Source organism: Marmota flaviventris, chromosome 12, assembly GCF_047511675.1.
Source record: "Marmota flaviventris isolate mMarFla1 chromosome 12, mMarFla1.hap1, whole genome shotgun sequence".
Lineage (NCBI taxonomy): Eukaryota > Metazoa > Chordata > Mammalia > Rodentia > Sciuridae > Marmota > Marmota flaviventris.
In genome coordinates this window covers 49,144,789-49,288,967 of record NC_092509.1, presented here as the reverse complement: position 1 = coordinate 49,288,967, position 144,179 = coordinate 49,144,789, and the positions used below count along the sequence as shown (strand labels likewise).

The following is a 144,179-nucleotide window of genomic DNA, read 5'->3' as shown; positions in this document are numbered from 1 at the left end:
TGAGTCTCGAACTGAGTGCTTCACACATGCTAGGCAAGCACTCTGCCACTGAGTCACAACCCCAGCCTGAAGTTTCATTTTTCCAATCAGGAAGAGCGGGTCACAGGGGTGTACACCTTTAATCACAGCAACTTGGGAGGCCCAAGCAGGGGAAGCAAATCCAGGTTGGAAGTAGTTTGAAACAGGTTCTAGATCAAAGCAGTGCTCTCTGCATGCTGTCTGCCCTGGCTTTCTTTATTTACATTTAGTTCATATCATTCTAGGACCAGTTCCCTAGGCCCTCTTAATGATTCTCTTGCCTTTGCTCCTTTCCTGCTGGGGCTAAGAACAATTGGGGGCCTCCCTCAATAAACTAACACCCATGGAAACACATGGATGTGCTGAGCAGAATGACAAGAAAGGAACTGGCTGATTCTTTCTTAATGAAGCCACAAAATAAGGACCAGGGCTCCTTGCTGCCCTCAAGTGGAATAGAAATGTCTGCTATGTTGAAATAAATCCCAGTTCAGGCTCACTCCTCATTTAGGTTAAAGTATCTTAAAATGTCCCTTTTCCTCAAAACAGCTTAGGTTTCATTCATAAATGCTGAAGGCTTTTAGTTGCCCTGTTTAAAGAGAAGCTTAAGGGAAGATGTCCTTGTCTACATTCCTTAGAAACAAAGGAAAAGATTGGAGAAGATATTTTGTTTTTGAAGGATGGTAGCTGGAATGAGGATCCATTCTTATTTTGATCATGTAATGTCCTTTGTATGCCCTTCACCAAATGTAAATGTACTATGCATGATTCTAGATTGGAAATCTTTCATGAAGTGAAATTAGGAGGTGGAGTGTTTATTAGGACAGAGATGCTCATCTCCGTGCACACTGCATTTCAAGGAATAAATAAATAATAAAAGAATAAAATAATCTCTGTACATCCTCCCATTTACTTCAAATCACTTCTAATCAGTTATAGCACCTGTGTGTATAATTTCAAAGAGCTAATACAGTACAAGGAACTGATTGAATAAACTTAAATCATACATCATCTTTATTAGGTTTCATCCCAAATCAGTTTTTCTAAAAATCAGTAGTATTTCACATAGCACCATTCCACTGCAAAATCAACTCTATGCAATGAAAGCCCCAATACCTTTCTTGATTTTGGTAACAAGTATTAGGATAGATTACACTATTCCAATACGAAAATATTTTCCTCAGAATCCTTGTTTCCTTCAATTTCCTTTAAAAGAGTTTCAAAAGTTGGTTCTTTATCCTTTCACAAGTTGTGCGTGAGACATGATAAAATCCTGGAAATAATACCAAACATAGTGAGTGTATGGAAGACTTCCATTGGTCTATTCCCCATAAGAAATGAGATTTCTAGCCTCTAGAAATCGTTAAATGAAAAAAAAAAAGCTATGATCATTATATTGATTAGTAAATGAAGCAAGTTCTGGAACTCCAAATAATTCTCTTGCCAACATTTAAAACAGTGCTAACTGCATGGATGGATCCCCAACCTGTCAGCCTTGTTGATCGCAAGTGATGCTTCTGGGAGATGTGATGCTAAGTCACAGCAGTTCACTACCCTTCTCTCTGCTTATCTTTACTTTATTTGTCTGAACTACTTTGAAGGCGCATATCTGATGAGATCATAGTAGTGAAAGTGGTGCCATTGTTAACGGTTTCTTTGGGTTTTCTCCTTTTTTGTTTTTTTGTGCTTTACTAGAGATGAGAGATGGAACCCAGGGGCACTCTCCACTAATCTACATCTGAGCCCTTTTTATTTTTCCAGTTTCTTGCCAAGTTGCTGAAGCTGGCCTCACTTGCAATCCTCCTGCCTCAGCCAAGCTATGAAGTAGCTGGGATTACAGGCATGTGCCACAATGCACCCTGCACCATTATTAATAAAGCAACAAAGATGATATTATTTCTTTTTTTTCTTGAGCAAACAGCAGGGTATTGTGGAAAGAATAATGTCAGAATTAGCTTTACTCTGAAATCTAGCTCTGTTACTTAGACCAGTCTCTGGGACTCTAATTCCTCTTAACATAGACTGTATAGCACCGCTGAGTTCTGGTGAAGAAAATGAGAAAAGGGACATGAAAGTGTTTTTATAACTTAGAATTATATAATTTGGCATTGTTATTCTATTATTCTATTGTTATTCTAAATATGCCTGACAAACTCTAACTTATAAAGTACCTAAAATAAATCAGGGTAGTGTTGATTCAGGACAACCTTCACAAGCTTGAAATGTGATGTACAGTCCAGGACCCCCATCAGATACTAAAGTCCATGGATGCTCTAACCCTTGAATCAAATAATTTCTGTACATCCTCCCATATTCTTCAAATTACTTCTAGATTAGTTATAGCACCTGGTATAATAAAAACACTATCCAGATTACATACACTATTGTTTAGGGAATAAGGATGAGAAAAAAATGTCTGTATGTGTTCAGTACAGATGCAATTTCTTTCAAATATTTTTAGATATCCTGAATATTTTCCAACATTTCAGTTGATTGAATCCCCAATCTTGGAGCATTTTCAAAAAAGAGACACATTTGTAGGTTCTAAAGGGAGAAGCAAGATTCTCCATCCCGAGGAGGTGTTCTGATGGTTCCCAAAGGCCCTATGTGTTGACCTACAGCATCCAGGATAACACAGAGTTATCATCACACTCAATCTCTTGGGAAGGGACATGACTGTACTATTCATTATCTCATGCAAATGAAATACAATAGGAATAACTTCTTGGTTCAGAGACTAAAATGTGTATTTTCTACAAAGTGAAGAGGTTTATTTAATTGCCTTGATTGCTAATTTGTCTATTCCTCATCAGTGGCATTGAATATCTACCACTTAACAAATACTTTCCAAGTGATGTGTATCAATTAGGAAAGCACTTGAAACACTGTCTACTGCCCCCTTAGAGATGTTTCATCTCTGCTCCACACACATTATGCCTCTCATTAACACCACATGCAAATTTACTGAGAGGAATATTGATCCCAGAATTGCACTCTGGAGTTTTACCAGATTTTCTAATGGAAATATTCTTTATCAAGAAAGGAGATCTGATTGAATCCCAAACCTTTGTGTTTGTTTGAATGTCCTAGAAGGATCCATATCCTACACTCATATTAAATCAGGGCTTAATTAAGTATCTTAGGAAAAAAATCTGAAACATTTTTACTTGGTCATTTCAGGCAAGTGTACCTTCAAATCTGTGGTATTTGCATTTCCAAAGAATTCTCTTGCTGTTTCTACAATTTCTTTCTCAATATTTTCTTGACTGGTGCCTTTCACGTCAATGTAGTGGCAATCAGCACTGGCAAAATGGCAGGAAATTACCTGTGCAGGGTGAACATTGATAATGGAGAAAAGCATCTCATAAATGTCAACAACCGCGCAAGGAGTATCCCTTGCAGAAAGTAATTATTACACACAGATTTGACTTCTAAACTGCAAGCCCACCTCCCTGGCATCTAAATGTGTCTACCTTGTAGCTCAGCCTCTCCCTCCTGCCCACTAGCTAAATGCTAATTAAGGAACTATAAAAAACTTTTACCAAGCTATGATTATATTTTTTAAAAGGTATATATGAGACAATGGCATAATTGCCTAAATAACCAATCTTTATATTTTTTAAATTTATTTTTTAGTTATAGGTAGACACAATGTCTTCATTTTACTTTATGTGCATCTGAGGATCCAACCCACTGCCTCACATGTGCTAGGCAAGTACTCCACCAATTGAGCTAGAACCCTAACCCCAAATGTGATTATTTGAGTATTTCAGCCCTTGTTTTTGTTCAGAAAGCAGAAGCTGTGCATTGCAAGGTGATCTACTGCTCTGAAACAATTCCACAAATGACCAAGATTCAAGAGGAACAGGTTTAGGATCCTGAGGACACCTGGATTCTAACTAAGTAGAGGAAACAAAAAAAAAAAAAAAAAAAAAAAAAAGGAAATATCCTTCTGGTAAGTAAAATGGAAAATACAATCCAGTTTAGTTAAAAATCATAAATCTTTTATATGTTACAATACCTATAATTTCTGTTTTGAACCCATTCACCTTTCAAAACTGGAGCATTGTGAATGTGTACTTTCCTGAATCCTTGAGTTTGGTTCCAGCCAGATCCATGGATGAGCAAAGGATGAAAGAAGACAGTGTCTCCCTTCTCCATCACAAGGTGCACTTGGGCATGGTCCTGGTCATAGTCCTGGATCCCATGGTACATGGTGTTAACTCCACCCTGGAACACATAAGACAGGCACAGTCTACACTGGAGAAAGTACCAAAATGAACACTTTGTGCATGACTCTGCAGGGACAGCAAGGGTTCTTTGACTTCTACCAAGAGGAAGACTTATCTAAGTTAAATTCTAAAATTATAAAAGATGCATGAGTCTGTCATATGTCTGGTTTTTGAAAGTCACATGTTATGGGTACAGTGGTGCACACCTGTGATCCCAGCGACTACGGAGGCTGAAGTCAGGCATCCCAAGGTCAGGACAGCTTAAGTAAATTTACCAAGATCCTCTCTCAAAAAGATTTTTTACAAAGAGATGAGGATGTAGCTTAGAGGTGGAGGGCTTGCCTAGCATGTGCAAGGTTTTGAGTTTGAACCCTAGCAATGCAAAAAATTAAGGTCATAGGTTAATAATAAATTCACTCATTTTTTTGACCAAATGAACATTTTGAATTTTACCTACACTTCCTCATTGAATTATAAGTAATTGAGATCAGCTTTGCCTCTTGTGGTGAATGCAGGTGAACACCTTTCTCTTAGGCATTTCCAGCTTAATCTTAACATACTTCCCCAGCCAGACATTCACCTCACCTAGAATTTTGTTCACATCATTCTTGTATTACTTAAGGTATCTTAGCCTAATTATTCCCCCAAAATAGAATGGTGAAAAGGCTCATACTTTCTGAGCTCAAAGGACTTATGTCATATTCAGTGTACAAAGAGAATAGTAAGATTAAATATTGTTTATTGATAACTATTTCCAAAGGTAGTCATAACTCAAGAAAATGTATTCTATCCTTATTAAAGAAATTAAAGTGAGAAGTGACTACAGATGATGAGCCTTTAAGCATCTGGGCAAAAGTGTCCCATTTCTCATGCTAAAAGTATTCTTTTGGGAAATGACCATCGTCCTACTGCAGAACATGGTAACTTTGACCCAGTATAATGGTTACGTTGTCAGTTTGATTGGATTAAGACATGCCAAAAATAAAGGGACTTCTGGTAGATGATGGTGTGTCTAGGGATGATTGATATGTGGGATAACAAATAAGGTGAAGACTCTCCTAAGTAATGCTTCCTAAGCATTACTGTGTAATAGAATGGTGGCTTGGATGGGATTAAAGTTGGAAGAACAGGGCTGGGGTTGTAGCTCAGTGGTAGAGCCCTTTTCTCACATATGCGAGGCACTAGGTTCGATACTCAGCAACACAATTAAAAAAATAAACAAATAAAATAAAGATATTGTGTCCATTTACAACTAAAAATTTGAAATAAAATAAAGTTGGAAGAACAAAGAAGCAGCACCAAATGGCTGCTGTGATTCTCTGAGGCCATCAGCCTGCCCTTTCAATTCAAACCAGATTTTGCCAGTGATTCATCAGGGATTTCAGGATCTTCTGGTCTTGCACAGAAAATCCTGAGAATCTCCTCTCTACCTCTAGGCTTCTAGACCTCAAACAGTGAGAACACGTTTTTGAAGAATGAATTGGACCTCATCATTCATGAGTGCAGAGGCACCTTAATAGCTCCCCAGCATCAACATTTGAATGCATATACAAACTATTGTTCAGTCATGCAACAGAATACTACTCAGCAATGGAAAGGAACAAAGAACAAGCTATTGAGAGATATGTCAGCTTTGGTGAACCTCAAAATAACTATGCTGAGCAACAGAAGTCACACCCCCCAAAAAGGTGTATGCCATAGGACTATACTTATATAACATTTTATAAAATTCAAACTAAATGACAGGAATGGAAAGTAACTCAGTGGTTGCTTCGGGAGGGTATCAATGGATTCCTTTGATTGTGGTACCAGGTGTGTATGGAAAAATCATCAAATTATATCCTCAAAATATGTACATTTCTTACATGAGACTTATTGCTGAAAAACACTTTAGTTACAAAATGAAAGTTCTTCCAGCTTCCTAAAAAGGAAGCACCCCATTCTCCACATATAACCTCGAGACTCACTACTAAAATCCTTAATCAGATCCTAATGTACATTTTTAGCTCTTCTCCCCTTCTAAGTCCCAAAATGTGCCACTAGCACCCAGCCTCTCTGGAATGTGAGCATCTTCCATCTTTCCTCCTCCTTAGCCCGGTTCACACTTGCCCTTGACCTGAGGCCTCCATAGAGAATTTCTGTGGTAGGAAATTCTACTTTGTCCTTCAAGGCTCAGCTCAACCTCCACCTCCACCCCTGAGCCTCTGCTGGTCCTCACAGGGGCAAGGAGACAATCCCTCCCTCCCTTCCTCTACTCTGACAGTCTTCAGTCAGTGGGCATGTCACAAACACCAGAGTTGAAGGGTTGATGCCTGACCTCTGCCATCAGGCCTCACCATCTCAGATCCTAGGCAGCTCCTACCCAAGTGTCCATACTGGCTGGCTTTCACACATATGATGAAAGAACAAATATAATGAATATTTGATCTGATGTCCTTGAACTCCTCCTGATCCCAAATGCAGATTTCAGGACAATGATTTGCTGAGAAAGGAAGGCAGTCTCTTTTCCAAGTTTTTGACATGAAATTACAACAGGGAAAGAGATTCTGATTCAGACTCAGTGGTAAGACAGACCTACCTCCCACTGGGGGTAGTCATGTGGCTTCAGGGGAAGTTTGTGGGTGCCTGGGAGGACAGCCAGACAGCCATTGTTCCGGTCAGTGTGTTCCATGGCCATCCAAGCACACACAATGAGATTGCTGGGCCTGAAGGGGAAATAGTGCAGATCCTGGTGCATGGGGTGCCGGGAAGTCTTCTTGTCTGAAATGAGCCTGCTGTCAAAAGAGGCTCAAGCCTCATACTTATTATTCTTTGCCTGAATAAACAACATATTGACCTTCTCCTGAAAAAAACAACCACATCAAACGCTGTGCAAAACCTGTCTAAAGGGACAAGTTCCACACTGAAATAGCAGTCAAGATGGTGCTCAGAATCTACACTTATCTTCTGAGTGTCTGGTTGCTGGGTGCTTACCTTCTTTTCTAGGGATGGTGGCTTGGATGGGATCTCTGTTTTGCTTTATTCCTTTATCACTCTATATTTGGCACAGAGCTAGCATGCAGTAATTATTTTGTTAAAAAAGCTGGACTAATTAAATTAAATTAAACAGACTATTACAATTATGTTTAGTTTTTTTTTTCTTCAGATTTTTCTTGTTTTGTATTTTTGTGGTAGGGGTCTGAGTTTCCGTCTCATAAGAATAGTCTCAATGAGTAATTGAACCCAGGGGTGCTTAACTACTGAGCCACATCCCTAGCCATTTTTATTTTTTTTATTTAGAAACAGGATCTTGCGAAGTTGCTGATCCTGGCTTTGGATCTGAGCTTGTCCTGCCTCAGCCTCCCAAGTCGCTAGGATTACAAAGTGCAATACAGAGCCCAGCTGAGGTCCCCTTCTATGTGGCTGATTCCAAAAACAGTTCCCTTAGAGGTCCTACTTCACAGAGCAATAGGCATCCTGTGTCCAGTCAGTGTCCAGTCAGAAACACTAAGCACAGGGACATTTTCCCCAGCTTTGTTCTAGGCACTTGGTTCCCAGACCACCTCCCCTCAAAAGGAAGGACATCATGGAGGAAGACATCCTATCACTTAAACCTCTCCCAGCCGTCAGAAGGAAGAAAAAGTACACAGGGATAAAACCTTCTCATGGCTGATTTCTGCTGCATTATAAAAGGATCTCTTGGTGTGGTCCAAGAGCCATCTGCAGTAGAATCTCTGGAGGTGGGTATTAAAAGGCAGACACCTGGGATCTACTTGCAGAATCAGTGTCACTGTGAGAATTTAGAATCTAGGTTTTGGCAAGCATAAGGCACCACAAGGACTTGAGTGTGACTTATAGTCACAGCTTTCGTCCTGTTACTAATAATGATGTCTTCAGATCAGGAATGCAGAATCCAACAGGCTAAGAATGGCTGGTGAAGATTAGAGATGTTGAATAGAAGGAGTCTATGATATAAGAACAGTCACATTTCTTAAACTGTCATTTCAGAGAACCATTCATTGGAAAAGTTATAATAACCCTAAAAACATCATCTGAAATCACTTTTACTTTAACGTTGATATAACATGAGCTATAATAAGACTTAGCAGCACTCACATTCACTCAATCCAAAGTTTGACAGTTACACATATGAATGCTTCTAAACATCACGTTTACCTGTGTTAATTAAACTATCTTTTTGTCTTTCATCTCTTTAACAAATAAGAGCCCTTTACCCATATCCGGAGGTTTGTTTATCAGCATTGTGTGCATAGCCATAATATTGGGTCCAGTGAAGCACTCCACATACTTCAGAATCTGAGAAAAGGAGAAGGAAAAACAAACTCATTGGAAATCAGAAATGCAGACAAGAGGCATAAAATGTCCACACAAGAAACAAAATAGCAACAATTTAAACATTAATTGGTATTTCACAACACTGCTGACAAATCATGGAAAACTTGGAGTTAGAAATCATTCCAGATCTCCAATACTCAGCATTCAATGGGAACTTTTTGAGCAAGCTTGAAGTGTAACCTTTCTCTTTTACCCTACAAGAAAGATAAGGGTATCTGGGAGGTATCAACTAGGAATCCCAGGATCAGCTCTTCTGCTAACCAAAGCCACAGAGGATGGCCCAGGCAGAAGGCAGTGTCTCCCTCCTCCTGGGAGACTCTGCATAAGAAGGGTCCATCATGACTTGGGGCTGTCACCACTGGCCCAGCAGAAAGTAGAACAATGAGTCAGGGGACCTCTTTCAATATATGTGGCCACTCCCTCAACAATTCTTCCCTAAGGTCCATGAACCAGGCAGAGTATTGGCCAGTAGGGGGCTCAAAAGTGAACAAGAAAAGGAGGTCTCTGTCCCCATGGAGTTTGAGCAGAGGAGAAAGGAAAATAGGAAATCTGAAAGTCAAGGATGGTAGTACTTCATCCACCACGAGTTGCCTCTGACTTCAAGTTCTGTGAGCACCTGCAGACTTCATTCCCATCACAGCACTGGAGGTTGAAACACTGATAGTTGGGGATCATTTCCCCTGGGCCTTCTCTCCATGGGCTGAATAGGACATCACAGGTGATTTACCTATGCAATCTGTCTTCAGGAGTCAAACACTCTTAAGGCATTTGGTTATGGTTTTTCATAATTGCTATATAGAATGTCTCTTTCAAATCATTTTAAACAAGTGGTTAGGAGACCATGGTGCTCAAAGGTGGGAGTGTATGAACAAACTTGAGGATGCAGGAGCTAATTCCTAAAGAATGCACAAAGAGCTCACAGCAAGTGAGGCTGGGTAGAGAGAGACTTCTTCTCATGTTGTACTCTCCTGATCTACTTGAAATATGAATTACTCTTTTTAATTTATATATTTATTCTAACTAGGTACATATGACAGCAGAATGCATTTTGATTCATAGTACACAAATAGAGAACAACTTTTCTTTTCTCTGGTTGTACATGATGTGTCACACCGTATGTGCAGTTATACATGTATCTAGGGTAATGATGTCCATCTCATTCCACCATCTTTCCTGCCCCCAAACTCCCTCCCAATTGCCCAAAGTTCCTATATTCTCCCTATGCCTCTCCCCATCCATTATGGATCAGCATCCACTTATCAGAGAGAGCATACGGCCCTTGGTTTTTTGGGATTGGCTTACTTTGCTTAGCATGATATTCTCCAACTCCATCCATGAAATATGAATTACTCTCAAAGAAGAATAATTTTTTAAAAATTAATTTAAGCCAGCCATAGTGATGTATGCCTGTTAGCCCAGCTGCTCAGGAAGCTGAGGCAAGAAAATCATCAGTTCAAAGTCAGCCTCAACCACAGCATGACTGATATCTCAATACAAAGAATAAAAAGACTGAGGGATTAGTTCAGTGATAAAGTGCCCCAGAGTTTAATCCTTAGCACCATATATAAACAAGATTACATAAAACATAATTTAAATTTAAAAGCAAATTCATGTCTTTATGATATGCGGATGTTGACTCAAATAGGTGGGGGAAGGAGGAGTGGAGGTTCCCTGGATTGGGACAAAGTGGAATGTGGGGAAAGGAAGGAGATGGGAATGGGAAGACAATAGAATGAACTGGACAGAACTTTCCTATGTTCATATATGTATACACAACCAGTGTAACTCTACATCATATATAACCACGAGAATGGAAAATTAAACTCCATATATGTACGACATGTCAAAGTACATTCTACTGTCATATACAACTAAAAGATTAAATAAAATAAATAAACAAAAGCAAATTCATAACTCAAATGACAAGCTTCATAAAACAAATAGAAGAATGAATACATTTACACTACTTTCACTCCTGTTGATATTTACTTTAATAAAGCCCTTGCTCTTTAATTCCTGTTTTTCTTAACAAAAGATAATTAACACAATCCATAGTGGTGTTTCTCAGTCTTGGTGCTATTGGTATCTTGGTTGGGATAATTCTTGGGGAGAGAGTTCTTTTGTGCATCATAGGATCTTGGGCCCTATTGCCAGCATATGTGGCCACGACCCACTAGAAGCCACTATTGCATCCTCCCCCACTGTTGTAACTACCAGAAAATCCTGGAAATAAGGAAAGTCTTAAGACATTGCCAGTATCCACTGGAAGACAAAATTTCCTCCAGCTGAGAACACCACTCTAGCACCATGTGTGGAAAGCTGTTAAATTCAGTACAATCACCAGGTCTTGGGGAAGACCTGCAGGCTGGCTATGAAGGAGAAACCCAAACAAGAGCAGTCTCTAACCTCTGGGAGAGTGCAGTATCTGAAGAGCTCCTTATCATCATGCAAATTCTGAACCTTCAAGATTGTTTTCTCACTTGGAATGTATTCTGATTTTGCAAGGGACACATCTCTCACGACCGCTAGTCCTGCTGGTTTCGACTCTTTTTGCAGATTTTTTCAAATTCAACCCTAGAAAATTAAATTACAAACAATGTCATGACCTCTGCTCCAAGCCCCTGGTTGGCCTGGACCTGTGCAAAGCTTGGCAGGTACAGGAGTAGTTTCTCTCTACTTCCTCCGCCCTCAGGCCTAGTAGAATCATTTTGATGGGAGGGAAGAGAAAATGGCCAACTCAGCAATCGTGGCCTCCTAGCTGGAATCCACTACCCGGATGAAAATATTGCTTGGCTTAACACACCAGTGGAGAAATAGTTTCATAATTACATTGTAATAATACAGGCTAAGTATTCCTTATCTGAAATACTTCAAAGTATTTCAGATTTTAGGGGGTTTTTTTGGATTTTGTTATGTTGGCGTATACATAATGAGCTGATTGTGGTGGCTCAGGCATCTAATCATAGACACTCAGGACAGGAGGCTGCAGGATATAAGTGTGAAGCCAGCCTAATCAATTTAGCAAGTCTCTGTTTCAAAAAATATATATATGGAAAGGTCTGGGATGGAATTCTGTGGTAAAGCTCCCCTGGGTTCAATCCCCAGTCCTGAAAATAATGATAATGAAGATGATGATGATGATGATAAAATAATAATGAGATACCCTAACGATGGGACCCACGGCTCATCACAGAACTTATGTTTTCTATATGCCATATATACATAGCTTAAAGGTAATTTTATACATAGTTTTAGTGTGTGTGTGTTGTGACCATGACCATCACATGGGGTCAAGTGCGGAATTTTCCTCTTGTGACATCATCTTGGTGCTCAATGATTTGGATATTGAATTTTCAGATTAAGGATGCTTGGCCTGTAGTAGCAAATACTCCTGTAACAACTACCTGATGCCAGGCCCTCTTCATGGTACTCTCCACATATTTTACCTTTTTTGTCCTGTCAACAATGCTAGGAGATCAGTACTATTATTATGGACATTTTACAGAGGAGTACACAAAGGTATGGAAAACTAAGGTGACTGTGTGGGACATGCCACCTGTGTGAGATACACCATGTTAAGAGGTAGAACTGAGATTAAGGCCAGAAAGTCTGGCTCCAGAGCCTATGCTCATAACACATCCCAACAAACCACATCTCTCAAAATTACTTGAACTTGCAGAGGCTAGTCTAACTTGTATTCCCATTACATACATGTAATACATAGTATATCAATTTTTTTTCATGCATTATAATTACACCTAATAATTATATCATTGTGGTATATTCATATCTGCACATAGAATTCTTGGGTCATCTCCCCTTTCTCTCTCCTCCCTCCCACAGAACCTGTTGCTGTACTCTATTGATCTCCCTTCTATTTTCATGAGACCTCTTTTTACCCCTTTCTTCTCTCTAGTTTCCACGTGAGAGAACACAATGACCCTTGACTCTGAGTCGGCCTATTGATCCTAACATGATGTTGTCCAGTTTCATCCATTTTCCTGCAAATGGCATAATTGCCCTAATACACATTTTGCAAAATAACCAAGAGTTTTACTCTACCTAAAGCGTTGAATATCAGCATCAGATACTAGATTTTTAATAACAAGAAATCCATTTTCTTCATAAAATTTTCTCTGTTCCAGGCTTAGCACATTATTATCCAAAGTATACCTACAGGACAAAAGGCACTAAATAAGTCCAAACTTATTTACAACCTACCATTATGTACCAAGAAGCCAAGAAATGAGATATCCTATATTCAATACTTCTAATTGTAGGTCTTTAAGAAAATGATCTTAAAAGGGTTGAAAAACTTCATGTCCAAAACATTAACAGTGGTCACAAAAGGTACAGTAATGGGAAAAATATTAACTCATCACATTATATCCACTCAGTGGAACATGACCCAGGCATGAAAACTGAAGGAAATGAGTGTGTGGAGAATGGCTATTATAATAAAATATGATTACAATGATATAAATATGATACTATTTGTGCAAAGGAGACTGCTGAGAAATACACCAAAAATATTTTTAACAGTGATTGCCTTTCAATAATGCAATTATGGGTGATTTTTTTGAATTCCCTCCTTTTCTCTGATTTTTAAATTTTTTCTGGAGTGCATGTACACGGTTTTCAGTTGGGAAATTAATTCAAGAAATTTTATGTTTTCAATTCATTCAATACATTCTCAGAAATAATCAAAATACCAAAATCCAAATAAATATACAACATATCAGCAAATGAGGTGGAACTGTAAATAGGTGCAACCACTATGGAAATCATTATGGAGATTCCTCAGAAAACTTGGAATGGAACCACCATTTGACCCAGTCAACCCAATCCTAGGTTTATACCCAAAGGACTTAAAATCAGCATACTACAGTGATGCAGCCACATCAATGTTTACAGCAGCCAGATTCACAATAGCTAAACTATGGAACCAACCTTCCCTTCAACAGATGAATAGATAAAGAAACTGTGGTATATATACACAATGGAATATTACTCAACCTAAAAGAAGAATGAAATTATGGCATTTGCCAGTAAAAGGGTGGAACTGGGGAATATTATGCTAAGCAAAATAAGCCAGTCCCAAAGAACCAAAGAATAAATGTTTTCTCTGATATGTGGATGCTAATTCACAATAAGGGAGAGGGGGAAAACAGAGGTATTTTAGACTAGACAGAGGGGAGTGCAGGGAGGGGCAGAGGCATGAGGGTAGGAATGATGGAAGAATGAGTCAGACATTATTAGCCTATGTGTAAATATGATTACATGACCTGGGTAAATCTACAACATGTACAACCACATGAATGAGAAGTTATACTCCATTTATGTATGATGTGTCAAAATGCATTTTACTGTCATGCATAACTAATTAGAACAACATCAACAAAGAGAAATCACAATATTAAAAAAGATATCAGCAAATATAATCACCCAACACCTCTTGTAAGACTGAAATTATGGCTGTAACAATATTTATGTAGATCAGGGTTTTCCCCTAAGGTGACATAAGAATAAAACTTGTCTGGCATAGTAGTAAACACTTATAATCCCAGGGACGCAGGAGGCTGAGGCAGAGATGCATGTTCCAGGTTAGCCTCAGCAACTTAGTGAGGCCCTAAGGAACTCAGCCAGATCCTGACTCAAGATAAAAATTAAAAAGTACTGGGAATGCAATGTTGAACTACCCTTTGGGTTCAATCCCCATCACTAAAAAAAAAAAAAAAAAGTAATAAACCTACGTTTCTAATTTCAGCAACTCAAGAAGCTGAAACAGAAACATTGCTAAAGCCAAGGAGTTAAATACCAATTTGGTCAACTTAGTGAAACCAAAAAAAAAAAAAAAAAGACAAAGAAAAAGAATATAATGAAAACAAAAAATTTTAGCTAATATATTAATTTAACCAAAGAACAAGCTAACTTAGTTGTAATAAAACATACTTAATTTTTTATTTTGTTTTATTTATTTATTTATTTTTTGTGGTGCTGGGGATTGAACCCCGGGGCCTTGTGCATGCGAGGCAAGCACTCTACCAACTGAGCTATATCCCCAGCCCCCATGCTTGCATTTTCAAAACTCAGATTATATATTTTCTAGTAGTTTTCCTTCTTTCTGAAGTTTAGAAAAAATATAGAAAAATTAAAGTCAAGATCTTCAAAAGCATCCACAATTCTAATTAATTAGAACAAATCCTACAAACAAAGCATTTGTATAATGAATTCAAACAGGCAATATATATTTTATATCAGATCCAAAATACCACTAGAAAAGCATTTATATACATAGTAGAGTTACCAGTTAAAATGACATCTACTTACTGGAATTGCTGAGGATGGAAACTGGCAGGAACAATAGGCCCTGAAGTATGAGTAGCTACCTAGCGTGTGAATTAAGGCAAACAAAGTAAAATTGGGGAGTCAACCTTGTCTAGAAACAACTGCCTGCTCTGGGGTGGTTCTCTCAGGAAAGGAGTTCCCTAAACAGACACCAGATGCTCAGGTTTCCCACATCACCCTGACAAGTACACACTGCTGCTTTAAGTCCTTTCATTTATATCCCACAGTCTAGTCTAATTTTAAATATGTGTAAGAACTAAAAATTCTTTTTCTAAAATCTCTTTTCCAAACTATAAGTAGAGATTATTGACACAGTATCTCATTATTTTTACTATTTTCTCATTGTTTCTTTAGTTAAAAGACTTCCTTTTAGAGTATCACTTCTCATGAACAGGTTATCATTTCTTAAGTGACATCTCTATCAATTGTGATGACAGTTGAATAATCCAGGAAGAATGCAAGTCAAGATTCAGAATTATGAGCTCCTGTCTGCTCTCTCAGAGGCAGAGGGGTTAACACCCTGCCTGGGTCAATGACTCTCAGCAAATTGTCATTGCCAAGACACTCAGATCCCAGACTCTAGACCAATGGTCTTATTGCCTCTCCTGAATTCCTGTAGCATGTTTTCTTTGTCATTGTTGTTCTTGGGGAAATTTTAATGATATGGAAATGTTTATAAGCTAAGGTTAAGTGAAAGCAATGCATGCACAAAACTCATACAGTATATTCCTGGGTTTTAATACTATGCATAGGAACGGAAAACACCAGCAAGTTTACGATTTGTCAATGGTGGAATAATGACTTACATGTATTTAATTTCCCCTCTCTACTTGTCTTCAAGTTAAAAAAAAACTTGACATTTTACACTTCAAAAATGATTATTCCTTATTCCAAAAGCTACCATTCTAAGAAACAATGAAAGCTGGAGAAAAACTGTCACAAATCTTTAAGAAGTCTAAGACTAAAGGAAATATTCACTATAAATCTTGGCCAGTGTTGTCCAAGATCAAAGCCACCAGGCACTTCTGGCTATTTAAGCTGAAATTAATTGAATACCAAAGTGCAGTCCCTCACTTGCACTCATCCTAATTTGACATATTTCAACAGCTCAATAGCTTCATGTGGCTGGGGCTACTATATTGTACATGAAACATGAAATATTTCATCACAGAAAGCTAAACTCAACAGTGCTGATATGGAAAAACCCATCAAAAAACTGATCTCTAAGCTCAGCAATAGCAGGGTCAGAAAAATCCAATTAAAAAATATTAAGAGGGCTGGGATTTAGCTTAGTGGTAGAACACTTGCCTAACATGCACCAAACTTTGGATTCCATCCCCAGAATGACAGAGAGGAAAAACAAAGCAATGAGAGGCTGAACCAAGAAATCCCAATTATACTCCTAAATATATCCAGTCCCAGTGTATCACAACTCTCAGCATTTAGTGCCGGGTTTCTGTTCTTGTGACTCAGTCACATGTGAGGTTGGTCTCCCACAATTCAGCCTGCATCAGAAACAGAACATAAAAGAGACTTAAGTGCCACCTCTAGATTCTGATTCTGCAATCTGAATTGAATTGAGCCTTAGAATTTGCATTCCCCACCACTCCTGGGATGAAACCCAGGGCCCTGCAGTACTAGGCAAGTCCTCTACCACTGAATTAAACCCACTGAGCTACACCATAAGATATTATCTGTTTGTTCAGAGGGAACATCAGCCACTGGAAAATGGCCAGCCCTTTGGCCTTCACTTTTGGGTTCTTTATGCCTTTCCTAGGAAACCAGTGTTACAGAAGAGTGGTGAGCTGAAACTCCAAACTTGAGGTCTGGGATACACATAGAAGAGAATCTAAAGTCCGACAAATAAACGTTCCCACAAAAGAAGGGAGGGAGCTGGGAATGTAGCTCAATGGGTAGGCACCTACTTGGCATGCTCCTGGTACTGAGTGGAATCCCTTGCACTGGAAAATATAAAAAAATTTAAAAGTGTGTTGTGATCCCAAGTGTAAAATATATATCCCTGAATCCTTACAATTACAAAAACAGGATTAAATGAATGAATTAAGTCAATAAATTATGTAAATAGATGAATAAAGACATAGAGGAGAAAACCTCCTTTGCATAAAAATTCTAAATATTTCCTGTAGATATTTCATCCTTAAGAAAAGGGAAAGCAAGCCCAGTGCAGTGGCGCTCATCTGTAATCCCAGAGGCTCAGAAGGTTGAGACAGGAAAATCATGAGTTCAAAGCCAGCCTCAGCAATGGCGATGCACTAAGCAACTCAGTGAGACCCTGTTTCTAAATAAAATACAAAATAGGACTGGAGATGTGGCTTAGTGGCCGAGGGCCCCTGAGTTCAGTCCCCAGCACCAAAAAAAGAAAGATGGTATTAACTTGTAGATGAAGCCCACCTAAATAGGATGGCCACCATGATAGTTCTGGAGGTCAAAACTTCTTCTGCACCATGTGAAGCAAGAGTTCAAAACCTGATTGGCAAAGAGTACAGAAGGTCCCCAGTTCTCCTGGAAAACATCAAATAGGAATAAATGTGGAGACAGCATTATCTTCTTTGACATTCTCTGCTCTTGAGAGTGCTCTCTGCTTAAGCCTCTCTTTCTTCTACTTTACTCTCACCTCACTTTCACATAGTAAATTTCCCTTGTTTCACTTTTGCTTCCTGAATTTTAAGGGTTTTTTGTTGTTATTGTTGTTGCTGCTGGTGGTGGTGGAACACAAGCACTGAGGTTTGGAGATTCAGCTCCCGCTTTCTTGTGCAAAGGTCATCAAATATAATGAAATTTGGGGTAATTATGACACTCATAGCCAGGAGGGCAGCTTGGAAGCCAAGGCCACACCTGAAGGCTATCTACCAACAGCATCTCCAGCCACTGAGAATATATTCTTTTTTCCTGAAAGGAACATGGACCATGCAAATATTCTTCTGTAAATGTGGTTTTCTCCACTCCTCCATTTATTTATTCATCTATTTAGCATATTGTGCTGTTGATTTCTTACAATCATCCTAGCATGTAGCCCAATTATTGCTGTTTCATAGGGGAGGAAAAAGCTCAGTGAAGTTAATTTGCTCGGAAGTGGCAGAGCCAGAATGCAGCAGCCTTTCACCTTTCCATGGAAACACTCCCAGCCAAAGCAACCACATGGAGGATCATCTGCCCTTTGGGGAGGTGAGATGATTGTCCTAGACTTTGTTAACAAGAAAACATCCTTGGTTGAGGCCCCAATGTGGTGGGGGATGGGTAAAATGGTTACTATAAATAAATAGAAAGTCACCAGTGGCTGCAAAGATATGGAGACTCTGGAAGCCTGCTTCACCAATAGGTGGGAATATGAAGTGTTGCTGACACTAGTTAAAACAGGATGGCGATCCTCACAAATTAAAAATAGAAATCCCATATGAAAAGGAGGCAGTGACCCACACCTGTAATCCCAGTAGCTCATGAGCTATAAGCCAGCCTCAGCAACTTAGTGAAGCTCTCAGCAACTCAGTGAGACCCTCTCACTAAATGAAATACAGAGAAAGGACTGGGGATATGGCTCAGTGATTAAGTGTCCCTGAGTTCAATTCTGCCACCCCACTGCCGCCTGGGGTAAAAAAAAAAAAAAAAAAGAACTTCAATATGATCCAGTAATTCGCCTCTGGAATTAAAAGGCAAAAGATACTACAAGAATGGAAAACAGGTTCTCTAAGAGATATGTGTACAAGAGATATGTGTACATCCATGTTCACAGCAGCACTGTTCACCATCACTGAAAGGAGGAAAGCAACACACATTGGAGAAGTCAATGAGCAGAGTGCCATATAGACATACCCTGGAATATTATTCAGTTTTTAAAAGAATGGACAATCTGACACATGCCACAGTATGGAAGAACCTAGGACACTGTGCTAAGTGAAATTACCTGTCAGGAAAAGACAAATACTTTGTATCTGAGTGTCCCTAAAGTAACCAAATTCATAAAACCAGGAGGTAGAATGTGGTGGCCCTGGCTAGGGGAAATGGGAAAGGAGAATTAGCATTGACTGGGGATGATGTGTCAGTTTAGTAAGTTGAAAAGAGTTCTGTCAATGGATGGTGACAATGGCTGCACAGCAGGGTGAATGTACTTAATATCACTGATCTACTCACTTAAAAATGGCAAAAATGGCCAGGCGTGGGAGCACATCCTTTAAAACCCAGTGACTGGAGAGGCAGAGGCAGAGGCAAGAGGATTGCAAGTTCCAGGTCAGCCTGGGCAATTTGGTGAGACCATGTTTTAAAATAAAGAATACAAAAGGTGGGGGATGTTTGTAAGTATTGGCTCAACCTCCTGTGACGAAAAATACACAAACAAAACTGTAAGATGGGTAATTTTATTGCATAGATATTTTTATCTCAATTTTATATATTCAAGAGAACACAGGAGTAAGTGGGGGGGCTCCAAGAACATTTATGTGAGCAAAGGTCTCTGGCTTTCCTCAACTCTGAGTCCCAAAATTCTTAGAAGGAATTATTGTTTTATTTTGTGCTTTGAGCATAAATTTTTAGATTACTGTCTGGTGAAATTAACCCCCATTCAAACAGATCCCCTTCCACTGAGTAGCCAGGCTTCTCCTCCAGTCCCATCTCTTCATGTTCCAGCAGAGGTTTGCTCCCACCCTTCACAAGGAGGGTGCACATGGGTGAAAAGCAGCCCTAGTTTTCCTGCCCTAGTCATTCCCCTTCCCACTACAGAGTGTGGGTGCCTGCAAATTGCTATGTGAACTAATGGAGAGAAGGAACACAGATGAGATGAGAAATGCATGTTCCTGACAGAAGAGCTGGCTTTCACTCACAGATGCACATGGAGACTCAAAATTGTGCCAATTTCCTTGGTGAAGTTTGGTTTTTCTTTCTTTTTTTAAGTTGTCTATGGACCTTTATTTTATTTATTTATATGTGGTGCTGAGTCTCGAACTGAGTGCTTCACACATGCTAGGCAAGCACTCTGCCACTGAGTCACAACCCCAGCCTGAAGTTTGGTTTTTCTAATTAGGAACAGCGGGTCACAGGGGTGTACACCTTTAATCACAGCAACTTGGGAGGCCCAAGCAGGGAAGCAAATCCAGGTTGGATGTAGTTTGAAACATGTTCTAAATCAAAGCAGTGCTTTCTGCATGCTATCTGCCCTGGCTTTCCTTATTTACATTTAGTTCATATCATTCTAGGACCAGTTTCCCTAGACCCTCTTAATGATTCTCTTGCCTTTGCTCATTTCCTGCTGGGGCTAAGATTAAATGGGTGCCCCCCTCAATAAACTAACACCCATGGAAACACATGGGTGTGCTGAGCAGAATGACAAGAAACGAACTGGCTGATTTTTTTTTTTTTTTTTGAGAGAGAGAGAGAGAATTTAATATTTATTTTTAGTTTTTGACGGACACAACATCTTTGTTTGTATGTGGTGTTGAGGATCTAACCCGGGCCACACATATGCCAGGCGAGCGCACTACCTCTTGAGCCACATCCCCAGCCCCTGCTGATTCTTTCTTAATGAAGCCACAAAATAAGGACCAGGGCTCCTTGGGGCCCTCAACTGCAATAGAAATGCACTGCTATGTTGAAATAAATCCCAGTTCAGGCTCACTCCCCATTTAGGCTGTAGTATCTTAAAATGTCCCTGTTGATCAAAACAGCTTAGGTTTCATTCATAAATGCTGAAGACTTTCAGTTGCCCTGCTTAGAAAGAAACATAAGAGAAGATGTCCTTCCTTAGAAACAAAGGAAAAGATTGGAGAAGATATTTTGTTTTTGAAGGAGGGTAGCTGGAATGAGGACCCATCCTTATTTTGATCATGTGATGTCCTTTGTAGGCCCTTCACAAAATGTGAATGTACTATGCATGGTCCTAGATTGGAAATCTCTCATGACAGCATATCAGGAAGTAGAGGATAGACTAGGAGAGGATGCTCATCTGAGTGCACACTGAATTTCAAAGAATCCGTTTCTGCCAAGATAAAGAGACAATTCAATGAAAGGAACTGACTGAACATACTTAAATCATATGCCATGTTTATTAGTTGTAAACCCAAATCAGTTTTCCAGAAAGACTAATATTTCATTTTTTCTGCTTTTACAGTAAAAATACTGTAAAATAAACTTCTACAAAATTAACTTCATACAATGAACTGCCCAATGCTTCTCGATTTTGAAAACAATAGGAAAAATTATGTCATTCCAGTCAGAAAACTTTTTTCCCTAGGATTCCTTGTTTCTTCTGATTTCCTTTAAAATAGTTATAATTAAGGGCTGTTTCAAAGATTAATTCTTCCTCATTTCACAAGTTGAGCTCCAAAAATACAAATATCCTAGAATCAATACCAAACAGAATGAGTGTATGGAACACATATTGGCCTTTTCCCGACAAAGACAAGAAAATTCTAGCCTCTACAAATGGTTAAATAGGGGGAAAATGCTATGATAATTATATTGATTAGTAAATAAAACAAGTTTTGGAATCCAAATAATTCTCTTGCCAACATTTGAAAAACAGAGCTAACTGTAGGGAGCCAATGGATTCCCAACTATCAGCCTCTCTGATCACACTTGCGGGGGGGGGGGGGGGGGGGGTGATGCTAAGTCACAACAGTTCACTGTCCTTCTCTCTGTTTATCTTTACTTGCTTGAAGCACTTTGAGGGTACAACTCTGATAAGATCATACTAGTGAAAGTTTGGTACTGGTTTACTGGGTTTTATCTTTTTGTTCCCCCCTGGTATTTTACTAGAGATGGAACCCAGTGGCACTCTCCACTAGTTTACATCTGAGCCCTTTTTATTTTGTATATTCAGTTTCTTGCTAAGTTGCTGAGGCTGGCCTCACTTGCAATCCTCCTGCCTCAACCAAGCTATGATTACAGATGTGCCACAACACACCCTGCCCCATTATTAATAAAACAATGTAGATTACCTTATGTGTTCTCTTTTTTTTTTTTGAGCAAACAGAGGGTATGGTGGAAAGAATGATTTCTGAATAGGCTTGACTCTGAAATGTAGCTCTGTAACTTAGACCAGTCTCTGGGACTCTAATTCCTCCTTTATAGCAGGTGCTACACAGACTGTTCTACTGGGATCTGGTGAAAAAAAATGAGATAGGGGAAATGGAATTGTTTTATACCTTAGAATTATATAATTTGGCATTCTCATTCGATTATTCTATTGTTATTATATTGTTTATTGATTATTCTATTGTTATTCTAAATGTGCCCATAAACTCTAACTTATAGAGTAATTAAAATAAATATGGAATGTGTTTATTCAGCACAACCTCACAAACTAATGTACAGTTGAAGATCCCCCATTAGATACCAAAGTCCATGAATGCTCAAGTCCCTTTAATAAAATAACCTCTGTACCTCCTCCCAGATACTTCAAATCACCTCTAAATTACTTATAGTACCTGGTACAATATAAATGCTATGTAATTGTTAGGCTGTATTATTTAGGAAATAATGATAAGGAAAAAAATGCCTGTACATGTTCTGTACAGATATGATTTTTTTTGAAACATTGTTTAATATTTAAATATTTTCCAATATATCAGTTGGTTGAATCCACCAACATGGAGCATTTTCAGACAGGGGACGCATTTGTAGGTTCTAAAGGGAGAAGCAAGATTCTCCACTCTGGAAAGCTATTCTGGAGGTTCCCAGTGGCAATGTGGCATCCCTTACAACATCCTGGATGACCCAGAGTCATCACTCTCAGTCTCTTGCAGGAAGGGGCATGCCTGCATTATCATTATCTCATACCAATAAAATAAATAGGAAGAGCTTCTTCATTCAGGGCCTAAAATGTGTGTTTTATTAAAAGTAAACTGGTTTATTAAATTACCCCAATTGATAATTTGTCTATTACTCATCAGCATCATTGATCCACTACCAAAAAACACTTTCCAAGCGATGTGTATCAATTAGGAAAGCACATGAAACACTGTGTAATGCCCCTCATCCATAAGCACTAGTGATCCTTCATCGAAGTCCCAAATCTATATGTATGCTCCTATGTATTCAGAATTCCCCCAGTCTTTCAATTCAAATTAAATTAAAGATTAATTAAACATGTGAAGACAAGAAACCTCAGTCATCTCTACTTGGTTATTTCATGCAAGTGTACCTACTAGTCTATGCTAATTTCCACACTGTAGAATTGATTAATTTGTTCTATAATTTCTTCCTTAATGTTTTCTTGACTGGTGCCCTTCACATGGATGTAGTGGCAATCACAGCTGGCAAAATAGCAGGAAATTGCCTGTGCAGAGTGAACAATTGATAATGGAGAAAAGCGTCCATTAATGCCAACAACCAAGCAAAGTGTTCTCCTTTCAGAGTGTCAACTTTTACAATCAAGATTTGAATTCTTTTTGGAGGGATACCAGGGATTGAACTCAGGGACACTGGAACAGGGAGGCACATACCCAGCTCTATTTTGTATTTTATTTAGAGACAGGGTCTCACTGAGTTGCTTAGTGCCTCACCATTGTTGAGGTTGGCTTTGAACTTGGTATCCTTCTGCCTCAGCATCCTAAGCCACTGGGATTACAGGCATGCAATCCTGTGCTCAACCAGGATTTGATTTATAACCTGCCAGGCCCCTCCGTGTCATCCCAAAACTGTCCCTTTGTAGGGCATCCTCTCCCTCCTGCCCCCTAGCTAAACATTAATTAAGAAATTACAAAAAAAAAATTAACTAGCTGTGATATTTACTTTTTAAGGTATATATAGGACAGGGGGCATAACCTCTTAAGTAACAGATCTTTACAGTTTAAGCATTTAAGTTTTTCCAATGAGTATATATTTTCAAGTCTAAAAGAAATGTACAATCCTATGGTTCAACATCTTCTTAATCATAAAGGTTGGTTACCCTATTAAATTTGGGAAAGGTTATTATTGCTATGCAATAGACATTATTGCAAAGGCAAAAAATATGAAAACTGAAATTACCTTCAAATGAAAAATTGCACACCTGTCAATAAAGAGGGACATTTAAAGGTCAATACATTGACATTATTACCCAGCTTGTTTCCTGCTGAGGATAAGACTTAGTTCTCCCTGTTCCAGAAAAAGGTCTAAACAAATGTAAACTGAAAAATAATAGCTAAAATCCACCTTCTTTGTCACAAGTTAGTTATCTTAAGGTGATCACACCTGTCAGAAGGACTTTCTATTTGCCCCAAATTTAAACTCTATTTCCTGGCACAGGCTCCAGTGCCAGGCAGAACCATATCAAGGTTCAAATTAAAAAAAATGTGCACTTATGATCATGTTGTTATGAAATAATTGTAAATAATCTTCCATAACATTATAGTCATTGAAAATGTGGAAAAATAGTAAAGTTAACGTGCTATTTTAATATTTCAGCAACTGTTTGTGCCTCAGAAAGCAGAAGCTGTGCACTGCAAGGTGACCTACTGCTCTGAAGCAATTAGCAATTCCACATGAGCAAGATTCATGATTAACAGGTTTAGGATCCTGAGGGCACCTGGCTTCTCACTGAGTAGAGCAAAAAAAGCACAAGGAAGGCAAATATTTTTTCTGGCAAGTAAACTGGAAAAAACAATCCAGTTTAGTGAAAAGTCATAAATCTTTACATGTTACTATACCTATGATTTTCTGTTTTGAACCCACTCATCTTTAAAAACTAGATGCATATTTTCCAGAATCCTTGAGATTCATTCTGACCAGATCCATGGATGAGCAAAAGGTGAAAGAAAACGTGTCTCCCTTCTCCATCACAAGTTGCACTCGGCCATGGTCTTGATCATAGTCCTAAATCCCAAGGTACATGGCATTAACTCCACCCTAGAACACATAAGACAGGCACAGTCTACACTGGAGGAAGCACCAAAATGAACACTTTAAGACTCAGCAGAGAAAGCAAGGTTCTCTGACTTTTTCTAAGAAAGACACTCACCTAAATTAAAAAAAAAAAAAATAAGTGTCATATATCTGTTCTTTTAAATATCCTGGGCAATGGCTATAGTAGTCCATACCTATGATCCCAGCGGCAAGGGAGGCTGAGGCTGGGATTCAAGAGTTCTGGAAAACCTAAGCAAACACAGCCAGACCCTGTCTCAAAGGAAGATTTTTACAAAGCACTAAGGATGTAGCTTAGTGATGGAGGATTTCCCTAGCAGTATAGGGCCCCGGGTTTGAACCCAGCATCACAAAAAAATAAAATCTCATGTTCATATTAAAATCATTGATATTTTTGACCAAATGAAAAATTTTGAATGTTGCCTACCCTTCATCATTGAATTATAAACAATCTAGAGCAGCCTTGCCTCTTGTGCTAAATGTATGCAAACACCTTTCTCTTAGTCATTTCCAGCCTGAATCTATAACATCCTTGCCCCAGCCTGACATTCTCCTCACCTAGAATTGTGTCCACATCATTCTTATATTATTCAGGGAGTCTTAGAGAGGTTTATTACTCCCAAAATATAGTGGAGAGCATGCTCATATTTTCTGAGTTCAAAGGACTATGTCATATTCAGAATAAAAGAGAATAGTAAGTTCAACATTTGTTTGTTGATAACTATTTCCAAAGGGAGTCACAACTCTAAAAAATGGGTTATGTCCTTATTAAATAAACTCAAGTGAGAAGTGACTACAGTCGATGAGCCTTTATGTATCTGGGCAGAAGTGTCCCATTCCTGATCTTAAGTGTATCTTTTGGGGGAATGATCATTGTCCTACTGCCCAACATTGTGGCTTTGACCTAGTGCCCTTCCTTCCTGGACCAGGTGCCTATGTGACCCCAGCTAAGCTAAGCAGATCTTCCACTGCCACTGCTGTGAATCTCAGCAGCATCTCAGAGAACAATCTATTCCCAAGCCCTGGAACTACACTCTCCCATGCATCCTGCCCCTCACTGTGAGCAGAAAACTTCCCAGATGGGAAAAGAAAAGGCCAAATTCTTCCACACAGTCCTGACAGAGCCCTAAGCCAATTCTGATGACTTCTGTAACTCCAATCACCACCTGTGTGTCCCTGGTATGCTTTTCCTGCTTCTATGTGGGGAGCCAAGAGGTCAATTTCCTCTTGGATACTAGTGCCAGCTCCTCTGTTCTCACCTCTTACCCTAGACCTCTTTGGGATATCTGAACAGCCTGTTACCAAAAAGTTTACTCCCCTCTGAGTTAAGAGCAGGCTTTCAAAGCATTTTAGACATTAAAACATGGCCTTATTTTGAGCCCCTCCCCTCAGCTTACCTTTGGAGAAAGATTTAATCTCTTTGTCACAGAGAGAGGAGGAATAGCCCTAGGAATGGTCACACAAAAGAACAGACTTGCTCAACTGTCAGCAGCTTATCTCAGTAAGGAGCTTAACATAGTAGCTTTGTTCTCAATAAAGTAATAGAAAATAGGTATCATAATTTTTGACATCCAAACCAGTCCAATTACCAACTTTGGCATGAGATGTCTGCTCAGAAGGACATTTTTCCGCAGTTCCTTCCAGATCTCAGCCAGGGCAGACTCAGTAGGAGACCAGACTAAGATTCTAGGAAAAAGTGTCTTTTACCAGAACTCACACCAGCCTGAACCAAAAAATAAATTGTATGGTACTTTACTAGTTACTGGCCAGTCATTTTTTTCTAGGATTCTTGTTTTTTTTTTTTCCTTAAATTCCTTATTTTTTCAGTTCATGATTTTGATCCTACACACCTAGGTTAGTGTTTTTCTGCTCAATCCTATTTTTTACTCAACTATGGAGTTTTTAAATATCTGTAACATTGCAATGCAGATTCATCTTTGAAAAGCTACAAAGCCTTTACTTTTGTGTGTGCACGCTGTGTATTCTGTTGTTTGTCTATGTTTGCCTGCATCCATATATCATGTACATGATAGCAATTTTGGCATATAACGAGTGCTCATGAATTTAAAAAAATAGATCCAAATACCATTAATTCACATGATTTAAGAAGGTTCAATTTAAAGTAAAGATGTCTTTAAAATTACTTAACTCACAAGTCTCTCTAGGTGGTCAAAAAAACACTAATAAAATATTTATGACTACAAAAAGTCTAATATTCATAATTTCTAGACTTTTCTTCAACAAGGGAGAGATGGCTAATATTGCTCAATACACTGTCTGATACCTTGGTTTTCACTGTAAAAATAAGTAAATTAGATTTAACATGGGATTACTCATAAATGTGCTTGTTAGACATATGGTTAACATACCAAGTTAAAATTCTAACTGTTAAATACAATATCAAGTACTCTTAACTCCTTGAATTCCATTGGGTAACATTGTTGGTGTTTTCATAAATTGGTAAATTAAAAAAAAAAAAGATTTTAAAATTGCTTTGTCATCTGCGAAAATAAGGTTACTAAGATTTTAAAGTCCCAACAGTTATAATTCTATATACTTAAACATTGTTTATGTTTTCATAAAATGATAAACAGATGTGATTCTGTATACAAAGGGACCCAAAAGTTTCAACTGTGTTTTGATTAGTGACTGTGTTGTGACCATGACTTATACATATAGTTGAAGGTAATTTTATACAATAGTTTAATTTTTGATTAGAGTACTATAAACAACATAAAATATTTCTTCTCATTAAAATGGAGTAATTTGCCTAAATTCAAATATTTACAAGGATTGTTTCAGAATGTGAACAGAAAAAGGGTTTAACAGATGGGAAAAGGAAATTAGAAGGTTATAGGTATAAAAACTATATTTAGTCGAAGAAAAAGAAAGTGTTTCTGGGTAAGAAAGTCTCGGGTGATAAAATAAAGGCTGAGGCAAGAAAATCAGAAGTTCAAGGCCAGCCTTAATTTTCTTAAAACAAAGAACAAAAAAGGGTTGAGAGTGTAGTTCAGTGATAAAGGGCTCCAAAGTTCAATCCTTAGTATGACAAATTGATTAAATCAAAACTAATTTAAATGTAAAAGAAAATTCATACTTCCACTGATCAGAAACAAATGAAAAATATTCAATGGATTTACAAATAACAGCCTCACAATTTCACCTCTGATGATATTCAGTCTTAGAAGGGTTCTTTCTCTTTAACACAGAATTCCTGTCTTCCTTATAAAAAGTTAATTAGCACACTCCATAGCAGTGTTTCTTAGTCTTGGTGCTATTGGTATCTTGGGTGAGACCATTCTATGGAGAGAGGGCATTATAGGATTCGGACCCCATTACCACATCCTTGGCCCCTGCTTACTAGAAGCCTCTAGCACACCAACCCTGCTGTTGCCACCACCAAGAAAGTCTTGAGACATTGCCAATATCCACTGATGGGAACAATCACCTCCAGTTGAGACCCACCACTCTAGCACCATGTGTAGAAAGGGGTTAAATCCGGGACAACCAGCAGATCTTGGGGAAGACCTGATGGCTGGCTATGAAGGAGAAACCAAAACAAGAGCAGTCTCTAACCTCTGGGAGAGTGCAGTATCTGAAGAGCTCCTTATCTTCATGGAAATTCTGGACCTTCAAGACTGTTTTCCACTTGGAATGTATTCTGTTTTTGCAAGGGACACATCTCTCACGACCGCTAGTCCTGCTGCTTTTGACTCCTTTTTGCAGATTTTTTCAAATTCAACCCTAGAAAATTAAATTACAAACAATGTCATGACCTCTGCGCCAAGCCCCTGGTTGGCCTGGACCTGTGCAAAGCTTGGCAGGTACAGGAGTAGTTTCTCTCTACTTCCTCCGCCCTCAGGCCTAGTAGAATCATTTTGATGGGAGGGAATAAAAAATGGCCAACTCGGAAATCGTGGCCTCCTAGCTAGAGTCTACTACCAGGATGAAAATATTGCTTGGCTTAACACACCAGTTGGGAAATAGTTTCATAATTACATTGTAATAATACAGGCTGAGTATTCCTTATCTGAAATACTTCAAAGTATTTCAGATTTTAGGGTTTTTTTGGATTTTGTTATATTGGCGTATACATAATGAGCTGATTGTGGTGGCTCAGGCCTCTAATCATAGACACTCATGACAGGAGGCTGCAGGATATATGTGTGAAACCAGCCTAATCAATTTAGCAAGTCTCTGTTTCAAATATATATATATATATATATATATATATATATATATATATATATATATATGTCTGGGGATGGAGTTCTGTGGTAAAGCTCCCCTGGGTTCAATCCCCAGTTCTGAAAATAATGATAATGAAGATGATGATGATGATGTTAAAATAATAATGAGATACCCTAACGATGGGACCCACGGCTCATCACAGAATTTATGTTTTCTATATGCCATATATACATAGCTTGAAGGTAATTTTATACAATAGTTTTAGTGTGTGTGTGTTTGTTGTGACCATGACCATCACATGGGGTCAAGTGCGGAATTTTCCTCTTGTGACATCATCTTGGTGCTCAATGATTTGGATATTGAATTTTCAGATTAAGGATGCTTGGCCTGTAGTAGCAAATACTCCTGTAACAACTACCTGATGCCAGACCCTCTTCATGGTACTCTCCACATATTTTACCTTTTTTGTCCTGTCAACAATGCTAGGAGATCAGTACTATTATTATGGACATTTTACACAGGAGTACACACAGGTATGGAAAACTAAGGTGACTGTGTGGGACATGCCACATGTGTGGAACACACCATGTTAAGAGGTAGAACTGAGATTAAGGCCAGAAAGTCTGGCTCCAGAGCCTATGCTCATAACACATCCCAACAAACCACATCACTCAATATTACTTGAACTTGCAGAGGCTAGTCTAACTTGTGTTCCCATTACATACATGTAATACATAGTATATAAATTTTTATTCATGCATTATAATCACACCTAATAATTATATCATTGTGGTATATTCATATCTGCACATAGAATTCTTGGATCATCTCACCTTTCTCTCTCTTCTTCTCCCTCCCACAGAACCTGTTGCTGTACTTTATTGATCTCCCTTCTATTTTCATGAGACCTCTCTTTACCCCTTTCTTCTCTCTAGTTTCCAAGTGAGAGAACACAATGACCCTTGACTCTGAGTTGGCCTATTGATCTTAACATGATGTTGTCCAGTTTCATCCATTTTCCTGCAAATGACATAATTGCCCTAATAAACATTTTGTAAAATAACCAAGAGTTTTACTTTACCTAAAGCGTTGAATATCAGCATCAGATACTAGATTTTTAATAACAAGAAATCCATTTTCTTCATAAAATATTCTCTGTTCCAGGCTTAGCACATTATTATCCAAAGTATACCTACAGGAGAACTAGGTACCAAATAAGTCCAAATTTAATTACAACCTACCACTATGTACCAAGAATCCAAGAAATGTTCATACTCCTTAATCCAATACTTCTAATTGTAGGTCTTTAAGAAAATGATCTTAAAATGTTTGAAAAACTTCAGGTCCAAAACATTGGCAGGAACAGGAGTAGTTTCTCTATCCTTTGGTTCTTTGTACATGTTGTAATAATAATAATAATAAGATTGGCTTATTTTGGTTAGCAGAATATTCCCCAGTTCCATCAATTTAAAAATATACAGTAATGGAAGAAAAATTAACTCATCACATTATATCCACTCATGCTGAGTGCCATATCCAAGTAGGAATGATGCATGGCATTTTTGGTTGAAAGGTGACCCCAGCAAGCCATTGAGATGATAATGATTATGTTAAGATGTGCATTCAATTGGAGATTAGACCTCTGCTGTCTGCCTAGGCCTGCTACTTTGGAGCTCTTGCAGGACTCCCAGAGAGTTCCCATTGGTTGGGGAAGTGCGATAGGAGGGAATTCCAGAGGAGGGATTTCCTGTTGGTGTAGTGTGTCCCGAGAGAATGCTGAGTGCGTGGTTCACGGGAGAATTCCCGGGGAGCGTGTGGAGTGTGCTGGTGGAGTTCAGAAATAACGTTTGTTCCTGCTTCAGTGGCTCGTGATTTGTGCCCAGTCAGACTGCAGCATTTGGCGGCCCATAAGGGGAATGACTGAAGCTTGGAGGTAAGTGAAATTGCTAACCCCTGAGGGAAGGCGAGAGAATGGGTGACCATTTCAAAAAACAATGTGTTCTGGTTTTGATTTATTTTGTTTTTGTTTCAAGCTGCCTATCCCTAGAACTTTCTCAGGCAAACTGGGAAAATGGTTGGCTCAAGGTTTGAAGTTGTTAGGCCCTGAGGAATAGAAAACTGATTCAACGATATTTTGTTCTGTTTTTGTTTCATTCTGTTTCGGTTTTGTTTTGTGTTATCTTATTGGGTTGTGTTATCTTTATAGTAGATTAGAAATTAATAAAAAACAAACCGAAAGAGTGTTAAGTAAATTGTTAGAGGTTCAGACCATGGAGAAAGACATTTTAGATCAAGCAAAAGAGAAGGTCTCTCGAGCTAGTCAGACAGAGGAAGAAAATTTAAAGGAAAAGGGGCTATTAGGGAAAAGGCTACAACAAGAGGCCGCTACAACACCATTCTATCACCAGAGGGCGTCATTCAACCAACAGGTCCACCTACAAAGACAGCTGAGTGGCCCTCAACCCCTGTAGTTGATAGATGGAATCCTGAGACAGGACCTCAAAGATTAGCATGCCCTGTACTTGAGCACGCAGGAGAGCAACGAATTCACCGTGCTCTAGATTTCAAAACAGTGAAGCAGTTAAAGGAGTCTGTAACAACCTATGGTCCCCAAGCACCCTTCACTGTAAGCATGGTCGAATCCATTACCAACTTGGACATGACGCCAGCAGATTGGGCTAGCATGTGTAAATCTGTGCTAAATGGAGGACAATATTTGTTATGGAAGGTTGCCAATGAGGAATTTTGCATGGAGACAGCTAGGCAAAATGCAGCAGCCGGTTACCCTCAAAGAAATCTAGATATGTTGTTAGGAAAAGGACCTTATGAGGGTCAATGGCAACAAATTGAATATGATCCTGCTATATATGCACAAATTGCTGCAGATGCAGTTAGGGCATGGAAGACTTTACAAGGACATGGAGATTTACAAGGTCAATTATCTAAGGTAATACAGAGAGCTAATGAACCTTACGCTGAATTTGTAGATAGGCTTATTCAAACAGCTGCCAGAGTTTTTCGGGATACAGAACAAGCAATGCCATTAATAAAATAACTGGCTTATGACCAAGCAAATCGTTGCTGCAGAGAGGTCATTAGACCATGGAAACATGAAGATTTAAACACATATATTAAATTATGTAAAGACATTAATGAACAAGGGCAAGTCTTGGCAGCTGCAGTACAACAGGCATTAGATGCCAGGCCAAAAACATGCTACAATTGTGAACAAACAGGACATTTTAAAAGGAATTGCCCCATAGGAAAAGGGTTTAACAAAACTAGGTATCAAAGGAATAGAATACCAGGTATTTGCCCACGATGCTGTAGAGGGAGACATTGGGCTAATGAATGCCGCTCTCAAACCACCATAGAGGGTACTCCGTTATCAAAAAACGGACAAGGACCAGGTGTTTACCCACAATATCATGGAGAAAGGCATCAGGTTCCATTGCCAAAAAATGGACTTGGGGGCCCAATGCTCCGGGGACCACAACCACAAATATACGGGGCAATGGAGGAACCCAGCAACACCATCAGGATAGTGCCCAGGACACATTATCCATTAAATCCCTCATCAGACAAACCAGAGGGAGCGCAGGGTTGAACATCTGCGCCTCCACCAGAGCAGTACTAACTCCAGAGATGGGAGTTCAAATCATTCCCACAGGAGTAAAAGGACCTCTTCCCCAAGGAACAGTAGGCTTATTATTGGGATGCAGTTCTTCTACACTAAAAGGACTTATGATAAGTCCTGGGGTAATTGATCCCGATTATGTAGGTGAAATAAAAATTATAGCTAGTTCTCCAGGAGGTATATCAGTAATTTCACCAGGAGATGGAATAGCACAGTTATTAATAATACCCAGCCTGCATGATAAATTCTCCAGTCGTACTGTAGAAAGACGTTCCAGGGGATTAGGCTCCACAGGTGTGGATTGGACTATGCTGTCTTTAAATTTAGATTCTCACCCAATGCTAAAACTAAATATTCAAGGACATGAATTTAATGGGCTACTGGACACAGGTGCAGACCTTAGCATCATATCTCATCAAGAATGGCCAAAACATTGACCATTACAACAAGCCACTCAAACACTTCAAGGACTAGGAGTGGCGACTAATCCCCATAGAAGTGCAAATGGTATTAGATTGGAAGGATCCTGAAGGATGTGAAGGAACTATACAGCCATATGTATTGGATCATCTTCCTATAAATTTATGGGGATGAGGTGTCCTAGATCAATTAGGTTTGACATTAACAAATAACATCAATCCTAATGTGCCCACTACTAGGGCTAGACAAGGTTTTAGGAAACAAAAAAAAAGGTTTTAGGAGAACAAGAACAAGGTATAGCAGCACCAATTAAAATAGATCAAGGAATAAATAGACATGGATTGGGTTTTCAGAAGGGGCCACTGAGACAATCAAAATTACTTGGAAATCAGAAAGACCAGTATGGGTTCCTCAGTGGCCCCTGACTAAAGAAAAGATACAAGTAGCCCATGACCTGGTCAAACAACAATTAGTGGAGGGACATATACAACCTTCCGTATCTCCCCATAATACTCCCATTTTTGTCATCAAAAGAAATCTGGTAAATGGAGATTATGGCAAGATTTAAGAGCCATTAATAATGAGAAGGTTATTATGGGACCTGCTCAATCATGGATTCCTCAATTGTCTGCTTTGCCAAAAACCTGGTATGTTTTAGTTATAGATATTAAAGATTGTTTTTTCAATTCCAATTCATCCTGAGGATAGTCCACGTTTTGCATTTACTATCCCTGCACTGAACCATGAAGGTCCCGATCAGAGATATGAATGGAAAGTACTCCCTCAAGGGATGGCTAACAGCCCAACTATGTGTCAAATTTATGTTAACAAAACAATCCAGCCACTTAGAAATCAAAATCCTGAACTACAAATATTTCACTATATGGATGATGTATTGTTAGCACACAAAGATAAAAATACATTGCTAGAATTTTATGCTACACTTACAAATTTATTTTAAAAAATTATAATCTAGAGATAGCAATAGATAAAGTACAATTAAATTTTCCAATTAACTATTTAGGAGTTCTATTATCCTCAACCATGGTCCGTCCACCAAAAATTAAAATACGAGTAGATCAACTCAAATCACTTAATGACTTTCAAAAGTTATTGGGAGACATAAATTGGATAAGGCCTTATATAGGCATACCAACAGGAGAGCTGGGACCTTTATTTGATATCCTAAAAGGTCCATCAGATCCAAAATCACCCCTAATGTTAACGCCTGAAGCAAGAAAGGCATTAAAAATTATTGAAACATATATGGAAAATATGCATTTGGATAGAATCAATATAAGTTTGCCTTTATTATTTATTGTACTACCAACAAAAAATATTCCTACAGGAGTATTTTGGCAAGAAGGTCCATTATTGTGGATACATTTATCTTATTCTCCTAACACTATTCTTACTAGGTATCCTGAGGCTGTAGGACAATTAATACTCAAAGGAATAAAAGCAGCAAAGGGAGTGTTTGGAATTTCTCCCAATAAAATTATTACTCCATATATTATGAATCAAATTGATGAGTTAGCTAATGAGTTAAATACTTGGGCAATAATCATGTGTAAATCTAATGTTTCATTTGATAATCACTTACCATCTAATCCTTTGTTGTCTTTTTGGTCCTTGCATCCTGTAGTTTTTCCAAAAATGACAAGAAAAACACCTATCATGAATGCTCCAAATATATTCACTGATGGGTCAAATAATGGTACAGCAGCAGTAGTTACCCCTGATCAAACTTTTACATTTTTAGTACCCAAAAAATCAGCTCAAAAGGTAGAGCTTAATGTAGTTTTACAAGCTTTTGTGATGTTTAAAGATTCTGTATTTAATTTATTTTCTGATAGTCAGTATATAGTTAATGCTTTAGTATCCCTTGAAGATGCTGGTAGGATCTCTCCTTCCTCTACTGTTTTCTCTTTGTTTTCCACTATACAAAGTCTAATCTGGGACAGAAAAGATCCATTCTTTATAGGACATATCAGGGCACATACAGGATTGCCTGGAGCCCTTAGTTTGGGCAATGATTTAGCAGATAAAACTACACATGACATACATATTTTCTCTACACTAGAAGAAGCTACAAATTTTCATAAAAGGTTCCATGTCAATGCTAATACTTTACAAAATCGCTTTAAAATAACTAAGGAACAAGCCAGACATATAATAAAACAATGTCAAAATTGTGTGACCTTTTTACCACAAGTTAATCTTGGAGTCAATCCTAGAGGATTGATACCTAACCATATTTGGCAGATGGATGTCACACACGTGACAGAATTTGGAAAACTAAAATATTTGCATGTTACAGTTGATACTTCTTCCGGATTTTTGATGGGCTCCCTTCATGCTGGAGAAAAAAACTAAAGATATTATAGCTCATTGCTTACAAAATTTTGCCACTGTGGGCGTTCCAGAACAGTTAAAAACAGATAATGGTCCTGGTTATACTTCTACCTCTTTTAAACAATTTTGCTCATCATTTGGCATTACTCACATAACAGGAATTCCATACAATCCTCCAGGGACAAGGCATAGTTGAAAGAGTTCATCAAACTATTAAAATGTATTTATTAAAGCAAAAAGAGGGAATTGGAAAGGGGTATATATCCCCCAAAGATAAACTTAAAATAACCCTTTTTACTCTAAACTTTTTAAATTTGGATTCATCAGGGCTTAGTGCTGTGGAAAGGCATATGTATCCAAAAAATGTACATAAGCCTAAGGTACTTTGGAAGGATATTCTAACAGGACAATGGAAAGGTCCTGACCCAGTGATTCTCTGGAGTCGGTGTTCTGTTTGTGTGTTTCCACAGGGAGAACAGCAGCCGATTTGGATTCCAGAGAGACTAACCAAAGCAATTTCTACAGACCAAAAAGAAGATGATTTGACTCAAATCCATAACAGCTGATATCCAGAGCTCCAGCTTGGCTATTCTTACATCTGCGACAGTGATTAACCAGGATGCTTTTTTCAATATCTATTTTATTATTGCCTTTTCCCACATCATAAAGTTCTATTTTATTTTTTGAGCTCATACGGACCTAGGTTAATGTTTTTCTGACCAGTTTTATTTTTTGACTGTAGAGTTTTTAAATATTGCAATGGAGATTTCACCTGTGTAAAGCTACAAGGCCTTTACTATTGTCTTATGTGTTGTACGTTTGTGTGCATACTTGTGTTTTGTGTTGTATGTCTGTGTGTGCGTATGTCCATATATCATATATGAGAAGCGCTCATGAAAAAATGGATCCGATTTTTTTTTTATTCACATGATTTTAATGGTTTAATTTAAATTGGGTAAACAGCTATTGAGGATTGTTTTAATATGTGTACAGATAAGGAGGTTAACAGATCTGTTTATTTACTTTCACCTTTCCTTTTCATTATATTTAATAATTCTGTTCAGGATAATGTAAACTGTTCAGAAAATTGTTTTCTTAGTACCTGTTGGAATGTTATATAATTTTTTGTTTAGCATCATTACCAGAATTCCTATCTTCATCACAGTGCCGGTGAAGACAAAGATAAAACCAAACTACAGCTTCTTCGATAGTTATCACAACAAACTGTATAAACTGATGCATCAATGAATAATAACTCAACAAGTAATGCTCAATCAAGGAGTCAATTTACTTTGGGAGGAAATGGACATATTGATGGATTCCTCTGCTTTGAACTGCTTGCAGAACTTGCCTGGACAATGTATCACTTGTATGCATTGTGAACTATCTGTTGGTGCAGCAAATTGTGGTAGTGCTGGCGTATCTTTGCTGATGGTGTCACCGGTGATACAATTTTTCCAAAGGAGCCGTCAATTGGTTTGGTGTCGTGGCATTTCTGTATCATCCTCCCTTCTGCTAGTGATGGTCTAAAATTTGAGGGCCAACAGAGGTGAGGCAAAGAACCTCACCCCCCCACTGGTGCATAGGCCTATCCATAAGTATGGCTGTATGCTGGGCCGGTAGTCAGTAACAGGTATGATCCAAATGCAGTGGTACCAACCTAAGACAGGAGGCTGACGCTAGAGGTCAGCTTATCCAATGACGGATAAGGACCATATGTTGTATTGGACACCTAACAGGCACGGTTCCTAAGCCACATTGCTTGTTGTTTAATTAAACAGAAGGGGGGACATGCTGAGAGCCATAGCCAAGTAGGAATGACGCATGGCATTTTTGGTTGAAAGGTGACCCCAGCAAGCCATTGAGATGATAATGATTATGTTAAGATGTGCATTCAATTAGAGATTAGACCTCTACTGTCTGCCTAGGCCTGATAATTTGGAGCTCTTGCAGGACTCCCAGAGAGTTCCCATTGGTTGGGGAAGTGCGATAGGAGGGAATTCCGGAGGAGGGATTTCCTGTTGGTGTAGTGTGTCCCAAGAGAATGCTGCGTGCGTGGTTCGTGGGAGAATTCCTGGGGAGCGTGTGGAGTGTGCTGGTGGAGTTCAGAAACAAAGTTTGTTCCTGCTTCAGTGGCTCATGATTTGTGCCCAGCCAGACTGCGGCACACTCAGTGGAACATGACTCAGGCATTAAAAATGAAGGAAATAAGTGTGTAGAGAATGCCCATCATAATAAAATATGATTACAATGATATAAATATGACACTATTTGTGCAAAGGAGACTGCTGAGAAATGCACCAAAAATATTTTTAGCAGTGATTGCCTTTCAATAATGCAATTATTGGTGATTTTTTGAATTCCTTTTCTCTGATTTTTAAATTTTTTCTGGAGTGCATGTACATGGTTTTTAGTTGGGAAATTAATTCAATAAATTTTATGTTTTCAATTCAGAAATAATCAAAATAACAAAATCCAAATAAATATACAACATATCAGTGAATGAGGGAAGCTGCAAATAGGTACAACCACTATGGAAATCAGTACGGAGATTCCTCAGAAAACTTGGAATGGAACTACCATTTGACCCAGTCAACCCATTCCTAGGTTTATACCCAAAGGACTTAAAATCAGCATACTACAGTGATGCAGCCACATCAATGTTTACAGCAGCCAGATTCACAATAGCTAAACTATGGAACCAACCTTCCCTTCAACAGATGAATAGATAAAGAAACTGTGATATATATACACAATGGAATATTACTCAACCTAAAGGAAGAATGAATTTATGACATTTGCCAGTAAAAGGATGGAACTGGGGAATATTATGCTAAGCAAAATAAGCCAATCCCAAAGAACCAAAGAATAAATGTTTTCTCTGATATGTGGATGCTAATTCACAATAAGGGAGAGGGGGAAAACAGAGGTATTTTAGACTAGACAGAGAGGAGTGCAGGGAGGGGCAGAGGCATGAGGGTAGGAATGATGGAAGAATGAGTCAGACATTATTAGCCTATGTGTAAATATGATTACATGACCTGGGTAACTCTACAACATGTACAACCACATGAATGAGAAGTTATACTCCATTTATGTATGATGTGTCAAAATGCATTTTACTGTCATGCATAACTAATTAGAACAACATCAACAAAGAGAAATCACAATATTAAAAAAGATATCAGCAAATAAAATCACCCAACACCTCTTGTAAGACTGAAATTGTGGCTGTAACAATATTTATGTAGGTCAAAGTTTTCCCCTAAGGTGACATAAGAATAAAACTTGTCTGGCACAGTAGTAAACACTTATAATCCCAGGGACGCAGGAGGCTGAGGCAGAGTTGAATGTTCCAGGTTAGCCTCAGCAACTTAGTGAGGCCCTAAGGAATTCAGCCAGATCCTGTCTAAAGATAAAAATTAAAAAGTACTGGGAATGCAATGTTGAACTACCCTTTGGGTTCAATCCCCATCACTAAAAAAAAAAAAAAAAAAAGTAATAAACTCATGTTTATAATTTCAGCAACTCAAGAAGCTGAAATAGAAACATTGCTTAAGCCCAGGAGTTCAATACCAATTTGGGCAACTTAGTGAAACCCCCCCCCAAAAAAAAGGCAAAGAGAAAAAAATATAATGAAAACCAAAAATTCTAGCTAATATATCAATTTAACCAAACTACAAGCTAATTTAGTTGTGATATTTTCTTTTCTTTTTTTTTTTTTGGTGGTGCTGGGGATATTTTCTTTTCTTTTTTTTTTTTTTTTTTTTGGGGGGGGGGGCCTGGGGATTGATCCCGGAGCTTTGTGCATGTGAGGCAAGCACTCTACCAACTGAGCTATATCCCCAGCTCCATGCTTATATTTTCAAAACTCAGATTATGTATTTTCTGATAGTTTTCCTTCTTTCTGAAGTTTAGAAAAAATTATAGAAAAAATAAAGTCAAGATCTTCAAAAGCATCCACAATTCTACTAATTAATTAGAACAAATCCTACAACAAAGCATTTGTATAATGATTTCTAAACAGGCAACATATATTTTATATCATATCCAAATTACACTAGAAAAGCATAGAAGAGTTACCAGTTAAAATGACATCTACTTACTGGAATTGCTGAGGATGGAAACTGGCAGGGGCAATAGGTCCTGAAGTGTGAGTAGCTACCTTGCGTGTGAATTAAGGCAAATAAAGTAAAATTTGGGAGTCAACCTTGTCTAGAAACAACTGCCTGCTCTGGGGTGGTTCTCCCAGGAAAGGAGTTCCCTAAACAGACACTAGATGCTCGAGTTTCCCACATCACCCTGACAAGTACACACTGCTGCTTTAAGTCCTTTCATTTATATCACTTTGTTTCATGTTCACAATAATCTGGGGAGGTAGCAGGAAGATAAAGGGCTTTATAGTCATTCCTGCTCTTGTACTAGGAAACCTGGGCTTGGAGAGCTCAGTAACTGGCCAAGGTCACCCAGAGGGGAATGGCTGAATCAGGACAGAACTCACACTCGGCTTCAAGGCTTCAGTCTGTCTTAATCCATGAGACCTCCTCCTAGGAAACCACTGAATGAGAACAAATCCAAAATTCAGCTCTAGAAGTAAGGAAAGATCAGGGGCTATTCAACAAAAATATATAATTAATTAAGTTAGACTTCATTCCAAAACATAGAAAGTTTGGTTGGTCATGGGACTGAGGAAGGGTAGAGTCCATAAAATAAAGTCATGACTACAAGAATAGTATGAGTCCCACAGTCTAGTCTAATTTTAAATATGTGTAAGAACTAAAAATTCTTTTTCTAAAAATCTCTTTTCCAAACTTAACTAGACATTATTGACACAGCATCTCATTATTTCTATTATTTTCTCATTGTTTCTTTAGTTAAAAGAGTTCCTTTCAGAGTGTCACTTCTCATGAACAGGTTATCATTTCTTAAGTGACATCTCTATCAAATGTGATGACAGTGTCATAATCCAGGAAGAATGCAAGCCAAGAGTCAGAATTATGAGCTCCTGTCTGCTCTCTCAGAGGCAGAGGGGTTAACACCCTGCCTGGGTCAATGACTCTCAGCAAATTGTCATTGCCAAGACACTCAGATCCCAGACTCTAGACCAAAGTTCTTGTTGCCTCTCCTCCATTCCTGTAGCAAGGTTTCTTTGTCACTATTGTTTTCAGGGAAATTTTAATGACATGGAAATGTTTATGATCTAAGGTTAGGTGAAAACATGTGTGCACAAAACTCATACAGTATATTCCTGGGTTTTAATACTATGCATAGGAAAGAAAAACACCAAAAAGTTTACGATTTGTCAATGGTAGAATAATGACTTACATGTATTTAATTTCCCCTCTCTACTTATCTTCATGTTAAAAAAAAACTTGACATTTTATACTTCAAAAATGATTAGCCCTTTTTCAAAATCTCCCTTCTAAGAAACAATTAAAACTGGAGAAAATCTATCACAAAACTTCCAAAATCTAACACTAGGGAAACATTCACTACAAATTGTGGATAATAAAGTCCAATGTCATAGCCAGCAGCCATCTCTGGCTATTTTAGCTGAAATTCATTCAATGTCAACATTCAGTCCTTCAACTGCACCTGGTCCTATTTCAACAGCTCAACAACCATATGTGGCTGGGGCTACTGCATTGGACAGTCCAGGTATGGAATATCCCATCATTGCAGAAAGCCATGTTCAACATTGGTGCTATAGAACATATCCATGAAAAGACTAATCTCTAAACTCAGCACTACTTTAAAAAAATAAGCAGGGTAAGAAAATCCAATTTAAAAAAATATTGAGAGAGCCAGGGATTTAGCTCAGTGTGAGAGACTTGCCTAGCATGCACCACACCTTAGGTTCTGTCCCCAGAATGGTAGGGAAGAAAAGCAAAGCATTGAGAGACTGGACCAAGAAACCTCAATTCTGCTCCCAGTGTAGCTCTCAAAATTTAGCCTAGTCAAAAGCTCCAAGCTAAGAGACCTGAGATTTCCACCCTTAAATTCTGATTCTTCAGTCTGAGTTGAGTTGAATCATAGAATTCGCATTCCCCACTATTCTTGTGATCAAATCCAGGGCCCTGCGGTACTAGGCAAACCCTCTACCACTGAGCTAAACCCACTGAGCTACACCTGCACAGCTGAAGTCCTCTTCTAACAACTTCTTCTGACAAGTTCCCAGGAGATGCAGATGACACTGGTCCATAGAACATACTATGACAAACACTGGTTTAGTTAAATGACCATGGTCCAGGTTTTTAATCTCTCCTAGTCTCTGTTTCTCACCTGTAAAATGAGCTGACATCCTCACCTGGGGTCTCTTTATTATCCTATGAGCAAAGCTTAAATTTTCAGTGTTCTCCCACATTGCTGCTTGGAAACCCACTGGGAAGAGCAACACTGAAAGTCCAAGAAACAGCTAATAGAACCAATTAGTTAGGAGAGATGTTGGGATGTTTACATAAAGCAGAAGAGAGGCTATTGGCCTAAGGAAAAACTCCAGGCAGTTTCTACAGAGCTTCCCAAAGCACTCTCTGAATGAGAAGGCTTAAACTGAGCAGACAAAAGTAGTTCAAGAAATCGATTTGAATTGTGGGTCCTATTCATACTCACACATTTCTGGATCTGCTCCTCCCCTACAAGCCTGGCACACACACCCTGCTGGCATTCACTTCTGAAGACTCAAGGACAACCCCGGCGTTGGATTCTAAATCCTTTTCCAGACACCAGTGCAGACTCTGCCAGGGTCCCCAGGTCACCAGAGGTTGCTGCCACAGAGCACAGAGCCCACCTGGGAAGGGGAGCAGCCCGAAGTGCAGGTTGAGAGAGCGTTCTATCTCCAGGGGACTGCCCTGGGCAGAGCCAGTGTGTCCAGCTCACATCCCTTCAGAGGATTGGCATCCCCTCCCGGGAAGGTTCTAGTGACCTGCCCCCTAGGTTCCTTCCAGGAAGCTCTGGCTCATGTTTACAGTGGGACTGTCCTCGGGCATTTCTTGGTCTCCAGATATTCACAGAGGTCGTGCACACCGTGTGCAGAAAATGACAAGGCAGCTGCCTATGGCAAGCCCTCCTTTGGGACCCCAATCCTCCCCCTCACTCTTCATGAAGCAAGAAATCGCTGGCTCTAAGAAGGACCAGAAAGGTAGAGCCACAGAAAACAGGACAGTCACATGCCTGATGGCCGCCTGATGGCCGAGAAAGAGGCCTCTGAGGTCGTGGGGGCCTCCAGCGCCTGGGAAGGCAGCCTCCACCCCGCCCCCAGGCGCCTGGGAATGATGTGCCTAGGTGGCGGCAGTGGCAGGGAGGGCCTCGAAGAGCAAGCGCCCTGGAAGCAATCACTCGGGCCTGGGGCCACCTCCAAGACCAAGGCTGTGGTGCCCTATCTGTTCGGAGCCCAGCTCAGCACAAAGGATACCACGCCCCTGGGCAAGGAGCGGCCAAAGTGCTCCAGAACCATCCTCAGGCGAGCGGCTGCGCGCTGCTGCTCCACGGTGGAGGTGAGGACACCAACTGCCAGGGCCGGCCTTCACCCCACTTTATTCTGGTGCAGCCCTGCTCCTGGCAAGGGAGTGGCTACCTGGTCCTAGGAAACACGTGGCGGCCCCCCCTCCCCAGCGGATCCAGGGTCTCCCCTTCTGGGGATCAGCCTATGGAGGATGCAGGACACTCCCTGGGCCACCTGGTCAGTGCAGAGGCCACTGTCACCTGAGCCTTCTTCTCACAAGGCCTGTTTCTAATCTACAAAGACCTTCTCTGCATGATCCCAGAAACACACTTAAATTTCAGAGCTTCAATCCAACAGCAGCCATTCTGGAGACTGTTCTTTCCACTATTAAACCAGTAAAATTTATGTGTTTCCACCAAAAAAAAAAAAAATCGTTTGTGGGGTTTAAAAGAGATTCAATTTAGTGCAAGTTCAACCCAGATTTTAGAGTTTGGCTGTTTTTTTTGTTTGTTTGTTTGTTTGTTTGTTTTAAGTGTATGAAATAAATGACTCCCAGAAAAGTCTGATACTGTCTAGCATAATTTAAATGTTCTTACAGAACTTAAAATTCTTTTTGTAAGATCTGCTTGTAACATCCTGTTGTAAGATCTACAGACGATTGACATTGTGCCTGCTCTCTTTTTTCCCCTCAATTTTTCATTGTTTCTTTATCATGGAGTTACTTGCAGAATGTTGCTCTTTGTCAACTTGTTATTGTTTATTAAATGGTGTCTTTATACAATTTGGTGACAGTGCCGAAAGGCCAACAGTTCAAAAGCCATTTCCCATTTTCACAGAGAGAACATCAATCAGCCATTAGATCATGCTCTTCCATTTGGCCTTCAACTTTGGGTTCTTTATGCCTTTCCCATGGCATTCTTCATTTGTTGTTCCAAGGTTCAAAGTCTTGCTCACAGAAGGACCCAGTGTCACAGGAGGTTGGGGAGCTGAAGCTCCAAACCTCAGGTCTGGTATTTCCATGGAGGATAATCTAAAGTCAGACAGGAAAAGCCAAGCAAGAGAATTTTCTTGTAGGAGTGAGAGCACAGTAGGGCTCTGCAGAGAGCTGAGAGAGAGAGTGGGTGGACTCCAGCAGAGAAGGGCAAAGGAACCAGTGCTGCTCCCAACTTGAATGCTCTTTGCTGTTTACCAGGAGAAGTGGGTTCCCCCTCCTGCAGTCTTTACCAATCAGATGCTGGTCTGCCCCTTCCCACCTGCTGGAGGAGTTTTTGACCCTAGTGGGTCCTCTCTGGAACTGTCATGGTGACCATCCTATTCAGGGGGGCTACATCCACAAGTCAATCCTATCTTAATGCAGGTGCTGGGGTCACTGAGGGCAGACTTTATCTTACTGCATCTGTGCTATTAATGAAATTTCCCTTCTGAAATACATTTAAAAATTTAAGGCCATAAACACTAAGTTTACAACGATCTTAGTAGACCCTGCCAGGATTTAGCCCAGTTGATCTTTCTTTCTTGATAATATTTTCAATAAACTTTGTTTTCATCTGTTTATTCTCAGAGTTAGTGCACCTGTTCTTCTACAAGTTACCTGATTGTCATTGAAAAAAAAATGAAAGAAACCCCATGACCCTGCTGTGTTATTGGCTCAAATTTCACTGCTCATAACTAACTACTATCTGACACCTACTGGTTCCTCTACAATGTTCAATTTCATACTGCTGATCTGATCATCCCCAGGGTGGATACCTGACCCTGAACTAGTCCGCTGAGGTTTCTGAGAGTTCTCAGAAGACAGCTTATATGCCTCCGCATTTAAATTAAAGACACTGTCCTCTGGGGGACTCAGCGCCCTGCATCATTTTGCTTCAGCACTTACCCCACTGGGTCCAGATAAACAAGTGTTCCATTACTGCCCTCGCCTGGTACAAAGTGAGAACTGCTGGGAGAAGAAAATAAAAATTAAAAATGTGAATTCAGTTCCTCTTTCTCTGAATAAAAGAACAAAACCTTTACTCTGAAAGAGATTCCTTTCCAGATAAGTGAAGAAATATGAATGGGATTATGTCACTGGTTCAGATGTGGCTCCCTGTTAGGGCTCATGCATGAGACCCTGTGCACATTCTCCATCACTAAGCTCTAGATATCTCGGGGGTTTCTTGTTGTTTTTTCTTGACTGACTAGGGATGAAACAGAGTTTCTCAAGCATACTAGGAAATTGCTCTCCCCCATCCCTTTTGAAATATCAAACTAATTTGCCCTGCTGGCCTCAACTTGGCGACGTTCCTGCCTCAGACTCCCAAGTCACTGGGATTACAGGCATTGCCACTTCTCATGGCCTCATCACTGCAGTTTACAGAGTAGACTGAGGCACCAAAAGGTAATGTGAGTTAGTTCCAGTCATCAAGTTAGTGGTTTGATCTAACTGCCCGTGGCCACTTAGACACTTGAAATCCCATGATCAGAGAAGTACTCCATGAGCAGAGTGTGGTGGCACACATCTGTCATCCCAGAGATCCAGAGGCCCAGGAAGGAGGATTGCAAGTTTGACCTGAGCCTGAGCAATTTAGTGAGATCCTGCCTCCAAATAAAAACTAAAAAGGACTGGTGATGCAGCTCAGTGGTAGAAGACCCCTTAGTTTAATTCTCAGTTCAAAAAAAAAAAAAAAAAAAACAGGAAAGGAAAGAAAAAATAAATAGATAAACAAACAAACTTCACGAAGGACTTACTAATTTAAAGTTCACATCATATTGATTAATACCTTCAAGTCTAGTCAAGATTTTTTAGCACCTGTCACACCAGGATATAGACTGAATGCTGGAATTACAAAGGTAAGTAAGAAAGATGCTGTCCCTCCTTTTAAGATGCCTGTCATCCAGGTGAGGAGAGAGCCCTCAAAGCAAGTTTCAGGGGCTGGTAGTGTTGCTCAGTGGCAGAGTGCTTTCCAGTGTGCATAAAGACCTGACTTTAATCCTTAGCACCAAAAACAAAACAACAACAAAAAAAAAAAAACTCAACAAGTTTCACTGAGCTTTTGGCTGTGAAATTAAATCTATGAGAGCCGTGGTCCTCTGGAGAACATGACTTATTGGGAGGACAGTATCCAGAACTCTACTTTCAAGGACTTCTGGCACATTCTATAACTACAAAAATCAACAAAGACTTGCAGGTCATGTCTGCTGGAGGAAGAACAGGCCCCTTAGAAACCTCACATTCTCCTGGAGGGCTGAGGCGCTCTTGTTGTCCCCACAACTCTGATGTGCAAGAGCAGGTGGGGGAGGCGAGGGAAGCAGAGGAACCAAGGGAGGCCATGGCCCCTTCCTCAACCCACATTCAAGAAATGACAAGTTCTCCTATGCACAATGGTAACATCAGAAAACACCTCAAATCCCTTTTGGAACCAAGGAGCCTACATTGATAAGTAAATTCTATAAATATGAGTTATTTATGTTGAATTTCTATTATTTAACTCAGGTTAAAAATCAACATATTTGTGACTTGATCTTAGTGAGAATCCCTGAGTAAGTCTTCTTCCCAGATGCCTACATTTTTACCTGTACAGTTGAAGGAAAGCTTCATCTGGTAGAAGGGGTTGATCACTGCACAGGACAGGAAAGATGCAGGTGAGTCTGGAGCATCCCCTGGTGGCTGAAAGTAGGCAGTGCTAATAATTAAGAACAAAGCAAAAACCTACACAGGTGAGGGTCTGTATGTCAAAGAGACCCAGGAAGCAACAGCAACAGCTTCTAATGGCCAAAGCTGGAACAATTTGAACAAACTAGAGTTGTAGATTGTGTTGGGAATGGCATACACCTGAAATCCCTGCTACTCAGGAAGCTGAGGTAGGAGGATTGAAAATTTGAGGCCATCCTGAGCAACTTAGTGAGACCTTCTCACAAAAAAAGGGGGAGGGAGCTGGGAATGTAACTCAGTGGCAGAACAGCTGCCTAGCCCCAGGCCCTGAGTGGGATCACCTACACTGGCAAATAAAAAATAAAAATACAGGGCTGGGGTGGTGGCTCAGCAGTAGAGCGTTCACCTAGTGTATGTGAGGCCTGGAGTTCGATCCTCAACACCACATAAAAATAAATAAATAAAACAAAGGTGTTGTGTCCAACTACAACTAAAAAATAAAGATTAATTAACTAAAAAATAAATATTATATACACATTACAGTGTGATATAATCACAGTAGAATCATTGTCCCAGATTTTGTTCACAAGGCATATCTCCTTAGAGAACAAAGTCCTGCCTTCATAAACATGGAAGTCAGTTTTGTAATATATTTTCCCAGTTCATATCACCAGGTCAGCCGTAGGCCTGTCCAACCTTCCAGTCTTCAATCTAAATGTGCCCCAAACAGGTTCCATAATTGAGTCATGTTTAGCTTTCCATTGTCTGTAGAAGTGTGGGCTAAAGATGTTATTTGGGTCAAATGTTTCAGATGCAACACCACCTCATACCCAGGAAGATGGCTACTGCTGGGCATGCCCTTGAAGGCCTCTGATCCAGGCTCCCTGGAAGGTTGAGGAAGGAGCATGACAAGTTCAAGGATAATCTGGGCAACTTAGACCCTGACTCAAAAAAAAAAAAAATTTAAAGTGGGGAGGATCGGGAAATATAGTTCAGGGGTAGATATCAGGGTTGGGTAAGATGGCTACTATAAATAAATAAAAACTCACTAGTGGCTGCAAAGAAATGGAGACGTTGGAAGGCTCCTTCACTATTGATGGGAACATAAAATGTTGCAGACACTGGACAAAACAGTATGGTGACTCCTTACAAATTAACAATAGAACTCCCAGAGGATCCAGCAATTCCACTTCTGGAATTGAAAGTCAAGAGATACTAAAAGAATGGAAAGCAGGTTCTCAAAGAGACATGTGTACATTCAGGTTCACAGGCTCACTGTTCAGAATCACTGAAAATGTAAAGCAATCTGCAATAGACAGGAGAATGAGCACAACATGGTATAGACATACAATGGAGCATTATTTTTAATTTTTTTTGTAGTAATAGATGGACAGAATGCCTTTTTACTTTTTTTATTTTATTTTATTTTTAATATTTATTTTTTAGTTTTCGGCAGACACAACATCTTTGTTTGTATGTGGTGCTGAGGATCGAACCCGGGCCACACGTATGCCAGGCAAGCGCGCTACCGCTTGAGCCACATCCCCAGCCCCAACGGTCCATTCTTCATTTTTTTTTATTGGTTATTCAGAACATTACAAAGCTCATGATATATCATCTTTCATACATTTGACTCAATTGGGTTATGAACTCCCATTTTTACCCCAAATACAAATTACAGAATCACATCGGTTACACATCCACATTTTTACATAATGGCATATTAGTGACTGTTGTATTCTGCTACCTTTCCTATCCGCTACTATCCCCCCTCCCCTCCCCTCCCATCTTCCCTCTCTACCTCATCTGCTGTTGTTCAATTCTCTCCCTTGTTCCCCCCCCTTTCCCCTCACAACCTCTTATATGTAATTTTGTATAACATTGAGAGTCTCCTACCATTTCCATATGCTTTCCCTTCTTTCTCCCTTTCTCTCCCCCCACTCGTCTTTGTTTAATGTTAATCTTTTCCTCATGCTCTTCCTCCCTGTTCTGTTCTTAGTTGCTCTCTTTATATCAAAGAAGACATTTGGCATTTGTTTTTTAAGAATTGGCTAGCTTCGCTTAGCATAATCTGCTCTAATGCCATCCATTTCCCTGCAAGTTCTATGATTTTGTCATTTTTTAGTGCTGCATAATACTCCATTGTGTATAGATGCCACATTTTTTTTTATCCATTCATCTATTGAAGGGCATCTAGGTTGGTTCCACAGTCTAGCTATTGTGAATTGTGCCGCTATGATCATTGATGTGGCAGCATCCCTGTAGTACGCCCTTTTAAGGCCTTCAGGGAATAGTCCAAGAAGGGCAATAGCTGTGTCAAATGGTGGTTCCATTCCCAGCTTTCCAAGGAATCTCCATACTGCTTTCGAAATTGGCCGCACCAATTTGCAGTCCCACCACAAATGTACAACTGTACCCTTTTCCCCACATCCTCTCGAGCACTTGTTGTTGTTTGACTTCATAATGTCTGCTAATCTTACTGGAGTGAGATGGTATCTTAGATGGTATCTTGATTTGCATTTCTCTGACTGCTAGAGATGGTGAGCATTTTTTCATGTACTTGTTGACTGATTGTATGTCCTCCTCTGTGAAGTGTCTGTTCAGGTCCTTGGCCCATTTGTTGATTGGGTTATTTGTTATCTTATTGTTTAATTTTTTGAGTTCTTTGTATATTCTGGATATTAGGGCTCTATCTGAAGCGTGAGGGGTAAAAATTGGTTCCCAGGATGTAGGCTCTCTATTTACTTCTCTTATTGTTTCTCTTGTTGAGAAAAAACTTTTTACTTTAAGTAAGTCCCATTTGTTTATTATTGTTATTAACTCTTGGGCTATGGGCATCCTATTAAGGAATTTGGAGCCCGACCCCACAGTATGTAGATCGGAGCCAACTTTTTCTTCTATCAGATGCAGAGTCTCTGATTTGATATCAAGCTCCTTGATCCATTTTGAGTTAACTTTTGTGCATGGCGAGAGAAAGGGATTCAGTTTCATTTTGTTGCATATGGATTTCCAATTTTCCCAGCACCATTTGTTGAAGATGCTATCCTTCCTCCATTGCATGCTTTTAGCCCCTTTATCAAATATAAGAAAGTTGTAATTTTGTGGATTGGTTTCTGTGTCCTCTATTCTGTACCATTGGTCCACCTGCCTGTTTTGGTACCAGTACCAGACTGTTTTTGTTACTATTGCTTTGTAGTACAGTTTGAACTCTGGTATCGCTATACCTCCAGATTCACACTTCCTGCTTAGAATTGCTTTTGCTATTCTGGGTCTTTTGTTTTTCCATATGAATTTCATGATTGCTTTATCTATTTCTACAAGAAATGCCATTGGGATTTTGATTGGCATCGCATTAAACCTGTAGAGAACTTTGGGTAATATCGCCATTTTGATGATGTTAGTTCTGCCTATCCATGAACAGGGTACATTTTTCCATCATCTAAGATCTTCTTCTCTCTCTCTCTTTAGGGTTCTGTAGTTTTCATTGTATAAATATTTCACCTCTTTTGTTAGGTTGATTCCCAAGTATCTTATTTTCTTTGAGGATATTGTTAATGGAGTGGTTTTCCTCATTTCCATTTCAGAAGTTTTGTTGCTGATATACAGGAATGCCTTTGATTTATGCATGTTGATTTTATATCCTGCCACTTTGCTGAATTCATTTATTAACTCTAGCAGTTTCTTTGTAGACCCTTTTGGGTCTGTTAAATATATTATGTCACACGCAAATAGCGATAATTTAAGTTCTTCTTTTCCTATTTTTATGCCTTTAATTTCTTTTGTCTGTCTAATTGCTCTGGCTAGTATTTCAAGAACTAAATTGAATAGAAGTGGTGATAGAGGGCATCCCTGTCTTGTTCCAGATTTTAGAGGGAATGCCTTCAGTTTTTCTCCATTTAAGATGATGCTAGCCTGAGGTTTAGCATATATAGCTTTTACCATGTTGAGGTAAGTTCCTGTTATCCCTAATTTTTCTAGTGTTTTGAACATAAAGGGATGCTGTACTTTGTCGAATGCTTTTTCTGCATCTATCGAGATGATCATATGGTTCTTGTCTTTAATTCTATTGATGTGGTGAATAGCATTTATTGATTTCCATATATTGAACCAGCCTTGCATCCCAGGGATGAATCCTACTTGATCATGGTGCACAATTTTTTTGATATGCTTTTGTATTCGATTCACCAGGATTTTATTGAGAATTTTTGCATCCAAGTTCATTAGAGATATTGGTCTGTAGTTTTCTTTCTTTGAAGCATCTTTGTCTGGTTTTGGGATCAGGGTGATGTTGGCCTCATAGAATGAATTTGGAAGAGCTCCTTCTTTTTCTATTTCTTGAAATAGCTTGAAAAGTATTGGTATTAATTCTTCTTTGAAGGTTTTGTAAAACTCTGCTGTATACCCATCCGGTCCAGGGCTTTTTTTGGTTGGTAGTCTTTTGATGGCTTCTTCTATTTCTTCCTTTGTTATTGGTCTGTTTAAATTGTGTGTGTCTTCCTGACTCAATCTGGGCAGATCGTAAGACTTAAGAAATTTATCGATATCTTCACTATCTTCTATTTTTTTGGAATATAGGGTTTCAAGATACTTCCTAATTATCTTCTATATTTCTGTAGTGTCTGTTGTGATATTGCCTTTTTCATCCCATATGTTAGTAATTTGAGTTCTCTCTCTTCTTCTCTTCGTTAGCATGGCTAAGGGCCTGTCGATCTTATTTATTTTTTCAAAGAACCAACTTTTAGTTTTATCAATTTTTTCAATGTTTTTTTTTTGTTTCAATTTCGCTGATTTCTGCTCTAATTTTAATTATTTCTTGTCTTCTACTACATTTGCTGTTGTTTTGCTCTTCCTTTTCTAGGTTTTTGATGTGTAGTGTGAGTTCATTTATTTGTTGTTTTTTTCTTTTTTTGAGGAAAGAACTCCAAGAAATTAATTTCCCTCTTAAAACTGCTTTCATTGTTTCCCATAGATTCCGGTATGTTGTGTCTGTATTGTCATTTGTCTCTAAGAATTTTTTTATCTCCTCCTTTATGTCTTCTGTAACCCATTGATCATTCAGTAACATATTGTTCATTTTCCATGTGATGTAGGATTTTTCCTTCCTTCTTTTATCATTGATTTCCAGTTTCATTCCATTATGATCAGATATGGTGCATGGTATTATCTCCACGCCTTTATATTTACTAAGAGTTGCCCTATGGCATAATATATGGTCTATCTTTGAGTAGGATCCATGTGCTGCGGAGAAGAACGTGTATCCACTTGATGATGGTTGATATATTCTATATATGTCGGTTAAATCTAGGTTATTGATTGTGCTATTGAGTTCTATAGTTTCTTTATTCAGCTTTTGTCTAGAGGATCTGTCTAATAGCGAGAGCGGTGTGTTGAAGTCACCCATAATTATTGTGTTGTAGTCTATTTGACTCTTGAACTTGAGGAGAGTTTGTTTTATGAACGTTGCAGCTCCATTGTTTGGTGCATACAAATTGATAATTGTTATGTCTTGTTGGTGGATGGTTCCTTTTAACAGTATATAGTGTCCTTCTTTATCCCTTTTGATCAACTTAGGTTTGAAGTTGATTTTATTCGATATGAGTATGGCCACTCCTGCATGCTTCCGAGGGCCATGTGAGTGGTATGATTTTTCCCAACCGTTTACCTTCAGCCTGTGTATGTCTTTTCCTATCATATGAGTCTCCTGAAGGCAGCATATTGTTGGATTTGTTTTTTTGATCCAGGTTACTAGCCTATGTCTCTTGATTGGTGAGTTTAGGCCATTAACATTTAAGGTTACAATTGAAATATGATTTGTACTTCCAGTCATGTTTGTTTATTTTAGTTTGGCTAGTTTTTACTTTTTGGTTATTTTCTTCCCCCTTTACTGAGATACCTCCCGCTGTTAGTTTTGGGCACTATTTTTCAATTCCTCTTCTTGTAGTATTTTGCTCAAAATGCTTTGCAGTGCTGGTTTTCTGGCTGCAAATTCTTTTAGCTTTGGTTTATCGTGAAAGATTTTAATTTCATTGTCAAATCTGAAGCTTAATTTTGATGGATACAGTATTCTTGGTTGGAATCCATTATTTTTCAGTGTTTGAAATACATTGTTCCAGGATCTTCTCGCTTTCAAAGTCTGTGATGAAAAATTAGTCGTTAACCTAATTGGTTTACCCCTAAATGTAATCTGCCTCCTTTCTCTCGTAGCTTTTAATATTCTCTCCTTGTTCTGTATGTTGGCTATCTTCATAATTATATGTCTTGGAGTTGGTCTATTACGGTTTTGAATGTTTTGGGGTCCTGTAGGCTTCCAGGATTTGGCAATCCATTCCATCTTTCATCTCTGGGAAGTTTTCTAGAATTATTTCATTTAATAGGTTGTCCATTCCTTTGGTTTGAATCTCTATGCCTTCTTCTATCCCGATGACTCTCAAATTTGGTTTTTTTATGACATCCCATATCTCTTGAATAGATTGCTCATGGGATTTAAGCATCTTTTCTGTGTTGACTATATTCTTTTCAAGTTGATAAACTTTGTCTTCATTATCTGATGTTCTGACTTCTACTTGATCTAGTCTATTTGTAATATTCTCGTTTGAGTTTTTAATTTGGTTTATAGTTTCCTGCATTTCTAGGATTACTGTTTGATTTTTTTTATGATCTCTATCTCCTGGTAAAGCTCGTTCTTTGCATTTGAATTTGTTTGTTTAATTCATTTTTAAAATATACTTTCAATGCTTGGACTTGCTGTCTCATGTCTTCTCTAATATTCCTTTCCATCTGAGTTAGGTATGCCTTGAGTTCTTTCCCTATCATGTTTCTGATGCTTCTAGGTCCTCCTGTAGATTTAAGTTGTCCTGCATTGTTTGTACTCCTTTTTTCCCTTGTTTTCTCATGATGTTCACGTTACTTTCCAGCTCTATTTGATTGCTGTGTTTCTGCTCTCTTCTATAGATTTGTTTTGGTTTTGTATATCTCTGTTGTCTCTCCTTGTGTTGGTAGACTATGCCTGCTAAAGTGGATTCTGCTGAGAAGGAATTCCGACGGCCGAGCTCCAGTGACGTCACCTCTCTGCTATGGCAGGCCCCAGGCACCTTGCCGGGGTGTCCGAATGGGAGGGGGTGGGACTGGACTGTCTCTGGTTGGTTTCAGCTCCCAGTCGCCGGCGGGCGGGCAGTCTCCAGCCGCCCAGTCGCGAGGGCCTGGCCTCTAGTCCCCTGGTTTCTCCTGCTAGACCAGATTTCCCCTGAGTGATGCCTCTCTGCAGTTCAAACTGTACTCTGGGCCTGCCGTTTGTTGGGTGTGGAGGGTGGCTATTGGGAACCCCGGCACTCTATTGTTTTGATTTTTTCCGCTTACCCCTCCCCCAGCGCTGGCAAGAGAGGTTTCATTTTTGCCGCTGATGGGAGGGGGAGTTGAAGGTCAGGTGTCTCTAGTTTTCCCCTCATCTTTATGCAGGCTCGCTCTGATAATCCCTCCCCCGGAAAGCCTAGGAGAGATTTTATGCGAATTCCCCACTGTATGGGAGATGAACTGAGTAACACACACCTGTTTTATTGTTGAAATCTGTCAGAGAGTGGCGGTGGTTACTTCAGCTCTCCAAGATGGTGGCCGCTGGTTTCCGTGGTGGAGTTTCCGTAGTGGGGGATAGAACTGTATCGCTTCCTTCCCCGTCTGAAATCCTGAAGTCAGCCCGGGGCTCAGTGAGGGCTCAGCCAGCAGGATTCCACAGAATCCGGAGCAACATTTCTCCCTGCTTGCTGGTCGCTTCTCGGCGGCGCCCCGCATTCTGTAGCCACGGGGCGGGCCGCGCAGATCAGTCAGCCCGGATCTCCAGTCACACAGTTGGCTCGTGATTGAGACTCAATTACCGGACCTCAGTGCTGGAAATCCTTCCTCTAGGTTTCGGTGCACCCCCATTTTGCTGTAAGTTCCTAACAAGATAGTTTTTTGTCGGTCTAACTCGTTATTCACCTGCACAGTGGCGCGGTACACGGGGTGTGATGCACTTTATTCATGGCCATCTTGGAGTCCCCCATTCTCCAGAATGCCTTTATAAAAAAATATTTTTTAGGTGTAGTTAGACACAATGCCTATATTTTATTTGTTTATTTTTATGTGGTGCTGAGCATCAAACCCAGTGCCTCATGCATGCTAGGCAAGCCCTCTGCTGCTGAGTTACTGCCCCAGCCTCTCAATGGAGTATTATTCCATCATAAAAAGGAAGGACATTCTGATACATGCCACAGCATGGAAGAACCTTGAGCATATTGTGCAAAACAAAATAATCCTGTAAGGAAAAGAAAATCACTCAGGTGATTCCACACCCCTGAGTGTCCCTAAAGTAAGCAAAATCACAGAGATAGAATGCAGAGTGTGGTGAGCCAGGTTTGAAGGAAGGGGAAAGATGGGATAGCATTTACTGAGGATGATGTGTCAGTTTGGTACGATGGAAAGTGTTCTGTGGATGGATGGTGCTGATGGCTGCAAAACAACGTGAATGTACACAATGTCACTGATCTACACTCTGAAAAATGGCTAAGATGGCCATGCATGGGAGCACATGCTGTAATCCCAGTGACTGGGGAGGCAGAGGCAGAACTGCAAGTTCCAGGGCATCCTGGGAAATTTAACAAGAACTTACGGTTCAGATATCGGGGTGTCACCCAAAAACTCAATTTGAGACAATGCCAGAAAGTTTAGAGGTGAAATGATTAGGGCATAAGAATTTTAACCTAATCAGTGCATTAATGACCTGATAGAATAAAATGGGTGGAACCTATAGGTAGATAGGATGTGGCTGAAAGAGGAGGGTCACTGGGGGGGTGTGCCTTTGGGGTATACATGTTATCCATGTTCAGCAAAAGTCTCTCTCTGCTTCCTGATATCATGTCCTGAGCTGCTTTAATATAGCACAGCCTTCCACCATGAGGTTCTGACTCACCTTGGACCCAGATCAATGGAGTCTGCCATCTAGGGACTGAGATCTCTGAAACCTTGAGCCCCAAATAAACTTCTCCACCTCTAATTGTTCTTATCATGTCTTTTGGTCACAGCAGTGAAAAAGCTGAATAAAACCCTGTCTCAAACTAAAAAAGGGGGGGGGGGGATGTAGCTCAGTAGCAAAACACCCCTGGGTTCAATCCCCAGTAAGAAAAAGAAAACAACAAATACAGGCTAACATGACTAATTGTGTGTGTGTATATATATATATATATATATATATATATATATATATATATATATATATATATATATATATCAGAGGTACCAGGGATTAAATTCAGGGGTCAGGGGCACTCCACCACTCCCAGCCCTGTTTTGTATTTTATTTAGAGATAGGGTTTCACTGAGTTGCTTAGCACCTCACTTTTGCTGAGGCTGGCTTTGAACTCACAGTCCTCCAGAGTCAGCTTCCAGAGCGACTGGGATTACAAGCATGTGCCATTGCACCCAGCTGTAATATATATTTTATTCCAATTTTATATATTAAAAAGAACACAGGAAACAAAGGGGAGTCCAAGTACATACAAGTGAGCAAAGGCCTCTGGCTTTTCACAACTCTGAGTCCCAAATTCCTTAGAAGAAGGTTCTAGTTTTATTTTGCACATTGAGTATCAACTGTTGGATTACTGTCTGATGAATGAACAGCCCGGAACACATCCCCTCCCACTGAGCAGCCAGGCTTCTCCTCATTCTGCCAAGGTGTTTTGTCCCATCTCTTCATGTTCCACCAGGGGTTTGCTCCCGTCCTTCCCAAGGACGGTGCACACGGGTGAAAAGCAGCCCTAGTCTTCCTGCTGTCATTCCCCTCCCACTACAGAGTGGGCGCCTGCAGATTGATATGTGAACTAAGGGACAGAAGGGACACAGATGAGATGAGAAGTGCATGTTCCTGACAGAAGAGTTGGCTTTCACACACAGATGCATTGGGGACTAACTGTGCTGTTTTCCCTGGAATCTGGTTTTCCTCGTTGGATTGGAGCAGGGCTCAGGGGAGCACACCTGTAATCACAGCTTCTTGGGAGGCCCAGGCAGGGAAAGAAATTCAGGTTGAAACTAGTTGGAGGTTCATTCTAGATACAAGCCCTGCTTCCTGCATGCTGTTTGCACTGGCATTCCTTATTTACCTTTTAGTTCCCATCCTTCTAGGAATCCTTTCTTTAGGCCCTTTCATGATTCTCTTGCCTTCTCTCCTTTCCAGCAGGGGCTAAGAAACTAACAAACATGGTAACACAAGCCTTAGGAAAACCTCTACTCAGCAGAATAACAAGAAAGGAACTGGCTGTTTTATTCTTAATCAAGCCATAAATATAATTTTTAAAAATAAGAACCATGTTTTTGTCTTTAAGAGAATTTTTTAATATTTATTTTTTAGTTTTAGGTGGAGACAATATCTTTATTTTACATTTATGTGGTGCTGAGGATCGAACCCAGTGCCTCATGCATGCTAGGCAAGCACTCTACCACTGAGCCACAAGCCCAGCCCCTAAGAGAATTTTTTAATGTTCTCTTTAGTAATAAATGACAGGAGAATCTATTTTGATATATTTTTACAAACAAGGAATACATCTTATTCTAATCAGGATTCCAGTCTTGTGGATGTACACAATGTTGAGATTCACTCTGGTGTGTTCATGCATGTACATATAAAAAGTTATGTCAGAAGAATTCCACTGTCTTTCCTATTCCTATCTCCCACCCTTCATTCAACTGTGTTTAAACTACTGAATTTCTATTCCCTCACAACTTGTTGTAAGTTAGCATCCATGTATCAGAGAATATCAATCTTTGGCTTTTGGGGGATTTGACTTAATTCACTTAGCTTGATAGTCTCCAGATCCACCCATTTACAAGTGAATGTCTTCTTTATGGCCAAGTAATATTCCATTGTACATATATACCACAATTTCTTTATCCATTCATCTATTGAAGGGCACATAGGTCTGTTCCATAGCCTAGATATTATGAATTGTGCTGCTATAAATATTGAGGTGGCTATATTACTGTAGTATGCTGATTTTAAAACTTTTGGATATATACCAAGGAGTGGGATAACTGGGTTAAATGGTTCCTAGTTTTTTTAAGGACTCTCCATACTTCTTTCCACAGTGGTTGCACTGACTCAACTGGTATAGAAATATGGTGCTGAATGAGCACTCTACCGCTGAGCCACAATCCCAGCCCCATTAAATGAATCCCTAATCCAAGCTCAATCCCAGTTCAGCCTAGAGTATCTTAAAATGTTTCTGGTCCTCAAAAAAGCTTAGGTTTCATTCATAAATTCTGAAGACTTTCAGTTGCCCTACTTAACAGGAAATATCTGGGAAGGTGCCCTTATCTACATTCCTTAGAAACAAAAGATATTTTTTGAAAAAATATTCTGGTTTTGAAGGAGAGTAGCTGGATTGAAGAAGTCTTGGAAGGAAGCCTGGGTCAGAGAATGAGGACCCACCTTATTTTGATCCCACGATGGCCTTGGTACGCCCTTCACCAAATGTGAATGTACTTCACATGGTTCTAGTTTGAAATCTCTCATGACATTGAATCGGGAAGTGTTGGCTTTACTAGGAGAGGCACACTCATCTCAGTGCACACTGAGTTTCAGGGAATTCATTTCTGCCGGGAAAAACAGCTAATCAATGAGAGGAACTGATTGAACATACGTAAATCATATGCCACATTTATTGATTGTAATCCCAAACCAGTCTTTCTGAAAACAGTTATATTTCATTTTACTGTTCTTACTTCCACTAAAATAACATCACTGCACTGCAAAATTAACTCTGCAAAATGAAGTTCCCAAGGCGTGTTTCTTGATTTTGGTACCAAGTGATAGAAAACATTACATCATCCCATATGAAAACATATTCCTTAGACTCCTTGTTTATTTGATCTCCTTTTGAAAGAGTTATAATCAAGGACTGCTTCAAAGGGTGATTCTTTCTCCTTTCACAAGTCGGCCTCGAAACATCCAAATATCCTGGAAATAATACCAAACAGAATGAGTGTGTCGAACACATCCATTGGCCTATTCCCCACAAGAGATTTCTAGGCTCTACAAATGCTTAAAAAGGAAAACAATGCTATGATTATTACATTGATTAATAAATAAACAGGCTTTGAAACTGCAATTAATTATCTTGCCAACAATTAAAACAATGCCAACTGCACGGAGTCGGTGGATCCTCAAGCTTTTGGCCTCGCTGATCACAGTAATGTACCAGGTAATGCACCAGGGAGGGTGGCTGTGATGCTCAGTCACAGCAGTTTACAACCCTTCTCTCAGCTTGTCTTTTTGTTACTTGCCTGAACCACTTTGAGGTTCCAACTCTGATTAGATCATAGTAGTGAACATGGTGTCACGGATACTGGTTTACTTGGGTCTGGGGAGGGGGTACTGGAAATGGAACCCAGGACTGTGGGAAGCCATCCTGACACGTGACTGGGCGACTCCCGTTAAGGGTCTGAGGCTTCTGGCTGTGTCGGAATTTTCCCGGCCCTTTCCTGATGAGAGAACCCGTCCGTGTGGGGGTGTGACTGACCACTGACCCCAGGGGCCCAATCACTGACCCTGACCTTGGAGTGCAGTCCCCCCTCAACCTTCATTGGATGGAATTATCCCCTGAATTTCTTGTTCCCCAATAAAAGGCTACTCCCTGGCGTGTTCACTCTCTCTCTCCTGGTAGCCCTGAGTAATCCTTGTTGCCCTGCTGGGCGGTTAGAGGTCGGAGCCAGAGAGGGGAGCCGTCTCGGACCTAGCAATAGAAATAAGGTAACTGTGTCTGTGTGTTTTATTTCGATCTCTTCTAACTAACTTTATGCCTAGAACCTCATTAATGAAACCATTGCGCAGGCCGCGTGGTAGAATTGGCGCCCAACGTGGGGCATTCTAGATTAGTTAGATTGAGTGGGAGCGCGCTATAAAGATAAGGATAAAGATAAAGATAAAGGAAGAGGTGACAATTTGGGTCACAAAAGTACCTGGAGCTATTGAAGGAAAGAGACGTTAAATTAATTAAAATGGGAAATTCAACTTCTACGGGTAAGGAAATGTATCTGACTATTTTAGACAGTATAATTAATCAGAAAGGAAAACAGATAAAGAAAGCTCAGTTACTACAATTCTTAAAGATTGTAGGTGAATATTGTCCTTGGTTTTGTGAACAAGAGTCTCCAAATTTATCTACTTGGGAGAAATTAGGAAGAAAGTTACAAAAGGTTTATTTTTCTAATGAACTACCTGGAGGCATAGAAAGTATTCAGAAAACTTGGACAGCTCTAGAAATTTGTCTTTTTGAATATATGGGTCAAAGTTCGTGGCCCCCTGAAGACCTGTTAAAAGGCTTGCAAAGGGCTATTAAGTCTATTCAAATGGAAAATTCGCCTGAGGCTAAGTTAATTCCTTTTCCCTTAGGCCGTTTAAAAACAAAGACAACGCTAAAAGCCAAACCCAAGGTTAGGAATGTGACTTTAAACTTGCAGGACTATACTAGCCCGCAGGGAGGTTCTAGGGATGGAGATCATAGAGGACAAACCTCCGAGATCTTAGAAAGCCCTCAGGAAGAGGTAGAGGATCTTCCTACAGAGGAAAATCCGGAAGAGATTCCTAGAGGGGCTCAGAGTTCTTCTCCGCCACGTGGTTTAGAAACCCAAATTCAAAATGACGATAGTACAGAGTCTGACCATGACTTGCAATCTGAGGGAGAAGAATCAGACATGGAAATTCAGGACTTACAGAGGAATCTTAACAGGCTGCGTTTAACACCGCCTGTCCAGACTATTCGAATTCGGCCGGTACCTGCTAAAAGGACAAAATTTAACAGGTGCGCTGGGTTAACAATGACTTTTCTTACCCCGTTCCAGCGAGGTATTAAGAAAGCACAGGAAGATGGGGAGGATACTAGCGGTTTTCAACTTTTTCCAGTTTTTGAGCAAGTTAATGAACAAGATCAGAGAGTTAGAGTTCATGCTGTAATCCCATTTAAAACCATTAAGGAACTAAAAAGTGCATGTGAGACGTATGGTCCCAATTCGCCTTTTGTACAGAGCCTGATAGAAAATATTTGCTCACAACCCCTTCCTCCTAGCGATTGGATTTCTTTAGCCAGATCTTGTCTGAGCGAGGGAGATTTCTTACTTTGGAGGACTTACTGGACTGATTTCTGTACTGAACAGGCAGAAAAGAACAAAAGACAGGATATAGAAACGCCAGTAGAAATGTTTCTAGGGACAGGTGAATTTACTGACCTAGAAAGACAGTTAAATTATGATTTTGTAGTGTACAATCAAATAACTGATTGTGCCAAACGTGCCTGGAGGCAGATTGTCTCCAAGGACCAGTCCAATTTAGTTCTTACCAAAATCAGGCAAGGTGCGAGTGAACCTTACTCAGATTTCGTAGCCCGGTTGTACCAGGCTGCAAACAGGTCAATCGGGGACTCGGGAGCGAGTGAGTTCATTGTTAGGCAATTGGCATTCGAAAACGCAAATAAATACTGTCAGGATATTCTTAGACCGCACCGTAAAAAAGGGACAGTTTCTGAGTTTATTCGCTTATGTTCTGACATAGACTCTACTCATTTACAAACAGTGGCCCTAGCTGCAGCAATAAAAGAAACTTTGAAACCACAGGATTTAGTACGAAAACCCCGCGGAAAATGTTACATTTGCGGGAGAAATAATCATTTTGCGCGGGAGTGTCGCATGCGCAATTTTAAGTTCAGGGCTCCATCTACTGGCGATAATAGATATTGCAAGGCTCAGCCCCATGCGGCGGATCAAGATGGCGCGGATGAGCCCGCCTTCTTGTCATCATTTCCGCCTGGCCGGAACACAAACTTCCGGTCGGCCCGCCCCCGGGCCGAAAATGAGGAAGTAGGTGGTCGCGCAATGTGACGTCATCGCGCCGACCATGGGGGCCGCCATCTTTAATTTTACCGGAGCGAAACGAACAGTTTCCGTACAAACCCCTAATGATTTTCAAGGCTTTTAAGAGATACTAATCGGCTGAAGCCATCTTTAAAACTAACTACTTCTAATTTAAGTCCCTTATTTCAGATATTACAAGGAAATCCCTCTCCAACCTCTCCACGTCAGCTAACCTTAGAGGCTAGAATGGCTTTAAGGAGAGTTGAATATGCAATTAAAAATGCACAGCTTACTAGAGTTGATCCTAAAGAAATAGTGTATTTATTAATATTTCCAACTGAACATACCCCAACAGGAGCCATATGGCAAAGATTAGGAGTTATTGAGTGGATTTATTTATCCCACTCTCCTCAAAAGACATTAATTCCTTTTCATGATTCTATAGCTCAATTAGTAATTAAAGGTAGAACTAGGATTTTACAATTAATTGGATCTGAGCCTGATATCATAATTATTCCATTTTCTATTCAACAGACTAATTGGCTTTTTCAAACTTCTAGCTCATGGCAGATAGCTTTTGCTGATTTTCCTGGCCAGATAGATAGCCATTATCCTCGTGATAAGATTATACAATTTGCATCATTAACGTCACTTATTTTTCCAAAGATTGTACGTGCACATCCTATAGATGAAGCTTTATCAGTGTTCACGGATAGTTCTAACTCAGGTAAAGCAGGTTTTTATAGTCGTGTTCACACAGAGGTAATACAAACTTCTTATACTTCTGCCCAAAGAGCAGAGCTTCAAGCTCTGATTTGTGCCTTAAATTACTTTTCAAATGAGCCTATTAATATTTATTCTGACAGCTTATATGCAGTCGGAGTTACTAAAAATATTGAAACTTCAGTTATTGGGTATACTTCATCACAAGAGTTATTTGAGTTATTTCATAATTTACAAAAGACAGTGCTAATGCGAAAGTACCCATGTTTCATAGGGCACATACGGGCTCATACTAATCTTCCAGGACCCTTAGTTTCTGGTAATGACAAGATTGATAAATTAGTAGCTTTTTGTCAACAGATGTCTTCATATGACTGTGCACTAGCTTCCCATTCCTTACATCATCAAAATGCTTCTAGCTTACGTAAAAAATTTAATATTACTAGAGAACAAGCTCGTCAGATTGTAAGCCAATGCCCTAAGTGTGTTATTCACACTCCATCTCTGCCATCAGGGGTAAATCCCCGTGGATTAAAACCAAATCAAATATGGCAAATGGATGTAACTCATATTCCTCAATTTGGTAAGCAATGTTATGTACATGTCATAGTGGACACTTATTCTAGATTTATTTTTGCCACAGCACGTACTAAGGAAAATACTCAACATGTAATTTCTCATTGCCTAGCAGCTTTTTCTGTTTTAGGGTGCCCTATGCAGATTAAAACAGATAATGCTCCAGCTTATGTAAGCTCTTCTTTTCAACAATTTTGCCAAGAGTTTAAAATTAATCATAAAACAGGAATTCCTTATAACCCTCAAGGCCAAGCCATTGTGGAACGAGCTCATTTATCTATTAAGCTTCAATTACAAAAATTAAAGGGGGGGAATAGGTTTATGACTCCCCAAAATAGCCTTAATCATGCCTTGTTTGTTTTAAATTTTTTAAACTGTGACGCAGAAGGTCACACTGCTGCTGAGAGACAAATGTCTCCCTCAGTAACAGGCCCTTTAGGCAGAATTTTGTGGAAAGATTTACAGACTGGTCAGTGGAAGGGCCCAGACCCAGTGATAATGTGGGGTAGAGGTCATGCTTGTATTTTCCCAGAAGGTGCATTTCGTCCTATTTGGGTACCTGAACGTGCTATCAGACATGGAAGAGATAGAACCCAGATTCAAGCGACTGAGGATTGACCAGGAGGAGGCCCTATCCAGAAGGAGGAGATATCGGAAAAGGATGAAGAAAGACCAGATTGACCCAGCCGAAAAGCTGATTTCATGGGAAGACTTGAAGAAGCTAACAACCCAGGCTTCCCGAATACTTCGACACCTAGGAGAGAACAGGACCCCAGTGATGATGGTAGCAACAGTAATTGCCCTGTTGGGCTGTCAGGTAAAGGGGGATCAAGTAGACACTTACTGGACATATTTCCCAGATCCACCCCTGGTACACCCAGCTGTGTGGACTGGAGAATCTATTCCAGTATTTACTAATGACTCATTCATGATGGGAGGATTTACAGATACCCATATTACTCCCAATCATGTGACTAGATTTAATTATTCTGGCTACAGTGCCCAATTACCTTTGTGTTGGTCACATGATAAACATGCCGGCTGTCTAAAAGTATCATTCGAAGAAAAGACAGCGATTGGTAGACATAGACTGACAAATAATTCTTTTTATGGGGACTTAAGACCTTATACTAGATCAGTAATTAAGATGGGACTTTCCCATAACAAGCCAGTCATTTCTGCAAAACCTCCACGGATGCCCCACTGTCCAAATAGTTCTACAATTGAGATTGGCACCTTTCCTAGATGGATGGATTGTGTAAATACCTTTCCTGTACAACATAAGGTGTCTAAAGATAGTGGGTATATTTTAGACTGGTCTCCAAAAATTGATAAAAGACAATTACGAAGAAATTCTGCTATGACACCTGCAGGATTTGTTAGTAATATTTTAACTTATAGTGAAGGTGGTGTTCAGAAAGATGTTTGGCGTTTAATTGCTGCCTCAGAATTCTTACATTTTACAGACAAACCTTTACCAAAATTTGTTGGCAAGAACTGTAAAGAGGGATCATGCTATGGCTTACGAGCCTGTGTCCAATCTCCTTATGTTTTAATTATTGGAAATGTAAAAGTTAAATGGATAGATGACAGATATATTGTTACTTGTAATAAATGTAACCTAACCAATTGTATTACTAGATATAATGGAGGAAAAGGAGTGCTGATACTTCATCAGCCCTCTTTTGTTTTATTACCTGCTAATATTTCAGAGCCATGGTATGCTGATACTGGTTTACAAGTCTTACAGCAAATTCATGCCCAGTTAACAAGACCAAAACGTGCTATTGGAGTTATAATTGTTGGTGTTTTGGCGCTAGTCTCCTTTATTGCCTCAACTGTCTCTGCGTCTCTGACATTGTCTCAAAATATTCAGCATGCCAAATTTCTTAATAATTTAGCTCAAAATACTTCCAAGGCTCTGCGTAATCAAGTAAATATTGATGAAAGGATTGAGACTAAATTAAACGCCTTAGAGGCGACTGTTATAGACATAGGTAATGAACTTTCAGCCTTAAAATTTAAGGAAAGGCTTAAATGCCATGCCAATTATAAGTATGTTTGTGTTACAGCTGCCAAGTACAATGCTTCTCTCTGGGATTGGGAGAAGGTTAAAAACCATTTGTTAGGTATTTGGCAAAATAGTAATAATAGCTTGGATATTCTGGAACTTCATCACCATATCCAAGACATTCAAAATAATAGAGCTGACTTTTCAGATCCTTCTTCTCTGGCAAACCAAATATTGAAGGAGTTAAATGGATTCAACCCTGGAAATATTCTTAAACACTCGGCCTGGTACATTATTGGATTATTCTCTTTGCTGTTAATTCTCTTTTGTGTTATAATTATAGGATGGCGAGTCTTCGGAACAAGAATACAGAAACTCCAAAGAGTGAACCGCCTCCTCATTTTTAAGAATAGAAAGGGGGAATATGTGGGAAGCCATCCTGACACGTGACTGGGCGACTCCCGTTAAGGGTCTGAGGCTTCTGGCTGTGTCGGAATTTTCCCGGCCCTTTCCTGATGAGAGAACCCGTCCGTGTGGGGGTGTGACTGACCACTGACCCCAGGGGCCCAATCACTGACCCTGACCTTGGAGTGCAGTCCCCCCTCAACCTTCATTGGATGGAATTATCCCCTGAATTTCTTGTTCCCCAATAAAAGGCTACTCCCTGGCGTGTTCACTCTCTCTCTCCTGCTAGCCCTGAGTAATCCTTGCTGCCCTGCTGGGCGGTTAGAGGTCGGAGCCAGAGAGGGGAGCCGTCTCGGACCTAGCAATAGAAATAAGGTAACTGTGTCTGTGTGTTTTATTTCGATCTCTTCTAACTAACTTTATGCCTAGAACCTCATTAATGAAACCATTGCGCAGGCCGCGTGGTAGACAGGACCACTCTCCACTGATCTATATCCACAGGCTTTTTATTTTCCATTTTGAGACAGGGGCTCACTAAGTTGTTGAGGCTGGCCTCACTTACAATCCTCCTGCCTCAGCCAAGCTGTGAAGTAGCTGGGATTATAGGCATGTGCCACAAGCACCCTGCTGCAATTATTAATAAAGCAATTGAGACCTTCTAATTTCTTGTTTCTTTTTTATTGCTGAGCATACAGCAAGGTATGGTGAAAAGAATGATTTCAAAATTAGGCCTGACTTGAAATCTAGCTCTGTTTCTTAGGCCAGTCTCTGGGACTCCAATTTCTCCTTTACAACAGGTGTTCACTGCATTCTAGTAAAGAAAATCAGAAATGGGACATGGATGTGTTTTTGTTTTTTCAAATTCTTTGATTTGTAATTGGACATAATACCTTTATTTTATTTATTTATTTATTTTTATGTGGTGCTGAGGATTGAACCCAGCGCTTGCACATGCTGAGTGAGCACTCTACCGGTGAGTCTCAACCCCAGCCCCATGGAAGTGTTTTTACAAGTTAGAATTATATGAGTTTGTACTGTTATTCTATTCTATTGTTACTCTAAATATATCTGATAAGCTCTAACTTATGAGATACTAAAATAATGGTGTTCATTCAGGACAACCTTCACAAACTTCAAATGTACTGTACATTCCAGGACCCCTCAGCTACCAAAATTCATGGGTGCTCACGTCCCCGCAATAAAATAACCTCTGTACATCCTCCCATATATTTTAAATCACCCCTAGATTACTTAGAGCACCTGGTGCAATAGAAACATGAGGTAGTTTTTAGGTAGGAAATAATGATTAGGAAAAAAATGTCTGTACATGTTCAGTACAGATGCAATTTTTTTCAAATATTGTTTAATATTCTGAATATTTTTCCAATATTTCACTTGGTTGAATCCCCAATCATGGAGCATTTTTAGACAAGGGACATATTGGTAGGTTCTAAAAGGAGAAGCAAGATTCTCCACCCTGGAAAGCTATTCCAAAGGTTCGCAATGGCACTGTGGCATCCCTCTGATGTGCTGAGCCTTACAACATCCTGGATGGCCCAGAGTCATCATCACTCTCAGTCTCTTGAGGGAAGGGGCATGCTTGCATTATCATTATTTCATACCAATAACATAAATAGGAAGAGCTTCTTCATTCAGGGGCTAAAATGTGTGTTTTATATAAAGTGAAGATGTTTATTTAATTCCCTGGATTGATAATTTGCCTTCTGCTCATCAGCATCATGGAATATCCACCACTTAAAAACAGACACTTTCCAAGTGATGTGTATCAATTAGGAAAGCACATGAAACACTCTCTAATGCCCCCTTAGATGTATTCATCCCTGCTCCATGCACATTATGCCTCTCATAAAACTCCAGATGCACATTTACCGAAAGGAACACTGACCCCAGAACTGCTCTGTGGAGTCTGACTGGATTTCCTAATAAAAATATACTTTGCCAAGAAAGGAGGCCCGATTGAAGTCCCAAACCTTTAAGTTTGCTCCTATGCATATAGAATTCCCCTTATCCTTAATTTCAAATTAAATTAGGAATGAATTAAGCACATGAAAACAAGAAACTTCAGACATCTTGATTTTTTCATGCAAGTGTACCTTAAAGTTTAAGCCACTTTCAGTTCCATACAATCTGTCTGCTATTCCCAAAACTTCTTTCTCGATATTTTCTTGAACGGTGCCCTTCACGTCAATGTAGTGGCAATCAGCGCTGGCGAAATGGCAGGAAATTGCCTGTGCAGAGTGAACAATCGATAATGGAGAAAAGAACTCCATGAATGCAACAACCAAGCTAGGAGTTCTTCCTTGCAGAAAGTCAATTCTCCATGATTCCATACCTAGCAGACCCAAAAGGGTCTACAAAGAAAGTCAATTGTTCCACCCAGAATTTGACATCTAAACTGACAGAACACTCCATGGCATCCCAAATCTGCCTCTTTGTAGGTCAGCCTCTCCATCCTGTCACCAACTGAAGGCTAATTAAGAAATTACAAAACATTTTTTTTACCTAGCTATACTATTTACTCTTTAAAGGTATATGTAGGACAGGGGGCATAACTACCTAAGTAACCGATCTTCACATTTTTAAGCATTTAAGTTTTCCCAATGAACGTATACCTCCACGTCCTAAAAAAAGAATGTACCCCTCTGTGGTTCATCATCTTCTTAGTCATAAAGATTAGATACCCAGTAAAATTTGGGACAGGTTATTATAGAAATGGCAATTTTTATAAAAACTTTCTGCTGTGCCCAAAATTTTGAACTTCTAAAGTGCAGATCCAACCTCAAATTTCTGTGCAAGTCCAGTGCCAAGCAGAGCCACATCAAGACCCAAGGCAAAAAGAATTGTTGTATATTCCTACATCCAAGTTGTTAGGAAATAATTGTAAATATTCTTCCAGAACATTAAAATAACTGAAAAATATGGAAATATTGCAATATTAATATTCTACAGCTGACATCACTATTTGCATCTTTGTGCCTGCACCCCCATAGTTACACGACTTGAGAGTTGTTCTAGTGCAGGTACTTCTTGTCTTTTACTTAAATTTTTGGCATTGAGGACAGCATGGATGTTTTGCATTAATATTGATTTAGTAAAACACCACTTATTTTGATGGCTGAGATTTTGGTAGCCCCTTCAATTTCATCCTCAGGCAATGTTCCAACTTGTATCAACCTGTGCCAGGCCTGGTGAACCTGGTGCAAATATAAATAAATGAAGTCTGCAACCCTATACTCAGGGTTAAAACAGGGATCAGTGGGAACCAGGGAACAAATTGGGAAACCCCACTGAATCTTAAAGAAGCCTCAATAGTATGGACAACCATGTTACCTTGGGGAAAAGTGAACTGACAATACTATGAGATCTGCTGAATTTGAGAGAAGTGAGAAATCAGAGAAATTGTGAGGAATTCTGTCCATTTTAAATGTGACAAAATTATTTAATTTAAAACATGAGATTGGAAGGGGATAAATATGGCTGCATGCTAAATCTCATTTTGAGCAGCCAATTCAGAACCTTTGCTTCAGATCAATACTATTTTCCCAATAATAATATGATAAATTTTCTTCTTGTTCTAGTTACCCTGAGCAATATAAATTCCAAATGTGATTATTTGAGTATTTCAGCCATTGTTTTTGCCTCAGAAAGCAGAATCTGTGCACTGCAAGGTGAGCTACTGCTCTGAGGCAATTTCACAAATGACCAAGATTCAAGAGCAACAGGTTTAGGATCCTGAGGGCACCTGTCTTCTCACAGAGTAGAGCAAAATCAAAACAAAACAAACAAACAAACAAAAGCACTAAAAGGCAAAAATACTTTCTGGAAAGTAAACTGGAAAAAACAATCCAGTTTAGTGAAAAGTCATAAATCTTTACATGTTACTATACAAATGACTTTCTGTTTTGAACCCATCTTTTAAAAACTGGATGCATACTTTCCGGAATCCTTGAGTTTGGTTCCGACCAGATCCATGGATGAGCAATGGGTGAAAGAAAACGGTGTCTCCCTTCTCCATCACAAGGTGCACTCGGGCATGGTCTTCGTCATAGTCCTGGATCCCATGGTACATGCTGTTAACTCCACCCTGGAACACATAACACAGGCACAGTCTACACTGGAGGAAGAAATCAATGCTTTGTGTATGACTTGGAAGGGACAGCAAGGGTTCTCTGACTTCTTCCAAGAGAAAGACTTATCTCAATTAAAATCTTAAATTTAAAAAAAAATGCAAAAGTCTGTGATATGTCTGGGTTTTTAAACATCATCTGCTATGAGTTCAGTGTTACACACCTGTGATCCCAGCTACTTGGGAGGCTGAGGCCAGGCATCACAAGTTCAGGGTAGACTAGCAAACTTAGCCAGACTCTGTCTCAAATTAAGATTTGTATAAAGGGCAGAGGATATAGCTCAGTGGTGGAGGGCTTGCCTAGCATGTGCAAGGCTCTGAGTTTGAACCCCAGCAATGCTACAAATTAAAATCACAAGTTAATAATAAGTTCACGGGTTTTTTGACCAAATGAAAAAATGTTGAACTTTACCTACCCTTCCTCATTGAATTATAAATAATCAGATCAGTTCTGCCTCTTGTGGTGAATGCAGGTGAACACCTTTCTCTTAGGCATTTCCAGCTTCAATCTTAACATCCTTGCCCCAGCCTGATATTCTCCTCACCTAGAATTTTGTTCACATCATTCTTGTATAAATCAGGGTATTTTAGAGAGGCTAATTATTCTCCCCAAACCAAGTGGAGAATATGCTCAATTTTTCTAAGCTCAAAGGACTTATGTCATATTCAGAATAAAAAGAGAATAGTAAGTTTAAATACTGTGTTTGTTGATAACTATTTCCAAAAGTAGTCAGAACTCTAGGAAATGTGTATGTCTTTATTATAGAAACTAAAAAGAGAAGTGACTACAGTTGAAGAGCCTTTATGCTTCTGGGCAGAAGGGTCCCATTCCTCAGCTAAGAGTATCCTTTTCGGCAATTAACATTGTCATTGTGCTTCACATTGTGACTTTGACCTCGTGCCCTTCTTTCCTGGCCAAGGTGCATATTGACCCCTGCTAAGCTAAGCAGACCTTCCACGGCCACTGCTGTGAATCTCAACAGCATCTCAGACACCAGTCTGCTCTCATAGCCTTGGATGCCATTCCCTTCTGCTCAATCAGCCACAGCCTCCTTAGGATTGCACCAACCCTTGCCTGTCCCAGAACTTAACTGATGAATTTCACCATTTCCACTTTTATATCAGGATTCAGACTCAAATATTTCCACAGAACACAATCAGTAGTGCAAGAATTCGGAGAGAAAAGCCCTTGAAGCCACAGCCTTCACATCCTACAGAAACAAGACCCAGTCTCCTTGCTCACCACAGCTGCCCTTTCCATTCTGACCATCATCAGGGATTTCAGGATCTTCTGGTCTGGCATCAAAAAGGCTGAGATCTGCTCTCTGGTTTTGCTGCCTCTGAGCTCCTACACCTCCTAGGAATCATGAATCATGCCAAAGACCTGAGATCATGTTCTTGAAAAATGGATAAGACCTCATCATTCATGGATGCAGAAGCACATAGTAGCTCCCCAGCATCAACATTTGAATGGATAAACCAACCATTGTTCAGCCATGCCACGGAATACTACTCAGGAATGGAAAGGAACAAGCTATTGAGACATGAGTCAGGTTTCATGAGCCTCTAAATACCTATGCTGTGCAACAGCAATTACTCAAAAAAAAGTATATGCCACTTAATTAGACTTTACACGACATTTTATAAAATGCAAATTAATCAATAGGAACAGAAAGCAGGTGAGTTCTTACCTGAGGCAGGAGGTAGAAAATATCCTCTTGATTGTGATGCCAGGTACATGTGTGTGTCAAAATGATTAAATTATACACTGAAAATATGTGCCATCTATATGACAAAACCCCATATTATTAGAAATTACAAACTTTTGCTGCTTCCTAAAAAGGGAACAACCCCATTTTCTTCATGTAACCTCCAAGTGTTAAAGTGCTTTTTAATCCTGTCCTAGCATACCTTTCCAGGCTCTCCTCCCTCTCCTACCTCCTAAAATGTGCCTCTACCCCCAGCCCATCAGAACTGGGATAACCTTCAATCTTTCCTACTCCACACTCAGATCTGCACTTGTCAATAACTCTGATTCCTCCAAGGAGCCTTTTTGCGATAGAAAATCTACCTTGTCCTTCAAGGCTCAGCTCAGTCACCACCTCCCACCCCTGAGCCTCTGCTGGTCCTCACAGGGACAAGGAGGCAATCCCTCCCTCCCTTCCTCTACTCTGAGAGCCTCAGTCAGCGGGCACTTCACACACACCAGAGTTGAAGGGTTGATGTCTGACCTCTGCCATCAGGCCTCGCCATCTCAGAACCTAGGCCCCTCCAGATCCAGGTCCCCAAACTAGCTGGCTTTCACACATATGATGAAAGAAAAATATAATGAATATTTGATCTTATGTCCTTGAACTCCCCCGAATCCTAATTGCAAATTTCAGGACAGTGCTTTGCTGAGAAAGGAAAGCAGTCTCATTTCTAAGCTTTTTGCACCCGATGTAAAATTACAACAGCGAAAGAGATTCTGATCCAGACTCAATGGTCAGACAGACCTACCTCCCACTGGGGGTAGTCATGCGGCATCAGGGAAAGTTTGTGGGTGCCTGGGAGGATAGCCAGACAGCCGTTGTTCCGGTCAATGTGCTCCATGGCGGTCCAAGCACACACAATGCGATTGCTGGGCCTGAAGGGGAAATAGTGCAGATCCTGGTGCAAAGGGTGCCGGGAAGTCTTCTTGCCTGAAATGAGCCTACTGTCAAAAAGAGCTTGAGCCTCACAATTCTTATTTTTATTGTGTTATGTGTCTGTGTGTCTGTGTGGTGCTGGGAATTGAACCCAGGGCCTTGTGCATGCAAGGCAAGCACTCTACCAACTGGGCTATATCCCCAGCCCCACAATTCTTATTCTTTGCCTGAATAAATAACACACTGACCTTCCCTTGCAAAAAAACAACTACTGTGTGGTTTCCATTATGGAAAATCAGTCCCAAGAGAACAGAACCAAACAAAAATATCAGTCAACATGGGGCTTGGAATCTATACTTTCTTCTGGGTTTCTGGTTGCTGGGTGCTTACAATCTTTTCTAGGGAGCTGGATATACTTCATCATCTCTGTTGTGCTTTATTCCTTTGTCACTCTGAATTTGGTACAGAGCTAGTAGGCAGTAGGAATTAAAAACAAAAATAGCTGGATCAACTAAATTGAAGATAATGTTACAGAGTAAAATTTGAGGTCCGCTTCAAAGTGGCTGATGCCAAAAACAGTTCCCTTAGAGGTCTTAATTCACAGGCATCCTGTGTACGGTCAGTATCCAGTCAGATTCATTGACCACAGGTACATTTTACCCAGTTTGAGCTTAGAACTTGGTTCCCAAACCACTTCATCTCCCCAGGCAGGACATCCATGGAGGAAGACATTTAGTAACACTGCACTTCAGACCTATCACATAAAAATCGCCCAGCTCTCAGAAGGAACTAAAAGTAGAAAAGAATAAAGCCATTAATGGCTGATTTCTCTTTCTGTTACAGAAAAATCTCTCCATGTGGTCTGAGAGACACCTGCAGTAGAATCTCTGGGGACGGGTATTAAAAGGCAGACACCTGGGATCTACTTCAGAATCAGTCTCTCTCTGAGGACTTAGATCTAGGTTTGGCAAGCACAAGGCACCACAAGGGCTTGAATGTGACTTGTAGTAACAGCTTTCATCTTGTTACTAATAATGATATCTTCAGATCAGGAATGCAAAATCCGTGTGATCCTGGTTAAGAATGGTGGGTGAAAATCAGAGATGTTGAACAGAAGGAGTCTATGATATAAGAACAGTCACATATCTTAAACTGCCACTTCAGACAGCCAGTCATTTGAAAATTTAGCAATAAAGTATCTGAAATATTATCACATACTCCAAAATTGATATAACATGAACTCTTTTAAGACTTAAATAAAAGCACTCAAATTCACTCAACCAAAGTTTGACAGTTACACACTTGACTGGAACAACAACTTTACATATTTTAATTACACCACCTTTTTTTATTTTCTTGCCTCTCTTTAACAAGTAAGAGCCCTTTACCAGTATCTGGAGGTTTGTTTATCAGCATTGTATGCATCGCCATGATATTGGGTCCAGTGAAGCACTCCACATACTTCAGAATCTAAGAAAAGAAAGAAGAAGAAAAACAACCTCATGGGAAATCAGAAGTATAGGCAAGGGGCATAAAGTGTCCACACAAGAATCAAAATGACAACAGTATAAACATCAACTGGTATTTTGCAATCTTCCCAAGCATGTATACCTCAGAATTGGAAACCATTCTAAATTTCCAACACTACAAATTAAATATGACTTTTTGAGCGTGCCTGGAGAATAATCCAACGAGTGTAGTCATTCTCTCAACAACTCTTCCCTCAGGTTCATGAACCAAGCAGAGTAATGGCCAGAGGGGAACCAAGAGTGAACAAGAAAAGAAGGTCCCTGTCCCCATGGAGTTTCAGTCCCTTGAGAAGAAAGGAAAGTAGGGAATCTGAACGTCATGGATGACAGTGCTTCATCCACCATGAGATAGTTCTGGCTTCAAGTGCTATCTATGATCCACCTGCAGACTTCCATTCCCATCACAGCATGGGAGGTGGGAACTATCCCATCACAGCATGGGATGGCTGGGGGCCATTTTCCCTGGCCTTCTCTCCAGGGTGCGGGGTGGGACATCACAGGTGATTTATTCTGTGCTATCTGTCCTCAGGAGTAAAACTGTCTAATAACATCTGGTTATGATTCTCCATGAGTGCTATATGGAAAGTCTCTTTCAAACCCATTTTTTTTTTTTTTTTTTAATTTTTTATTGTGGGTTGTTCAAAACATTACAAATTTCTTGACATATCATATTCCACACTTTGATTCAAGTGGGTTATGAACTCCCACCTTCACCCCATACACAGATTGCAGAATCACATCAGTTACACATCCATTGATTTACAAATTGCCATACTAGTGTCTGTTGTGCTCCACTGCCTTTCCCATCCTCCACCCTCCCCCCTCCCCACCTCTCCCCTCCCCTCCCCTCCTCTCTCTCTACCTCCTCCACTGTATAACCCTGAGGGTCTCCTTCCATTACCATGCAATTTCCCTTCTCTCTCCCTTTCCCTCCCACCTCTCATCCCTGTTAAATGTTAATCTTCTTCTCTTGTTCTTCGACCCTACACTGTTCTTAGTTACTCTCCTTATATCAAAGAAGACATTTGGCATTTGTTTTTTAGGGATTGGCTAGCTTCACTTAGCATAATCTGCTCTAATGCCATCCATTTCCCTGTAAATTCTATGATTTTGTCATTCAAACCCATTTTAAACAAGTGGTTAGGAAAACATGGTGCTAAAAGGTGGGAGCGTACAAATACATTTGAGGATTCAGGAACTAATTTCAGAAGAATGCACAAAGAGCTCACAGCAAACAGAACTTCAGTAGAAAGAATCTGCTTCTCATGTTGTGCCTTCTGCACTGCATAGATTATATATATATATATATATATATATATATATATATATATATATATATATATAAAATATTTATATATATATAAAATATATATATTATATACATATATATATATAAAATATTTATATATATATATAAAATATATATATTATATACATACATATAATACCCTTAAAGAAGAATAATTTCAAAAACAAAAACAAACCCTAATTTAGGCCAAGCCTTGTGACAGCTCCTCGGGAGGCTAAGGCAGGAAAATCAAGGCTAGCCTCAAACATACCATGACTCTTTCTCAAAACAAAGAATAAAGAAGGTTAGAAGTATAGTTCAGCGATAAAGTGCCCCAGAGTTCAATCCATAGTACCACAAATAAATAAAATTAAATAAAAACTAATTTAAGAGTTGGGGTTGTAACTTAGTGGTAGAGTGCTTGCCTAACACATGTGAGGCCCTGGGTTCTATCCACAGTACCACATAAAGATAGATAAAAAAAATAAAGGTATTGTATCCATTTACAACTACAAATTTTTAAAAAAAAAACTAATTTGAATTTAAAAGCAAATTCATTCCATCAACCCGATTTATGAAACAAATAGAAAAGTCAATACATTTACAAATACATCCTCACAATTTTACCCCTGTTGATATTGAGTCTTGGAACAGCTGTTCCTCTTTAACACAAAATTCATATCTTTCTTAACAAAAGATAATTAGCACACTCCACAGCAGTGTTTCACTGTCTTGGTGCTACTGGTATCTTGGTTGGGATAATTCTTGGGGGAGAAGGCGTCATAGGATGTCAGACCCCATTACCAACATCCTTGGTCCCTACCCACTAGAAGCCACTAGTGCACCCACTATGAGGTTATCATCACCAGGAAGTCTTCACACATTGCCAGTATCCACTGGGAGGCAAAATCACCTCCATCTGAGAGCCACAATGCTAGCACCATGAGTAGAAGGGGATTAAATCCAGGACAACCAGTGGATCTTGGGGCAGACCTCCAGGCTGGCTATGAAGGAGAAACCAAAACAAGAGCAGTCTCTAACCTCTGGGAGAGTGCAGAATCTAAAGAGCTCCTTATCTTCCTGAAAATCTTGGATCTTCGAGATTATTTTCTCACTTGGACTATATTCTGATTTCGCAATGGACACATCTCTCATTATCATCAGTCCTACTGGTTTCGACTCCTGTCTGCAGATCTTTTCAAATTCAACCCTAGAAAATTAAATATACAAACAATGTCATGACCTCTGCTCTAAGCCCCTGGTTGACCCTGACCTGTGCAAATAGCTGCAGATTCAGGAGCAGTTTCTACCAAGTCGGCCCTCAGGCCTAGTGAGGCAGGGAGGAGGAAATGGCCAACTCAGAAATCGTGGTCTCCTAACTGAAATCCACTGCCAGAATGATAATATTGCTTTGTTTAACACACCAGTAGGGAAACATTTTCATGATTACATTGTAATAATATAAGGTGAACATCCCTTATCTGAAATACTTAGAACTAGAATATTTCAGATTTCAGGTATTTTTTGGTTTGGGGAATATTGACATGTACATAATGAGCTGATTGTGATAGAGCATGCCTGCTATCCCAGAGATGAGGCTGCAGGATAGTAAATTTGAGACCAGTCTATTCAATTTCAAGACTGTCTCAAAATTAAATATACAAAGGACTGGGAATGGAACTTCATGGTAAAGTTTTCTTGGGTTCAATCCCAAGCACTAAAAACAATAATAACTTTCTTTTTTTTTTTTTTTTTTTTTTTTTTTGGTACCGGAGATTGAACTGAGGGGCACTCGCCCACTGAGCCACATCCGCAGGTCTATTTTGTATTTTATTTAGGGACAAGTCTCACTAAGTTGCTTAGCGCATCGCCATTGCTGAGGCTGCCTTTGAACTCAGGATCCTCCTGCTTCAGCCTCCCAAGCCACTGGGATTACAGGTGTGTGCCACCTCGCCTGGCTGAAAATAATAATCTTAATGACAAAAATAATAATGAGATGTCCTGGAGATGACACCTAAGTCTCATCCCCAAATTACTTCATGCTTCCCGTATACCTTATACACATAGCTTAACGGTAATTTTATACAATGTTTTTAGTGTATCTGTTTTGTGGCCAAGACCATCACATGGGTCAGGCATGGAATTTTCCCCTTATGACATCATCTTGGTGCTCAATGATTCGTATATCAAATTTTCTGATAAGTGATGCTTGGCTTATAATAGCAAATACTCCTATAGCACCTACCTTATACCAGGCATTGTTCACAGTGCTCTCCATATATTTTACCTTATTTTGTCCCAATAGTAATGCCAGATCAGTGCTATTACTATGCCCATTTTACAGAGGAATACACACAGGTATGGAAAACTTAGTTCATACTCTTTGGTCCAATACTTCTAGTTGTAGGTCTTTAAGAAAATGACCTTTAAATGTCTGTGGGACACACCATGTTAAGTGGTAAAGCTGAGATTAAGGCCAGAAATTCTGGCTCCAGAGCCCATGCTTCTAAACACATCCCAACAAACCACATCACTCAAAAATACCTGAACATGCAGAGGCTAATCTAACATGTACTCCCATCACATACATGACATACATATTTTATGAATTTTTATTCTTCTATTACAATTATACCTAATAGTAGAATCCATTGTGATATATTCACACTTACACAGAGTATCAGTTGGTCAGTTTCATTCCCCAGCACCTCTCCTTTTCTTCCCCTCTTCCATCCCATGGACCCCTTTCCTATACTCTACTGATCTCCCTTCTGTTTTCATAAGATCTCTTTTTACCCCCTTGTTTCTCTCTGGTTTCCACTTATGAAAGGAAACAATGACCCTTGACTTTCTGAATCTTACTTACTGCACTTAACATGATGTCCTCCAGTTCCACCCATTTCCCTGCAAATGACATAACTGCCATAAAACATTTTTGTGTGTAAAATAAGCAAGAGTATTACTGCACCTAAAGCGTTGAATATCAGCATCAGATACTAGATTTTTAATAACAAGAAATCCATTTTCTTCATAAAATTTTCTCTGTTCCAGGCTTAGCACATTATTATCCAAAGTATACCTACAGGAGAAAAAGGCACCAAATTAGTACAAATTTTATATTACAACCTAACATTATGTACCAAGAACCCAAGAAATCTTTGATCCAATACTTCTAGTGTAGGTCTTTAAGAAAATGATCTTAAAATGTTTGAAAAACTTCAGGTCCAAAATATTAACAATGGTCACAAAATGTACAGTAATGGAAGAAAAATTAATGACTGACATATCTACTTGATGGAACATTAAAACTGAAGGACACAAGAGTGTGGAAAATTCAAATGATAATAAAATGATTACAATGACATAGACATGACACTATTTGTGAAAAGATGACTGCTGAGACACACACCAAAAAAAAGTAAAAAACATTTTGCCAAACAGTGATTATCTTTGAATAATAGAATTTTGGGTGATTTTTTAAAACAATTCCCTCTATTTCTCTGATTTTGAACTTTTTGTAGAGTGCACATATATGGTTTTCAGTTGGGGAACTAATCCAATAAATTTTATATTTTCAACTTAATACATTCTCAGAAGTAATCAAAGTAAACAAAAGCCAAATGAGAGTTCAACAAACAAGCGAATACAAATCATCTGTCTCTTAAGATAGAATTTTGACTATAACAATATTTATGAGGGTCAAGGCCTTTCCTTTAAAGGTGATTGAAGATAATAAACCTGAGTGTACACAGAGGTGTGGGCTTGTAATCTCAGAGATTCAAGAGACTGAAGGAGGAGGATGACAAGTTCTAAGCCAGCCGCAGCAATTAAGGGAGGCCCTAAGCATCTTAGTCACTGTCTCAAAATAAAAAATCAAAAGGACTGGGGAGGCAGTTCAGTAGTATACCACCATAGGTTTAATCAACATACACACTCAGAAAAAGATAGTAAACCTGCCAGGTGTGGTAGTACACACTTCTATAATTCCAGCTACTCAGGAAGCTGAGGCAGGAAGATTGCCTGAGCCTTGGGGTGCAAAACAACCTGGGCAACATAGCAAAAGCCACAACTCAAAAATATTAAAAAGAGGAGGGGGGGAGGGGGAGGAGGAGGAGGAAGAAGAGGAGGAGGAGGAAGAAGAGGAGGAGGAGGAAGAGGAGGAGGAGAAAGAAAGAAAAAGAAGGATATGAAGAAAAAGTAGAAAAAAATGTATATTGTAAACCAAAAAATTAGCTAATATTTCAGTTTAACTTAACTACAAACTAATTTAACTGTGATAACTCGTGGTTCCATTTTCAAAACTCAGATTATACATTTTCTGGTATTTTTCCTTCTTTCTGAATTTAAGAATAAATATAGAAAATTAAAGTCAAAGTCTTCAAAGGCATTCACAATTCTACTAATTAGAACAATCCTGGAAATAGAGAATGTGTATAATAAATTTTAATCAGGCAACATGTTATATTGTATATCATATCCAAGCTAACACTGGAAAAGCATTTATAGTAAGGAAACCAATTAAAATTACATCTACTTACTGGAATTGCTGAGGATGAGAACTGGCAGGGGCAATAGGCCCTGAAGTGGGGGAAGCTACCTAACCAGTGAATTAAGGTGAACAAAGTAAAATTTGGGAGTCAAACTTGTCAAGAAACAACTACCTTCTCTGGGGTGGTTCTCACAGGAAAGGAGTTCCCTAAACAGGCACCAGGTGCTCAGGTTTCCCACATCACCCTGACAGGTACACACTGCTGCTTTAAGTCCTTTCATTTATATCACTTTGTCTCATTGTCACAATAATCTGAGGAGGTGGTGAGAATATCAGGGGCTTTGTAGTCATATGCAAATGAATGGAAAACACTAAAAAGTTTACAAATGATTTAACTGGTAGAATAATGAGTTACATGTTTTTAATTTCCCATTTCAACTTACCTTCTTTAAACACGCACACACACACACACACGCACACACACACGCACGACATGTTTTACTTCAAGAATGATTAGTCCTTATTCCAAAATATTCCATTCTAAGAAACAATGAAAGCTGGAGAAAAATTGTCACAAGTCTTTAAGAAGTCTAAGACTAAAGGAAACATTCACTATAAATCTTGGTCAGTGTTGTCCAAGATCATAGCCACCAGGCACCTCTGGCTATTTAAGCTGAAACTAATTGAATGTTAAAATGCAGTCCCTCACCTGCACTCATCCTAATTTGACCGATTTCAGTGGCTCAATAGCCACATGTGGCTGGGGCTACTATATTGCACAATCCAGGCATGAAATATTTCATCATCACTGAAAGCCAAACTTAACAATGCTGATATGGAAAAAAAACATCAAAAAACTAATCTCTAAGCTCAGTTATAGCAGGGTCAGAAAATCCAATTAAAATATATATATATATATATATATATATATATATATATATATATATATATATATATATATATATAGGGTTGGGATTTAGCTTAGTGGTAGAACACTTGCCTAACATGCACCACACCTTGGGTTCCATCCCCAGAATGACAGAGAGGAAAAACAAAGCAATGAGAGGCTGAACCAAGAAATCCCAATTATACTCCTAAATATATCCAGTCCCAGTGTATCACAACTCTCAGTATTTAGCCTGCATCAGAAATAGAACATATAGGAGACCTCAGGGCAACACCTCTAGATTCTGATTCTGCAGTCTGAGCTGAATTGAGCCTTAGAATTTGCATTCCCCACCACTCCTGGGATGAAACCCAGGGCCCTGCAGTACTAGGCAAGCCCTCTACAACTGAATTAAACCCACTGAGCTACACCTGCACAGCAAAAGTCCTTTTCTAACAAGTTCTTCTGACAAATTCCTAGGGAACGCAGATGCCACTGGTCCATGGACCACACTATGACAAACACTGGTATAGTTAAATAGTTCAAATTTTTAATCTCTTCTATTCTCTGTTTCTCACTGTAAAATGAGCTGACATCCTCTCCTGGAGTCTCTTTACCACTTTACCGTCCTATGGACAAAGTTTAAACTGGCAATGTTCTTCCATGTTGCTGCTTGGAAACCCACTGGGAAGAGAAACACTGAAAGTCCAAGACACAGCTATAAGACTCAACCTTAGGAGAGATGTCAGGATGTTAACAAAAAGCAGAAGAGAGGCTACTGGCTTAAAGAAAAACTCCAGGCAGTTCCTACAGAGCTTCCCAAAGCACTCTCTGAATGAGAAGGCTTAAACTGAGCAGGCAAAAGTAGTTCAAGAAACCGATTTGAATTGTGGATCCTATTCACACTACCACATTTCTGGGTCTGTTCCTCCCCTACAAGCCTGGCACACACATCCTGGCTGGCATTCACTTCTGAAGACTCAAGGACAACCCAGGCACTGGATTCTAAGTCCTTTTCCCGACACCAGTGCAGACTCTTCCAGGGTCCCCAGGTCACCAGAGGCTGCCACAGAGCACAGAGCTCCACTAGCAAGGGGAGCAACCTGAAGCACAGGCTGAGAGAGGGTTCCACCATTCTAGTGGCTTGTCCTCTAAGTCCCTTCCAGTCAGCTCTATGCTTCTGTGTGATTGTCCTGGGGCATTTCTTGGTCTCCAGATATTCCCTCGCAGAGGTCATGCACACTAAGTGCAGAAAATGACAAAGCAGCTGACTCTGGCAAGGCCTCCTTTGGGACCCACCGCCGGCCCTAAGAAGGACCAGAAAGGTGGAGCGAAGCGATAGCTGCCACGGAAACCAGGACAGTCCTGTACCCAATCGCCTGGAAAGAAGTCTTTGAGGGGGTGGGGGCCACCAAAGCATAGAGATCCAGCCTCCACCCCGTTCCCGGGCGCCTGTTTGAGATGTAATCTTTGCAGGGATAGCAGCGCGGAGGGCCAAAAAGGGCAAGCGAAGTGTCCCTCCTGCGCCCTGGAGGCCACCCCCAAGGACTAGGCTGCTGTGCTCCACCTGGAGGGAGCCCAGTCCAGCCCAAAGGATACCACGGCCACGGCCGAAGGACGGCCGAGGTGCCCCAGAACAATCCGCAGGCGAGCTGAGGCGCGCTGCTGCTCCATGGCGGCTGCAAGGACACTCACCGCGGGGTCAGACTCCACTTCATTTCCGGGCCGCCCGCCTCCTGGCGAGAGAGGGAAGGCGCAGCGGTCCCACGCGACTCCCGGGGCTCCGCCTCCCGGGCCCGGGGGAGAGACTCCCAGGGCCCCCGGGTCAGCTGGGATTGCCAAGATTGCAAGTTCCTGGCACCTGGGCTCCTTCTTCTCCTGCGCGCTGTTTCTAATCCACAGGACCCTCGCTGGCGGACCAGAGCAAGGCTCTTAACTTCAAAGCTTCAGTCCATCACCAACCAACCATCCTCGCAACTCTTCTCTCCACTGCTAAAATCCAAAGGTTTATCCCTAAAAATCGATCGTGCTGTTCAAAAGAGATTTAATTTAGTGCGAATCCAGCCCAAAATATTAGTTTGGCTGCCCCCCCCCCTTAAATGTATTAAATAAATGGCTTCCAGAAAATTGTGATAAAGTCTAGCAAAATTTGAATTTTTTTTTACAGAACTAAAAGTTCTTTTGTAAGATCTCTTTGTAACATCTTGTTGTAAGACCTGCAGATGATTGGCATTGCATCTGCTCTCTCCTTCCCCTCATTTTCTCATTGGTTCTTTAGCATGGAGTTACTTCCAGAATGTTGTTCCTTGTAAACTTACTATCATGTCTTTAATGGAGTCTTTATATAATTTGGTGACAGTGCCATAGTACACCATGACCATCAGCCCATCAGATATTATCTGTTTCTTCAGAGGGAACAACAGCCACTGGAAAATGGCCTACCCTTTGGCCTTCACCTTTGGGTTCTTTATGCCTTTCCCATGACATTCCTCACCTGTGTTCCCAGAGTCTAGAGTCCTGCTCACAGAAGGAAATAAAATAAATTTTGAAATTCCAATGAAATACAGAGAAAGGACTGGGGATGTGGCTCAGTGATTAAGTGCCCCTGAATTCAACACACCACCACCCCCTCCCCCTGGGGGAAAAAAAAAAGAACTTCCATATTATCTAGCAATTTCATTTCTGGAATTGAAAGCCAAAAGATACTACAAGAATGGAAAGCAGGTTCTCATTCATGTTCACAGCCGCACTGTTCACAATCACTGAAAGGAGGAAAGCAACACACAATGGAGAAGTCAATGAGCAGGGGTCCATATAGACATACCATGGAATATTATTCAGTTTTTATTTTTATTTTTTTATTTTTTATTTTTTTTATTGTTGGCTGTTCAAAACATTACATAGTTCTTGATATATCATATTTCACAATTTGATTCAAGTGGGTTATGAGCTCCCATTTTTACCCCATATACAGATTGCAGAATCACATCAGTTACACATCCATTGATTTACATATTGCCATACTGGTGTCTGTTGTGTTCTGCTGCCTTTCCTATCCTCTACTATCCCCCCTCCCCTCCCCTCCCCTCTTCTCTCTCTGCCCCCTCTACTGACATTCGTTTGTCCCCCTTGTATTATTTTTCCCCTTCCGCTCACTTCCTCTTGTATGTACTTTTGTATAACTCTGAGGGTCTCCTTCCATTTCCATGCAATTTCCCTTCTCTCTCCCTTTCCCTCCCACCTCTCATCCCTGTTTAATGTTAATCTTCTTCTCATGCTCTTCAACCCTACTCTGTTCTTAGTTACTCTCCTTATATCAAAGAAGACATTTGGCATTTGTTTTTTAGGGATTGGCTAGCTTCACTTAGCATAATCTGCTCTAATGCAGAAAATTAAATATACAAACAATGTCATGACCTCTGCTCTAAGCCCCTGGTTAACCCTGTCTTGTGCAAATAGCTGCAGATTCAGGAGCTGTTTCTACCAAGTCAGCCCTCAGGCCTAGTAGAGGGGGGAAGGAGAAAATGGCCAACTCAGAAATCATGGTCTCCTAGCTAGGTTCCCATTCTCCTAGACAATTCCTAAAAAAACACGTCATTCAAAAATATCCAAACATGCAGAGGCGAATCTAATTTTATATTCCTATTACAAATAAAATATGTAATTCATATTTTATAAATTTCTATGGATAAATCACAACTATACACAATGTTTAGATTCATTGTGATATATTCATACCTACACAGAGCATCTTTTAGTCAATTTCATTCCCTAGCACCTCTCCTATCCCTCCCTACCTCCATTCCATGGGCCCCTTTCTGTACTCTACAGATCTCCCTTCTATTTTCATGAGACTTTTTTTGCGTGTGTGTGGTGCTGGGGATCAAACCCATGGCCTTGTGAATGCAAGGCCCTTTACCCCTTTGCTTCTCTCTAGTTTCCACATATGAAAGAAAACAATAATCCTTGACTTTCTGAGTCAGCCTTACTGCACTTAACATGATGTCCTCCAGTTCCACCCATTTCTCTGCAAATAACATAACTACCATAACACATTTTTTTTTGTAAAATAAGCAAGAGTATTGCTGCACCTAAAGTGTTGAATATAAGTATCAGATACTAGATTTCTAATAACAAGAAGTCTACTTTCTTCATAAAATTTTCTCTGTTCTAGGCTTAGCACATTATTATCCGAAGTATACCTATAGGAGAAAAAGGTACCAAATAAGTCCAAATTTTATATTACGACCTAACATTATGTACCAAGAACCCAAGAAATGTTCATACTCTTTGATCCAATACTTCTAAATGTAGGTCTTCAAGAAAATGATCTTAAAATGTTTGAAAAACTTCAGGTCCAAAACATTAATAATGGTCACAAGATGTATAGTAATGGAAGAAAAACTAACTATGACATTACACCCACTCAATGAAACATGCCTCAGTCATTAAAACTGAAGGTCACAAGAGTGTAGACAATACATTGCATAATAAAATATGATTTCAATGATATAAACAAGACATTATTTGTGAAAAGAACAGTATTTTAAATAAGGGAATTCTGGAAGTTTTTTTTTTTTTTTAATTCCTTCTATTTCTGATTTTTAAAATTTTTTCTAGAGTGAATACATATGATATTCAGATGGGAAACTAATTCAATAAATTTTATATTTTCATTTTGATCATTAGATTCTCAGAAATAATCAAAGTAATAAAATCCCAATAAGAGTACAACATGCCAGCAAACCCAAATCACCAAACCTGTTTCTTATGATTGAAATTGTAGATATATACAGGTATTTATGAAGGTTAAATCTTCCCCTTAAAGATGATTGAAGGTAATCAACCGGGCCAGGCACAGTGGTGTATACTTATAATTCCAGTGACTCAAGAGGCTGAGGAGTGAGGATAGTAAGTTTCAGGCCAGCCTCAGCCACTTATTGAGGACCTAAGCAACTTAGCAAGACCCTGTGTCAAAATAAGTAACCTGTGTCAAGTAAGCAAGAACCTGTGTCAAAAATGAAAAATAAAAAATACTGGGAATGCAGGTCAGTGTTAAACCACAACTTGGGTTCAATCTCCAGCATTAAAAAAAATAGGAAAAAAAGATAATAAACCTGTTAAACATGGCACTAAACACCTGTAATTCCAGCTACTCAGGAAGCTAAAGCTGGAAGATTGCTTGGGCCCAGGATTTCAATACCAACCTGGGCAACATCACAAGATCAGATTTCAAAAGAAAGAAAGAAAATATGTAATATACAGTACCCCAAATAGTAGCTAATGTTGATTTAACCAAACTACAAGCTAATTTATATATGATAAATCATGGCTGCATTTTCAAAACTCAAATTACGTATTTTCTGCAATATTTCCCTCTTTCTGAATTTTAGAATACAGAGCCTTAGAATTTGCATTCCCCACCACTCCCAGGATGAAACCCAGGGCCCTGTGGTACTAGGCAAGCCCTCTACCACTGAGTTAAACAAACTGAGTTACACCTGCCCAGCAGAAGTCCTCTTTTAACAACTTCTTCTGACAAGTTCCCAGGGGATGCAGATGACACTGCTCCATGGACCACACTATGACAAACACTGGCTTAGTTAAATGATCTTGGTCCAGAGTTTTAATCTCTCCTAGTCTCTGTTACTCACTTGGAAAATGAGCTGACATCCTCACCTGGGGTCTCTTTATCATTCTATGGACAAAGTTTAAACTTTCAATGTTCTCCCACATGGCTGCTTGGAAACCCAGTGGGAAGAGCAACACTGAAAGTCCAAGAAACAGCTGTTAGAACCAACATTAGGAGAGATGTCAGGATGTTAACAAAAAGCAGAAGAGAGGCTATTGGCCTAAGGAAAACCTCCAGGCAGTTTCCTACCATTTCCAAAAGTACTCCCTTATCAAGGGTTAAACTGAGCAGGCAAAAGCAGTTCAAGGGCTGGGGATGTGGCTCAAGAGGTAGCGGGTAGCACGCTGGCCTGGCATGTGTGCGGCCCAGGTTCGATCCTCAGCACCACATACAAACAAAGATGTTGTGTCCACCAAAAACTAAAAAATAAATAAATATTAAAAAATTCTCTCTCTCTTTCTCTCTCTCTCTCTTAAAAAAAAAAAAAAAAAAAGCAGTTCAAGAAACAGATTTGATTCCCGCGGGTCCTATTCACAGTAACATACTTCTGGGTCTGCTCCTCCCTTATGTGCCTGGCGCACACATTCCTTCTAGGATTCACTTCTGAAGACTCAAGGAAGACACACAGGCTCAAAATTCTAAGTTCTTTTTCCAGACACCAATGCAGGACTCTGCCAGGATCCCCAGGCCACCAGAGGGTTCCACAGAGCACAGAGCGCCCCTGAGTTCCCCCTGCAGGCGGTGGACTTGGGCAGGGCCAATATGTCAGCTCCCACTCTGGGAAAACAGGCATCCCCTATTGAGAGGATTCCAGTGGCTGGTCCCCTAGATCCCTTCCTGTCAGCTCTGTGCTCCTGTTTAGAGTTTGACTGTCCTCAGGCACTTCTTGGTCTCCAGGCATTCGCAGAGGTCGTGCACACTGCCTGCAGAACATGACAAGGCAGCTGACTAAGGCAAGACCTCAAGTGCGACGCGATGGCCGCCACCAGACCAGCCACTATGCACCCGATTGCCGGACGTGAGGGCCACCAGCGCTGGCCTGTCTCCCCACCCCCGAGATGTGACTATCGGAAGCCAATGGCGCAGAGGACCCAGTAAAGCAAGCGCAGTGGCTCTCCTGCACACTAGAGGCCACCACTTGGACCTGAGGCCACCTCCAAGGTGGAGGCTTGGTGCTCGGTCTGGCAGGAGCCCAGCTCAGCGCAAAGGATACCACAGCCCGGGCTGTGGTGACCCAGCACCATCTGCAGGAGAGCACCAGTGCGCTGCCGCACCGTTGCCCTGCGAGGACGCCAACCCGCAGCGCCGGCCCCACTTTATTCCTGGGGCCTTGAGCCTCCCGGCGGGGGAGGGGCTACTCGACCCGGGAACTAAGTGGATGCCTGCGGGACACCCGCAGTTCCGCCTCCTGGGCTCGGCCTCTGAATGGGATTGTGGGTATGCGGGAAAAGCCCTGAGTCATTGGGTCAGGGAGGGGGCACTGCCACCGGAGCGCCTTTTTCTCCTGCTATCTGTTTCTAACCCCAATGACTCTCCTTGCCGCACCCAGGATCCTGGGTTCAAGGACTTGGCAGGGACACTCCATGACCAAAGGCCGAGCCTGGACCTGACACACACTCTTTAACTTCATAGCTTAAATCTATTAATAGTCACCTGTTGGTGTCAGACTGTTCTTTCCACTGCTAAACCAGTAAAATTCAAATGTTTATTCCTAAACGTCGTTTGTGCTGTTCAAGAGTTTTAGTGAGCCTGGACCAAAATATTACAATTTGACTGCACTGCTTTTTTTTTTTTTTTTTAAGTGTGTGAAATAAATCACTCCCTGAAAAGCCTAATGAAGTCTAGGATAATTTAAAATTTTTTATAGAACTACAAGTTTTTGTTGTTGTTGTTGTTGTTGTTTTAAAGAGAGAGAGAGAGAGAATTTTTTAATATTTATTTTTTAGTTTTCGGCGGACACAACATCTTTGTTTGTATGTGGTACTGAGGATCGAATCCAGGGCCCACGCATGCCAGGCGAGGGGGCTATGCTTTAGCCACATCCCCAGCCCAAACTACACGTTCTTTTTGTAAGATGGTTTTGTAACACCTTTTGTAAACTCTGCAGGTGATTGGCATTTCATCTGCTTTCTTTTCCCCCTCAATTTTCATTGTTTCTTTAGCAAGGAGTTACTTTCAGAATGTTGCTCCATGTTGTCAGTTCTTAAATACTGTCTTTGTTTTATTGTTTCATAATAGTTATACATACATTCAACTTCATTTTGACATAACTATAAATGTATGAAATAATTTACTCCAATCAAGTCCTCAGTATTTACCTGTACCCTTCCCCTCTTCCCTCCCACTGTTCCCTTTCCACTCCTCTACTGATCCTCCTGATTATTTACTTTTTTTTCTTTTCTTCTTCTTTTTTTTTTTTTTTTTTTGTAAAAGTTAAGGCTTTGCAGTTATATAGAAAGGTGAGATTCATTGTATGTTCATGTATGTACTTTGGAAACTTCAGTCAGATTCATTTCACTCTTTTCCCCTATCCCATTCTCTCAATCCCCTTCTTCTGCTCCCTGCTCTTGCTTTAATTTTGATGGAATTCCCCCACCCTTTTTTTTCCCTGTGTCTCCATCTGTCTGTCTATCTTTCTGTCTCTCTCTCTCTGTCTCTGTCTCTATCTGTCTGTCTCTCTTGCCCCTCTCTTTCATTTTAGACTACCTTTGACTTTCTGAGTCATTTAGCATTATAGTATCCAGTACCGAATCAAATAGAGACTTTGTGTAATTTGGAGAGAGTGCCATAGTGCAGGAGACAGGCCCTCAGACCAACAGCTACTTCCTATTTTCCCAGAGGGAACATCAGGCACTAGATCATGGTCTGCACTTTGGCCTTCACCTTTGGTTTCTTTATGCCTTTCCCATGACATTCTTTACCTGTTGTCCCAGAATCCAGAGTCCTGCTCACAGAAGGACCCAGTGTCACAGGAGAGTAGGGAGCTCAAGCTCCAAACCTCAGGAGCTGGTCCACATGGAGGATAATCTAAAGTCAGAGGGGAAAAGTCAAGCAAGAGAATTTTCTTGTAGGAGTGAGAGTACAGTAGGGCTCTGCAGAGAGCTGAGAGAGAGAGTGGGTGGACTCCAGCAGAGAAGGGCAAAGGAACCAGTGCTGCTCCCAACTTGAATGCTCTTTGCTGTTTACCAGGAGAAGTGGGTTCTCCTCCTACAGTCTTTACCAATCAGATGCTGGTCTGCCCCTTCCCACCTGCTGGAGGAGTTTTTGACCCTAGTGGGTCCTCTCTGGAACTGTCATGGTGACCATCCTATTCAGGGGGGCTGCATCCACAAGTCAATCCTATCTTAATGCAGGTGCTGGGGTCAGTGAGGGCAGACTTCATCTTAGTGCATCTGTGCTATTAATGAAATTTCCCTTAGAAATACATTGAGAAACCTATGGCCACAAATACTAACTTTACAATGACCTCAGTAGATGATGCCAGGAATTAGCCTGGTTGATCTCTTTCTTGACAGTATTTCTTAATAGACTCAATTCATTTCCATCTGCTTATTCTCAGGGTTAGTGCACCTGTTGTTCTGCAAATTACCTGATTGTTGTGGAAAAAAAAAATCAAAAAAATCCCAGGATCCTGCTGTGTTATTGGCTCAAATTTCACTGCTCTTTACTAACTACTACCTGACACTTGGACCTCCTGGTTTCTCTACTAGGTTCAACTTCATATGGCTTAGTTAATCATCACGAGGGTATCTGACCCTGAACTAGTCCATTGAGGTTGCTGATTGTTCTAAGGAGACATGCTTATGTCTGTCAGCATTTAACCTAAAGACACTGTCCTCTAGGGGACTCAGGATCCTGCATGGTTTTGCTTCAGCCCTTATCCCACTGGGTACAGACAAATAAGTGTTCCCTTACTGTCCTCACCTGGTATAAAGGGCAGACTGCTAGGAGAAGAAAAATTAAAAATACAAATATGAATTCATTTCCCCTCTCTCCAAATAAGAAATCAAAACCTTTACTATGAAGGTGACCAGCTTTCCTGATCAGTGGAAATAGGATTATGCCACCAGCTCCAGATATAGCTCCATGTTGGGGTGCATGCATAAGACCCTGGGCCCAGTGCCCATCACTAAGCTCTATATAAATGTTTGGGTTTTCTTGTTGCTTTTCCTTGACTGACTGGGATGAAACAGAGGTTCTAAAGCATACTACAAAAGTGCTCTCCCCCTGAACTATAACCCCATCCCTTTTGAAATATCAAACTAATTTGCCCTGCTGGCCTCAACTTGGCGACTTTCCTGCCTCAGACTCCCAAGTCACTGGGATTACAGGCATTGCCACTTCTCAATGCCCAATCACTGCAGCATACAGAGTTGACTGAGGCACCAAAAGGTAATGTGAGTTAGTTCCAATCATCAAGTTAGTGGTTTGATCCAACTGCACCTGGCCATTTAGACACTTGAAAGAAATCTCATGATCAGAGAAGTACTCCATGAGCAGGGTGTGGTGGCACACATCTGTCATCCCAGAGATCCAGAGGCCCAGGAAGGAGGATTGCAAGTTTGATCTGAGCCTGGGCAACTTAGTGAGAACCTGTCTCCAAATAAAAATTAAAAAAGGACTAGTGATTCAGCTCAGTGGTAGAGCTCAGTTTAATCCTCAGTACCAAAAAAACCAAAAAACAGGAATTACAAAGGTAAGTAAGAAAGATGCTGTTCCTCCAATTAAGATGCCTGTCATCCAGGTGAGAAAAGAGCCCTCCAAGCAAATTTCAGGGGCTGGGAGTGTTGCTTAGTGGCAGAGTGCTTTCCAGTGTGCATAAAGCCTAGCATCAAAAAAAAAAAAAAAAAAAAAAAGTTTCACTGAGCTTTTGGCTGTGAAATTAAATCTATGAGAGCCGTGGTCCTCTGGAGAACATGACTTATTGGGAGGACAGTATCCAGAACTCTACTTTCAAGGACTTCTGGCACATTCTTCAACTAGAAAAATCAACAAAGACTTGCAGGTCATGTCTGCTGGAGGAAGAACAGGCCCCTTAGAAACCTCACATTCTCCTGGAGGGCTGAGGCGCTCTTATTGTCCCCACAACTCTGATGTGCAAGAGCAGGTGGGGGAGGCGAGGGAAGCAGAGGAACCAAGGGAGGCCATGGCCCCTGACTCACCCCACATTCAGGAAATGACAAGTTCTCCTATGCACAATGGTAACATCAGAAAACACCTCAAATCCCTCTTGGAACCAAGGAGCCTACATTGATAAGTAAATTCTATAAATATGAGTTATTTATGTTGAATTTCTATTATTTAACTCAGGTTAAAAAGCAATGTATTTGTGACTTGATCTTAGTGAGAATCCCTGAGTAAGTCTTCTTTTTCTTCCCAGATGCCTACATTTTTACCTGTACAGTTGAAGGAAAGCTTCATCTGGTAGAAGGGGTTGATCACTGCACAGGACAGGAAAGATGCAGGTGAGCCTGGAGCATCCCCTGGTGGCTGAAAGTAGGCAGTGCTAATAATTAAGAACAAAGCAAAAACCTACACAGGTGAGGGTCTGTATGTCAAAGAGACCCAGGAAGCAACAGCAACAGCTTCTAATGGCCAAAGCTGGAACAATTTGAACAAACTAGAGTTGTAGATTGTGTCGGGTATGGCATACACCTGAAATCCCTGCTACTCAGGAAGCTGAGGTAGGAGGATTGAAAATTTGAGGCCATCCTGAGCAACTTAGTGAGACCTTCTCACAAAAAATGGGGGAGGGAGCTGGGAATGTAACTCAGTGGCAGAACAGCTGCCTAGCTCCAGGCCCTGAGTGGGATCCCCCACACTGGCAAATAAAAAATAAGAATACAGGGCTGGGGTGATGACTCAGTGGTAGAGCACTCACCTAGCACACGAATGGCACTGGGTTCGATCCTCAGCACCACATAAAATTAAATACACAAAATAAAGGTATTCTGTCCAACTAAAACTAAGAAAAAATTTTTCTTTAAAAGTCATAGTGTGATATAATCACAGTAGAATCTTTGTTCCAGGTTTCATTCATAAGGCATTCCCCTTTAGAGAAACAAAACCCTGCCTGCTTCGTCCCACCTGTTGCCCTCAAAAACATGAAAGGCAGCTTTATATTATATTGTCTCCCAGTTCATATCACCAGGTCAGCCGTAGGCCTGTCCAGCCCTCCAGGCTTCAATCTAAACGTGCCTCAAACAGGTTCCATAACTGAGTCATGTTTAGCTATCCATTGTCCATAGAAGTGTGGGCTAAAGATTTTATTTTGGTCAAATGTATCAGAAGGAACACCATCTCATACCCAGGAAGATGGCTACTGCTGGACATGCCCTTGAAGGCCTCTGATCCAGGTTCCCTGGGAGGTTGAGGAAGGAGCATGAAAAGTTCAAGGATGATTTGGACAACTTAGACCCTGACTCAAAAAAAATTTTTTTTTTTAAAGGAGAGGGTATGGAAATGTAATTCAGGGGTAGACATCAGGGTTGGGTAAGATGGCTTCTATAAACAAATGAATAAAAAGTCACCAGTGGCTGCAAAGATGTGGAGACATTGGAAACCTCCTTCACTACTGATGGGAATGTAAAATGTTGCAGACACTGGACAAAACAGTATGGTGACTCCTCACAAATTAACAATAGAACTCCCAGAGGACCCAGCAATTCCACTTCTGGAATTGAAGGTTCAAAATATAATAAAAGAATGCAAAGCATGTTCTCAAAGAGACATGTGTACATTCATGTTCACAGTCGCATTGTTCAGAATCACTGAAATTGGAAAGCAATCTGCAGTAGACAGGAGAATGAGCAGAACACGATATAGACATACAATGGAGCGTTATTTTTTAAAATTTTTTTTTCAGTTGTAGATGAACATAATGCCTTTATTTTGTTTATTTTTATGTGGTGCTGAAAATTGAACACAGTGCCTCATGCATGCTAGGCAAGCCCTCTGCTGCTGAGCTACTGCCCCAGCCCCTCAATGGAGTATCATTCCATCTTAAAAAGGAAGGACATTCTGACACATGCCACAGCATGGAAGAACCTTGGGGACATGATGCTAAACAAAATAATCCTGTAAGGAAAAGAAAAATACTTTGTGATTCCACTCACCTGAGTGTCCCTAAAGTAACCAAATTCACAGAGACAGAATGCAGAGTGTGGTGGGCTAGGTATGAAGGAAGGGGAAAGATGAGTTAGCGTTTACTGAGGATGATGTGTCAGTTTGGTACGATGGAAAGTGTTCTGTGGATGGATGGTGCTGATGGCTGCAAAACAATGTGAATGTCCACAATGCCACTGATCTACACTCTGAAAAATGGCTAAGATGGCCAGGCATGGGAGCACATGCTGTAATCCCAGTGACTGGGGAGGCAGAGGCAGAACTGCAAGTTCCAGGGCATCCTGGGAAATTTAACAAGAACTTACGGTTCAGATATCGGGGTGTCACCCAAAAACTCAATTTGAGACAATGCCAGAAAGTTTAGAGGTGAAATGATTAGGGCATAAGAATTTTAACCTAATCAGTGCATTAATGACCTGATAGAATAAAATGGGTGGAACCTATAGGTAGGTAGGATGTGGCTGAAAGAGGAGGGTCATTGGGGGGGGTGTGCCTTTGGGGTATACATGTTATCCATGTTCAGCAAAAGTCTCTCTCTGCTTCCTGATATCATGTCCTGAGCTGCTTTAATATAGCACAGCCTTCCACCATGAGGTTCTGACTCACCTTGGACCCAGATCAATGGAGTCTGCCATCTAGGGACTGAGATCTCTGAAACCTTGAGCCCCAAATAAACTTCTCCACCTCTAATTGTTCTTATCATGTCTTTTGGTCACAGCAGTGAAAAAGCTGACTAAAACCCTGTCTCAAACTAAAAAAGGGGGGGGGATGTAGCTCAGTAGCAAAACACCCCTGGGTTCAATCCCCAGTAAGAAAAAGAAAACAACAAATACAGGCTAACATGACTAATTGTTTATATATATATATATATATATATATCTATCAGAGGTACCAGGGATTAAATTCAGGGGTCAGGGGCACTCCACCACTCCCAGCCCTGTTTTGTATTTTATTTAGAGATAGGGTTTCACTGAGTTGCTTAGCACCTCACTTTTGCTGAGGCTGGCTTTGAACTCACAGTCCTCCAGAGTCAGCTTCCAGAGCGACTGGGATTACAAGCATGTGCCATTGCACCCAGCTATAATATATATTTTATTCCAATGTTATATATTAAAAAGAACACAGGAAACAAAGGGGAGTCCAAGTACATACAAGTAAGCAAAGGCCTCTGGCTTTTCACAACTCTGAGTCCCAAATTCCTTAGAAGAAGGTTCTAGTTTTATTTTGCACATTGAGTATCAACTTTTGGATTACTGTCTGATGAATGAACAGCCCGGAACACATCCCCTCCCACTGAGCAGCCAGGCTTCTCCTCATTCTGCCAAGGTGTTTTGTCCCATCTCTTCATGTTCCACCAGGGGTTTGCTCCCGTCCTTCCCAAGGACGGTGCACACGGGTGAAAAGCAGCCCTAGTCTTCCTGCTGTCATTCCCCTCCCACTACAGAGTGGGCGCCTGCAGATTGATATGTGAACTAAGGGACAGAAGGGACACAGATGAGATGAGAAGTGCATGTTCCTGACAGAAGAGTTGGCTTTCACACACAGATGCATTGGGGACTAACTGTGCTGTTTTCCCTGGAATCTGGTTTTCCTCGTTGGATTGGAGCAGGGCTCAGGGGAGCACACCTGTAATCACAGCTTCTTGGGAGGCCCAGGCAGGGAAAGAAATTCAGGTTGAAACTAGTTGGAGGTTCATTCTAGATACAAGCCCTGCTTCCTGCATGCTGTTTGCACTGGCATTCCTTATTTACCTTTTAGTTCCCATCCTTCTAGGAATCCTTTCTTTAGGCCCTTTCATGATTCTCTTGCCTTCTCTCCTTTCCAGCAGGGGCTAAGAAACTAACAAACATGGTAACACAAGCCTTAGGAAAACCTCTACTCAGCAGAATAACAAGAAAGGAACTGGCTGTTTTATTCTTAATCAAGCCATAAATATAATTTTTAAAAATAAGAACCATGTTTTTGTCTTTAAGAGAATTTTTTAATATTTATTTTTTAGTTTTAGGTGGAGACAATATCTTTATTTTACATTTATGTGGTGCTGAGGATTGAACCCAGTGCCTCATGCATGCTAGGCAAGCACTCTACCACTGAGCCACAAGCCCAGCCCCTAAGAGAATTTTTTAATGTTCTCTTTAGTAATAAATGACAGGAGAATCTATTTTGATATATTTTTACAAACAAGGAATACATCTTATTCTAATCAGGATTCCAGTCTTGTGGATGTACACAATGTTGAGATTCACTCTGGTGTGTTCATGCATGTACATATAAAAAGTTATGTCAGAAGAATTCCACTGTCTTTCCTATTCCTATCTCCCACCCTTCATTCACCTGTGTTTAAACTACTGAATTTCTGTTCCCTCACAACTTGTTGTAAGTTAGCATCCATGTATCAGAGAATATCAATCTTTGGCTTTTGGGGGATTTGACTTAATTCACTTAGCTTGATAGTCTCCAGATCCACCCATTTACAAGTGAATGTCTTCTTTATGGCCAAGTAATATTCCATTGTACATATATACCACAATTTCTTTATCCATTCATCTATTGAAGGGCACATAGGTCTGTTCCATAGCCTAGATATTATGAATTGTGCTGCTATAAATATTGAGGTGGCTATATTACTGTAGTATGCTGATTTTAAAACTTTTGGATATATACCAAGGAGTGGGATAACTGGGTTAAATGGTTCCTAGTTTTTTAAGGACTCTCCATACTTCTTTCCACAGTGGTTGCACTGACTCAACTGGTATAGAAATATGGTGCTGAATGAGCACTCTACCGCTGAGCCACAATCCCAGCCCCATTAAATGAATCCCTAATCCAAGCTCAATCCCAGTTCAGCCTAGAGTATCTTAAAATGTTTCTGGTCCTCAAAAAAGCTTAGGTTTCATTCATAAATTCTGAAGACTTTCAGTTGCCCTACTTAACAGGAAATATCTGGGAAGGTGCCCTTATCTACATTCCTTAGAAACAAAAGATATTTTTTGAAAAAATATTCTGGTTTTGAAGGAGAGTAGCTGGATTGAAGAAGTCTTGGAAGGAAGCCTGGGTCAGAGAATGAAGACCCACCTTATTTTGATCCCACGATGGCCTTGGTACACCCTTCACCAAATATGAATGTACTTCACATGGTTCTAGTTTGAAATCTCTCATGACATTAAATGGGGAAGTGTTGGCTTTACTAGGAAAGGCACGCTCATCTCAGTGCACAGAGTTTCAGGGAATTCATTTCTGCCGGGAAAAACAGCTAATCAATGAGAGGAACTCATTGAACATACGTAAATCATATGCCACATTTATTGATTGTAATCCCAAACCAGTCTTTCTGAAAACAGTTATATTTCATTTTACTGTTCTTACTTCCACTAAAATAACATCACTGCACTGCAAAATTAACTCTGCAAAATGAAGTTCCCAAGGCGTGTTTCTTGATTTTGGTACCAAGTGATAGAAAACATTACATCATTCCATATGAAAACATATTCCTTAGACTCCTTGCTTCTTTCATCTCCTTTTGAAAGAGTTATAATCAAGGACTGCTTCAAAGGGTGATTCTTTCTCCTTTCACAAGTCGGCCTCGAGACATCCAAATATCCTGGAAAAAATACCAAACAGAATGAGTGTGTGGAACACATCCATTGGCCTATTCCCCACAAGAGATTTCTAGGCTCTACAAATGCTTAAATAGGAAAACAATGCTATGATTATTATATTGATTAATAAATAAACAAGCTTTGAAACTGCAATTAATTATCTTGCCAACAATTAAAACAATGCCAACTGCACGGATTCGGTGGATCCTCAAGCTTTTGGCCCCACTGATCACAGTAATGTACCAGGTAATGCACCAGGGAGGGTGGCTGTGATGCTCAGTCATGGCAGTTTACAACCCTTCTCTCAGCTTGTCTTTTTGTTACTTGCCTGAACCACTTTGAGGTTGCAACTCTGATTAGATCGTAGTAGTGAACATGGTGTCACGGATACTGGTTTACTTGGGTCTGGGGAGGGGGTCCTGGAGATGGAACCCAGGGCCACTCTCCACTGATCTATATCCACAGGCTTTTTATTTTCCATTTTGAGACAGGGGCTCACTAAGTTGTTGAGGCTGGCCTCACTTACAATCCTCCTGCCTCAGCCAAGCTGTGAAGTAGCTGGGATTATAGGCATGTGCCACAACGCACCCTGCTGCAATTATTAATAAAGCAATTGAGACCTTCTAATTTCTTGTTTCTTTTTTATTGCTGAGCATACAGCAAGGTATGGTGAAAAGAATGATTTCAAAATTAGGCCTGACTTGAAATCTAGCTCTGTTTCTTAGGCCAGTCTCTGGGACTCCAATTTCTCCTTTACAGCAGGTGTTCACTGCATTCTAGTAAAGAAAATCAGAAATGGGACATGGATGTGTTTTTGTTTTTTCAAGTTCTTTGATTTGTAATTGGACATAATACCTTTATTTTATTTATTTATTTATTTTTATGTGGTGCTGAGGATTGAACCCAGCGCTTGCACATGCTGAGTGAGCACTCTACCGCTGAGTCTCAACCCCAGCCCCATGGAAGTGTTTTTATAAGTTAGAATTATATGAGTTTGTATTGTTATTCTATTCTATTGTTACTCTAAATATATCTGATAAGCTCTAACTATGAGATACTAAAATAGTGGTGTTCATCCAGGACAACCTTCACAAACTTCAAATGTAATGTACATTCCAGGACCCCTCAGCTACCAAAATCCATGGGTACTCATGTCCCTGCAATAAAATAACCTCTGTTCATCCTCCCATATATTTTAAATCACCCCTAGATTACTTAGTGCACCTGGTGCAATAGAAACATGAGGTAGTTTTTAGGTAGGAAATAATGATTAGGAAAAAAAAATGTCTGTACATGTTCAGTATAGATGCAATTTTTTTTTCAAATATTGTTTAATATTCTGAATATTTTTCCAATATTTCACTTGGTTGAATCCCCAATCATGGAGCATTTTTAGACAAGGGACATATTGGTAGGTTCTAAAAGGAGAAGCAAGATTCTCCACCCTGGAAAGCTATTCCAAAGGTTCGCAATGGCACTGTGGCATCCCTCTGATGTGCTGAGCCTTACAACATCCTGGATGGCCCAGAGTCATCATCACTCTCAGTCTCTTGGGGGAAGGGGCATGCCTGCATTATCATTATCTCATACCAATAAAATAAATAGGAAGAGCTTCTTCATTCAGGGCCTAAAATGTGTGTTTTATATAAAGTGAAGATGTTTATTTAATTCCCTGGATTGATAATTTGCCTTCTGCTCATCAGCATCATGGAATATCCACCACTTAAAAACAGACACTTTCCAAGTGATGTGTATCAATTAGGAAAGCACATGAAACACTCTCTAATGCCCCCTTAGATGTATTCATCCCTGCTCCATGCACATTATGCCTTTCATAAAACTCCAGATGCACATTTACCGAAAGGAACACTGACCCCAGAACTGCTCTGTGGAGTCTGACTGGATTTCCTAATAAAAATATACTTTGCCAAGAAAGGAGGCCCGATTGAAGTCCCAAACCTTTAAGTTTGCTCCTATGCATATAGAATTCCCCTTATCCTTAATTTCAAATTAAATTAGGAATGAATTAAGCACATGAAAACAAGAGACTTCAGGCATCTTGATTTTTTTCATGCAAGTGTACCTTAAAGTTTAAGACACTTTCAGTTCCATACAATCTGTCTGCTTTTCCCAAAAATTCTTTCTCGATATTTTCTTGAATGGTGCCCTTCACATCAATGTAGTGGCAATTAGCGCTGGCGAAATGGCAGGAAATTGTCTGTGCAGAGTGAACAATCGATAATGGAGAAAAGAACTCCATGAATGCAACAACCAAGCTAGGAGTTCCTCCTTGCAGAAAGTCAATTCTTCCACCCAGAATTTGACATCTAAACTGGTAGAACACTCCATGGCATCCCAAATCTGCCTCTTTGTAGGTCAGCCTCTCCATCCTATCCCCAACTGAAGGCTAATTAAGAAATTACAAAAGATTTTTTTTACCTAGCTATACTATTTATTTTTTAAAGGTATATGTAGGACAGGGGGCATAACTACCTAAGTAACCGATCTTCACATTTTTAAGCATTTAAGTTTTCCCAATGAATGTATACCTCCACATCCTAAAAAAAGAATGTACCCCTCTGTGGTTCATCATCTTCTTAGTCATAAAGCTTAGATACCCAGTAAAATTTGGGACAGGTTATTATAGAAATGGCAATTTTCATAAAAACTTTCTGCTGTGCCCAAAATTTTGAACTTCTAAACTGCAAATCCAACCTCAAATTTCTGCGCAAGTCCAATGCCAAGCAGAGCCACATCAAGACCCAAGGCAAAAAGAATTGTTGTATATTCCTACATCCAAGTTGTTAGGGAATAATTGTAAATATTCTTCCAGAACATTAAAATAACTGAAAAATATGGAAATATTGCAATATTAATATTCTACAACTGACATCACTATTTGCATCTTTGTGCCTGCACCCCCATAGTTACACGACTTGAGAGTTGTTCTAGTGCAGGTACTTCTTGTCTTTTACTTAAATTTTTGGCATTGAGGACAGCATGGATGTTTTGCATTAATATTGATTTAGTAAAACACCACTTATTTTGATGGCTGAGATTTTGGTAGCCCCTTCAATTTCATCCTCAGGCAATGTTCCAACTTGTATCAACCTGTGCCAGGCCCTGGTGAACCTGGTGCAAATATAAATAAATGAAGTCTGCAACCCTATACTCAGGGTTAAAACAGGGATCAGTGGGAACCAGGGAACAAATTGGGAAACCCCACTGAATCTTAAAGAAGCCTCAATAGTATGGACAACCATGTTACCTTGGGGAAAAGTGAACCGAAAATACTATGAGATCTGCTGAATTTGAGAAAAGTGAGAAATCAGAGAAATTGTGAGGATTCTGTCCATTTTAAATGTGACAAAATTATTTAATTTAAAACATGAGATTGGAAGGGGATAAATATGGCTGCATGCTAAATCTCATTTAGAGCAGCCAATTCAGAACCTTTGCTTCAGATAAATACTATTTTCCCCGATAATAATATGATAAATTTTCTTCTTGTTCTAGTTACCCTGAGCAATATAAATACCAAATGTGATTATTTGAGTATTTCAGCCATTGTTTTTGCCTCAGAAAGCAGAATCTGTGCACTACAAGGTGAGCTACTGCTCTGAAGCAATTTCACAAATGACCAAGATTCAAGAGCAACAGGTTTAGGATCCTGAGGGCACCTGTCTTCTCACAGAGTAGAGCAAAAACAAAACAAAACAAACAAACAAACAAAAGCACTAAAAGGCAAATATACTTTCTGGAAAGTAAACTGGAAAAAACAATCCAGTTTAGTGAAAACTCATAAATCTTTACATGTTACTATACAAATGATTTTCTGTTTTGAACCCATCTTTTAAAATCTGTATGCATACTTTCCGGAATCCTTGAGTTTGGTTCCGACCAGATCCATGGATGAGCAAAGGGTGAAAGAAAACGGTGTCTCCCTTCTCCATCACAAGGTGCACTCGGGCATGGTCTTTGTCATAGTCCTGGATCCCATGGTACATGCTGTTAACTCCACCCTGGAACACATAACACAGGCACAGTCTACACTGGAGGAAGAAATCAATGCTTTGTGTATGACTTGGCAGGGACAGCAAGGGTTCTCTGACTTCTTCCAAGAGAAAGACTTATCTCAATTAAAATCTTAAATTTAAAAAAAAATGCAAAAGTCTGTGATATGTCTGGGTTTTTAAATATCATCTGCTATGAGTACAGTGTTACACACCTGTGATCCCAGCTACTTGGGAGGCTGAGGCCAGGCATCACAAGTTCAGGGTAGACTAGCAAACTTAGCCAGACTCTGTCTCAAATTAAGATTTGTATAAAGGGCAGAGGATATAGCTCAGTGGTGGAGGGCTTGCCTAGCATGTGCAAGGCTCTGAGTTTGAACCCCAGCAATGCTACAAATTAAAATCACAAGTTAATAATAAGTTCACGGGTTTTTTGACCAAATGAAAAAATGTTGAACTTTACCTACCCTTCCTCATTGAATTATAAATAATCAGATCAGTTCTGCCTCTTGTGGTGAATGCAGGTGAACACCTTTCTCTTAGGCATTTCCAGCTTCAATCTTAACATCCTTGCCCCAGCCTGATATTCTCCTCACCTAGAATTTTGTTCACATCATTCTTGTATAAATCAGGGTATTTTAGAGAGGCTAATTATTCTCCCCAAACCAAGTGGAGAATATGCTCAATTTTTCTAAGCTCAAAGGACTTATGTCATATTCAGAATAAAAAGAGAATAGTAAGTTTAAATACTGTGTTTGTTGATAACTATTTCCAAAAGTAGTCAGAACTCTAGGAAATGTGTATGTCTTTATTATAGAAACTAAAAAGAGAAGTGACTACAGTTGAAGAGCCTTTATGCTTCTGGGCAGAAGGGTCCCATTCCTCAGCTAAGAGTATCCTTTTCGGCAATTAACATTGTCATTGTGCTTCACATTGTGACTTTGACCCCGTGCCCTTCTTTCCTGGCCAAGGTGCATATTGACCCCTGCTAAGCTAAGCTGACCTTCCACAGCCACTGCTGTGAATCTCAACAGCATCTCAGACACCAGTCTGCTCCCATAGCCTTGGACGCCATTCCCTTCTGCTCAATCAGCCACAGCCTCCTTAGGATTGCACCAACCCTTGCCTGTCCCAGAACTTAACTGATGAATTTCACCATTTCCACTTTTATATTGGGATTCAGACTCAAATATTTCCCCAGAACACAATCAGTAGTGCAAGAATTCGGAGAGAAAAGCCCTTGAAGCCACAGCCTTCACATCCTACAGAAACAAGACTCAGTCTCCTTGCTCACCACAGCTGCCCTTTCCATTCTGACCATCATCAGGGATTTCAGGATCTTCTAGTCTGGCATCAAAAAGGCTGAGATCTGCTCTCTGGTTTTGCTGCCTCTGAGCTCCTACACCTCCTAGGAATCATGAATCATGCCCCAGACCTGAGATCATGTTCTTGAAAAATGGATAGGACCTCATCATTCATGGATGCAGAAGCACATAGTAGCTCCCCAGCATCAACATTTGAATGGATAAACCAACCATTGTTCAGCCATGCCACGGAATACTACTCAGGAATGGAAAGGAACAAGCTATTGAGACATGAGTCAGGTTTCATGAGCCTCTAAATACCTATGCTGTGCAACAGCAATTACTCAAAAAAAAGTATATGCCACTTAATTAGACTTTACACGACATTTTATAAAATGCAAATTAATCAATAGGAACAGAAAGCAGGTGAGTTCTTACCTGAGGCAGGAGGTAGAAAATATCCTCTTGATTGTGATGCCAGGTACGTGTGTGTGTCAAAATGATTAAATTATACACTGAAAATATGTGCCATCTATATGACAAAACCCCATATTATTAGAAATTACAAACTCTTGCTGCTTCCTAAAAAGGGAACAACCCCATTTTCTTCATGTAACCTCCAAGTGTTAAAGTGCTTTTTAATCCTGTCCTAGCATACCTTTCCAGGCTCTCCTCCCTCTCCTACCTCCTAAAATGTGCCTCTACCCCCAGCCCATCAGAACTGGGATAACCTTCAATCTTTCCTACTCCACAGTCAGATCTGCGCTTGTCAATAACTCTGATTCCTCCAAGGAGCCTTTTTGCGATAGAAAATCTACCTTGTCCTTCAAGGCTCAGCTCAGTCACCACCTCCCACCCCTGAGCCTCTGCTGGTCCTCACAGGGACAAGGAGGCAATCCCTCCCTCCCTTCCTCTACTCTGAGAGCCTCAGTCAGCGGGCACTTCACACACACCAGAGTTGAAGGGTTGATGTCTGACCTCTGCCATCAGGCCTCGCCATCTCAGATCCTAGGCCCCTCCAGATCCAGGTCCCCAAACTAGCTGGCTTTCACACATATGATGAAAGAAAAATATAATGAATATTTGATCTTATGTCCTTGAACTCCCCTGGATCCTAATTGCAAATTTCAGGACAGTGCTTTGCTGAGAAAGGAAAGCAGTCTCATTTCTAAGCTTTTTGCACCCGATGTAAAATTACAACAGCGAAAGAGATTCTGATTCAGACTCAGTGGTCAGACAGACCTACCTCCCACTGGGGGTAGTCATGCGGCATCAGGGGAAGTTTGTGGGTGCCTGGGAGGACAGCCAGACAGCCGTTGTTCCGGTCAATGTGCTCCATGGCGGTCCAAGCACACACAATGCGATTGCTGGGCCTGAAGGGGAAATAGTGCAGATCCTGGTGCAAAGGGTGCCGGGAAGTCTTCTTGCCTGAAATGAGCCTGCTGTCAAAAAGAGCTTGAGCCTCACAATTCTTATTTTTATTGTGTTATGTGTCTGTGTGTCTGTGTGGTGCTGGAGATTGAACCCAGGGCCTTGTGCATGCAAGGCAAGCACTCTACCAACTGGGCTATATCCCCAGCCCCACAATTCTTATTCTTTGCCTGAATAAATAACACACTGACCTTCCCTTGCAAAAAAACAACTACTGTGTGGTTTCCATTATGGAAAATCAGTCCCAAGAGAACAGAACCAAACAAAAATATCAGTCAACATGGGGCTTGGAATCTATACTTTCTTCTGGGTTTCTGGTTGCTGGGTGCTTACTCTCTTTTCTAGGGAGCTGGATATACTTCATCATCTCTGTTGTGCTTTATTCCTTTGTCACTCTGAATTTGGTACAGAGCTAGTAGGCAGTAGGAATTAAAAACAAAAAAAGCTGGATCAACTAAATTGAAGATAATATTACAGAGTAAAATTTGAGGTCCGCTTCAAAGTGGCTGATGCAAAAACAGTTCCCTTAGAGGTCTTAATTCACAGGCATCCTGTGTACGGTCAGTATCCAGTCAGATTCATGGACCACAGGTACATTTTCCCCAGTTTGAGCTTAGAACTTGGTTCCCAAGCCACTTCATCTTCCCAGGCAGGACATCCATGGACGAAGACATTTAGTAACCCTGCGCTTCAGACCTATCACATAAATCACCCAGCTCTCAGAAGGAACTAAAAGTAGAAAAGAATAAAGCCATTCATGGCTGATTTCTCTTTCTGTTACAGAAAAATCTCTCCATGTGGTCTGAGAAACACCTGCAGTAGAATCTCTGGAGACGGGTATTAAAAGGCAGACACCTGGGATCAACTTCAGAATCAGTCTCTCTCTGAGGACTTAGATCTAGGTTTGGCAAGCACAAGGCACCACAAGGGCTTGAATGTGACTTGTAGTAACAGCTTTCATCTTGTTACTAATAATGATATCTTCAGATCAGGAATGCAAAATCCGTGTGATCCTGGTTAAGAATGGTGGGTGAAAATCAGAGATGTTGAACAGAAGGAGTCTATGATATAAGAACAGTCACATATCTTAAACTGCCACTTCAGACAGCCAGTCATTTGAAAATTTAGCAATAAAGTATCTGAAATATTATCACATACTCCAAAATTGATATAACATGAACTCTTTTAAGACTTAAATAAAAGCACTCAAATTCACTCAACCAAAGTTTGACAGTTACACACTTGACTGGAACAACAACTTTACATATTTTAATTACACCATCTTTTTTTATTTTCTTGCCTCTCTTTAACAAGTAAGAGCCCTTTACCAGTATCTGGAGGTTTGTTTATCAGCATTGCATGCATCGCCATGATATTGGGTCCAGTGAAGCACTCCACATACTTCAGAATCTAAGAAAAGAAAGAAGAAGAAAAACCTCATGGGAAATCAGAAGTATAGGCAAGGGGCATAAAGTGTCCACACAAGAATCAAAATGACAACAGTATAAACATCAACTGGTATTTTGCAATCTTCCCAAGCATGTATACCTCAGAATTGGAAACCATTCTAAATTTCCAACACTACAAATTAAATATGACTTTTTGAGCGTGCCTGGAGAATAATCCAACGAGTGTAGTCATTCTCTCAACAACTCTTCCCTCAGGTTCATGAACCAAGCAGAGTAATGGCCAGAGGGGAACCAAGAGTGAACAAGAAAAGAAGGTCCCTGTCCCCATGGAGTTTCAGTCCCTTGAGAAGAAAGGAAAGTAGGGAATCTGAACGTCATGGATGACAGTGCTTCATCCACCATGAGATAGTTCTGGCTTCAAGTGCTATCTATGATCCACCTGCAGACTTCCATTCCCATCACAGCATGGGAGGTGGGAACTATCCCATCACAGCATGGGATGGCTGGGGGCCATTTTCCCTGGCCTTCTCTCCAGGGTGCGGGGTGGGACATCACAGGTGATTTATTCTGTGCTATCTGTCCTCAGGAGTAAAACTGTCTAATAACATCTGGTTATGATTCTCCATGAGTGCTATATGGAAAGTCTCTTTCAAACCCATTTTAAACAAGTGGTTAGGAAAACATGGTGCTAAAAGGTGGGAGCGTACAAATACATTTGAGGATTCAGGAACTAATTTCAGAAGAATGCACAAAGAGCTCACAGCAAACAGAACTTCAGTAGAAAGAATCTGCTTCTCATGTTGTGCCTTCTGCACTGCATAGATTTTATTTTATATATATATATATATATATATATATATATATATATATATATATATATATATATATAAAATATTTATATATATATATATATAAAATATTTATATATATATAAAATATATATATTATATACATACATATAATACCCTTAAAGAAGAATAATTTCAAAAACAAAAACAAACCCTAATTTAGGCCAAGCCTTGTGACATATGCCTGTTATTCCAGCTCCTCGGGAGGCTAAGGCAGGAAAATCAAGGCTAGCCTCAAACATACCATGACTCTTTCTCAAAACAAAGAATAAAGAAGGTTAGAAGTATAGTTCAGCGATAAAGTGCCCCAGAGTTCAATCCATAGTACCACAAATAAATAAAATTAAATAAAAACTAATTTAAGAGTTGGGGTTGTAGCTTAGTGGTAGAGTGCTTGCCTAACACATGTGAGGCCCTGGGTTCTATCCACAGTACCACATAAAGATAGATAAAAAAAATAAAGGTATTGTATCCATTTACAACTACAAATTTAAAAAAAAAAACTAATTTGAATTTAAAAGCAAATTCATTCCATCAACCCGATTTATGAAACAAATAGAAAAGTCAATACATTTACAAATACATCCTCACAATTTTACCCCTGTTGATATTGAGTCTTGGAACAGCTGTTCCTCTTTAACACAAAATTCATATCTTTCTTAACAAAAGATAATTAGCACACTCCACAGCAGTGTTTCACTGTCTTGGTGCTACTGGTATCTTGGTTGGGATAATTCTTGGGGGAGAAGGCGTCATAGGATGTCAGACCCCATTACCAACATCCTTGGTCCCTACCCACTAGAAGCCACTAGTGCACCCACTATGAGGTTATCATCACCAGGAAGTCTTCACACATTGCCAGTATCCACTGGGAGGCAAAATCACCTCCATCTGAGAGCCACAATGCTAGCACCATGAGTAGAAGGGGATTAAATCCAGGACAACCAGTGGATCTTTGGGGCAGACCTCCAGGCTGGCTATGAAGGAGAAACCAAAACAAGAGCAGTCTCTAACCTCTGGGAGAGTGCAGAATCTAAAGAGCTCCTTATCTTCCTGAAAATCTTGGATCTTCGAGATTATTTTCTCACTTGGACTATATTCTGATTTCGCAATGGACACATCTCTCATTATCATCAGTCCTACTGGTTTCGACTCCTGTCTGCAGATCTTTTCAAATTCAACCCTAGAAAATTAAATATACAAACAATGTCATGACCTCTGCTCTAAGCCCCTGGTTGACCCTGACCTGTGCAAATAGCTGCAGATTCAGGAGCAGTTTCTACCAAGTCAGCCCTCAGGCCTAGTGAGGCAGGGAGGAGGAAATGGCCAACTCAGAAATCGTGGTCTCCTAACTGAAATCCACTGCCAGAATGATAATATTGCTTTGTTTAACACACCAGTAGGGAAACATTTTCATGATTACATTGTAATAATATAAGGTGAACATCCCTTATCTGAAATACTTAGAACTAGAATATTTCAGATTTCAGGTATTTTTTGGTTTGGGGAATATTGACATGTACATAATGAGCTGATTGTGATAGAGCATGCCTGTTATCCCAGAGATGAGGCTGCAGGATAGTAAATTTGAGACCAGTCTATTCAATTTCAAGACTGTCTCAAAATTAAATATACAAAGGACTGGGAATGGAACTTCATGGTAAAGTTTTCTTGGGTTCAATCCCAAGCACTAAAAACAATAATAACTTTCTTTTTTTTTTTTGGTACCGGAGATTGAACTGAGGGGCACTCGCCCACTGAGCCACATCCCCAGGTCTATTTTGTATTTTATTTAGGGACAAGTCTCACTAAGTTGCTTAGCGCATCGCCATTGCTGAGGCTGCCTTTGAACTCAGGATCCTCCTGCTTCAGCCTCCCAAGCCACTGGGATTACAGGTGTGTGCCACCTCGCCTGGCTGAAAATAATAATCTTAATGACAAAAATAATAATGAGATGTCCTGGAGATGACACCTAAGTCTCATCCCCAAATTACTTCATGCTTCCCGTATACCTTATACACATAGCTTAACGGTAATTTTATACAATGTTTTTAGTGTATCTGTTTTGTGGCCAAGACCATCACATGGGTCAGGCATGGAATTTTCCCCTTATGACATCATCTTGGTGCTCAATGATTCGTATATCAAATTTTCTGATAAGTGATGCTTGGCTTATAATAGCAAATACTCCTATAGCACCTACCTTATACCAGGCATTGTTCACAGTGCTCTCCATATATTTTACCTTATTTTGTCCCAATAGTAATGCCAGATCAGTGCTATTACTATGCCCATTTTACAGAGGAATACACACAGGTATGGAAAACTTAGTTCATACTCTTTGGTCCAATACTTCTAGTTGTAGGTCTTTAAGAAAATGACCTTTAAATGTCTGTGGGACACACCATGTTAAGTGGTAAAGCTGAGATTAAGGCCAGAAATTCTGGCTCCAGAGCCCATGCTTCTAAACACATCCCAACAAACCACATCACTCAAAAATACCTGAACATGCAGAGGCTAATCTAACATGTACTCCCATCACATACATGACATACATATTTTATGAATTTTTATTCTTCTATTACAATTATACCTAATAGTAGAATCCATTGTGATATATTCACACTTACACAGAGTATCAGTTGGTCAGTTTCATTCCCCAGCACCTCTCCTTTTCTTCCCCTCTTCCATCCCATGGACCCCTTTCCTATACTCTACTGATCTCCCTTCTGTTTTCATAAGATCTCTTTTTACCCCCTTGTTTCTCTCTGGTTTCCACTTATGAAAGGAAACAATGACCCTTGACTTTCTGAATCTTACTTACTGCACTTAACATGATGTCCTCCAGTTCCACCCATTTCCCTGCAAATGACATAACTGCCATAAAACATTTTTGTGTGTAAAATAAGCAAGAGTATTACTGCACCTAAAGCGTTGAATATCAGCATCAGATACTAGATTTTTAATAACAAGAAATCCATTTTCTTCATAAAATTTTCTCTGTTCCAGGCTTAGCACATTATTATCCAAAGTATACCTACAGGAGAAAAAGGCACCAAATTAGTACAAATTTTATATTACAACCTAACATTATGTACCAAGAACCCAAGAAATCTTTGATCCAATACTTCTAGTGTAGGTCTTTAAGAAAATGATCTTAAAATGTTTGAAAAACTTCAGGTCCAAAATATTAACAATGGTCACAAAATGTACAGTAATGGAAGAAAAATTAATGACTGACATATCTACTTGATGGAACATTAAAACTGAAGGACACAAGAGTGTGGAAAATTCAAATGATAATAAAATGATTACAATGACATAGACATGACACTATTTGTGAAAAGATGACTGCTGAGACACACACCAAAAAAAAGTAAAAAACATTTTGCCAAACAGTGATTATCTTTGAATAATAGAATTTTGGGTGATTTTTTAAAACAATTCCCTCTATTTCTCTGATTTTGAACTTTTTGTAGAGTGCACATATATGGTTTTCAGTTGGGGAACTAATCCAATAAATTTTATATTTTCAACTTAATACATTCTCAGAAGTAATCAAAGTAAACAAAAGCCAAATGAGAGTTCAACAAACAAGCGAATACAAATCATCTGTCTCTTAAGATAGAATTTTGACTATAACAATATTTATGAGGGTCAAGGCCTTTCCTTTAAAGGTGATTGAAGATAATAAACCTGAGTGAACACAGTGGTGTGGGCTTGTAATCTCAGAGATTCAAGAGACTGAAGGAGGAGGATGACAAGTTCTAAGCCAGCCGCAGCAATTAAGGGAGGCCCTAAGCATCTTAGTCACTGTCTCAAAATAAAAAATCAAAAGGACTGGGGAGGCAGTTCAGTAGTATACCACCATAGGTTTAATCAACATACACACTCAGAAAAAGATAGTAAACCTGCCAGGTGTGGTAGTACACACTTCTATAATTCCAGCTACTCAGGAAGCTGAGGCAGGAAGATTGCCTGAGCCTTGGGGTGCAAAACAACCTGGGCAACATAGCAAAAGCCACAACTCAAAAATATTAAAAAGAGGAGGAGGAGGGGGGAGAGGGGGGAGGAGGAGGAGGAGGAGGAGGAAGAAGAGGAGGAGGAGGAAGAAGAGGAGGAGGAGGAAGAGGAGGAGGAGAAAGAAAGAAAAAGAAGGATACGAAGAAAAAGTAGAAAAAAATGTATATTGTAAACCAAAAAATTAGCTAATATTTCAGTTTAACTTAACTACAAACTAATTTAACTGTGATAACTCGTGGTTCCATTTTCAAAACTCAGATTATACATTTTCTGGTATTTTTCCTTCTTTCTGAATTTAAGAATAAATATAGAAAATTAAAGTCAAAGTCTTCAAAGGCATTCACAATTCTACTAATTAGAACAATCCTGGAAATAGAGAATGTGTATAATAAATTTTAATCAGGCAACATGTTATATTGTATATCATATCCAAGCTAACACTGGAAAAGCATTTATAGTAAGGAAACCAATTAAAATTACATCTACTTACTGGAATTGCTGAGGATGAGAACTGGCAGGGGCAATAGGCCCTGAAGTGGGGGAAGCTACCTAACCAGTGAATTAAGGCGAACAAAGTAAAATTTGGGAGTCAAACTTGTCAAGAAACAACTACCTTCTCTGGGGTGGTTCTCACAGGAAAGGAGTTCCCTAAACAGGCACCAGGTGCTCAGGTTTCCCACATCACCCTGACAGATACACACTGCTGCTTTAAGTCCTTTCATTTATATCACTTTGTCTCATTGTCACAATAATCTGAGGAGGTGGTGAGAATATCAGGGGCTTTATAGTCATATGCAAATGAATGGAAAACACTAAAAAGTTTACAAATGATTTAACTGGTAGAATAATGAGTTACATGTTTTTAATTTCCCGTTTCAACTTACCTTCTTTAAACACACACACACGCACGACATGTTTTACTTCAAGAATGATTAGTCCTTATTCCAAAATATACCATTATAAGAAACAATGAAAGCTGGAGAAAAATTGTCACAAGTCTTTAAGAAGTCTAAGACTAAAGGAAACATTCACTATAAATCTTGGTCAGTGTTGTCCAAGATCATAGCCACCAGGCACCTCTGGCTATTTAAGCTGAAACTAATTGAATGTTAAAATGCAGTCCCTCACCTGCACTCATCCTAATTTGACCGATTTCAGTGGCTCAATAGCCACATGTGGCTGGGGCTACTATATTGCACAATCCAGGCATGAAATATTTCATCATCACTGAAAGCCAAACTTAATGCTGATATGGAAAAAAAAAAAAAAACATCAAAAAACTAATCTCTAAGCTCAGTTATAGCAGGGTCAGAAAATCCAATTAAAATATATATATATATATATATATATATATATATATATATATATATATATTAAGAGGGTTGGGATTTAGCTTAGTGGTAGAACACTTGCCTAACATGCACCACACCTTGGGTTCCATCCCCAGAATGACAGAGAGGAAAAACAAAGCAATGAGAGGCTGAACCAAGAAATCCCAATTATACTCCTAAATATATCCAGTCCCAGTGTATCACAACTCTCAGTATTTAGCCTGCATCAGAAATAGAACATATAGGAGACCTCAGGGCAACACCTCTAGATTCTGATTCTGCAGTCTGAGCTGAATTGAGCCTTAGAATTTGCATTCCCCACCACTCCTGGGATGAAACCCAGGGCCCTGCAGTACTAGGCAAGCCCTCTACAACTGAATTAAACCCACTGAGCTACACCTGCACAGCAAAAGTCCTTTTCTAACAAGTTCTTCTGACAAATTCCCAGGGAACGCAGATGCCACTGGTCCATGGACCACACTATGACAAACACTGGTATAGTTAAATAGTTCAAATTTTTAATCTCTTCTATTCTCTGTTTCTCACTGTAAAATGAGCTGACATCATCTCCTGGAGTCTCTTTACCACTTTACCGTCCTATGGACAAAGTTTAAACTGGCAATGTTCTTCCATGTTGCTGCTTAGAAACCCACTGGGAAGAGAAACACTGAAAGTCCAAGACACAGCTATAAGACTCAACCTTAGGAGAGATGTCAGGATGTTAACAAAAAGCAGAAGAGAGGCTACTGGCTTAAAGAAAAACTCCAGGCAGTTCCTACAGAGCTTCCCAAAGCACTCTCTGAATGAGAAGGCTTAAACTGAGCAGGCAAAAGTAGTTCAAGAAACCGATTTGAATTGTGGATCCTATTCACACTACCACATTTCTGGGTCTGTTCCTCCCCTACAAGCCTGGCACACACATCCTGGCTGGCATTCACTTCTGAAGACTCAAGGACAACCCAGGCACTGGATTCTAAGTCCTTTTCCCGACACCAGTGCAGACTCTTCCAGGGTCCCCAGGTCACCAGAGGCTGCCACAGAGCACAGAGCTCCACTAGCAAGGGGAGCAATCTGAAGCACAGGCTGAGAGAGGGTTCCACCATTCTAGTGGCTTGTCCTCTAAGTCCCTTCCAGTCAGCTCTATGCTTCTGTGTGATTGTCCTGGGGCATTTCTTGGTCTCCAGATATTCCCTCGCAGAGGTCATGCACACTAAGTGCAGAAAATGACAAAGCAGCTGACTCTGGCAAGGCCTCCTTTGGGACCCACCGCCGGCCCTAAGAAGGACCAGAAAGGTGGAGCGAAGCGATAGCTGCCACGGAAACCAGGACAGTCCTGTACCCAATCGCCTGGAAAGAAGTCTTTGAGGGGGTGGGGGCCACCAAAGCATAGAGATCCAGCCTCCACCCCGTTCCCGGGCGCCTGTTTGAGATGTAATCTTTGCAGGGATAGCAGCGCGGAGGGCCAAAAAGGGCAAGCGAAGTGTCCCTCCTGCGCCCTGGAGGCCACCCCCAAGGACTAGGCTGCTGTGCTCCACCTGGAGGGAGCCCAGTCCAGCCCAAAGGATACCACGGCCACGGCCGAAGGACGGCCGAGGTGCCCCAGAACAATCCGCAGGCGAGCTGAGGCGCGCTGCTGCTCCATGGCGGCTGCAAGGACACTCACAGCGGGGTCCGGCTCCACTTCATTTCCGAGCCGCCCCGCCTCCTGGAGAGAGAGGGAAGGCGCAGCGGTCCCACGCGACTCCCGGGGCTCCGCCTCCCGGGCCCGGGGGAGAGACTCCCAGGGCCCCCGGGTCAGCTGGGATTGCCAAGATTGCAAGTTCCTGGCACCTGGGCTCCTTCTTCTCCTGCGCGCTGTTTCTAATCCACAGGACCCTCGCTGGCGGACCAGAGCAAGGCTCTTAACTTCAAAGCTTCAGTCCATCACCAACCAACCATCCTCGCAACTCTTCTCTCCACTGCTAAAATCCAAAGGTTTATCCCTAAAAATCGATCGTGCTGTTCAAAAGAGATTTAATTTAGTGCGAATCCAGCCCAAAATATTAGTTTGGCTGCCCCCCCCCCTTAAATGTATTAAATAAATGGCTTCCAGAAAATTGTGATAAAGTCTAGCAAAATTTGAATTTTTTTTTACAGAACTAAAAGTTCTTTTGTAAGATCTCTTTGTAACATCTTGTTGTAAGACCTGCAGATGATTGGCATTGCATCTGCTCTCTCCTTCCCCTCATTTTCTCATTGGTTCTTTAGCATGGAGTTACTTCCAGAATGTTGTTCCTTGTAAACTTACTATCATGTCTTTAATGGAGTCTTTATATAATTTGGTGACAGTGCCATAGTACACCATGACCATCAGCCCATCAGATATTATCTGTTTCTTCAGAGGGAACAACAGCCACTGGAAAATGGCCTACCCTTTGGCCTTCACCTTTGGGTTCTTTATGCCTTTCCCATGACATTCCTCACCTGTGTTCCCAGAGTCTAGAGTCCTGCTCACAGAAGGAAATAAAATAAATTTTGAAATTCCAATGAAATACAGAGAAAGGACTGGGGATGTGGCTCAGTGATTAAGTGCCCCTGAATTCAACACACCACCACCCCCTCCCCCTGGGGGAAAAAAAAAAGAACTTCCATATTATCTAGCAATTTCATTTCTGGAATTGAAAGCCAAAAGATACTACAAGAATGGAAAGCAGGTTCTCATTCATGTTCACAGCAACACTGTTCACAATCACTGAAAGGAGGAAAGCAACACACAATGGAGAAGTCAATGAGCAGGGGTCCATATAGACATACCATGGAATATTATTCAGTTTTTAAAAGGATGGACGTTCTGACACATGCCATAGTATGGAAGAACCTAGGACACTGTGCTAAGTGAAATAACCTGTCAGGAAAAGACAAATACTTTGTGTCTGAGTGTCCCTAAAGTAACCAAATTCATAGAACCAGGAGGTAGAATGTGGTGGCCCTGGCTAGGGGAAATGGGAAAGGAGAATTTGCATTGACTGGGGCTGATGTGTCAGTTCAGTAAATTGAAAAGAGTTCAGTCAATGGATGGTGACAATGGCTGCACAGCAGTGTGAATGTACTTAATGTCACTGATCTACTCACTTAAAAATGGCTAAGATGGCCAGGTGTGGGAGCACATACTTTTAAACCCAGTGACTGGAGAGGCAGAAGCAGGAGGATTGCAAGTTCCAGGTCAGCCTGGGCAATTTAGTGAGACCATGTCTCGAAATAAAAAATACAAATGGCCTAGGATGTTGCTAAATTGTAGAGTACTGGTTCAACCTCCAGTGATGAAAACACACAAACAAAACGATAAGATGGCTAATTAGATATTTTATCTCAATTTTATGTATAAAAAAGAACACAGGAGTAAAGGGAAGAAGCTCCAAGCACATTTATGTGAGCAAAGGCCTCTGACTTTCCTCAAGTCTGAGTCCCAAGATTCTTAGAAGAAAGTTATGGTTTTATTTTGTGCTTTGAGCATAAGTTTTTGGATTACTGTCTGGTGAAATGAACAGGCCAGGACACATCTCCTCCCACTGAGCAGTCAGGCTTCTCCTCATTCTGCCACGGCATCCTGTCCCATCTCTTCATGTTCCAGCAGAGGTTTGCTCCCACCCTTCACAAGGAGGGTGCACATGGGTGAAAAACAGCCCTAGTCATCCTGCTGTCATTCCCCTTCCCACTACAGAGTGGGTGCCTACAAATTGCTATGTGAACTAATGGATAGAAGGGACACAGATGAGATGAGAAATGCATGTTCCTGACAGAAGAGTTGGCTTCCACTCACAGATGCACACGGGGAATGATAAAGTGTGCTCTTTGCCCTGGTGAAGTTTGGTTTGTCAATAGCAGTTGAGTAAGATGTCTGCACATGTGGTTGTAATCATAACAACTGAGGAGGCCCAGGCAGGAGGAACAAATTATGCTGCAACTAGTTGAAAATTTATTCTAGATCAAAGCAGTGCCCTCTGCATGCTGTTTGCACTGGCATTCCTTATTTACATTTTAGTTCCTACCATTCTAGAACCAGTTTTCTTAGGCCCTCTTAATGATTCTCTTGCCTTCACTCCTTTCCATATGTGGCTAAGAAAATAACAAATGTGGAAACACAAGACGTAGGAAAACCTGTGCTGAGCAGAATGACAGGAAAGGCACTAGGCTGTTTCTTTCTTAATGAAGTCTTCACTAGAATTTTTAAAATAAGGGCTATATCTCCTTGCTGCCCTCAAGTGGTATAAAAAATACAATGCTATATTGGAATTAATCCCCAGTCCAGGCTCACTCCCGATTCAGGCTAAAGTATCTTAAAATGTCCCTGTTCCTCGAAACAGCTTAGGTTTCATTCATAAATGCTAAAGGCTTTCAATTACCCTGCTTAATAGGAAATACAGGGGAAGTTATTCTTGTTTACATTCCTTAGAAACAAAGGAAAAGATATTGTGTTTTTGAAGGAGAGTTGCTGGGTTGAAGAAGTCATTAAGTTCATTGTACTGCAAAATTAACTCTACCCAATAAAGTGTGCTATGTTCTTTCTCAAGATAATTTCAGCTTTCATATAACTTGCCACTGCAGTGATAACTTATTCCAAATTTGACTGGGTAACAAACTTTTATGACTAAGATGATGAACCACAGGGTGGTACATTTCTTTTTAGGATTTGGAGATATACACTCATTGAGAAAACTTAAGCTTAAAAATGTCAAGATCTGTTACTTAGGTACTTATGCCCCCTGTCCTATATATACCTTAAAAAAGTAAATATCACAGCTAGTTAAATTTCCTTTTTTGTAATTTCTTAATTAGGATTTAGCTGAGGGGCTGGAGGGAGAGGATGACCTACAAAGAGACAGATTTAGGATGCCATGGAGGGGCCTGGCAGTTTGTAAATCAAAGTCTGGTTGGGTGCAGTATTGCACGCCTATGATTAATATTTCCATTAGGCAATCCAGTCAGATTCCAGAGAGCAATTCCACCTGGTTTTTTGCTCGCTCATTGCTTGTTCATATTCTGCCATGATGTCAATGGACAAAGGACTCAGCCCATGGATTTCATTTGATCTTGATAATACTGTCCTTTAGTTCTTCCAGTCTCTTGATTCATATGTATTGTGCATCTACTATACAATCAGGATTTATTCTAAATCCTGGGTATATATCTATGAACAAAGCACACTTCTCAATCAGAAGTGACATTTAGGGGTCAACACATTGATATTATTACCCAGCTTGTTTCCTGCTGAAGATAAGGCTGAGGTTACTTAGGTCTCCTTTTTCCAGACCCAAAAAACAAAAAAAAAAGTATAAACAGTTCTAAGCGGAAAAACAATAGCTAAAACTCACCTTCTTTGTCATGAGTTAGTTATTTTAAGGTGATCACACCTGTCAAAAGGACCTTCTACTTCGTACCAAATTTCAAATTTCTGGAGTACAGATTACATTTCTTGTGCAGGCTCCAATGTCATGCACAACCATAGCAGGCAAAGGAAAAGGAAAAGTGTGCACTTTTACAACCATGTAAAAATGGTAAGTATTTTTCCAGAACACATAATCATTGAAAATATAGAAAAATTGCTAAGTTAACATGCTATTTTAGTATTTCAGCCACGAGGCTGTGCGCTACAAGGTGAGACACTCTGAAGCAATTTCACAATGACCGAGATTTAAAAGTAACTGATTTAGAATCCAAGGGGTACCTGACTTCTGACTGAGTAGAGCAAAAAAAAAAGCACAAGGAAGGCAAATATACTTCCTGGTAAGTAAATTGGATAAAACAGTCTAGTGAAAAGTTGTAAATCTTTTACATGTTACCTTTTACATGTACCTATGATTTTCTCTTTCGAACCCATTCATCTTTCAAAACTGGAACAACGTGGATGCATACTTTCTGGAATCCTTGAGTTTGGTTCTAATCAGATCCATGGATGAGCAATGGGTGAAAGAAAACAGCATCTCCCTTCTCCATCACAAGGTGCACTCAGGCATGGTCTTGGTCATAGTCCTGGATCCCATGGGACATGGGGTTAACTCCACCCTGGAACACATAAGACAGGCACAGTCAGTCTATAGTGGAGGAAGAAACCAATGCTTTGTGTATGACTTGGCAGGGACAGCAAGGGTTCTCTGACTTCTACCAAGAGAAAGAGTTTCTTAAATTAAAACTAATGAAAAAGTCTGTCATATGTCTGGGTTTTGAACATCACATCCTGCAGGTACAGTGGTACACACCTGTGATCCCAGCTACTTGGGAGGCTGAGACCAAGCATCACAAGTTCAGGGCAGCCTAAGCAAACTTACCAATACCCCATCTGAAATTAAGATTTTTACAAAAGAATGGAGATGTAGCCCAGTGGTGGAGGATTTGCCTAGGATGTGTGTTGGAGTAACTTTCAGTCTCAGCTAGCAGCTATGAGCAGCTCAGAAGTGCCTAAAATATCCACGTTCCTTTAGGCCTGACAGGAGGGCCTGCAGGATGGGGTGAAACCACATCCTCAGCACTTGTGGTTAGCGTTGCCAAACTACCAGGCCAGGAAACCAAGAGTCAGAGGCTTCAGGGCATGAAACCCCAGACTCAGTAAGGGCCAAAGACCCTTCCAGATTGCTTTCTACCACGACAGCAATATTTACAGTTTCCTAACAATGCGGTTACATTAGGCAGAAGATGATTGACTTATGGATATTGTCTTGCTTATATATGATTGACAGGCACTCCCCACAAGAACCTTATAACAGTTGTGTGCATTTCAGAAATAAACTGAGCTACTGGACGATGACCTGACACATATGCCTTTCTGCAGCACTAAGCCCTGATGAATCCAAATTTAAAAGTTTAGAGTAAAAAGGGTTATTTTAAGTTTAACTTTGGGGGATATATACCCCTTTCCAATTCCCTCTTTTTGCTTTAATAAGTACATTTTAATAGTTTGATGAGCTCTTTCAACTATGCCTTGTCCCTTTGGATTGTATGAGTTTCCTGTTATATGAGTAAACCTCACAATTTTTATCCTATTCCTAAATAAAAAAGCACTCACCTGCACCTGTAAAATACAACCACATCAAACACCATGGAAAATCATTCCCAAGAGAACAGCACCAAACAAAAATAGCAGTCAACAGGGGCTTATACTTTCTTCTGAGTTACTAGTGCTGGGAGCTTACACTCTTTCCTAGTAAATTGCATATACCCCATCATCCCTGTTGTGTCTTTTTCCTTTGTCACTCTGGATTTGGAACAGAGCTAGCTAGTATGCAGTAAGGATTAAAAACAAACAAACAAAAAATGTTGGATGAATTAAGTTGAAGAGAATGTTATAGAGTCAAAATTGAGGTCCCCTTCAAAGTGGCTGATGCCCAAAACAGCTTCCTTATAGGTCTTACTTTACAGAGCAGTAGGTGTTCTGTGTATCATCAGTGACCAGTCAGAACCACTGACCATACAGTCATTTTCCCCAGCTTTGCTCTTGGAACTTGATTCCCAGACTACCTCATATCACCCATGGAGGAAGACATTTAGTGACACTGGGCTTTACTCCTATCCCATAAACCTTTCCCAGCTGTCAGAAGGAATAAAGAGTAGAAAAGAATAAAGTCCTTTCATGGCTGATTTCTGCTGCTGGTATAAAAAAAAAAAAATCTCTTAGTGAGGTCAGAGAGCCACCTGTAGTAAAATCTCTGGGGATGAGTACCAAAATGCATGCACCTGGGATCTACTTCAGACTCAGTGTGTCTGTGAGGATTTAGAATCTAGTTTTTGGCAAGCACAAAGCAATATGAGGACTTGAGTGTGACTTGTAGTAACTACTTTCATTCTGTTAGTAATAATGATGGCTTCAGATCAGGAACACAGATTTTTTGATATCCTAAGAATGGCTGATGAAGATCAGAGATGTTGAATAGAAGGAGTCTAAGATATAAGAACAGTCACAATTCTTAAACTGCTTTTTTGGGGAGCAGGTGATCTGAAAATTTAGCAATAACCCTAAAATCAACATCTAAAGTCATTATTTCATTTAGATTTGATATAACATCAGCTATTAAGACTTATACAAAAGCATGCACATTCAGTCCCCACAGTTTGAAAGTTGCACACATGACCAGGATAGAATATCAACTTTACCTATGTTAATTAAACAATCTTTTTTCTTGCCTCTCTTTAACAAATAAAAGCCTTTTACCAGTATCTGGAGGTTTGTTTATCAGCATTGTGTGCATGGCCATAATATTGGGTCCAGTGAAGCACTTCACATACTTCAGACTCTAAGAAAATTGAGAAGAAAGTTGGGGATTTCATTAGAAATCAGAAGTAAAGGCAAGTGGTGAAAGTGCCACCATCCACACAGAAATCAAAATCGTAATGGTGTGAAAACTAATTGGTATTTCACAATACTGCCAACAAAGCATGAAAACCTTGTATTTGGAAATCATTCTAAATCTCCAGCACTCCGAACTCAATGGGATGTTTTTGAGCATAATTGAAGTACAACCTTTTTATTTTGCCTTACCAGAAAGATAAGAGTATCTAGGAGGTATCAACTACCCAGGATCAGCTCTTCTACTAACCAAAGCCACCGAGGGTGGCCCAGGCAGAAGGCAGTGTCTCCCTCCTCCTTGGAGACCCTGCATAAGAAGGGCCATGACTTTGTGCTGTCACCAGTAGCTCAATAGAAAGCAGAACCCTAGCTCAGAGGACCTTGCCCATTTTCTCAACAAATTCTTCCCTAAGGTCCACGAACCAAGCAGAGTAAAGGCCAGTAAGGGGCCAAAGAATGAATAAGAAAAGGAGGTCCCTGTCCCCATGGATTTTAAGTCTCCTGAGAAGAAAGGAAAGTAGGAAATCTGAACATCACAGATGGTAGTGCTTCATCCACCATGAGATGGTTCCGGCTTCAAGTGATTCTGTGATCCACCTGCAGACTTCCATTCCCATCACAGCACTGGGGTGGGAAGCACTGATGGTCAGGAATCATTTCCCTGGGCCTCTACTCCAGGGTGCTGGGCAGTATATCACAAGTGATTTATCTGTGAAGTCTGTCTCCAGGAGTCAAACACTCTGACAGCATCTGATTATGATTTTCCATAATGCTATATAGAAAGTCTGAGGCTGGATAGAGAGATCTGTTTGGGTATTTTTAGAAATATGAATTACTATTAATTATAATATAATTTAAAAAAAAAAAAAAACATTTTAAGCCAGACATAGTGATGCATGCCTGTTATCCCAGCTGCTTTAGAGCCTGAGGCAGGAAAAATCCTAAATTCAAGGCCCACCTCAACCACAGCATAACCCATATCTCAAAATGAAGAATAAAAAGGTTGGGAGTGTAGTTCAGTGATAAAGTGCCCCTTAGTACCACAAATTTTAAAAAATTAAATAAAAACTAATTTAAATTTAAAAGCAAATTCATAACTCCACTGACCAGATTCACAAAACAAAAAGACAAAAGTCAATAGATTTACAAATAACAGTCTCACAATTTCACCACTGCTGATATTGAGTCTTAGAAGGGCTCTTTCTCTTTTTCTCTTTAACACACAATTCCTGTCTTTCCTAAAAAATAAAAGATTAAGACACTCCATAGCAATGCTTCTTGGTCTTGGTGCTATTGGTATCTTGGGTGGGATAATTCCTTGGGGAGAGGGCTTCATAGGATCTTGGGACCATTTAGGAGCATACTTGACTCCTACCCACTAGAAGCCACTAGCAAACCTATCCTTCTATTGTCACCACCAGGAAAGCCTTGAGACATTGCCAATATCCACTGGGGGTCAAAATCACCTCCAACTGAGACCCACTACTCTAGTGTCATGTGTAGAAAGGGGTTAGATTCAGTACAACCAGCAGATCTTGGGCAGACCTGCAGGCTGCCTATGAAGGAGAAACCCAAAACAAGAGCAGTCTCTAACCTCTGGGAGAGTGCAGAATCTAAAGAGCTCCTTATCTTCCTGAAAATCTTGGATCTTCTAGATTATTTTCTCACTTGGACTATATTCTGGTTTCGAAATGGACACATCTCTCATTACCATCAGTCCTACTGGTTTCGACTCCTCTCAGCAGATCTTTTCAAATTCAACCCTAGAAAATTAAATATACAAACAATGTCATGACCTCTGCTCTAAGCCCCTGGTTGACCCTGTCTTGTGCAAATAGCTGCAGATTCAGGAGCTGTTTCTACCAAGTCAGCCCTCAGGCCTAGTAGAGGGGGGAAGGAGAAAATGGCCAACTCAGAAATCATGGTCTCCTAGCTAGGTTCCCACTCTCCTAGACAATTCCTAAAAAAACACGTCATTCAAAAATATCCGAACATGCAGAGGCGAATCTAATTTTATATTCCTATTACAAATAAAATATGTAATTCATATTTTATAAATTTCTATGGATAAATCACAACTATACACAATGTTTAGATTCATTGTGATATATTCATACCTACACAGAGCATCTTTTAGTTAATTTCATTCCCTAGCACCTCTCCTATCCCTCCCTACCTCCATTCCATGGGCCCCTTTCTGTACTCTACAGATCTCCCTTCTATTTTCATGAGACTTTTTTTGCGTGTGTGTGGTGCTGGGGATCAAACCCATGGCCTTGTGAATGCAAGGCCCTTTACCCCTTTGCTTCTCTCTAGTTTCCACATATGAAAGAAAACAATAATCCTTGACTTTCTGAGTCAGCCTTACTGCACTTAACATGATGTCCTCCAGTTCCACCCATTTCTCTGCAAATAACATAACTACCATAACACATTTTTTTTTGTAAAATAAGCAAGAGTATTGCTGCACCTAAAGTGTTGAATATAAGTATCAGATACTAGATTTCTAATAACAAGAAGTCTACTTTCTTCATAAAATTTTCTCTGTTCTAGGCTTAGCACATTATTATCCAAAGTATACCTATAGGAGAAAAAGGTACCAAATAAGTCCAAATTTTATATTACGACCTAACATTATGTACCAAGAACCCAAGAAATGTTCATACTCTTTGATCCAATACTTCTAAATGTAGGTCTTTAAGAAAATGATCTTAAAATGTTTGAAAAACTTCAGGTCCAAAACATTAATAATGGTCACAAGATGTATAGTAATGGAAGAAAAACTAACTATGACATTACATCCACTCAATGAAACATGACTCAGTCATTAAAACGGAAGGTCACAAGAGTGTAGACAATACATTGCATAATAAAATATGATTTCAATGATATAAACAAGACATTATTTGTGAAAAGAACAGTATTTTAAATAAGGGAATTCTGGAAGTTTTTTTTTTTTTTAATTCCTTCTATTTCTGATTTTTAAAATTTTTTCTAGAGTGAATGCATACGATATTCAGATGGGAAACTAATTCAATAAATTTTATATTTTCATTTTGATCATTAGATTCTCGGAAATAATCAAAGTAATAAAATCCCAATAAGAGTACAACATGCCAGCAAACCCAAATCACCAAACCTGTTTCTTATGATTGAAATTGTAGATATATACAGGTATTTATGAAGGTTAAATCTTCCCCTTAAAGATGATTGAAGGTAATCAACCGGGCCAGGCACAGTGGTGTATACTTATAATTCCAGTGACTCAAGAGGCTGAGGAGTGAGGATAGTAAGTTTCAGGCCAGCCTCAGCCACTTATTGAGGACCTAAGCAACTTAGCAAGACCCTGTGTCAAAATAAGTAACCTGTGTCAAGTAAGCAAGAACCTGTGTCAAAAATGAAAAATAAAAAATACTGGGAATGCAGGTCAGTGTTAAACCACACCTTGGGTTCAATCTCCAGCACTAAAAAAAAAAATAGGAAAAAAAGATAATAAACCTGTTAAACATGGCACTAAACACCTGTAATTCCAGCTACTCAGGAAGCTAAAGCTGGAAGATTGCTTGGGCCCAGGATTTCAATACCAACCTGGGCAACATCACAAGATCAGATTTCAAAAGAAAGAAAGAAAATATGTAATATATAGTACCCCAAATGGTAGCTAATGTTGATTTAACCAAACTACAAGCTAATTTATATATGATAAATCATGGCTGCATTTTCAAAACTCAAATTACGTATTTTCTGCAATATTTCCCTCTTTCTGAATTTTAGAATACAGAGCCTTAGAATTTGCATTCCCCACCACTCCCAGGATGAAACCCAGGGCCCTGTGGTACTAGGCAAGCCCTCTACCACTGAGTTAAACAAACTAAGTTACACCTGCCCAGCAGAAGTCCTTTTTTAACAACTTCTTCTGACAAGTTCCCAGGGGATGCAGATGACACTGCTCCATGGACCACACTATGACAAACACTGGCTTAGTTAAATGATCTTGGTCCAGAGTTTTAATCTCTCCTAGTCTCTGTTACTCACTTGGAAAATGAGCTGACATCCTCACCTGGGGTCTCTTTATCATTCTATGGACAAAGTTTAAACTTTCAATGTTCTCCCACATGGCTGCTTGGAAACCCAGTGGGAAGAGCAACACTGAAAAGTCCAAGAAACAGCTGTTAGAACCAACATTAGGAGAGATGTCAGGATGTTAACAAAAAGCAGAAGAGAGGCTATTGGCCTAAGGAAAACCTCCAGGCAGTTTCCTACCATTTCCAAAAGTACTCCCTTATCAAGGGTTAAACTGAGCAGGCAAAAGCAGTTCAAGGGCTGGGGATGTGGCTCAAGAGGTAGCGGGTAGCACGCTGGCCTGGCATGTGTGCGGCCCAGGTTCGATCCTCAGCACCACATACAAACAAAGATGTTGTGTCCACCAAAAACTAAAAAATAAATAAATATTAAAAAATTCTCTCTCTCTCTCTTTAAAAAAAAAAAAAAAGCAGTTCAAGAAACAGATTTGATTCCCGCGGGTCCTATTCACAGTAACAACTTCTGGGTCTGCTCCTCCCTTATGTGCCTGGCGCACACATTCCTTCTAGGATTCACTTCTGAAGACTCAAGGAAGACACACAGGCTCAAAATTCTAAGTTCTTTTTCCAGACACCAATGCAGGACTCTGCCAGGATCCCCAGGCCACCAGAGGGTTCCACAGAGCACAGAGCGCCCCTGAGTTCCCCCTGCAGGCGGTGGACTTGGGCAGGGCCAATACGTCAGCTCCCACTCTGGGAAAACAGGCATCCCCTATTGAGAGGATTCCAGTGGCTGGTCCCCTAGATCCCTTCCTGTCAGCTCTGTGCTCCTGTTTAGAGTTTGACTGTCCTCAGGCACTTCTTGGTCTCCAGGCATTCGCAGAGGTCGTGCACACTGCCTGCAGAACATGACAAGGCAGCTGACTAAGGCAAGACCTCAAGTGCGACGCGATGGCCGCCACCAGACCAGCCACTATGCACCCGATTGCCGGACGTGAGGGCCACCAGCGCTGGCCTGTCTCCCCACCCCCGAGATGTGACTATCGGAAGCCAATGGCGCAGAGGACCCAGTAAAGCAAGCGCAGTGGCTCTCCTGCACACTAGAGGCCACCACTTGGACCTGAGGCCACCTCCAAGGTGGAGGCTTGGTGCTCGGTCTGGCAGGAGCCCAGCTCAGCGCAAAGGATACCACAGCCCGGGCTGTGGTGACCCAGCACCATCTGCAGGAGAGCACCAGTGCGCTGCCGCACCGTTGCCCTGCGAGGACGCCAACCCGCAGCGCCGGCCCCACTTTATTCCTGGGGCCTTGAGCCTCCCGGCGGGGGAGGGGCTACTCGACCCGGGAACTAAGTGGATGCCTGCGGGACACCCGCAGTTCCGCCTCCTGGGCTCGGCCTCTGAATGGGATTGTGGGTATGCGGGAAAAGCCCTGAGTCATTGGGTCAGGGAGGGGGCACTGCCACCGGAGCGCCTTTTTCTCCTGCTATCTGTTTCTAACCCCAATGACTCTCCTTGCCGCACCCAGGATCCTGGGTTCAAGGACTTGGCAGGGACACTCCATGACCAAAGGCCGAGCCTGGACCTGACACACACTCTTTAACTTCATAGCTTAAATCTATTAATAGTCACCTGTTGGTGTCAGACTGTTCTTTCCACTGCTAAACCAGTAAAATTCAAATGTTTATTCCTAAACGTCGTTTGTGCTGTTCAAGAGTTTTAGTGAGCCTGGACCAAAATATTACAATTTGACTGCACTGCTTTTTTTTTTTTTTTAAGTGTGTGAAATAAATCACTCCCTGAAAAGCCTAATGAAGTCTAGGATAATTTAAAATTTTTTATAGAACTACAAGTTTTTGTTGTTGTTGTTGTTGTTGTTTTAAAGAGAGAGAGAGAGAGAATTTTTTAATATTTATTTTTTAGTTTTCGGCGGACACAACATCTTTGTTTGTATGTGGTACTGAGGATCGAATCCAGGGCCCACGCATGCCAGGCGAGGGGGCTATGCTTTAGCCACATCCCCAGCCCAAACTACACGTTCTTTTTGTAAGATGGTTTTGTAACACCTTTTGTAAACTCTGCAGGTGATTGGCATTTCATCTGCTTTCTTTTCCCCCTCAATTTTCATTGTTTCTTTAGCAAGGAGTTACTTTCAGAATGTTGCTCCATGTTGTCAGTTCTTAAATACTGTCTTTGTTTTATTGTTTCATAATAGTTATACATACATTCAACTTCATTTTGACATAACTATAAATGTATGAAATAATTTACTCCAATCAAGTCCTCAGTATTTACCTGTACCCTTCCCCTCTTCCCTCCCACTGTTCCCTTTCCACTCCTCTACTGATCCTCCTGATTATTTACTTTTTTTTCTTTTCTTCTTCTTTTTTTTTTTTTTTTTTTTGTAAAAGTTAAGGCTTTGCAGTTATATAGAAAGGTGAGATTCATTGTATGTTCATGTATGTACTTTGGAAACTTAAGTCAGATTCATTTCACTCTTTTCCCCTATCCCATTCTCTCAATCCCCTTCTTCTGCTCCCTGCTCTTGCTTTAATTTTGATGGAATTCCCCCACCCTTTTTTTTCCCTGTGTCTCCATCTGTCTATCTTTCTGTCTCTCTCTCTCTGTCTCTGTCTCTATCTGTCTGTCTCTCTTGCCCCTCTCTTTCATTTTAGACTACCTTTGACTTTCTGAGTCATTTAGCATTATAGTATCCAGTACCGAATCAAATAGAGACTTTGTGTAATTTGGAGAGAGTGCCATAGTGCAGGAGACAGGCCCTCAGACCAACAGCTACTTCCTATTTTCCCAGAGGGAACATCAGGCACTAGATCATGGTCTGCACTTTGGCCTTCACCTTTGGTTTCTTTATGCCTTTCCCATGACATTCTTTACCTGTTGTCCCAGAATCCAGAGTCCTGCTCACAGAAGGACCCAGTGTCACAGGAGAGTAGGGAGCTCAAGCTCCAAACCTCAGGAGCTGGTCCACATGGAGGATAATCTAAAGTCAGAGGGGAAAAGTCAAGCAAGAGAATTTTCTTGTAGGAGTGAGAGTACAGTAGGGCTCTGCAGAGAGCTGAGAGAGAGAGTGGGTGGACTCCAGCAGAGAAGGGCAAAGGAACCAGTGCTGCTCCCAACTTGAATGCTCTTTGCTGTTTACCAGGAGAAGTGGGTTCTCCTCCTACAGTCTTTACCAATCAGATGCTGGTCTGCCCCTTCCCACCTGCTGGAGGAGTTTTTGACCCTAGTGGGTCCTCTCTGGAACTGTCATGGTGACCATCCTATTCAGGGGGGCTGCATCCACAAGTCAATCCTATCTTAATGCAGGTGCTGGGGTCAGTGAGGGCAGACTTCATCTTAGTGCATCTGTGCTATTAATGAAATTTCCCTTAGAAATACATTGAGAAACCTATGGCCACAAATACTAACTTTACAATGACCTCAGTAGATGATGCCAGGAATTAGCCTGGTTGATCTCTTTCTTGACAGTATTTCTTAATAGACTCAATTCATTTCCATCTGCTTATTCTCAGGGTTAGTGCACCTGTTGTTCTGCAAATTACCTGATTGTTGTGAAAAAAAAAATCAAAAAAATCCCAGGATCCTGCTGTGTTATTGGCTCAAATTTCACTGCTCTTTACTAACTACTACCTGACACTTGGACCCCCTGGTTTCTCTACTAGGTTCAACTTCATATGGCTTAGTTAATCATCACGAGGGTATCTGACCCTGAACTAGTCCATTGAGGTTGCTGATTGTTCTAAGGAGACATGCTTATGTCTGTCAGCATTTAACCTAAAGACACTGTCCTCTAGGGGACTCAGGATCCTGCATGGTTTTGCTTCAGCCCTTATCCCACTGGGTACAGACAAATAAGTGTTCCCTTACTGTCCTCACCTGGTATAAAGGGCAGACTGCTAGGAGAAGAAAAATTAAAAATACAAATATGAATTCATTTCCCCTCTCTCCAAATAAGAAATCAAAACCTTTACTATGAAGGTGACCAGCTTTCCTGATCAGTGGAAATAGGATTATGCCACCAGCTCCAGATATAGCTCCATGTTGGGGTGCATGCATAAGACCCTGGGCCCAGTGCCCATCACTAAGCTCTATATAAATGTTTGGGTTTTCTTGTTGCTTTTCCTTGACTGACTGGGATGAAACAGAGGTTCTCAAGCATACTACAAAAGTGCTCTCCCCCTGAACTATAACCCCATCCCTTTTGAAATATCAAACTAATTTGCCCTGCTGGCCTCAACTTGGCGACTTTCCTGCCTCAGACTCCCAAGTCACTGGGATTACAGGCATTGCCACTTCTCAATGCCCAATCACTGCAGCATACAGAGTTGACTGAGGCACCAAAAGGTAATGTGAGTTAGTTCCAATCATCAAGTTAGTGGTTTGATCCAACTGCACCTGGCCATTTAGACACTTGAAAGAAATCTCATGATCAGAGAAGTACTCCATGAGCAGGGTGTGGTGGCACACATCTGTCATCCCAGAGATCCAGAGGCCCAGGAAGGAGGATTGCAAGTTTGATCTGAGCCTGGGCAACTTAGTGAGAACCTGTCTCCAAATAAAAATTAAAAAAGGACTAGTGATTCAGCTCAGTGGTAGAGCTCAGTTTAATCCTCAGTACCAAAAAAACCAAAAAACAGGAATTACAAAGGTAAGTAAGAAAGATGCTGTTCCTCCAATTAAGATGCCTGTCATCCAGGTGAGAAAAGAGCCCTCCAAGCAAATTTCAGGGGCTGGGAGTGTTGCTTAGTGGCAGAGTGCTTTCCAGTGTGCATAAAGCCTAGCATCAAAAAAAAAAAAAAAAAAAAAAAGTTTCACTGAGCTTTTGGCTGTGAAATTAAATCTATGAGAGCCGTGGTCCTCTGGAGAACATGACTTATTGGGAGGACAGTATCCAGAACTCTACTTTCAAGGACTTCTGGCACATTCTTCAACTAGAAAAATCAACAAAGACTTGCAGGTCATGTCTGCTGGAGGAAGAACAGGCCCCTTAGAAACCTCACATTCTCCTGGAGGGCTGAGGCGCTCTTATTGTCCCCACAACTCTGATGTGCAAGAGCAGGTGGGGGAGGCGAGGGAAGCAGAGGAACCAAGGGAGGCCATGGCCCCTGACTCACCCCACATTCAGGAAATGACAAGTTCTCCTATGCACAATGGTAACATCAGAAAACACCTCAAATCCCTCTTGGAACCAAGGAGCCTACATTGATAAGTAAATTCTATAAATATGAGTTATTTATGTTGAATTTCTATTATTTAACTCAGGTTAAAAAGCAATGTATTTGTGACTTGATCTTAGTGAGAATCCCTGAGTAAGTCTTCTTTTTCTTCCCAGATGCCTACATTTTTACCTGTACAGTTGAAGGAAAGCTTCATCTGGTAGAAGGGGTTGATCACTGCACAGGACAGGAAAGATGCAGGTGAGCCTGGAGCATCCCCTGGTGGCTGAAAGTAGGCAGTGCTAATAATTAAGAACAAAGCAAAAACCTACACAGGTGAGGGTCTGTATGTCAAAGAGACCCAGGAAGCAACAGCAACAGCTTCTAATGGCCAAAGCTGGAACAATTTGAACAAACTAGAGTTGTAGATTGTGTCGGGTATGGCATACACCTGAAATCCCTGCTACTCAGGAAGCTGAGGTAGGAGGATTGAAAATTTGAGGCCATCCTGAGCAACTTAGTGAGACCTTCTCACAAAAAATGGGGGAGGGAGCTGGGAATGTAACTCAGTGGCAGAACAGCTGCCTAGCTCCAGGCCCTGAGTGGGATCCCCCACACTGGCAAATAAAAAATAAGAATACAGGGCTGGGGTGATGACTCAGTGGTAGAGCACTCACCTAGCACACGAATGGCACTGGGTTCGATCCTCAGCACCACATAAAATTAAATACACAAAATAAAGGTATTCTGTCCAACTAAAACTAAGAAAAAATTTTTCTTTAAAAGTCATAGTGTGATATAATCACAGTAGAATCTTTGTTCCAGGTTTCATTCATAAGGCATTCCCCTTTAGAGAAACAAAACCCTGCCTGCTTCGTCCCACCTGTTGCCCTCAAAAACATGAAAGGCAGCTTTATATTATATTGTCTCCCAGTTCATATCACCAGGTCAGCCGTAGGCCTGTCCAGCCCTCCAGGCTTCAATCTAAACGTGCCCCAAACAGGTTCCATAACTGAGTCATGTTTAGCTATCCATTGTCCATAGAAGTGTGGGCTAAAGATTTTATTTTGGTCAAATGTATCAGAAGGAACACCATCTCATACCCAGGAAGATGGCTACTGCTGGACATGCCCTTGAAGGCCTCTGATCCAGGTTCCCTGGGAGGTTGAGGAAGGAGCATGAAAAGTTCAAGGATGATCTGGACAACTTAGACCCTGACTCAAAAAAAAAAATTTTTTTTTTTAAAGGAGAGGGTCTGGAAATGTAATTCAGGGGTAGACATCAGGGTTGGGTAAGATGGCTTCTATAAACAAATGAATAAAAAGTCACCAGTGGCTGCAAAGATGTGGAGACATTGGAAACCTCCTTCACTACTGATGGGAATGTAAAATGTTGCAGACACTGGACAAAACAGTATGGTGACTCCTCACAAATTAACAATAGAACTCCCAGAGGATCCAGCAATTCCACTTCTGGAATTGAAGGTTCAAAATATAATAAAAGAATGCAAAGCATGTTCTCAAAGAGACATGTGTACATTCATGTTCACAGTCGCATTGTTCAGAATCACTGAAATTGGAAAGCAATCTGCAATAGACAGGAGAATGAGCAGAACACGATATAGACATACAATGGAGCGTTATTTTTTAAAATTTTTTTTTCAGTTGTAGATGAACATAATGCCTTTATTTTGTTTATTTTTATGTGGTGCTGAAAATTGAACACAGTGCCTCATGCATGCTAGGCAAGCCCTCTGCTGCTGAGCTACTGCCCCAGCCCCTCAATGGAGTATCATTCCATCTTAAAAAGGAAGGACATTCTGACACATGCCACAGCATGGAAGAACCTTGGGGACATGATGCTAAACAAAATAATCCTGTAAGGAAAAGAAAAATACTTTGTGATTCCACTCACCTGAGTGTCCCTAAAGTAACCAAATTCACAGAGACAGAATGCAGAGTGTGGTGGGCCAGGTATGAAGGAAGGGGAAAGATGAGTTAGCGTTTACTGAGGATGATGTGTCAGTTTGGTACGATGGAAAGTGTTCTGTGGATGGATGGTGCTGATGGCTGCAAAACAATGTGAATGTCCACAATGCCACTGATCTACACTCTGAAAAATGGCTAAGATGGCCAGGCATGGGAGCACATGCTGTAATCCCAGTGACTGGGGAGGCAGAGGCAGAACTGCAAGTTCCAGGGCATCCTGGGAAATTTAACAAGAACTTACGGTTCAGATATCGGGGTGTCACCCAAAAACTCAATTTGAGACAATGCCAGAAAGTTTAGAGGTGAAATGATTAGGGCATAAGAATTTTAACCTAATCAGTGCATTAATGACCTGATAGAATAAACTGGGTGGAACCTATAGGTAGGTAGGATGTGGCTGAAAGAGGAGGGTCACTGGGGGGGGGGGTGTGCCTTTGGGGTATACATGTTATCCATGTTCAGCAAAAGTCTCTCTCTGCTTCCTGATATCATGTCCTGAGCTGCTTTAATATAGCACAGCCTTCCACCATGAGGTTCTGACTCACCTTGGACCCAGATCAATGGAGTCTGCCATCTAGGGACTGAGATCTCTGAAACCTTGAGCCCCAAATAAACTTCTCCACCTCTAATTGTTCTTATCATGTCTTTTGGTCACAGCAGTGAAAAAGCTGACTAAAACCCTGTCTCAAAAAAAAAAAAAAAAAAAGGATGGGGATGTAGCTTAGTAGCAGAATACCCCTGAGTTCAATCCCCAGTAAGAAAAAAGAAAACAACAAATAAAGGCTAACATGACTAATTGTATTTTATATATATATATATATATATATATATATATATATATATATATATATATATATAGAGAGAGAGAGAGAGAGAGAGAGAGAGAGAGAGAGAGAGAGAGATATCTCAGAGGTACCTGGGATTAAACTCAGGGGTCAGGGGCACTCGACCACTGAGCCACATTCCCAGCCCTGTTTTGTATTTTATTTAGAGACACAGTCTCACTGAGTTGCTTAGCACCTCGCTTTTTCTGAGGCTGGCTTTGAGCTTTCAGTCCTCCTGCCTCAGCCTCCTGAGCCACTGGGATTACAGGCATGTGCCATTGTACTTGGCTGTTAAATATATATTTCATCCCAGTTATTTTTATCCCATTTTTTTTATCCCAACTATATATTAAAAAGAACACAGGAAACAAAGGGGAGTCCAAGTACATACAAGTGAGCAAAGGCTTCTGGCTTTTCACAACTCTGAGTCCCAAATTCCTTAGAAGAAGGTTCTAGTTTTATTTTGCACATTGAGTATCAACTGTTGGATTACTGTCTGATGAATGAACAGCCCGGAACACATCCCCTCCCACTGAGCAGCCAGGCTTCTCCTCATTCTGCCAAGGTGTTTTGTCCCATCTCTTCATGTTCCACCAGGGGTTTGCTCCCGTCCTTCCCCAAGGAGGGTGCACACGGGTGAAAAGCAGCCCTAGTCATCCTGCTGTCATTCCCCTCCCACTACAGAGTGGGCGCCTGCAGATTGATATGTGAACTAAGGGACAGAAGGGACACAGATGAGATGAGAAGTGCATGTTCCTGACAGAAGAGTTGGCTTTCACTCACAGATGCATTGGGGACTAACTGTGCTGTTTTCCCTGGAATCTGGTTTTCCTAGTTGGATTGAAGCAGGGCTCAGGGGAGCACACCTGTAATCACAGCTTCTTGGGAGGCCCAGGCAGGGAAAGAAATTCAGGTTGAAACTAGTTGGAGGTTCATTCTAGATACAAGCCCTGCTTCCTGCATGCTGTTTGCACTGGCATTCCTTATTTACCTTTTAGTTCCCATCCTTCTAGGAATCCTTTCTTTAGGCCCTTTCATGATTCTCTTGCCTTCTCTCCTTTCCAGCAGGGGCTAAGAAACTAACAAACATGGTAACACAAGCCTTAGGAAAACCTCTGCTCAGCAGAATAACAAGAAAGGAACTGGCTGTTTTATTCTTAATCAAGCCATAAATATAATTTTTAAAAATAAGAACCATGTTTTTGTCTTTAAGAGAATTTTTTAATGTTCTCTTTAGTAATAAATGACAGTAGAATCTATTTTGTTATATTTATACAAATATGATATACCTTATTCTAGTCAGGATCCCAGTCTTGTGGATGTATACAATGTTGAGATTCACTCTGGTGTGTTCATGCATATACATAAAAAAGTTATGTCAGAAGAATTCCTCTGTCTTTCCTATTCCTATCTCCCGCCCTTCATTCCCCTGTGTCTAAAACCACTGAATTTCTATTCCCTCACAACTTGTTGTAGGTTAGCATCCATGTATCAGAGAATATCAATCTTTGGCTTTAGGGAGATTTTACTTAATTCACTAAGCATGATAGTCTCCAGATCCACCCATTTACAAATGAAGGTCATAAAGTCTTCTTCTTTATAGCTAAATAATATTGCATTGTGCATATATGCCACAATTTCTTTATCCATTCATTTGTTGAAGGGCACCTAGTTTTGTTCCATAGCCTAGATATTATGAATTGTGCTGCTATAAACATTGATGTGGCTATATTACTATAGTATGCTGATTTAAAAACTTTTGGGTATATACCAAGGAGTGGGATAACTGGCTCCAATGGTTCCTAGTTTTCTTGAGGACTCTCCATACTTCTTTCCAGAGTGGTTGCACTCCTCAACTGGTATAGAAATACAGTGATATATTAAAATAAATCCCCAGTCCAAGCTCACTCCCAATTCAGCCTAGAGTATGTTTCTGGTCCTCAAAAAAAGCTTAGGTTTCATTCATAAATTCTGAAGACTTTCAGTTGCCCTGCTTAACAGGAAATATCTGGGAAGGTGCCCTTGTCTACATTCTTTAGAAACAAAGGATATTTTTTGAAAAAATATTCTGGTTTTGAAAGAGAGTAGCTGGATTGGAGAAGTCCTGGAAGGAAGCCTGGGTCAGAGAATGAGGACCCACCTTATTTTAATCCCATGATGGCCTTGGTACGCCCTTCACCAAATGTGAATGTACTACACATGGTTCTAGTTTGGAAATCTCTCATGACATTAAATGGGGAAGTGTTGGCTTTACTAGGAGAGGCATGCTCATCTCAGTGCACACTGAGTTTCAGGGAATTCATTTCTGCAGGGATAAACAGCTAATTCAACAAGAGGAACTGATTGAACATACTTAAATCATATGCTACATTTATTGGTTGTAATCCCAAAACAGTCTTTCTGAAAATATTTATATTTCATTTTACTGTTCTTACTTCCACTAAAATAACATCACTGCACTGCAAAATTAACTCTGCAAAATGAAGTTCCCAATGCATGTGTCTTGATTTTGATACCAAGTGATAGAAAACATTACATCATCTTACATCATCCCATATGAAAACATTTTCCTTAGACTCCTTGTTTCTTTGATCTCCTTTGAAAGAGTTATAATCAAGGACTAGTTCAAAGGGTGATTCTTTCTCCTTTCACAAGTCGGGCTCGAAACATCCAAATATCCTGGAAATAATACCAACAGAATGAGTGTGTGGAACACATCCATTGGCCTATTCCCCACAAAGATTTCTAGGCTCTACAAATGCTTAACTAGGAAAACAATGCTATGATTCTTATATTGATTAATAAATAAACAAGCTTTGAAACTGCAATTAATTCTATTGCCAACAATTAAAACAATGCCAATTGCATGGAGTCAGTGGATCCCCAAGCTGTCGGCCTCGCTGATCACAGGTTATACACCAGGAGGGTGGCTGTGATGCTCAGTCACAGTAGTTCACAACCCTTCTCTCAGCTTGTCTTTTTATTACTTGCCTGAACCACTTTGAGGTTGCAACTCTGATGAGATCGTAGAAGTGAATATGGTACCGTGTATACTGGCTTACTTGGTATGGGGAGGGGGGTACTGGAGATAGAACCCAGGGCCACTCTCCACTGATCTATATCCCCAGGCTTTTTATTTTCCATTTTGAGACAGAGGCTCACTAAGTTGTTGAGGCTGGCCTCACTTGCAATCCTCCTGCCTCAGCCAAGCTGTGAAGTAGCTGGGATTACAGGCATGTGCCACAACGCACCCTGCTGCAATTATTAATAAAGCAATTGAGACCTTCTAATTTCTTGTTTCTTGTTTCTGGTTGAGCAGACAGCAAGGTATTGTGGAAAGAATGATTTCAGAATTAGGCCTGACTTTGAAATCTAGCTCTGTTACTTAGTCCACTCTCTGGGTCTTCAATTTGTCCTTTACAGCAGGTGCATTACAGATTGTTCACTGCGTTCTGGTGAAGGAAATCAGAAATGGGACATGGAAGCATTTTAGTTTTAGTTTTTTTAAATATACATTTTTTTATTTTTAGTTGGACACAATACCTTTATTTATTTATTTGTATGTGGTGCTGAGTATTGAACCAGTGCCTCGCACGTACTAGGTGAGCACTCTACCACTGAGCCACATTCCAGGCCCATGGGAGTGTTTTTATAAGTTAGAATTATATGAGTTGGTATTGTTATTCTATTATTCTATTTCTATTCTAAATATATCCAATAAGCTCTAACTGGTGAGATACCTAAAATATGGGTGGTGTTCATTCTAGACAACCTTCACAAACTTCAAATGTAATGTACATTCCAGGACCCCTCAGCTACCAAAACCCATGGGTACTCATGTCCCTGCAATAAAATAACCTCTGTTCATCCTCCCATATATTTTAAATCACCCCTAGATTACTTAGAGCACCTGGTGCAATAGAAACATGAGGTAGTTGTTAGGCTGTATTATACAGGAAATAATGATTTTTAAAATGTCTATATATGTTTAGTACAGATGCGATTTTTTTCAAATACTGTTTAATATTCTGAATATTTTTACAAATTTCAGTTGGTTGAATCCCCAATCATTTTCAGACAAGGGACACATTTGTAGATTCTAAAGAGAGAAGCAAGATTCTCCACCCTGGAAAGCTGTTCTGAAGGTTCCCAATGGCACTATAGCATCCCACTGGTGTGCACTGACCTACAGATTCCTGGATGGACTAGAGTTATCATCACACTTAGTCTCTTGATAGTACATGCCCATACTATCATTATCTCATACAAATAAAGTAAAATAGGAATACCTTCTTAGTTCAGAACCTAAACTGTGTGTTTTCTATAAAGTGAAGGTTTTTTTTTTTTTTTTTTTTTTGGCTTTGACTGCTAATTTATCTATTGCTCTTTAGCGGCATTGAATGTCCACTACTTAGAAACAAATACTTTCCAAGTGATGTGTATCAATTAGGAAAGCACATGAAACGCTGTCTAATGCCCTTCATCCATAAGCATTACTCCAACTCTGCTCTAGATGCAAGTTTACCAAAAGCAACACTACTCCAGAATTGCTCCCTGAAGTCTTACAGGATTGCCTAATGAAAATATTCCTTACCAAGAAGGGAGGCCTGATTGAAGTCCCAAACCTTTATGTTTGTTCCTATGCATTCAGAATTCCCATATCCTTCATTTCAAATTAAATTAGGGATTAATTAAGCATGTAAAGACAAGAAACTTCAGACATTTTACTTGGTTATTTCATGCAAGTGTACCTTCAAGTCTAAGCCACTGTCACTTCCGTAGAATTTATCTACTATTCCCACAGCTTCTTTCTCAATGTGTTCTTGACTGGTATCCTTCACATCGATGTAGTGGCAATCAGAACTGGCAAAATGGCAGGAAATTGCCTGTGCACAGTGAACAATTGATAATGGAGAAAAGTATGCTATGAATGCCAACAACCAAGCTAGGAGGAGTTCTCCTTTCAGGGAGTCCATTCTTCTGCCCAGGATTTGACTAGTCAACTACCAGGCCCTCCATGGCATCCTAAATCTGTCACTTTCTAGGTGAGCCTCTCCCTCTTGCTCTCCCACCGAAAGGCTAATTAAGAAATGACTAAAGAGTCTTTTACCTAATTATTTATTTTTAAAAGATATATATATAGGACAGGTGGCATAATTATCTAAGTACAGATCTTCACATTTCTAAGCATCTAAAGTTTTCTTTAAACTCTATTTTCTGTGCAGACCCTGTGCCAGACAAAGCCACATCAAGACACAAGGCATAAGGAAAATTGTGTACTTCTACACCCATGTTGTTAGGAAATAATTGTAAATGTTCTTCCAAAACATTAAAATCAGTGAAAATGTGGAAATATTGCAAAGTGAATATATTACAAATCACATCACTATTTGCATCTTTGTGCTTGCACTTCCATACTTAACATGGCCTGAGGGTTATGCTAGTGCGGGTACTTCCTGTCTTTTATTTAAATTTTTGACATTGTACACAGCATGGATTTTTTTGCATTAATTTTGATTTAGTAAAACAGCATTTAACTTGATGGCTGAGATTTTGGTAGCCCCTTCAATTTTATCCTCAGGACTGCCCCAACTGGTATCAACTTGTACCAGGCCCTAGTGAGCCTGGTGCAAATATAAATGAATAAAGTCTGCAACCCTATACTTGGGGTTAGAACAGGGATCAGTGGGAACCAGGGGACAAACTAGAAACCCCACTGAATCTTAAAGGAGCCTTAATATTATGGACAACCTTGTTACTATGGGGAAAGTGAGCCCACAATACTCTAAGATCTGCTGAATTTGAGACAAGTGAGAAATCAGGGAAATTGTAAGGAATTCTGTCAATTTTTAAATGTCAGTGACAAAATTATTTAATTTAAAACACTGAGATTAGAGGGGGATAAATATGTGCTGACAATTCAGAACCTTTGCTTAGGATCAATATTGTTTTTCCTAGTTAGTAAGGATATTCTATAATAATAAGGATATTCTAAATTTGCTTCTTGTTCTAGTTACCCTGAGCAATATAAATCCCAAATGTGATTATTTGAGTATTTTAGTCATTGTTTTAGCTTAAGAAAGCAGAAACTGTGCACTGAAAGGTGAGCTACTGCTCTGAAGCAATTCCACAAATGACCAAGATTCAATAGTAACAGGTTTAGGATCCTGAGTGTACCTGGCTTCTGACTAAGTAGAGAAAAAAAAAGTACAAGGAAGGCAAACATACTTCCTGGTTAACAAACTGGAAAAAAACAGTCCAGTTTAGTGAAAAGTCATAAATCTTTTATGTGTTAATATACTAATGATTTTCTGTTTTGAACCCATTCATCTTTCAAAACTGAAGCAACATGGATGCATACTTTCCGGAATCCTTGAGTTTGATTCCGACCAGATCCATGGATGAGCAATGGGTGGAAGAAAACGGTGTCTCCCTTCTCCATCACAAGGTGCACTCGGGCATGGTCCTGGTCATAGTTCTGGATCCCATGGTAGAAAATGTTAACTCCACCCTGAAACACATAAGATAGGCAAAGTCTGGAGGAAGCACCAAAATGAACACTTTGTATATGACTTGGCAGGGACAGCAAGAGTTCTCTGACTTCTTATAAGAGAAAGACTTATCTAAATTAAATTATTAAATATAAAAAATGCAAAAGTCTGTCATATTTCTGGGTTTTTAAACATCATCTGCTGCAGGTACAGTGGTACACACCTGTGATCCCAGCTACTTGGGAGGCTGAGGCCAGGCATCATAAGTTCAGGGCAGACTAGCAAACTTAGCCAGACTTTCTCTTAAATTAAGATTTGTACAAAGGGCTAGAGATGTAGCCCAGAGGTGGAGGGCTTGCCTAGCATGTGCAAGGCCCTGGGTTTGAACCCCAGCAACGCAACAAATTAAAGTCACATATATTAAATTCATTGTTTTTTATATTAAAATCATTTTTAACAAATGAACCAAACTGGGACTTCACCTACCCTTCCTAATTGAATTATAAACAATCTAGATCAGTTCTGCCTCTTGTGGTGAATGCAGGTGAACACCTTTCTCTTAGGCATTTACAGCCTCAATCTTCACATCCTTGCCCCAGCCTGACATTCTCCTCACCTAGAATTTTGTTCACATCATTCTTGTATTATTCAGGGTATCTTGAATAGGCTAATTATTCTCCCCAAACCAAGTACAGAACATGCTCAATTTTTCTAAGTTCAAAGGACTTATGTCATATTCAGAATAAAAAGACAATAGTAAGTTTAAACACTGTATTTTTTGATAACTATTTCCAAAAGTAGTCTTAACTCCAGGAAATGTGTATGTATGTCCTTATTATACAAATTAAAGTGAGTAGTGACTACAGTTGATGAGCCTTTATGCATCTGGGCAGAAGTGTCCCATTCCAATGGGGAATAATCATTGTCCTACTGCACAATATTGTGACTTTGACTCTGTGTCCTTCTTTCCTGGCCAAGGTGCATATTGGTCCCTGCTAAGCTAAGCAGACCTTCCACTGCCACTGCTGTGAATCTCAGCAGCTTCTCAGACACCAGTCTACTCCCATAGCCCTGGACACCATTCCCTTCTGCTCAATAAGCCTCCTTAGGATTGCACCAACCCTTGCCTGTCCCTGAACTTAACTGATGAATTTCACCATTTCCACTTTTATATCAGGATTCAGACTCAAATATTTCCACAGATAACAATCCATAGTGCAAGAATTCGGAGAGAAAAGCCCTTGAAGCCACAGCCTTCACATCCGACAGAAGCAAGACTCAGTCTCCTTGCTCACCACAGCTGCCCTTTCCATTCTGACCATCATCAGGGATTTCAGGATCTTCTGGTCTGGCATCAAAAAGGCTGAGATCTGCTCTCTGGTTTTGCTGCCTCTGAGCTCCTACACCTCCTGGGAATCAATTGTGCCCCAGACCTGAGATCATATTCTTGAAGAATGGATAGGACCTTGCCATTCATGGGTGCAGAAGCACATAGTAGCTCCCCAGCACCAACATTTGAATGGATAAACCAACCATTGTTCAGCCATGCCACTGAACGGAAAGGAACAAGCTATTGCGACTGTCAGCTTTGTTGAACCTCAAAGTAAATATGCGGAGCAACAGCAACCACTCCAAAAAAAAAAAGTGTATGCCACATGATTATATCTATATGACTTTTTATAAAATGCAAACTAATCTATAGGAACAGAAATCAGCTGAGTGGTTGCCTGGGGAGGAGGTGGAAAATATTCTCTTCATTGTGGTGCCAGGTGTGTATGTGTGTGTGTGTGTGTGTGTGTGTGTCAAAATGATCAAATTATACATTGAAAATATGTACTATTATATGATACTTACACCTCAAAAACACTTTCGTTAGAAATAAAAACTCTTCCAGCTTCCTAAAAAGGAAAGGACCCCATTCTCTCCATGTAACCTACAGGTGTGAAAGTCATTTTGAATCGGTCCTGAAAGACCTTCTCAGGTTCTCTTCCCCTTCTACTCTCCAAAATGTGCCTCAGCCCCCAGCCCATCTGATCTGAGAATGCCTTCCATATTTCATGTTCATTAGCCAGGTTCCACTTGCCCTTAACCCTGATGCCTCCAAGGAGATTTTTTGTGATAGGAAATTCTACCTTGACCTTTAAGGCTCAGCTCAATCACCACCTCCCACCCCTGAGCATTTTTTCTAGTCTTCACAGGTGCACGGAGATAATCCCTCCCTCCCTTCTTCTACTCTGAGAGCCTCAGTCAGCTGGCACTTCACACACACCAGAGTTGAAGGATTGATGCCTGACCTCTGCCATCAAGCCTCGCCATCTCAGATCCTAGGCAGCTCCTACCCAAGTCTCCACACTGGCTGGCTTTCAAGCCCATGTTGAAAGAACAAATCAAATGAATACTTTATGTGATGTCCTTGAACTCCCCCTGATCCTAATTTCAAATTTCAGGACAATGCTTTGCTGAGAAAGGAAAGCAGTCTCATTTCTAAGCTTTTTGCACCTGATGTGAAATAACAACAGTGAAAGAGATTCTGATCCAGACTCAGTGGTCAGACAGACCTACCTCCCACTGGGGGTAGTCATGTGGCTTCAGGGGAAGTTTGTGGGTGCCTGGGAGGACAGCCAGACAGCCGTTGTTCCGGTCAATGTGCTCCATGGCAGTCCAAGCACAAACAATGCGATTGCTGGGCCTGAAGGGGAAAAAGTGCAGATCCTGGTGCAAGGGGTGCCGGGAGGTCTTCCTGCCTGAAATGAGACTGCTGTCAAAAGGGGCTTAAACCTCACAATTCTTATCCTATGCCAGAATAAACAACACATTAGCTTCCCCTGCAAAAAAAATTAAAAAATAAAAATACTGTGGAAAATCATTCCCAATAGACCAGCACTAAAGTGAAATATTGAGTCTACATGAAGCCTTTTCTTCTGAGTTACTGGTGGCTGGGTGCTTACATTCTTTTCTAGAAAGTTGCATATACTCCATCATCTCTGCTTTGCTTTATTTCTTCGTCACTCTGGATTTCGCACAGAGCTAGCATACAAAAGGATTTTTAAAAAATTTAAAAAGCCGAATGAAGTAAATTAAAGAGAATGTTACTGATTCAAATTTGAGGTTCCCTTCTAAGTGGCTAATACCACAAACAGTTTTCTTAGAGGTCTTAATTCACAGAGCAATCGGCATCCTCTGTATAGTTATTGACCAGTCAGAACCACTGACCATACAAACATTTTCCCCAGCTTTGATTTTAGAATTTGGTTTCCCCCAAATCTCCTCGAAACAGGCAGAACATCCATGGAGGAAAACACTGTGCTTCAGTCTTATCAAATAAACCTCTCCCAGCTGTCAAAAGGAAGAAAAAGTAGAAAAGGATACAGCCCTCTTGACTGATTTCTGCTGCTTGGTACAGAAAAATCTCTGAGTGTGGTCCAAGAGTCACCTGCAGTGGAATCTCTGGGCATGGGTATTAAAATGCAGACATCTGGGATCTACTTCAGAATCAGTGTCTCCATGAGGACTTAGAATCTAGGTTTTGGCAAGCACAAGGCACCACGAGCACTTGAGTGTGACTTGTAGTAATAGCTTTCATCCTGTTAGTAAAAATGATGTCTTCAGATCAGGAGTGCAGAATCCATGTGATCCTGGCTAAGAATGGTTGGTGAAGATCACAGATGTTGAATAGAGGGAGTCTATGACATAATAATAGTCATGTTTCTCAACCTACTTTTCCAGGGAGCCAGTCATCTGAAAATTTAGCAAAACCCTATAATCAACATCTGAAATCAGTATTACACTTCAAAGTTGATATAACATGAGCTATTTTAAGTCTTAAACAAAAGCACCCACATTCACTCACCCAAAGTTTGACAGTTACACACATGACCAGATCTAGAACAACAACTCTACATGTTTTAATTAAAGAATCTTTTTTTTTTCTTGATTCTCTTTAACAATAAGAGCCCTTTACCCGTATCTGGAGGTTTGTTTATCAGCATTGTGTGCATGGCCATGACATTGGGTCCAGTGAAGCACTCCACATACTTCAGAATCTGAGAAAAGGGAGAAGAAAGAAGAACAATCTCATTGGAAATCAGAAGTATAGGCAAGAGGCATAAAGTGTCCACACAAGAACCCAAATGACAACAATTTAAATACCAATTGGTATTTCACAATCATGAAATATAGTGTTGAATTTCCAACACTACAAATTAAATGGAACTTCTCTGAGAAAGCATGGAGTATAATCCAATAAGTCTGGCCATTCCCTGAATCTCTTCCCTGAGGTTAATGAACAAGGCAGAATAATGGCCAGTACAGGGACCAAGATTGGCCAAAAAAAAAGCAGCCCCCTATACCCATAGAGCCCTAGTCTCATGAGAAGAAAGGAAAATAGAAAATCTGAACATCATGGATGGTAGTGCTTCATCCAACACAAGTTGCCTGTGGTTTCATCTGTGACCACCTGCAAACTTCCATTCCCATCACAGCACCAGAGGTGGTAAGCACAGATGGTAGGTCATTTCCCCTGGGCCTTCTCTCTTGAGTGCTGGGCAGGATACCACAGGTGATTTACTTGTGCAGTCTGTCTTCAGGAGTCAAACACTCTGACAGCATCTGCTATATGGAAAGTCTCTTTCAAAACCATTTTAAACAAGTGGTTAGGAAACCACGGTGCTAAAAGGTGGGAGTGAACAAACACATTTGAGGATGCAGGACCTAATTCCAGAAGAATGCACCAAGAGCAAGAGGGGCTGAGTAGAGAGACACTATTTCTTATGTTGTGCCCTTCTGATTTGCTTGGGTACTTTTAGATATATCAATTACTATTCAAGAAGAATAAATTTTTAGAAAAAAATAACTAACTTAAGGCTTAGTGACTCACGGCTATTATCCCAGCAGATTGGGAGGCTGAAGCAGAAAAATCATAGGTTCAAGGCCAGCCTCAACCACAGCATTACCCTTTCTCAAAACAAAGAGTAAAAAGAGTTGGGAGTGTAGTTGAAAGAAATAGTGCCCCAGAGTTCAATTCTTAGTACCACAAATAAATCAAATTAAATAAAAACTAAATTAAGTTTAAAAGCAATTCATTCAACTGACCCAATTTATGAAATACATTAAAAAGTCAATACATTTACAAATTACAGCCTCACAATTTCACCCCTGTTGATATTGAGTCTTAGAAGCGCTCTTTCTATTTAACTCAGAATTTCTGACTCCCCCCCACACACACAAAAAAAGATAATTAGCACACTTCACAGAAGTGTTTCTTAGTCTTGGTGCTATTGGTATCTTGGTTGGGACAATTCTTGGGGAGAGAGCTCCTCTGTGCATCATGGGATCTCAGGCCCCATTATCAGCATCCTTGGTCCCTACCCACTAGAAGCCACTAGTGCACCCACTATGCGGTTACCATCACCAGGAAAGTCTTGAGACATTGTCAATATCCACTGGGAGGCAAAATCACCTCCAGCTGAGACCCACCACTCTAGTGTTCCATGTGTAGGAAGGGGTTAGATTCACACAACCAGGGGATCTTGGGGCAGACCTGCAAGCTGTCTATGAAGGAGAAACCAAACCAAGAGCAAGTCTCTAACCTCTGGGAGAGTGCAGTATCTAAAGAGCTCCTTATCTTCCTGGTAATCTTGAATCCTTGCAATTGTTTTCTCACTTGGTATATTCTCTGATTCCACAGAGGACACATCTCTTATTATCATGAGTCCTGCTGGTTTGGACTCCTCCCTGCAGATCTTTTCAAATGCAACCCTAGAAAATTAAATTTACAAATAACGTCATGACCTCTGCTCCATACCTCTGGTTGGCCCTGACCTGTGCAAAGATTTACAGATTCAGGAACAGTTTCTGTCTGCTAAGTCAGTCCTCAGGCCTAGTAGAGGGAGGAGAAAATGGCCAACTCAGAAGTCCTGGCCTCCTGGCCTCCTGCAAGAATTAAAAAAGCAAGGGGGGCTGGGGATATAGCTCAGTTGGTAGAGTGCTTGCCTCACATGCACAAGGCCCTAGGTTCAATCCTCAGCACCACCAAAAAAAAAAAAAACGAGAATATTGCTTTGCTTAACATACCAGTGGTGACATAGTTTTCTGATTCCATTGTAATAATACAGGCTGAATATCCCTTATCTCAAATACTTAGAACTAACATCAGGTATTTTTGGATCTTAGAATATTGACATATACAAAATGAGCTGATTGTGGTGGAGCATGCTGTAATCCCAGAGACTCAGGAGGTGAGACTACAGGATAGTAAATTTAAAGCCAGCCTATTCAATTTAGCAAGACTCTGTCTCAAAATAAAATGAACAAAGGGATGGGGATGAAACTTCCTGGATTCAAGTCCAAGCACTAAAAATAATAATAATCTTAATAACAAAATATAATAATGAGATATCTGGAAGATGACACCTATGTGTCATCACAAAATGACTCTGTGTCTCCTCTATACCTCATACACACAGCTTGAAGATAATTTTATACAATATTTTTAGTGTGTCTGTGTTGTGACCATGACCATCATATGAGCCAAGTATGGAATTTCCCCCTTGTGACATCATCTCGGTGCTCAATGGTTTGGATACTGATTTTCTGTTAAGTGATGCTTGGCCTTTAATAGCAAATACTCTACTCCTGTAG

General features: G+C 40.3%; 4 protein-coding genes and 2 pseudogenes across 13 annotated transcripts in view; 1 reads left to right on the top strand and 5 right to left on the bottom strand.

Annotated features, from left to right (window-relative positions):
• Window positions 1-1,234: 1,234 nt before the first annotated feature.
• Window positions 1,235-19,610, bottom strand: LOC114087081 (phytanoyl-CoA dioxygenase, peroxisomal-like; annotated as a pseudogene).
• Window positions 19,611-23,085: 3,475 nt separating this feature from the next.
• LOC114087080 (phytanoyl-CoA dioxygenase, peroxisomal-like) lies at window positions 23,086-42,371 on the bottom strand (annotated as a pseudogene).
• A 15,753-nt stretch (window positions 42,372-58,124) lies between these two features.
• Window positions 58,125-81,774, bottom strand: LOC139701324 (phytanoyl-CoA dioxygenase, peroxisomal). Of its 3 annotated transcripts, XM_071599968.1 has the most exons (9): window positions 81,609-81,698; window positions 79,173-79,231; window positions 77,603-77,713; window positions 75,676-75,844; window positions 73,206-73,287; window positions 71,690-71,871; window positions 68,999-69,148; window positions 67,158-67,292; window positions 58,125-58,440 (listed from the first exon to the last, which is right to left on the bottom strand). In XM_071599968.1, the coding sequence occupies exons 1-9, from the start codon at window positions 81,681-81,683 to the stop codon at window positions 58,387-58,389; spliced, it is 1,017 nt and encodes a 338-aa protein (XP_071456069.1). In that variant the 5' UTR covers window positions 81,684-81,698; the 3' UTR covers window positions 58,125-58,386. The 3 variants fall into 3 exon arrangements, with proteins under 3 accessions (XP_071456069.1, XP_071456071.1, XP_071456070.1); XM_071599970.1 differs by lacking the exons at window positions 79,173-79,231; window positions 81,609-81,698 and adding an exon at window positions 81,705-81,774; XM_071599969.1 differs by lacking the exon at window positions 79,173-79,231 and having other exon boundaries at window positions 81,577-81,698.
• Window positions 58,883-65,417, top strand: LOC139701397 (endogenous retrovirus group K member 113 Env polyprotein-like). Of its 3 annotated transcripts, none has more exons than XM_071599966.1 (2): window positions 58,883-59,232; window positions 63,160-65,417. In XM_071599966.1, the coding sequence occupies exon 2, from the start codon at window positions 63,205-63,207 to the stop codon at window positions 65,086-65,088; it is 1,884 nt and encodes a 627-aa protein (XP_071456067.1). In that variant the 5' UTR covers window positions 58,883-59,232; window positions 63,160-63,204; the 3' UTR covers window positions 65,089-65,417. The 3 variants fall into 3 exon arrangements, with proteins under 3 accessions (XP_071456067.1, XP_071456066.1, XP_071456068.1); XM_071599965.1 differs by lacking the exon at window positions 58,883-59,232 and adding an exon at window positions 59,590-60,283; XM_071599967.1 differs by lacking the exon at window positions 58,883-59,232 and having other exon boundaries at window positions 61,604-63,444; window positions 64,982-65,033.
• A 14,277-nt stretch (window positions 81,775-96,051) lies between the features above and the next one.
• On the bottom strand, window positions 96,052-112,447 carry LOC114087215 (phytanoyl-CoA dioxygenase, peroxisomal). 4 transcript variants are annotated; one of them, XM_027928680.2, is made up of 9 exons: window positions 112,292-112,381; window positions 109,884-109,942; window positions 108,297-108,407; window positions 106,385-106,553; window positions 104,442-104,523; window positions 102,929-103,110; window positions 100,238-100,387; window positions 98,449-98,583; window positions 96,052-96,367 (listed from the first exon to the last, which is right to left on the bottom strand). In XM_027928680.2, the coding sequence occupies exons 1-9, from the start codon at window positions 112,364-112,366 to the stop codon at window positions 96,314-96,316; spliced, it is 1,017 nt and encodes a 338-aa protein (XP_027784481.2). In that variant the 5' UTR covers window positions 112,367-112,381; the 3' UTR covers window positions 96,052-96,313. The 4 variants fall into 4 exon arrangements, with proteins under 4 accessions (XP_027784481.2, XP_071456064.1, XP_071456063.1 ...); XM_071599963.1 differs by lacking the exons at window positions 109,884-109,942; window positions 112,292-112,381 and adding an exon at window positions 112,388-112,447; XM_071599962.1 differs by lacking the exon at window positions 109,884-109,942 and having other exon boundaries at window positions 112,260-112,381.
• Window positions 112,448-133,636: 21,189 nt separating this feature from the next.
• Window positions 133,637-144,179, bottom strand: part of LOC114087202 (phytanoyl-CoA dioxygenase, peroxisomal-like) — a 16,072-nt gene continuing 5,529 nt past the window's right edge. Inside the window, exons 4-10 of one of the 3 annotated variants that reach the window (XM_027928664.2) lie at window positions 143,129-143,297; window positions 141,502-141,583; window positions 140,679-140,684; window positions 140,103-140,284; window positions 137,411-137,560; window positions 135,801-135,935; window positions 133,637-133,728 (exon numbers count right to left, since the gene is read on the bottom strand). In XM_027928664.2, coding sequence (XP_027784465.2) covers window positions 133,675-133,728; window positions 135,801-135,935; window positions 137,411-137,560; window positions 140,103-140,284; window positions 140,679-140,684; window positions 141,502-141,583; window positions 143,129-143,297 — 778 coding nt within the window. In that variant the 3' untranslated portion in view covers window positions 133,637-133,674. The remainder of the gene's footprint in view (window positions 133,729-135,800; window positions 135,936-137,410; window positions 137,561-140,102; window positions 140,285-140,678; window positions 140,685-141,501; window positions 141,584-143,128; window positions 143,298-144,179) is intronic. The other 2 variants (XM_027928663.2, XM_027928665.2) reach the window with 2 other exon arrangements.

Bases quoted from the DNA above. Each gene is read 5' to 3' on its own strand.
- LOC139701397 (XM_071599966.1), top strand. From the start codon at position 63,205: ATGGAAGAGATAGAACCCAGATTCAAGCGACTGAGGATTGACCAGGAG.
- LOC139701324 (XM_071599968.1), bottom strand. From the start codon at position 81,683: ATGGAGCAGCAGCGCGCCTCAGCTCGCCTGCGGATTGTTCTGGGGCAC. The intron at 67,293-68,998 runs GTATGCATCCAG...CACTCTGCACAG, and splicing joins AAACTCAAGGATTCCGGAAA to GCAATTTCCTGCCATTTCGC. The intron at 58,441-67,157 runs GTACACTTGCAT...TATTATTTCCAG, and splicing joins AAAGTGGCTTAAACTTTAAG to GATATTTGGATGTTTCGAGG.
- LOC114087215 (XM_027928680.2), bottom strand. From the start codon at position 112,366: ATGGAGCAGCAGCGCGCCTCAGCTCGCCTGCGGATTGTTCTGGGGCAC. The intron at 108,408-109,883 runs GTAAGTAGATGT...TTTCTCCTGTAG, and splicing joins TCTCATCCTCAGCAATTCCA to GTATACTTTGGATAATAATG. The intron at 98,584-100,237 runs GTATGCATACAG...CACTCTGCACAG, and splicing joins AAACTCAAGGATTCCGGAAA to ACAATTTCCTGCCATTTCGC.